The 136,805-nt window shown below is 47.2% G+C and overlaps 1 protein-coding gene across 3 annotated transcripts; it reads left to right on the top strand.

Moving 5' to 3' along the window:
* The first annotated feature begins 47,463 nt into the window (after positions 1–47,463).
* TRIM44 (tripartite motif containing 44) lies at positions 47,464–132,357 on the top strand. 3 transcript variants are annotated; one of them, XM_066583494.1, is made up of 6 exons: positions 47,464–48,113; positions 61,704–61,781; positions 71,030–71,251; positions 74,982–75,001; positions 125,659–125,786; positions 130,601–132,357. In XM_066583494.1, exons 1-5 carry the CDS (start codon positions 47,715–47,717, stop codon positions 125,744–125,746), a joined length of 807 nt encoding a protein of 268 aa, XP_066439591.1. In that variant the 5' UTR covers positions 47,464–47,714; the 3' UTR covers positions 125,747–125,786; positions 130,601–132,357. The 3 variants fall into 3 exon arrangements, with proteins under 3 accessions (XP_066439591.1, XP_066439590.1, XP_066439589.1); XM_066583493.1 differs by having other exon boundaries at positions 71,030–71,269; positions 130,604–132,357; XM_066583492.1 differs by having other exon boundaries at positions 71,030–71,269.
* Positions 132,358–136,805: the final 4,448 nt, after the last annotated feature.

The following is a 136,805-nucleotide window of genomic DNA, read 5'->3' as shown; positions in this document are numbered from 1 at the left end:
GTATAAATTGTAGGGTGGTGCCCGTCCTCTGGGGGGGGGGGGGGTGTAAGCCATTCCTGAGATAGTGAGATTCTATGGAGTGTGCCAAACCTAAGGCTGAGCAGTAAGTGAGGCGGAAACTATCTACTGAGCTCCAATGAGAATGCCACCCCAGCACCAAGAGAAAAACCAAGTACCGCAATAAACTCGATTAAAGTTAATGATGGATATGAGCGCTGGTGCTTCTTGTGGTGATGAGAATCGGTAGCCTAGAGTAAGAGACAAGACACTGACTGTGAGCTTGGCGAATGACGTGGATGCCAGATTCCCCTTGGAGGACTCCGCAATCCAAGATCTAGGTAGGCCCCTGACATCCCAGAGACTACACAACCTATCAGCCGATTCTGGGGCGGACTCTGCCGTAGTGCCTCTGCCTCTGTTAAAGGAAGTGGGTCTGGCCCTCCCGGTCCCAGAGTGTGCACAACTTACTAACCCCAAGTCTACCACATTTGGTCCTCCATATGAAGGAAAAGACCCCAATCACTCTCACACCTATAAACCAGACCCAGGACACAGCCGGTTCACCAGGATTACTGCCAATGGAGTCAATGGCTAATCTGGCTATCAGAGAGGCTCTATAGTGCCCCCTGGGCCCACATGCGGCTGGTAGGTCCACTCCGGTTTATTAAGGCATTCTTAGTTAATAAAGGAAACTGCCTTTAGACTCTGAAGTCAGCATCAATTAGCCAGAGCAAAGAGTTGCTACAAAGAATGTCTCTCCCTGGAGGACCCGCACAAACATTTCAATGGAAACCATCGATTGGGTGGGGCACCGTTTCTCCTTGTAGAGAGCGCCAAGTTGACGTGAGAAGACTTATAGGCCATGAAGTGATGCTCTGGGGGCCTAAATGAAAAGCACAGGAAATGCTAATCAAAGGAGTGACATCTCAGGAAGTCAAATTCTCCCCACACTTCCAGAGGTTTTTTTTTGGAAGAGCTGGTGATGACCTCCGGGAGTGTCTGGAGAATATTATGCACATGAAAAACATTCAATATTCCGTAAAATCCACTAATCAGCCGATCATAGATGAAGTCAATGTTGCTGCATGTCCTTGTATTCTGCAGTTCAATGCACACTGGTGTCTGGTAATTCTCATTAGAGCATAACTTACAGGATAGCTACAGCCATCTGCTATTCCAGTATGCAAAGGCAGCAAAGAAGACGTGAGAAGGAAAGATACATTGTGGGAATGATATATTTAGCGTATAGACTTGTCAAGTATTACATTCCCATCTGGTTTGCTTTGCAGCTCTGCAGATTGTTGAGAATGGAGACAACATGTTAGAGTTACTTCATACAGAAACTATATCAAATCTTAAAGCGAACCCGACAACATTCAGGGCACCTCCAAGAGACGCCCACCCAAAACCACCATGAAAAATAGATTTTTAGAGGGGAGGTCTTATGACAGCTGAAATGAATGAGAGTCAACTGACAAAGAAGTGTCATAGATTCTATTACAGTCTTCACCATGTTCGGGTTACCAGGCACCAGGCTCAAAGTGAATTCGGGCCCCTCCAAGCTAAATATACACAATAACTTTCTATAAGTAACTATGAGCTGACAAGTGGGGTGGTAAAACTTACAATTAATTGTAGTTTGTTACTTTTTTGGAAACATTTACAAAGTGTTATCAAGTTACAAAACAGCTGAATCTGGTTAATGTTGCATGTGATGGCACAGCATTGTGCTCTTCAGCACCGCCGTTGCAGTGTCAGGATTCCTCTCCTTACATGTGCTGTGAAGTCCTTTGCCCCAGTGATCCAGCCAGTCCATCATGCACTGCTTCTTTGGCCCCAAGGTCATCAGGTCCCTCTGCTGGTCTTCTTGTGCTGCTCGCCAGCATGGGGACAGCACTGCACTAGCCCCTCTTGAAAGTGGCCGCCACCACTTTAACTGACTTTGCTGCTGGCTGTTGCTGTGGTCCTGCTGCATCCCCTCTGTCTTCATCTGTGATACAGCTCTTTTCTCTTTATATATGAGCCACTTGTCGCACCAAGAACATTCTGCTGCATATCAAGGTGGTACTTAGTCCCCATACAGCATCCCCAATAATGGGGATTGACACTTCCAGAACCAATCCCCTTCCCATCCCGTCCGTGAATGCTGATCATGGCTATTAACTTTTCAATTGCCGCTGTCAGTTAAGGTTGAAGCAGATAATTGTCCTGATGTGACTGTGACTGTTGATAACTTTCTCGTGTAAGTCCAAAACTCCTTGCTCCAGGGACTTTCACCAAGAGCACTCCATGACCTATCATCATCCAGAGGTAAGGCCGTGAGAGGCAGACATCCCGGCTAGAGATGAGCGAACGTACTCAGTAAGGGCGATTTCGCAATCGAGCACCGCGATTTTCGAGTACTTCACTACTCGGGTGAAAAGTACTCGGGTGCACTGTGAGTGAGCGGGGGGTTGCAGCGGGGAGTGGGGGGGGGGAGGGAGAGAGAGAGGGCTCCCCCCTCTTCCCCGCTGCTACCCCCCACTCCTCTCTGCAACCCCCGGCCCCACAGCGCACCCGAGTACTTTTCACCCGAGTAGTGAAGTACTCGAAAATTGCGGTGCTCGATTGCGAAATCGCCCTTACCGAGTACGTTCGCTCATCTCTAATCCCGGCGTATCCCTGGACTTGATTTTACCATTTCGATAGACATTACGGCAATTGACTCATTGTCTTCCATGCTGATGTTATGTCTCTACGTGTGCTAGAGAGTCAGAGGAAGAAAACCAGTTTTCTCCATATACAATGTATAGAAGATATAGCAGCAGGCCCCTCCGAGCAGCTCAGAGAGGACTGAGAATTAGGGATACAGAAGTGAAAACTGGTGATAACGGCAGGATGCAAGTCATATAAAATGTTATTCTTCATGAAGACACAAGGCAGCTCCAAAGTTACCTGAGAGTGCAGGTACGCTTTAACTCTTTGCTTACTGAACTGATTAATTGTGACTTTCTGATACAACTTTGCCTTTTTCTATTCTCACAGACTTTCCCACATACAGTACAGCAATCTCAGTTCCCAAAGACATGATGCTTTTTGAGAAAATGTTGTTAAATAGTGTCAGTCTTATTTCACTTTTTTTTTATATCTTTCCGGACCTCCCAGTTTCTGGGCCTTAGGCAAATCGTCAGACCCCACAAGGCAGGTAGATTCAGAGACAGAGCAGACATTGTGGTAAACAGTAATAGACTTAGTAATAACTTGGAACACAGTTTCAGAATGTTGCAACACAGTTTCCGTATTTGGCAATGCTGACTCGAGAGCACATATGTCAAACATAAGACCTACCGGCCATATCTAGCACACCACCTCATTTTATGTGGCCCGCGAGGTCCGCTGCATCTAAAAACCTGCATCCTGCTTGGACAGGGTTTGCGGACACTCAGCAGAATATACCGTACGTATTGATACCAAGTACCTATCTGTACTGCTGTCTGGCAGGATCTGCAAATGCAATTATCCTGTTATCTGTACAATTGCAGCAGGTCCTGGGATTATTGCTGAGTCTGGAGCCTTCCGAAAAAGTGATTCTCATCCTCTGTGCAGACGGAAGAAGCCATTAAACATCTCCCCATTAATTGCGCTGGAGGATTCTAGTAAATATCCTGTTGATGCTGAAGTGCCAGATTTTTAGTTTGTGATGCTAAACACATTGGGGAGTTCTGAAACGCACTACAAACTGTACGGGATTTTTTTGGGGCATTTTTCTTCATTATTGCTGCACTTTTTTGGTCCCTGGGGTCTTCTTCAAAACACAGCATCCTCTACGTTTGGCTTTTTTTTCAGGCATTTCTTCTACAATATCGCCGCTTTGTTCCCGCGATTTTGTAGCATCAGTAATGCTTTTTCTTGAGAATAATATGACATCGCCGCCGCCCGCGCTAAAATAGGAGTTTCTAATGTTAAAATCGCATCGCACAAAAATCGCAGGTTCATGCGATGCGATAAACAAGAAAGCTCCATAGGGAAACATGGGAGATAAAAAAAAATAGCGCATCGCAGAAAGATAGAGCATGCTGTGATTTTTTTTTTCTCGCAACATCGCATCAGTGAAAACATCGCTAATGTGGTGAAGGAAACCATTGGAAAGCATGGGTTTCACAAACATGCTGCATCAACAGGAAATCGCGCGATTTTGTAGCCGGTGTGAAGGCGCTCTCAATGAGAGCTACAGAAACAGCATGGCACAGAGCGCTACACTGTCTCCATAGTCAGTCCCATCCCAGAATAAACACACTTGTTACTCTTTGTAACTTAATTGTAACCATGAACTTTGTTCTTAAAGGGAACTTGTCATCAACTTTAATTAAACACCGTAAACTAAGTTATGGTGCTTATAGTTTACGTGACGGGGAGTCTGAAGAGCCTCTTTTTATGCTTACCTGGTCGACCGTTCCTGCGGTGTCCTCCAGCAAAGTCAGCGTACGAACAACAAGCATGACTGCTTTCAGAGAGCTGTGCATGCTCACTCCCATAGAGATGAATAGGAAGGCTTTACCGGGGGACTGGCTGAGAGACCAGGGACAGCCCATCACTCAAATAGGCCCACCACTTTTCCAGCACCGGATTAGTCTCTAGCTTGCCTTCCTAAGCCCCACTGCTGGTCCTGTTCTTGATGCTATTTGTTAAGTCAGAACTGGCAGGCACATGTTGAGACAGGGCGATCTGGGCCAACAGGGTGAAAGTAAACAGCAAAACCCACCAGTTCCAGTGCGGAGCTGTCTTTGGTGACTAGTGCAGGCATTGGGTACACAGTCACCGGAAATCTTTGGGAGAGTGTACATCCACATGGGCTTCCTAGGCCCCAGTCATGTTGCCTATCCATCAGAGGTAGTACTGGCCATGGTATAGAGGCGTGGTTTGGAATGTGATTGGGGCATGATTTGGGGTACGTCTTGTCATGGTATATGTTTTCAACTCCATTATTCTAGTTGCCCCAACTTGTAATTGTGTCCCTCTCAGTGGTCCCAATAGTAATAGTACCCCCAATAATGGTCCTAAGAGCAAGTTAGTGTCATCCTAATAGAAATAGGGACCTCACTACAGGTCCCAGGAGTAACAGGGCCCCCATTGGCTGTCCCAATAGTAATAGTGCCACTGTTAGCGGCCCCAGTAGTAACAGTGCCCCCATTAACAGCCCTAGTATTAGCGACCCAAGTAGTAATAGTGACCCCCTATAATGGCCCCAGTAGTAATAATGGTCCCCATAGTGTAAGCCCTGGCCAGGAAGCAGCCAAACTAGCCAACACATTAACTTAACTGAAGTTCCATTCTGGATGCGACCTCCTGTAAACTCGCAGGACTCTGTGCCCCCTGGCGTTTGCATTTCGGATGCCGCCTACTGTACGTACACAAGGCTCTAGGCTCCACACAGATGCCGAGGGAAGGAGTTCAGGGTCCTCTCTGACTACAGCAGGTGGCATCTCAGTTGAGTGAATGTGCTGGTTGGTCTGGTAGCTGGCGGGCCAGAGTTACTTAATGCAGGTAATTATTTTTTACTGGCCTTTAACAGAACCAGTAAAAATTAAATACCGGCACAAGCCTTCTATACGGATGACCGGCCAAGTTGCAACCGTACTCAGAGGAAAAGAGACCCCTCCATGATTTGGATAGGGAATAAGTGTCTGATTATGGTGTCTTGACAACAAGGTTACAAGAATGGGAGTCCTGACTTCTCTCCGTTCTCCCTGCCCTGGAACGGTATGACATACATTTATGTTATAAAGTCATTAAAGGGTTAACGAAAAGTTCTTCTGCTTGCAACAAATGGATTGCTGCACACTAAACTTCACTTAGTCTGCATTTCGCCGCCGGGCAAATTTCCATTTTGCCTATTGGCAATAGAGACTGAAATGTGGATCCATATTTCGTCGACAATTGCCTAAGGGAAAATGTAGCTAATCGGTGGATTGTGTCACGGCGGACTGAAACTGTGATATTCTTTCTGTATTTTTAGATTTTCATAATAGCAGCTAAACTATATTGCTTTTTACAAAAATGTTGCTGTCAAGGCGCCCTTACCACGAGGCAACCTGAATCTGTGGCCTCAGGCAGCAGCCTGCAGGACCTCATAGAGGCAGTGCTAGGGTTTAGCCAGACCAGGAAGCCATCGGCCCGGCAGGGAATTAAGTCTAAAGGCCGGTGCTGGTACTTATTTTTAACTGGCCGTAGTAATGGTCATTAAAAAATATTTGTAATCTGTCAGCTGGCCAGGCAGCAACCCAACACCATCAATGATGCATTCAACTTACTTGATCTGTAGCGCCAGTCCAGTGGCCGCTGCTGCTGTAATTAGACTGTGATCCCTGATCTCTCCAGGGAAAGGTGAGGGGTCACAGTCTTATCACTTCAGCAATGGCCACTGGGCAAGAGCTACAAACTGCGTGAGTTAAGTGATTGATGATATTGGGTTGTTGCCCCGGTGGGAGGTCCACTAAGGGGTCACTATTACTACTGGAACCACTATGGGGGTCATTGTTACTACTGGGGTCACTATTACTGCTGGGGCCCCAATAGGGGCTCACTATTACTACTGGAACCACTATAGGGGTCATTGTTACTACTGGGGTCACTATTACTACTGGAACCACTATGGGGGTCATTGTTACTACTGGGGTCACTATTACTGCTGGGGCCCCAATAGGGGGTCACTATTACTACTGGAACCAATATGGGGGTCATTGTTACTACTGGGGTCACTATTACTGCTGGGGCCCCAATAGGGGGTCACTATTACTACTGGAACCAATATGGGGGTCATTGTTACTACTGAGGTCACTATTACTACTGGGGCCAATAACAGGAGGGCCACCATTATTAGTGAGGCCACCAACTACTACTACTGGGGCCACTATGGGCGTCACTATTGCTACTTGGATCGATAATGTGGGTCACTATTACTACTGGGGACACTAACAGGGGCATTATTAGTACTAGGGCCATAATGGGTGTCAATATTACTACTGGAGCCACTAATGGGGCACTATTACAAGTTGGGCCACTCTAGGGGTCACTATTACTACTGAGGCCACTCTAGGGGTCACTATTACTACTGAGGCAATTCTAGGGGTCACTATTAATGCTGAGGCCCTTAATGGAGTTACTTTTATTACTGGGGTCAATAAGAGGGTCATTATTACTACAGGGGCTACTAACAGGGGCACTATTACTATTGGGGCCACTCTGGGGGGGGGGGTCACTATTAATGCTAGGGCCACTATAGGGGTCCCTATTCCTTTTTTTTCTGGGGGTGATGCCATTTCACACCTTGTTCCGGGCAGCAGGAAGGTTTGGGACACAGCTGGTTGCGTTTTTACAAAAATCGTGGCAAAAATTAGTGACAAAAACAATGCTAAAATTATTCCCTAAATTCGATGTTTTCTCGCTGCCTGACGGGAATCATGTTGTGATTTGAGCTGTCAGACAAGGTGCAGCTGTCAGGAGCTCCTGGGATAGTTCTCTGCAGAGCATTGCACCCTCGACCCATAATAACCCGCTCTATGTTTAGGCTCCGAGAGGAAGCAGGTGCAGGGTTGAGTCCCTCGTGTTACTAAATCCATCCAGCGGCTCGTCTGGCTCTGCGCAGCTCCATGGGATTATCTCCATCCATCTTGGAGATTACTGCGCTCCAATGTGAAGGCCACAGCTAGGAAACGTATTAAAGGCATCAGTCATTTGGGGTCTCAAGCAGACAACTTAATGGAGGTACCCGGACTTACTGATTACTACACGCTGCGTCTCACCATTTACAACGGGTGTTGGGGGGTAGTAGATTCTTGTTGCAGATTTCCAACTATGACCGTAACGTGTGAATAAGCCCTTTGTGTATCGCACCTGCAAAATGTGCGCATGCAACACGCACTGAATAGGACTCGTTGATTTCAGTGGTTTGGTCCCGTGCGTTTTTGCGTGCATATGTCGATTGCACAAAAGTAGCAATGGGAGCATGCTTGCGGTTTTTTTTTTGCGAGCACAAATACGCAGGGCATACGTGCACAAAAAATACAGAAAATATGCATACACGTGTTCAGAAATGCAACGCCCATCAGGAAATGTGCATGCAAATACACTTACGCCCGTGTGAAGCAGGCTTTAGGGCTTATTCAGATGAGCGTATATCGGCCGCCGTTTTCACGGCCGGCCTATATATGCTATCATCTGAGCTGTCTCCCCCTTGCTGGCTCTCTGCCTCTCTCCTCCCCTGCTGTTTGCAATGGGAGGGGGCAGAGCTAACCTCCCGCCCCTTGTCCACAGCCAGCAATGGGGGGAAGCAGGGGCGTAACTATAGAGGATGCAGGGATGCGGTTGCACCCGGGCCCAGGACCTTAGGGGGCCCATAAGGCCTCTCCTCTCCATATAGGGAGCCCAGTACTATGAATAAAGGATTATAGTTGGGGGCCCTGTTATAGGTTTTGCATTGGGGCCCAGAAACTTCAAGTCTCTGTGCAGCATGGTTTAGGTATGGGTACGGGTACAGATACAGATAGTATCTTGCATCAGGGCCCCTGAGCCTTTAGTTACTCCCCTGGGGGAAAGCAAACACTTAGCTCCGCCCCCTCCTATTGCAAACAGCCGGAGGGGAGGGGAGAGACAGAGGAAAGGGGAGACAGCTCAAATGGTATATCGGCCAGCCATAAAATGGCGGCCAATATACGCTCGTCTGAATAAGCCCCTAGGATACATTCACATGATATCGGCCCGGCTCCATAATATTCTTGTCAACGTGCGTTTTACCTGCCGATGCGACATGTTTGTCTTGCAAAAAACTCTTTACATCACTTCAGTGAATTAGCGATCCTCGGGCTCTTATTTACGCGCGATAGAGGATCGCAAGTGTTCCACATTGAATGGGAAACATCGCATGCAGATCAGACGGCATGTGAGAGCCAGGCAATGTCTTTAAGGCTCCATTGAAAACAAAGGGCGATGGATTCCTAGGGACGCAAAAAAATAGGACATGCAGCGATTTTTTTTTTCTTGGACTGCTCGTCCAATTAAAAATCCCACATGTGAATACCGTGTTTCCCTGAAAATAAGACAGTGTCTTATATTAATTTTTGTTCAAAAAGGTTTAACTTTTTTACATGTACAGCTGCCTGAACACTATTTAAATTGACTATTTTAATTAACTGTTAGCAGGGCTTAGTTTTGGAGTAGGGCTTATATTTCAAGCATCCTCAAAAAGCCTGAAAAATCATTTTGCATCCTCAAAAATTCTGGAAAATCATGCTATGTCTTTTCAGGGTATGTCTTATTTTCAGGGAAACGGGGTAGAACCATTTCTAATAATACACTTCGCTTTCATCCGAAGACGGATAGAAAAATCATTTATGTGAATATACCCCAAGGCGGGCTTCGCACGGGTGAGAAAATCGTGTGAGATTCGTGCATTGCGTGGCGCTCAAATCTCACACAAATATGAACCCAATTCTTTGGAATGGGGTCATACACATGAGCTTTAACCCCCCACGCATGGCACTGTGGTGTTATGCGGAATCAAATTGTCCTATCTTGCATCGCACCGCATTGTCTTCAATGGGGCCAGCGGCAGCATCACGCCATGTGCAAGGTGCACGCGATGTGAGGTCTCCCATTAAAAACAAGCCCCTAGAGGGGACTTGAACTTGCGATCGGTCGCTCCTGCAGTGTAATGTAATATCATAGTATTACAGTATACCGTGATTTGACAAGTATTCCAATTGATTGGTAGACAATCAACCATGGCAGCATGGGAGCCTTCTAACAGCGGCATTTAAATCCCCCAATCAAAGTTCGGAGGTCCTGAACAGCCCTTGTGAGATGCCGTTCAGGACCCCCACACTTCAGTCGGGGAATTTAAATGCCGCTGTCAGGACTGAAAGCAACATTTCTGTTGATCGCGGCTGTTGCTAGCGGCAGTCAGCTGTGACACCTGCATTGTATGGAGCGTACATGTACATCCCGTGTCGTTAAGGGGTTAAAAGCTGACTCCTAGGGATCGGGGGCTGTATTATTTATTTATACAGATTGCCACTTTTTGCCGTGATTATAAAGCTGCTGCAAAAACCTCACAATGCAAACAAAAGGAACAAAGGCAGCACCTGTAAACGCCGCCGTCAGCACTATTCACAATGCAGATTACGGCGCACTTATTATAGCGGAGTTGGGTTTTTTTGAGTTTTGTTGGTTTTTTGCCACCTTTTCTGCAAGAACTTCTGTTTTGTGCCGCAATTGTGAAAATCATGCCAAAAAAAAAATACACACAAAACATGACAAAATGACTGGAGTCAGCGGGCGGCACGAATTCGGGCAGGTCGTTAAGGAAGGGGCTGCGTGAGACGAGTTGAGGGTCTGCTGTCTTGGCTGCCATCCAACTTTCCCAGGAGGAGAAGCAGCTGAACAAGGCTTTCTGCCGGCAGATGTGTAGTGACTCCTGACACATCATTGGCTGTCATCACTGAGCTGCGGGGTCAGGAATGTAAACCTGTGTGAGGCCTCTGACTATCCTCTTCAGCTGTTCCCAGTTATCCCTGTCTCTGGAGTGAGTAACACATACGGGGTGATAACTGCGCATCAAGGTTGTCGCTCGACTTTCCTCGGATCCTGAATGACTTCCCACATTTTTGTTGGCTGTGACTCTGCAGACGTATGAACCATGCTAAGTCGATGGTGAAAACCAAGTTCTACTGACGACCATTAGGCCTCCTTCACATGGGCAACAAAGTGGCGCAGTTTTGTCGCATTGCTACAGGTCTCGCGATATGCGAGGTTTAGTCGTAGCCCATGTTTCCCTATGGAGCCTTCCCCTCTGTTGCATCGCATGGAAATCCTACTGTCACAGCCCTGACCTAAGCCCCGGCTATAGGAAAAAATAAAAAAAACAGTATACATCCCCTTAGAAGGGCTGTCAGCCTGGCCGCATTTTCTCCCCGAGTCCCTGGCGCTATTCTCCTTCATCTCTTCTTGCACGGGGATTGAAAAATCCCCACCTTCTGGAAACGCTGCCTCTGATTGGCCGACGCTTAGCCAATCACAGCCAGTGTTCGATAAACCAATCACAGCCATTCATTGAGGGTTGGCTTTGATTGGCTAAGCGTCAGCCAATCATAGCCAGCGCTTCCAGGAGGCGGGAATATTTCCATCCCCAGCAGAAGAAGCTGCAGCGGAGCCCCAGACAGCACTTCTAGGTGAAGTACAAATAGTCCCCAACTTGCGAACGTTCGAGTTACGAACTTCGCAAGATGCGAACAATCTGTCCTGCACAGTATGATGTAATGCTATGGCTTCTATCAAGCCTGTCCAGTCAGATCGCGGGACACTGTGCGGTTGCTAGGCAGTCGGGGGCCTTCTGAAAGGCCCCAAGGCTGCCTATGCAGAGCGCCTATCAAGCTGGGGGGCCTTCTGAAAGGCCCCAAGGCTGCCTATGCAGAGCGCCTATCAAGCTGGGGGGCCTTCTGAAAGGCCCCAGGGCTGCCTATGCAGAGCGCCTATTAAGCAGTGCGTCTGATAGGCACTCTGCATAGGCAGCCCTAGGGCCTTTCAGAAGGGCCCCGGCTGCCTAGCAACCGCACAGCCTCCCTCAATCTTATTGCGGGACCCTGTACAAGCCCCCAAATGTCGGGTGCCGGCTGTTCTTACAGCGGGCACCCAGTGACAGCAGTTCCGATGAGCCACGCCGCTCGTTGGAACTGTTAACGCTTTAAATACCGCTGACAGCGGTATTTAAAGTGTTAACAGTTCCAACAAGCGCCGCGGCTCATCGGAACTGCTGCCACCGGCTGTCCGTTGTAAGAACAGCCAGCACCCGACCTTGTATGGAGTGGGATCCACCCGCGATCCCGCTCCATACAAACAGTTGTTCAGACATATGAACAAATGTACTTGCAAACAGGTTCCTGGAATGGAACCTGTTCACAAGTAGCGGACCCTGTGTATACTTTTTGTTTTTTACATTTTTTTCTGCATCTAGGGCTTATTTTCAAGATAGGGCTTATATTTCAAACCCACCCTTTTCCCCCAACATGCCTGTTTACCTATGTGATTGCTGCGGCCAGTGCTATCCTGTATACCGTCCTGGGCAAATTAACTACAAGCCCATGTGACCTGTATAAGGATTGTCACAAGTCAAAAGACCCGCTGATATCACAGTCAAAAAACTACAAAGTTTCAAAGATTGTGTGTGAAGGAAGCCTTAAAGGGGTAGTCCCATCTTGGCTTTTCATAGCTGAGATGGAAAACCACTGCTATAGTTACTGGCCAGCCGGCCAGCAACTACAAAAACAGCCGAGACCTTCAGCAGCTCCCATTAAAGTGGATGCTACATTGTTGCTGTAGCTCGGGGAGTTACAGAACAGTAGATCGCGCCGTACTACACCATTTCTGTAGTTTTGTCATTCACTTGCATAAGACCTGCACAAATAGTGCTGTGGTGAAAGGCTCTGCTATGTTTCTAGAAACAGCCCCACCTCTGCCCCTGGCTGTGTCTGGTATTGCAGTTCATCCTTATTCATATGAATGGAGCTCAACTGCAATACCAAAAGCAGCCCATGAGCAGAGGTGGTGCTGTTTGTTGGAAAAAAGAGCAGATCTTTTTTTTCTAGTCCTGGACAATGCCTTGAGAAGAATGCCTCATTACTTCATATTAGTCACTGACCATTCCTTGGTAGCTGTTACATTCCTACTGAATATAGAAGGAAAGGCAATCACCTGAGGGAAGGACAATGTCAGCAGGGCAGGACAGTCTCCAGGCTCCATCCATTATCTCTGACTGATCAGTTATGACTTGGTAATGAGTAACATAAGCTGAGGAGGGGGAAGATTCTCGGCCACATCTTTGTTCTTCTGAGAGATTCCAGACATCCTCTGTCCTTCCAGTTTATACTCCAGACTCCCCGGACTTCCTCTACGTGACCCACCGGCTCCTCCAGATGTCCATTACCATGGGCTGCGCCCAGATGTGCCCCTCTGTATGTCTGACTGTAGTATAAACTGTGTATCCTTTCAGGATGTGTTTTGGGTTTTTTTTCTGCAGTTTTAGTACATTGTTTTCAAAATTGCTGTAAAACTGCTACATATTTTTTTAACCCCTTAGCGACCAAGCCTGCAGCCCTTAATGACCAATTAATTTTTCATTTTTTCATCATCACATTCCAGAACCCATAACTTTTTAAACTTTTTGTCCACACAGCCGTATAAGGGCTTGATTTTTGGAGGACAAGTTTTCACGCCCGCCCGATATTCGCTGTCCCTCCCACTCACCGGCTCTCTGCTTCTCTCCTCCCCTCCGAGCGGTTTGCAATGGGAGTGGATGGGATGGGGGCGGGGCTAAGTTCCCTCCCCTTGTCCGTAGCCATCAATGGGAGTGGGCGGGACAGAGCAGAGCTTAGCTCCTCCTCTGTCCCACCCCCTCCCATTGCAAATGCAGAAGTGGAGGAGAGAGCGGTGAGTGGGAGGGAAGGGGGGCTGCTTAGATGGAAGCGTATATCGGCCGGCCGTGAAAACGCCGACCAATATACGCTCGTGGAAATAAGCCCTTATCCAGTTTTTTATGTTTTGCTATTTTTGTACACAAAAGCCCTTAGAAAGAAAAAAAAAAGATTTGTTTTTGTGTCGCGGGTTTCCAAGAGTTGCGTCAGTTTTATTTTTCCATTGGCGGAGCTCTATGGGGGCTCGTTGTTTACGGGATGAGCTCTAGGCTTCATTTATCCGATGTTTGGGAATATATAACATTTTGATTGCTTTTTATCCCATTTTTTATATAGAGGCAAGAGTAACAAAATCAATAATCCTGGTGTGTTCTATTGTTAACAGCGTTCACCGTGCGGCATAAATAATGCGTGACATTAATTCTGTAGGCCGCTACGATTACCTCAATACCACATTTATACGGGCTTTCTTTTTTTTTTTTTTTGCAACTTTTTCATAGTTATGTAAACATTTTTATTTTTTTTATTGTCGCATTCCAAGAACACTTTCTGTTTTGTCCACAGTGCTGTATGTGGCATGATACCGCGCTTACCAACGTGTGTTTTACCCGTGGATGCGAGGCGTTTTTCATGCAAAAATACCTCGCATCACTTCTCTGAAATTCCGACCCTCCGGGACTTGTGTGAAGAGTGTTGGAGGACGGCAGATGTTTCCCATTGATTTCACTGCATTCTTGTGCGCATCACACGACATACGATGTTTTTGACTTTTCCCATTGAACACAATGGGCGCTGCAGTCAGAGAGATGTGAAAAAATAGGACATGCAGCGATTTTTTTTCCTCGCAGCATCAGAATAGAATGGAATTCAGATTTACGTGAGTTTTGTGCATTTCTCTGAGTGTTTTTTTTTTTCAACCCGGGAGCAGGAGCCGCAGCCGATTCTCCCCCGGTCAGCCCTATCTGATAGATAGGGCCCGTGGACAGGCACCCTTACATTGCTATTTTATTCTGAGAGCATTCTGCAAAAAGAAAACCAAAGGCCTGGCCAGGGCCGATTCACAGGTCAAGAAGGGAAAGGGTGGAGGTAGGAAAGTTCCAGGGGTAGGGGGGCGGCAGGTTTCCAACATGAATGTGTTACGGGCTCCATAGTTGGTTGATCTCCAAATCTGAGACCACTCCTCCTCATCCAAAGTATTACCTAAATCTTGTTCCCATCCTGTTACATATGATGATTGTGTGCGGAGCGTGGAGTGGATAAGCTTCGAATAGATTTGAGAGAGGAGGACTTTTGCTTGCGGGTGTTTAAGGCAAAAGGTTTCGAATGGAGTAACAGCGTTCGGGGGGTTTGTGTTTTTCCGGAGGGAGGATAACCAATTTTTAAGCTGTAAGTAACAAAGTATTTCAGAGTGCGGCAGATCTTTATTTTCCCGAAGGGTGAAAAAAGGAAATCACGCCTTGCCGCAAGAGTAGATGGTGTATTTGGTAATGCCTCTTATTGCCCAGGCCTGAAAAGCTAAAGGGGAGTCATAGCCTGGAGGGGATAAAGAGTTGTGCGTGAGTGATAAATGAGGTAGGTGAGGGGAGATCAGATTTCCAGAGTATTTTATGGAATCCCAGACCCTAAGGGAATGTTTTATAATAGGGTAGATACGGCAGGCCTGAGGGTCCGGGAGAATCCACAAAAGTGAGTCTACTCCGAGAGGGTGGATCTCCATGGGCTCTAGAGCAAGCCAAAATGGGGCATTAGTAGTAGAATGAAGGGAGGCTAACTGGGCCACCTGGGCTGCCGGGTAATATTTCGTTAGGTGTGGAACTCCCAAACTGCCTTGTAGTCTATGTCTATATAGAGTGGAACGCGCTACCCTGAGAATAGAGTTATTCCAGATAAAGCCAAGGGCCATCAGCTGAAGTGTCTTCAGGATATGCTTAGGCACCTGTACCAGAAGAGCTCTAAAAAAGGAAAGGAGTTTAGGAAGAAATGACATCTTTAGGGAGTTCACCCTTCCAATCCAAGCTATGTGGTATCAGTCCCAACTTTCTAATAGTAGTTTAAGCTTACGGAGGAGTGGGATGTAATTCTACACATACAATGTGGCATATGAATCTGTCAAGCTTATTCCCAGATAGCCCAGTGAGCCGGACCTCCACTCAAAGGAAGAATTGGATTGGAGTAGTGAGAGTGCGTGTGAGGTCAACGTGAGGTTCAAAGCTTTACATTGTGCCTCATTCATCTTCAGACCTGGGAGTGACTCGAACCTGGACCGTTCTGCCATAAGATTTGGGATTGCGATATGGGGAGAAGTTATTATAGCTAATATGTACTGATTTTGTGGTGGATTGAAGCGATTTCAATTCCCTTAATGTCATGGTTATTATGGATTTTTATAGCTAGTGGTTCTAAGGCTAGGATAAAGAGGAGCCGGGAAAGTGGGCAGCCCTGCCTTGTGCCTCGCCGGATCATAAAATTATCAGAGCAAGGCCTTTATAACGAACAAAGGCTGTGGGAGAGTGCTATAGTATCCTCAGCCATGCGAAAGACTCATCCAGGGGTTTCACCTTGCGCTCAATGGGGCTGGCGACAGCAGTGCCGACCCCATTGAGAATATACAGTGAAGATCGTGATTCTCTGCCACAGCTGCGGCAAAGGAGCAAGATGTTCTCCCATTGAATTCAATGGAGCCGGCAATACAGCAGGCTCCATTGAAAGCAATGAGCTGCTGGACAACGCTGCACTGATTTTCGGGGAATGGCTTAAAATATAAGCTGAGCACTTTGACCAATCAGAGGCAGCTCTCAGCTATTCAATGACAGCTGAAAGCTGCCTCTGATTGGTCCCTGCGCTCAGCCAATTAGAGGCAGCACTTACCCATGGGAAAACATCGCTCTTCTGCCACAGCGGTGACAGCTGGGGCAGAGTATTTCTTCATCTCTGTGGGAAGTCCCATTTTCACTAGACACTGTGACAATGCTGTAAGTGTCCAGTGACAATGGAACTCCCCGCGGAGATGAAGAAATCCTCTGCCGTAGCTGTCACAGCTGTAGCAGAGGATCGCAATGTTTTCTGTATGTCAATGGGGCTGCCACAGCTGCTGCCGGCCCCACTGACCACAAGGTAAAGCCCTTGGATGTGACAACATCCAGGGGTTTCACATCCAAGGAATCCCCTGCTGCAGCTGGCACAGCCGCAGCAGGGGATAGCGGGCAGCGCTCTTTTGGAGCAGATAAACCCTGCTAGCAGCGTTTTTTCTACCATTATGCCCGCCTTGGTCACACAAATTTTTGAACGTATAACTGATGCGTTTAAAAATTTGTGCGGCAAAATGCCCGTGTGACTGCGGCCTAAAGGGGAAAAGGGGGAGTTTGATGATTTTTTAAAATGTTTTTTTCTTCACTTATTTAACTTTTTTTGGTTGTCCCACTAAGTGACTTGAATATAACCGTTTTCTACCATTCTTATAATACGCTGTTATACATCAGTATAGCAGTGTATCATAAAGCCTATGAAGCACAGCCAGAGGCAACCGTAGCTAGCAGACCTGGATGCCATATTCAAGCCTCTGGGTACCATAGCAACTCATCGGGACTCTGCGATCACATTGAAAGGGTCCTATAGGTGAGCCGCCTTCCTCTGTTGGCCTTTTACCTAGAGTAATCGCATTGACAGTGGCAGGTAAAAGGTTAGGCAGCCACCAGGAAACCCCTGCTAGGTTACTGATACGGGTGCTATTAACCCTTTCCAATCCAATTTGTATCCTGGTTTTCCTAGGGGGCTTACTCTTTTTCTTCCATTATACAACGGCGCTATCTGCTGGCTAAATCCAGTACTGCATGAGGTGACACGCTGGATAGGCTCCGACAGCAGAGAGGCTGGCAATATACAGTAAGAGAGCCCCGACGGACGTCTTCAAACATTGGAGCTGTACAGCCTTAAATCATAATGTCTTCAGAGGTCAGACAGTGGATTGGAAAGGGTTAAAAGGCGATTGTATCAGAATAAAGCCCTATAACAGCCGCCGTAAATTGTATCGCACTGACGTGGCAATGGCATGTAAATGCAATTTTAAGGTTATTTTTAAATTTTCCATTAAAATAACATCAGATACTCACGCGTGTCAAAAATCGCATGTGCTGTGAAAATCGCAAAACGCGTTACACTCGCACGGAAAATTCCATGTTTACAAGCATGATGTTGGTCCAAGACTTTCAGGCCAATATTGCGCTTGCAGACATGTGATGTGTTTTGCAAGAAAAACCCATTGCATTGTGGGACATGCAACTTTCAAGCACGTGAAAATCACGTTATCTCTATAGGGAAAATAAAAATTGTACACGCGGGAGTGCAATGCGATTTTTTTTTTTATCCCATGGGATATAATAGGCATAATAAGAAATGGGACATGCTGCGATTTTTTTTTTTAATCTCTGACTTTCGGTCACCCATGTAAATTAATCCATCAATGGGGTTTATGCACACCATATGGTGAAACAAAAAAATGGGGTTTGGTCCCGTGTTGCCAGTAGAGCAAAATGTGATTGTTCCCAGCAAGAGAAACCAAGTAATCTTGTAGATATGATAGCTTTTAATGGCTAACAAAAATACATGATGTTATAGCGAGCTTTCAGACCTCTGAAGTCATAATGGAACAAAGCATAGGACGTATTTAATAAATACACACGATCACATGGGAGGGCAGGAACATGGTGAACTTCATTTGCACTAGATAAATACTAGAAACAGAGGGTAAGAGGGCACAGACATGCTGGGATCAATAGCATTTAGATAAATAGCAGGGAGGGATGACCATAACAGTAAATAATTAGTCCAGTGACAAGGAATGTGAAAGCTTTCCTTCAGACCTGCAACAAGGTAGATGGAACAATACTTGTGCAGCTCCACCTATTGGATGGCAACATTCCTTCAAATCAATGTATGAGTTTTAACCTAGTTTGTAAAACAATGATTGGAAATAGCATCTCTTCTAGGTACTCTCCTTGGATGAGACAATGTCATTCCCCATCCCACTTCTGCAGGAAAGTAGGAGTTAAAAAAATAAGTACTGCGCATGTGCGCCAGACGGCGCTTTCGCACTCACCCACAGTACAGAAAGAAGAAGACCCGAACAGGTACGCATGGTCACCAGTTGCAGGCAGGGTCGGATACCGACCTGCCCATGGACATGAGGCTTAAGGCCGGCTGCACATGACCGGGTCGGATTCTGCATGCTAGAGCGTGCAGTGAAATCCGACCCTGCGCCCAGCCAGCATCCGCGTGTATCTGTCTTTTCTTCTTGTCTGCACTGTGGATGCTCCGCATGGCGAGCCGTCAGACATGAGCAGTACAGATTTTTTTTTTAAACCTCTGCTTTTCCTGCATCATCGCTAGATGGAATTGCAGAAGGGCCACGGGTCGGATGACTTCCATTGACTTCAATGGAGGCCATCCGCGCAGAATCCGTGCAAAGATAGAACGTACTGCGGTTTCTCTTCCGCAAGCGGAAAATTACAATTGGTTTCCGCTCGTGTGCAGGAAAAAGCGGTTTTCAATAGCATGCTATGGGTGGTGATTGCTGTGGAATCCAAAGGCGGACTCCCGCTCCAGATTCCGCAGTGCCAGTATACCAGGTACAGCCAGCCTTACACGGGCGCATCTGATTCCGCATTTGGAGGCCTGCAGCAGATTACGGCTGTGAGCCCGGCCGGTGGCTCTGCGTACCTGATTTTCTTGGATTGGATATAACCGCAGCGGCTTCACCAGCAGAATAGTGAGTGCAGCTCTGGAGTATAATATAGGATGTAACTCTGGATCAGTACAGGATAAGTAATGTATGTACACAGTGACTCTACCAGCAGAATAAGGAGTACAGCTCTGGAGTATAACACAGGATGTAACTCAGGATCAGTACAGGATAAGTAATGTATGTACACAGTGGCTCCACCAGCAGAATAGTGAGTGCAGCTCTGGAGTATAATACAGGATGTAACTCAGGAGCAGTACAGGATAAGTAATGTATGTACACAGTGACTCCACCAGCAGAATAGTGAGTGCAGCTCTGGAGTATAATACAGGATGTAACTCGGGATCAGTACAGGATAAGTAATGTATGTACACAGTGACTCCACCAGCAGAATAGCGAGTGCAGCTCTGCAGTATAATACAGGATGTAACTCAGGATCAGTACAGGATCAGTAATGTATGTACGCAGTGACTCCACCCGCAGAATAGCGAGCGCAGCTCTGGAGTATAATACAAGATGTAACTCAGGATCAGTACAGGATCAGTAATGTATGTACACAGTGACTCCACCAGCAGAATAGTGAGTGCAGCTCTGGAGTATAATACAGGATGTAACTCAGGATCAGTACAGGATAAGTAATGTATGTACACAGTGACTCCACCAGCAGAATAGTGAGTGCAGCTCTGGAGTATAATACAGGATATAACTCAGGATCAGTACAGGATAGGCAATGTCATTTATCTAGATATTGTTACCATTTGCCTCAACCAAGCAGAACCACAGACTTTGAAATATTTAAATATTCAGAATAAATTTCTACAATAAAATGACTAGTTTTTACATTTTTAGAATTTTCCAGCTGAATAAAAACAACCATGTCTGCCAGCAGTTGAGTCTAATTCCAGGGGACAGTGCTGGTGGGAGGTTGCCTGTAAGCGTATTATGTGTTTTTCAGATCTGTTCCATTAGACCAGTTTTATTGGATCCTTCTTTTTACTCATTTCTTGATATTTTTATAGCATCAACATATTCTGCAGATACAGCATATACTAATGGGGTTGTCCGAGTTGTACCATCTCAGTACAATCCCTTCCCAATTGAGTAAGATAACAAAGTATCATATACTCACTCCTTCCCACTCCCGCTGTGTCCCGCACCGGCGCTCGGTGCCCCACTCCGGTTTCCCGGTATGGCTGCAGTCTTGCCCAGTTTACAAGATGTCCCAGGGGTTGCAGCTGATAACAGAGCTTGGCGATCATTCTGAGCTCCTGTTACATCCCATAAAATGAGCAGTTCTGCAGCTGTAAACATAGACCGAAGCTGGGAGAAGTGAGTATATGACAAGTTGTTATGTTACTCAATAGGGAAGTGGTTGTACCAAAATGGTACAACTTGGATAATCACTTTAAGGTCACTGCTCCCAGGAGCTCACAATTTAATTTACCTGTGTCAGGAATCGAACCGGGGATCTCATGCACTCCAGCTGATGGCTCTCACTGTTGAGCTATCTAGCCTGTGGACAGTTCCCTTGCTGGATACCAGTTACCTAGTTCCTGCCTCCTGGTCCTGACCACGCCTCTGTTCCTGATTGTACTTCCTATAAAAACCTGGCCCTGCCACTCCCTTAGTGCGGGATTATTCTGCTTCCCAGCAGTGATTATCAAGCTCCATTTCTGCCTGCTCCTCTGCTATTGTGACAAGACCTCCTGATACCAACTTCTGGATTTCCATCTGACTACATTACCCGCCTCAACCATTTGTACCGCAAACCGGGACATCCTGTTGCCGACTCCTTGCTCGCCCTTGATTACCCTCAAACCTGCAGCTATTACACCTGAGGCTCCTATCCAGCGCCGGTAAGACACTTATACCCTGCCTGATAGAACTAGAATTAAAGTTGTTGTCCTTGTTTAGAAAAAAAATGTCTGCTTTCCTCAAGAAACAACACCAACCTGTCTGTAGGAAGTGTGTGACACTGCAGTTCAGCTCCATTAAGCCTAATACCACACACTTCCTGTGGACATATGTAGTGCTGTTTCTTGAAGAAAGCAATCATGTTTTTCTGTTCCAGGACAAACCCTTTAAGCAAATGTTTTGCCCAATTCATGTTTTTCAAAACAGTTAAAAAATCTTGCTAAAAATGTATTTGTGTTATAGAAGGGGAGAAAGGCAGAACCGGACCTCCCTGACTGCTTCACTAGTGATTGGGAAAAGTGTTCATCAAGTGAGTAAATCAATACACCTCCAGGCCACCAGGTGTTAAGCTCTTATCATACCCTTGACCACCACTAAAGAGATTGCTATTACTATTGGAGCCACTAAAAAAGGCACTGTTACTCTTGAGGCCACTAAAGGTTGCACTATTACTGCTGGGGTCACTAAGGGGGAACTACTACTACTGGGAGCAGTAAAGTGGGCACTATTATTTCTGGAGATACTAAATGGGACATTATTACTGTTGTGGCCACTAAAGGCAGTACTCTTACTATTGAGGCCACTAAATGAGGCACTGTTACTCTTGGGGTTACGAAAGGTGGCCTATTACTGCTGGGGCCACTAAAAGGGGTCCCTATTATTACTAGGACCACTAAAAAGGGTGCTATTACTACTGAAGTCACTAAAAAAGGCATTGCTACTATTAAGGCCACTAAAGGTTGCACTATTACTGCTTGGCCACTAAGGGAGCACTACTACTACTGGGAGCAGTAAAGGGGGCACTATTATTTCTAGAGCTACTAAATAGGGCTTTATTACTGTTTGGGCCACTACAGCGGGTAATATTACTACTGGGGCCATTGAGAGGGAGCACTATTGTTACATGGATCACTGGAATAATGAAGGTAAAAGCATGTGTTGTGAGAAACTATGCCAGCTTTTACCTTGGCCAGTATTTTTTGGTGACAAAGGTGGCAACCCTATCCCCGAACGATGACCGCAGGGAGCCTATGGATCGCTGCTGCAGCCAAGGGCTTAACAAAAGCCATCACAAACTCTGAATTCTCTTGCATAGACAGATTATTGTGCACATAGGCACCTTTAATGATATACAGTAACAAGTCTCTTAGAACGTGTTAGGCTTTCCATTTACGTGCCGCAATTATCGCACGATGCTTCGTACAAATCACTTTAGGTTATCGTCTGCGGCGGTTCCATGTTTACATGAGGAGATGGTTGGCGATAAATGTTAATTTTAATATCACACATAAAAGATGAGATGAATGACAATGAGGCATTTTATGGCTCATCGTTCAGTTCCTGCCATGCGCAGGGGAAAGAGTGGGAACGGACATTGGTATGAACATTTATTGCACTGATCATCATCCTCATAGATAACACTGACAGGATCCGTGCAAACTGCAAGGCAATAAATCCCGTCCGGGACGTTGCAATAACCTTTGTGCGCCGCCTGGATTGGATCCTTTGTATTCCTTATTTCTTCATGTAATATTGATGGCATAAATAAATAAAACGGAATAAAAGAAACATTTTTAGTCAAGACCATTATAATATATTGCTGCTCTGAGGGCAGTGGTACCTTCACATCCTACTCATCGCCCCCACCTGACTGAGACCAGTATGGTGCACGCGGTGCAGCCCCGGGTTGCCCTTAGCAGTGTGTGCCAGTCTTAGATGCCCTATCAATGCCTCAGGTACAGACATCCAGATTCTGCAGCGAATGCCACCCATCGTATGCTATGGCAAAACACGATTTTCTCTACACGGGAGGAAATCGATTGTGATTTTGTACGTCTTCTGTGCGGACGGCTTCCATTGAAGTCAATGGAAGCCATCCGTCCCGCGACTCTTCCACAATCATCATTGCAGAAAGGTCACAGGATCCGTGTCATCGTTTAGCGACGGCGCGGCATAATCTGTACTGTACATGTGTGCCGGCCGGCACATGCGCAACACAGATATGAAGATGGCGGACAGGCACGCTGGGGTCACTGGTTAGGCAAAGGTGTGGGATTCTGCTGCGGGATCCCACATGCGGAACCCGACCCAGCCGCGTGCAGGCGGCCTTAGACACAATGGCGATGGAACTGGTCATCTGTTGAAATAGCCCATCTGTACTAAGGAACGGTGAGTTGTGGATGCAGACACATTAGCTGGAGCCCCTGCGTTGTATTCGGCTGCAGTTTGCATGATTGGTCAGAACAATTCCTGACATCCTCCTCTGACCCCTTTTTGGCAATGAGTTGTTTCCATCCACAGAATCTCCTTTTGTTGGATTTTTCCTCGATCCCGCCATTCTCTGTATACTCTCCAAACAGTTACATGAGAAAACCCCACACAGTTGGCAGTGACATCCAGCCCCGGCTAGTCCAGCACCGATGACCGTCCTCGTTGGAAGTCGCTCCGATCACTGGATTTTCTCATCTAATGTGGATTTACACTAAAACTCACGGGGAGAATGTCCATACAGGGAAGCGTATCCTGAACTGATTCTGGGTCATCAATAGTAAATGCCCGGAAAACCCCTTTAAATCCCTGTTTGCCACTTCAGATTCTGCATTCCCCACCTCCTCCCTTCCCGCCATTAGTTGCCATTTTTCAAGACCTGTTGGCGATTGTAAAGCATAATGAGACAACTAGAAAGCATTGCGCTACTGTATTCCTAGAACATCATGTTTTAGTCATGAGGAGAGCAGAGCGCTCCATTCATGGCGGAGATAGAGGAAATGTGTTTTATATGGCGGCTCTGGGGCTACTTAGGATAAAAGTGAGATAGATACAAGAAACTGAATAAAACAGGGAGGGAGCAATAAACAAGAAGCATAGTCAGAAAAACTAAAATCCACAATTCATAGTGTCCTATGTGAGCATTCAGTAGCCTTAAAGGGATTGTCATACTTCAAGTTGTTTCGCGACAGGAAGCAGAGAGCTCCATACATCGTGCAGTGGCTCAAATTGGTACTGCAGGCTGAGTCCTATTGAAGCGAATGGGATTCAACCTGCAGTACCAACACAGGCCACTGCACAGTGTACGGAGCTGTCCGCTTCCTGCGGCAAAATGGCTAGAAGTGGGACAAAGAGAAACATGGCTGCTTTCTTCCAAACACAGCACCACCCTTGTCCACAGGGATGTGTGTGGTATTGCAGCTCAGCTCCATTGTAGTGAATGGGAGCTAATCTGCAATACCAGGGTTATGAAATAGGACCCAGGATGGAATTACGTCCATGCCCATTTTAATATTTACACAATTGGTCCGCGCTTGCCTTCACCGAACCACGACACAACAGACTGCAGCGGTGAATCTAGTTTGTGGGGGATCAGACAGGAATACTTCGTAGAATTGGCGGTGGGAAATTACAGTAGTGCAGGCGGGCGCTCCGATGGCGGATTAAGTGGTTGGATGTTAGCGGTTGTTACCAGCAGCAGATTGATGTAGGTGAAGCTATGTTTTGGATGTCGTGCTCTTTAGCAGCTGACGCCCAGACGACAGGCGTGGGGCGCGGGCCGCGGAGGCACATTGGCTGTGTAATTTCTCTGCTCGGTAAAATATAGGTCATATTCAATCAATACTTGTAATTTTTCACAAATTGCCTTTTCTGGCTTATCCCATTTAACCGGCGGTACAAATCAATATTTTCATTTTCTTTTAAATAAAATGCAGCTTTCTTAACGTCGGGCCGGTCGGACAATAAACATCACCTCGGAGTAAAGGAGCCCATTGTGTGCAGACCACCATTAGAATCCCTTCAATAACCCAAACTTATGCCAAAAGCAACAAAACCCCTTTATGGGGTCTAAAAAATAACTTTTATTGAAAACTAATAGAATTTCACACAATCTATATGAACAATTAAAAACCCGGAACCCCTCCTGCCCCCGTGTATAACACCGTCTAGTCACGCAATGGCCTGTGGAAATGAATGCGCATAGGTATATAGAAGCATCGGGGAGATGGCGCTCCCTCCACTACAGATATACCTCTGACACCATAGGACATGAACAACCAACACAGTATGGGGACGTGATTTGGGAGAGCTACCTCCCCTACATTATATATACCTATGATTAGGGCCGTAGCTATTGGTGGTGCAGAGGTAGCAGTCGCTACCGGGCCCTGAAGCCTTAGGCCCCCTGCACACGAGCGGAAATTCCACTCCACGCCCCTTTGTGCTGTGGCGTTGTCAGCATGTGCCTGATCAGTTGATCGACCGGGGTCCCAAGTGGTTGACGTTAGCTGATTAACTCTTGATGACTCATCAAATGTATTTGCCCAGGCTGTAGCTCCACCCCTCCTTGCATGGCAAAGGCTCGAGAGGAGGAGAAGAGAGCAGGGGGAATGATATCAAAGCAGAGAACTGGCCACAGGTTGAGGGTGACGCAGCAGTTTTTAGAAAGACTGTGGTGCAGCAGACAAGGGTATGTACTGAGAGTCCTATGCAGCCACCCAATCAGGCAGCCTATTGAAGTGGCGGAGGCTGTGACCACCTTGGAGATTGGCGCAGACTGTGGAGAGGCCTCAACCTGCCCTGCAAGTGCAGTGACGCAGCTGAGAGTGATACGGCTAGAAGTGAACGTGTTATAGTCTTGTAAGCTGCAACAGCATTTAAAGACCAATCGCTGCTGAAACAAGCATTATACCGAGGCCGGAGCTGCGAGCCAAGAGCGATACGCTGAGAGAGAAAGGACTGTGTCGGCAGGGGGGAGTGCGCTGCTGGACTATAGCTTGGGAACCACTGCAAAAGACCGAGCACTATGGAGAGGCCTATATCAATGAAGTGGTTACCGGTAACGATCAAGAGGGCACTTTGTCCCTCAGTTTGGTTATCTACAAAATCCCTGACCATTGTGGGGGTCTTGGATCTTATGGGATGACCCAAAAGGGTTAATGCCACCCTACAGTGTTAAATATAGCAGCATTTTAGTGCAAGGCCTTGCGCAGTTAGGCAACAGGATGCCGTAATAGCTAGACGTTTATTGTGACAGGTATGACGTTGCAAGGTACTACCGTGTTTCCCCGAAAATAAGACAGTGTCTTATATTAATTTTTGTTCAAAAAGGTTTAACTTTTTTACATGTATAGCTGCCTGGACACTATTTAAATTGACTTTTTTGATTAACTGTTAGCAGGGCTTAATTTTGGAGTAGGGCTTATATTTCAAGCATCCTCAAAAAGCCTGAAAAATCATTTTGCATCCTCAAAAATTCTGGAAAATCATGCTGTGTCTTATTTTCAGGGTATGTCTTATTTTCAGGGAAACAGGGTAGTTGAATAGTTGAAAGTTAAGACTGATAGTGAGCAGCATTTTATATTTTAGGTTATATGTGACACAGTGATAAAGCCCCGAACAGCAATAACCAGACAAGGCTTCTGGGCATTGACTCAAGTTGTTCTGATAGTTAGTTTCAAAAAGTGTGGGCTGAATGATCAAACTGAAGTGTTGAGTGTTTGTAGCTAACCATATCCACAGGATCTAGGCAGAAGGAAACAGGATGCGGAATCCCAGCAGCTGCCTGTATTAAAACTGATAGTTAGAGCCCTGCATGTGTATTGATCGTAACTATTGAGAATGGAGTTGGTAAATTCTAGCTAGATCGGGCACATATGACTCAAGTTGACTCAAGGCTCAAGTTGATACATGTCTTGCTGCTGCTTCGTTAGGGAAACCAGAAAGTGAGGTACAGATCGATGTGTTATAATTAGAGATGAGCGAGCATACTCGCTAAGGACAATTACTCGATCGAGCATTGTTCTTAGCGAGTATCTCCCCACTCGGCAGAGAAGGTTCGGCTGCCGGCGCGGGTGACAGGTGAGTTGCGGCAGTGAGAGGGGGGGGAGAGGGAGAAAGAATCTCCCCTCCGTTCCTCCCCACTCTCCCCCGCAGCTCCCCGCCGGCAGCCGAATCGTTGCTCCCAAGCGGGCAGGTACTCGCTAAGGGCAATGCTCGCTCACTATTTTTTTTAGCATCTATGGCCACCATGACGTCATATAAGACCTTGGGGGTTATTCGCTTTGTCTTTTTTAAATTTCATGCTTTTCCACTGTAGCTCGGGCATCCATAGAAGCTGCATCCATAGGAGTCCCAGTCGCAAGGGAAAACAGAGTTGATCTGGGTCTACTAGGACTCTGCAGCTCTGCTGTGACAGAGTGACCCCGGCAGTCACGTGATTGCTGGGTCACATAGTGGAAGTAATACTTTCACTTTCTCTCTTTAGCACATAGCACTCATTAAGCACTATGTAGCCTGGAAAGGAAAAGGCAGAAGCAGTTAAAAAATACTTCTTCCTTCTCCTCCGGGTCCTCGACTGTATCTGAGAAGTGAAGACCTGACCTGCTCCTGCTATATTGCAGAAGCAGAAACTTTAATCCCGCGCATACTTCTGCTATCGGCCAGGATAAAAGCCCAGGACCAAGCGCCGTATATTTACTGTGCTTGGTCCTTAAGGGTGCAAGCAGCCAGACCGTGGAGGGAGTGAACATCGTATTATGGTAGTTATCACGGTGGCCTAGCTGCTTCTTACTTACACAGACGGTGGTATGCAGACGGAAAAATAAGAAATTGTCTTATTCGGGTAGGTTAAGATGTTCCTTACCAGTTCGTGATGCCAGGCCGTATACAGACCAAGGCGTGTGCCAGACAAAATAATAATAAAAATGAGAAAAATAAAAAGTTTCTTTCCCTTGAAATGTAGTGCGGTACCTCAGTGCAGATGTTTGGAGGTGGGAAGGGACTCCAGGAGGCAGAATTAAAGGTGAAAACATGGAACAGTTTATTTCTTTAGAACAACAAGGAGACTTTAGTTTTCTTAGTGCAATTCAAAGTTACTTTACTTCGAGGTAGATTTTCCTTAGACAATTCTAGTACAATTAGAACACATGCAGGCATAAAGTACAGACTTTCCATCTGGACACAAACGGGCTCTTTAAAAGTAATTAAGCATTGGAATCCTTTCTGTCCTCTTTGCTTTGCCCTCGTGCTTTTCTCTCTTTTCTATCTCTTCTCTTCTTTCAAGTATCAAGATTATCTTTTAGTGCATTCCAGTTTACTTTAGGCCTTTCTGATTCTTCTTTCTTTATCTCTTTTCTCTAACTTGCTGGAAGTCCTGATTTACTTTAGCTCCTTTTCCTTCTCTAGCTAGATACTTTACAACTTTGGAGTACTCACACTTTATCTCCTTCCCACTGCACTGGGTAGCTCCTGCTTGGCTTGCTTCTCTTGAGCTCTCTGTCTAGACCAGTGTTTCTCAACTCCACTCCTCGGGGACCCCCAACAGGTCATGTTTTCAGCATATCCTATAGTAAGAACACCTGTGCCAACGTCTGAGGCACCGAAAATAATTACATCACCTGTGCAACACTGAGGAAATCCTGTAAACATGACCTGTTGGGGGCCTGGAGTCAAGAAAAACACTGGTCTAGACTTTTCTCCCTTCTCTTATACACTCTACTAACTCTAACTCCTCTCCTTTATACTAAAGTCTCTTCACCAACCCATGCGTAGAATCCATCTACCAATTGGAGGCTGCCTTTCTCCTGGCTACCTGACTCATACCTGTAGCTTAGGTTGAGCTTTTAGGGGCAAAGTGCGATTGACCAACAAAAAACATTACATTTGAATGTGACAATTATGCATATTAATCCCCTCCAAGTCCAGAGTTAATTATGGAGCGTACAACTCCTGTACACTACAAGGGGTTAAGGTTCTTTATATATATAGTAAGTTCTAGCAGTGGCGTATATCATTCCCGTGTGAAATACAGGTGAAAGATGTAAAAATGCTTAAAATGCGGAGAATCTGTTGTTTGGAGGACGCAGGACATCTAAGCTGTGGGTGGATTACTGCAGGTTTATGACATAAGATCAGCCTGTATTTCCACGCGGCGCACAAAAGCTCCGACACAGGACTCTGACATCCCACAGCGTGAAGTTTGTTACAATTCACCGACTCCTGATTCTCCCACAGCGATAAACAAATACCATGGAATCAGAGTTTCTAAATATAAGCCGCACTTCTGACTGCTGCCAACCTGGAAGAAAACATAATGTCACGTTCCTGAAAACTGGCCTGCAGTTGTCCTCAGATAACGAAGGAGGTCATCATACTGTAGAATGGGGCAAAAGTTTTAGGCAGGTGCAGAAAAGATGCCACAAAGTAAGAAGGTTTTTAGAGATAGAAGTGCTAAGAGTTTATTTTTGTCATTGAACAAAATGTAATGTGACTGAGCAAAAGAGAAATCCAAATCCCATCAATGTTTGGCGTGACCGTCCTTTACCGTCACACCAGCATCGGTTCTTCTAGGTACGCAGTCAAGGAGTTTGTAGGATTATACTCAGGTTTATGATTATCCAATTATACCAAACAAGTTATAATGATCATCATTTTCATATGCAGGTTGAAACACAGTCATTAACTGAAATAGAAACAGCTGCGTAGGAAGCTTAAAACTGGTGAGGAACAGCCAAACTCTGCTACAAAGGTGAGGTTGTGGAAGACAGTTTCAGGTCACAGGTCATACACCATGGCAAGACTGACCATAGCAACAAGACACAATGTAGTTATACTGCATCAGTAAGGTGTTTCCCAGGCAAAGATTGTATAGCAGATTGGGGTTTCAAGATGTGCTGTTCAAGCTCTTTCGAAGAAGCACAAAGAAATAGGCAACGTTGAGGACCGCAGACACAGCGGTCGGCCAAGGAAACTAAGTGCAGCAGATGAAAGATACTTACTTCCCTTTGAAATTGGACAATGCCCAGCGGTCTCATCAGATCAGAACTGGCAGACACCAGTGGGACCCAGGTATACGTAGCTACTGTTTGAAGTAGTATGGCCAGTCATGGTCTTCATGGAAGAATTGCATGCAAAAAGTCATACCTTTTACAGAGAAACAAGGCCAAGCCACTCAACTCTACCCAAAAACATAGGAAATGGGGTGCAGAAAAATAGCAGCAGGTGGTCTGGACTGATGAGCCAAAATGTGAAATACTTGGCTGCAAGACAAGGCAGTTTGTTCGCTGAAGGGTTGGAGAGCGGTGCAATAATGAGTGTCTGCAGGGAGCAGTATAGCATAGGGGAGAGCGGTACAATAATGAGTGTCTGCAAGCAGCAGTGAGGCATGGTGGAGAGCGGTGCAATAATGAGTGTCTGCAGGGAGCAGTATAGCATGGGGGAGAGCGGTACAATAATGAGTGTCTGCAGGCAGCAGTAAAGCATGCGGGAGAGCGGTACAATAATGAGTGCCTGCAGGCAGCAGTAAAGCATGCGGGAGAGCGGTACAATAATGAGTGCCTGCAGGCAGCAGTAAAGCATGCGGGAGAGCGGTACAATAATGAGTGTCTGCAAGCAGCAGTGAGGCATGGTGGAGAGCAGAACAATAATGAGTGTCTGCAGGTAGCAGTGAGGCATGGTGGAGAGCAGAACAATAATGAGTGTCAGCAGGTAGCAGTGAGGCATGGTGGAGAGCGGTGCAATAATGAGTGTCTGCAAGCAGCAGTGAGGCATGGTGGAGAGCAGTACAATAATGAGTGTCTGCAGGTAGCAGTGAAGCATGGTGGAGGGCAGTACAATAATGAGTGTCTGCAAGCAGCAGTGAGGCATGGTGGAGAGCGGTGCAATAATGAGTGTCTGCAGGGAGCAGTATAGCATGGGGGAGAGCGGTACAATAATGAGTGTCTGCAGGGAGCAGTAAAGCATGCGGAAGAGCGGTGCAATAATGAGTGTCTGCAGGGAGCAGTAAAGCATGCGGAAGAGCGGTGCAATAATGAGTGTCTGCAGGGAGCAGTATAGCATAGGGGAGAGCGGTACAATAATGAGTGTCTGCAGGGAGCAGTAAAGCATGCGGGAGAGCGGTACAATAATGAGTGTCTGCAAGCAGCAGTGAGGCATGGTGGAGCGCGGTACAATATTGAATGTTAGCAGGTTGCAGTGAAGCATGGTGGAGAGCGGTGCAATAATGTCCAGATGCATCCAGATTTCTGTTGCCCTGTGCTGATGGGAGGTCAGAATTTGGCGCAATCAGCATGAATCGATAACCCCTTCCTGTTGGCTGGTCAGAACACGTCAGGACCCCCATCTAACCTGCAGCAACTACAAGAAGCTTCCTGTCCGCAGGGGCCGATATTCCTGCTATGCCAGGATGAACTGTTGCGGTTCTAATGGGCAAAGGAGTCCAACGCGCTACTAGATAGGGGTCTGTAATACAGGGGCCAGGAATGTGAGAAAATCAAGAGGGGGTTCCACTTAGTTGACAGTAAACTGAGCTTCTGCATTGAAGTTTCACACCAGTATATTAGATCGTCCCCTCAAAAGTAAACCCACACGGTAGATCCGGCAAGAATCTGCGTCAAATACAGGAATCCTGCAAGGGAGATTCCAGCTGCTATGACTGCTATGGTTGTAATTCTGCTCAAGAGTATAATCTCTTGGACCTTGGTGTAAATTCTGCAGTATGGCTCCCCATCTACCATGTACCTCTTATGATACCGGTGTCATCATCTTGTGGCAGAGGGGTCTTTGTACCCCCTATGTGCTGGTTATGCCATGCTCACCCTATACAGCTGAGTCCTACAGTTTCCCAGTTTGCTGCCCTTCACCTCCTACAGTTGGTATGGTGGTGGGCGGTGGGCGCTCGGGTAAAGCCCGTGACTTGTAGTGCACTATTGTACTTCTGTTACACAACTCTTACAGATTCCCGAATTCTCTTCTCTTGGCTTTTAATGCCTCTTCTTCGCAGGCCTAAAGAATTTACAGTTGCAATGAGTCTGACGCTTGGCTCCTGTTGTGCTTCATTTGCCTTGCTTAGCCATAAAACAAGCGCAGAATCCAAACTATTAAATTAAACATTAGCTTTTGCAATATACAAGAGTTTTGGCATAGAAACATTTCTGCTTCTCAAGATTTTTTTTTCTAAGCTGAAAGACTGATAAATGTGCGCAGTTAAGACTATTACCGGGAGAAGCGCGGCGATTAACCGCCCCTCATATAACTGCAGCGAATTAAATGCTACTTATGAGCAATGCAAAAGATGCAGACCAAGTCGTTTTTTCCCAGGGTACTTTGTGTTTATAGTGTTGCAGAGGATTCTGGGTAGTCGGATGCAGTGAGTGGAATACTAAAGCTCCCTTCCACTTTGGAGCCACAACTTCAATTCCATAAAATAGACCCAAAATACATTGTAACTCTAATCTGGGAGAGGGTTTAATCAAGATGGGCTTACATTCTAAGACTAGGTGCGCACTGGCCATGACTAGGGTTTCCACCTTTGTCACCGAAAAAATACCAGCCAAGCAAAAAAGGGGCGATTAGGGCGTGGCTCATCAACACACATGATTTTACAACTTATTCCAGTGGTCTAGTAGTAATAATGCCCCCCCTCAGTTGCCCCAGTAGTAATAAAACTCCCTTTCAGTCGCCTCTGTACTAATAGCTCTCTCTCACAGTGGCCCTAGTAGTAATAGTACCCTCTCGCAGTGGCCCTAGTAGTAATAGCGCCCTCTCTCAGTGGCCCTAGTAGTAATAGCGCCTCCTCTCAGTGGCCCCAGTAGTAATAGCGTCCCTTCTCAGTGGCTCCAGTAGTAATAGCACCCTCTCTCTGTGGCCCCAGTAGCAATAGCGCCCCCTCTCAGTGCCCCCAGTAGTAATAGGACCCCCTCGCAGTTGCCACAGTAGTAATAGCACTCTCTACCAGTAGCCCCAGTATTTTACTTATAATAGGACCCCTCTAGGTTCCCTCTCCAGTTCAGAACCTACAGCTGGGCAGCAAGTACATAATCAAGAGCTATCATTCACTGTGAGGTTCCCGTTGGCACATTGCTGCAGCGATCAGAGATCCTCACTCCTCCCCCTGGCATCCGTGCTGCATACAGTACATGCAGGAATGTAACGCCAGGGGAAGGCGTGAGGATTATGGAGCGCGAGTGAGTCGTAGTACTTGACGACAGGGTTGCTGCCCAACTGAAGATACACACATCAGCTAATTATTTGATTCTAGCCATTAATATGGCTAGTAAAAAATAAGTACCAGCACTGGCCTCTAGAGGTAAGTTACCAGCCAGACCGGTGGTTTCCCGGCCAGGTGGTAGACCTAACCGTAATGCAAGTTGCACCCAAGAGACTTGGGCGCAACCCTCATCGGACAGCATATGTATAAGGGGAGACTATTTATGATGCAATTGATGTTCTTTTATTTATATTTGAGCTATTTTTGTGCTCCTTTAAAGGGGGTTTTCAACTTATATAAAAGATATATATACTCACCACAGCGCTGTTTTGGCGGTCCACCACTGCGGCACCTGACAGATGGCCTTGTGAAGCCCTTGTAAACATAGGACCAGAGTGGCGGTGAGCGGTGGCAAGAGAGCAGCGAGCAGCGATATGTGAGTATATGTGGTTTTTATTTTACTACATACTTCGTCCCCCCACTGCCACCAATGTTAGGGGGATTCGGGGAAGAGTAGACCCTGCCCCATTTCTCCACACTTCCGGTATGTCAGGAAATAGTTGAGAGAAGAACTTAAAGCATCAAGAAAAAGACAGCTCAACAGAGGCAAGCAGAATATAAGGTCCTCGGCCAGCCACGGTGGCATGCTGTTGAGGTCCTACTGGTCATGCACACTCTCGGATATCGGTTGGACTCGGCTCCTCCTCGTGGGGTCTGCTGCTACACTGATAAGCAATACTATATTATGGTAGGTCTGTTAACCAGGTATCCGGGAGAAGTATTTGTCGTGCCTAGTACAAGCTACAGACTTGATTACTGTTTGCTATGGGCTGGAGTGCCATTTTTTAAGGCTGGAATGCCATTTTTGCTTACATTACGAGATTAATGGCGCTGTGATGTTCTACGGGGTCAGGATATCTTTACTGCAGCCAGACTGGCCTGTTGTTGGAAGTTGTGAATAAGCCTGTTTGAAGCATCACAAACTATTTGGTAACCAAGTTTTTACCGAGTAGCCAAGGAGCTCACGGGTTTCTATAATGTCCCGAGCATATTTCAAGAAAAACCAGTGTAGTGGCCCAGTACATCGGGGCCCCTCCTGAATAGTGTGTATGCTCAATATTGTGTTGTCAGTGTCTTTCATGTTGCAAGTATGGTGTGCATTGCCTACAGCAGCACTGAATGAGTTGAGTGTCTGGTATGTGAGCTGACTGTCTGGAAAATGTATCTTTAGTCTGTCATGTGACCAAGTCTATATATGTGTCTGCGAGGAGTTCTGAGTTCTGTTCTGGTCCAGCCAGAGAGAGGAGTACCAGGCAGCTGTCTGTGGGTACCTTCAAGCCACAGACACAGAATGGAGGAGGCCAAGAGGATCACCTAGTGAATGTTGGGGACTCTCAGAAGATCTGCAGCGTGTTTCCGTCCGTGAGTGTGAATCGGTAGAGACTGAGAGAGAGAAGTGTGATGCTGGGCCAGGACCTACAGATAACTGTGACTGTGGTTTCTCCTGAGTCCTCCCAGTCACATCACTTGTCAAGAAGCTGCTGAACTGTTCTGTTCTTGAGGTTAAGTAAAACGATCAGTCGCCGTCCGTTTTTCGGAGGCTGTGTCTTAAACAGTACCCGTTTGTGTGTGGATTTACTCCGTCACCTAGGAATTCCTCCACGGAAGCTACACGGGAGAGGATTTACTCCATCATCCAGGAATCCCCCGCTGTAGAAGAAACGGTGGCGTCACAAGACAAAACAGGACTAAAGGTAATCCATTATTTGGGTTCCCCTTTATTAACCTGCCCTCAGCCCCTGGACATGTCACCGGTTACCCTCAGGGCGGGAGACGGTAGTGCCGCCGTGACAAGGCCCAAACTCTACCCCGCTGTCTCCTAGGCCGTGGCCGGCTCCTCGGTCACTGCACCAGCAACGGTCAAAGCCCAATTTGGAATGACCGAAACTCAGCCATGAGGCCCTTCTCTCTGTGCTGCCTCAATATGCTAATAAGGCCACCATGACCCCACTTTTAGTACAGACGGAGCAGTTCCTGCTGCCATTGGTAGCACCACAGCCAACACCTTTATCCTATGCAGGCTTCCAGTAGCGGAATTTCCGCTTGTGTGCAGGCGGCCTAACTCGACTAAGGATATAAGCCAAACCAGAGTCTTCTCCAGAAGGAAAAGATGCCCATTCACAGACAGCGGCCTCAGGGCTCTTGCCCCTCATCAGTGCCCGTAAGGTTCTAGTTGGCTGGGTGAGAGGGGTATAGTTTCTACCGATGGGTGTATGTAGATAGATGTAGCAAAGTTTAACATGACTGGGATAACTTTCTGCGATGTTATCTTACGTCACTGGAAGGCCATTAAACTGCAGCATAGAACATTATCTTAACACTTTAAGTGTCGACTTGGGCTTCGCTACATTTGTAGACAGATAATCCGTCTATAAGTAAGTCTACCCCCGGGATAACTATATATACACGTTGCTACAGGATCCCATTACTTCTGCACACCTGACACAGATCTGCAGAGATTACTGTGTCTTTCAGCACCGGCGACCCATGCGAGACAAATTCCTAGAAGTCATGAAATTCCTGCCCGTTCTTGTTTCGTAATCCAAGAAATGTCTGCCTCTGTCTCGCCCAAGGATTATGAGGCTGTTCCTTAATGTCTATTGTGCGGAAAACTAGCAGATACTGTATGCAGAAGCGGGTTGTAACAGATTTCCAGCTGCCGGTCTCCTAGGACAATGATCATTACTAATAGCGCTTATCTCTATAGTGCCGACATATTCTGCAGCGCTGTACAAATCAGACAGAATGAGGCATTACAGACTAACAAACTAAGTGACAATATGAACCGTAGCTGCGAGGGTCCTGCTCACAAGAGCTTACAGTCTGAGGAAATAGGGGGACACAAGCTTACAGTCTATAAGGAAATAGGGGGACACGAGCTTACAGTCTATAAGGAAACAGGGGGACACAAGAGCTTACAGTCTATAAGGAAATAGGGAGACACAAGAGCTTACAGTCTATGAGGAAATAGGGGGACACAAGAGCTTAGAGTCTATGAGGAAATAGGGGGACACAAGAGCTTACAATCTATGAGGGAATAGAGGGGACACAAGCTTACAGTCTATGAGGCAATAGGGGGACACAAGAGCTTACAGTCTATGAGGAAATAGGGGGACACAAGAGCTTACAGTCTGAGGAAATAGGGGGACACAAGCTTACAGTCTATGAGGAGATAGGGGGACACAAGAGCTTACAGTCTATGAGGAAATAGGGGGACACAAGAGCTTACAGTCTATAAGGAAATAGGGGGATACAAGAGCTTATAGTCTATGAGGAAATAGGGGGACACAAGAGCTTACAGTCTATAAGGAAATAGGGGGACACAAGAGCTTACAGTCTATGAGGAAATAGGGGGACACGAGCTTACAGTCTATAAGGAAATAGGGGGACACAAGAGCTTACAGTCTATAAGGAAATAGGGGGATACAAGAGCTTATAGTCTATGAGGAAATAGGGGGACACGAGCTTACAGTCTATAAGGAAATAGGGGGACACAGGAGCTTACAGTCTATAAGGAAATAGGGGGATACAAGAGCTTATAGTATATGAAGAAATAGGGGGACACAGGAGCTTACAGTCTATAAGGAAATAGGGGGATACAAGAGCTTACAGTCTATGAGGAAATGGGAGTGACACAGGAGCTTACAGTCTATAAGGAAATAGGGGGGACACAAGTTTACAATCTATGAGGAAATAGGGGGGACACAAGAGCTTACAGTCTATGAAGAAATTGGGAGACACAAGAGCTTACAGTCTATGAGAAAATAGGGGGAAACAAGAGCTTACAGTCTATGAGGAAATAGGGGGACACAAGAGCTTACAGTCTATGAGGAAATAGGGGGACACAAGAGCTTACAGTCTATAAGGAAATAGGGGGGGCATGAGATTACAGTCTATGAGGAAATAGGGGGGACACGAGCTTACAGTCTATGAGAAAATAGGGGGACACAAGAGGTAACAGTCTATGAGGAAATAGGGGGACACGAGTTTACAGTCTATGAGGAAATAGGGGGACACGAGCTTACAGTCTATGAAGAAATAGGGGGACATGAGCTTACAGTCTTTGAGGAAATAGGGGAGACACTAGAGCTTACAGTCTATGAGAAAATAGGGGGACACAAGATCTTACAGTCTTGTAGAAAATAGGGGGACACAAGAGCTTACAGTCTATGAGGAAATAGGGGGACACAGGAGCTTACAGTTTATGAGGAAATAGGGGAGACACAAGAGCTTACAGTCTATGAGAAAATAGGGGGACACAAGATCTTACAGTCTTGTAGAAAATAGGAGGACACAAGAGCTCACAGTTTATGAAGAAAAAGGGGGACACAAGAGCTTACAGTCTATGAGGAAATAGGGGGACACAAGAGCTTACAGTCTTTGAGGAAATAGGGGGACACAAGAGTTTACAGTCTGAGGAAATAGGGGGACACAAGAGTTTACAGTCTATGAGGAAATAGGGGGACACAAGAGCTTACAGTCTATGAGGAAACAGGGGGACACAAGAGCTTACAGTCTTTGAGGAAATAGGGGGACACAAGAGTTTACAGTCTGAGGAAATAGGGGGACACAAGAGTTTACAGTCTATGAGGATATAGGGGGACACGAGTTTACAGTCTATGAGGAAATAGGGGGACACGAGCTTACAGTCTATGAAGAAATAGGGGGACATGAGCTTACAGTCTATGAGGAAATAGGGGAGACACGAGATTACAGTCTAGGGGGACACAAGATCTTACAGTCTTGTAGAAAATAGGGGGACACAAGAGCTTACAGTCTATGAGGAAATGGGACAAAGGAGCTTACAGTTTATGAAGAAAAAGGGGGACACAAGAGCTTACAGTGTATGAGGAAATAGGGGGACACAAAAGCTTACAGTCTTTGAGGAAATAGGGGGACACGAGTTTACAGTCTGAGGAAATAGGGGGACACAAGAGTTTACAGTCTATGAGGAAATAGGGGGACACAAGAGCTTACAGTCTATGAGGAAACAGGGGGACACAAGAGCTTACAGTCTTTGAGGAAATAGGGGGACACAAGAGTTTACAGTCTGAGGAAATAGGGGGACACAAGAGTTTACAGTCTGAGGAAATAGGGGGACACAAGAGTTTACAGTCTGAGAAAATAGGGGGACACAAGAGCTTACAGTCTATGAGGATATAGGGGGACACGAGTTTACAGTCTATGAGGAAATAGGGGGACACGAGCTTACAGTCTATGAAGAAATAGGGGGACATGAGCTTACAGTCTATGAGGAAATAGGGGAGACACGAGATTACAGTCTATGAGAAAATAGGGGGACACAAGAGCTTGTAGTCTTGTAGAAAATAGGGGGACACAAGAGCTTACAGTCTATGAGGAAATAGGGGGACACAAGAGCTTACAGTCTATGAAGAAATAGGGGGACACAAGAGCTTACAGTCTATGAAGAAATAGGGGGACACAAGAGCTTACAGTCTTGTAGGAAATAGGGGGGACACAAGAGCTTACACTCTTGTAGGAAATAGGGGGACACAAGAGCTTACACTCTTGTAGGAAATAGGGGGACTCGAGCTTATAGTCTATGAGGAAATAGGGGGACACGAGCTTACAGTCTATGAAGAAATAGGGGGACATGAGCTTACAGTCTTTGAGGAAATAGGGGAGACACAAGAGCTTACAGTCTATGAGAAAATAGGGGGACACAAGATCTTACAGTCTTGTAGAAAATAGGGGGACACAAGAGCTTACAGTCTATGAGGAAATAGGGGGACAAAGGAGCTTACAGTTTATGAAGAAAAAGGGGGACAAGAGCTTACAGTGTATGAGGAAATAGGGGGACACAAGAGTTTACAGTCTGAGGAAATAGGGGGACACAAGAGTTTACAGTCTATGAGGAAATAGGGGGACACAAGAGCTTACAGTCTATGAGGAAACAGGGGGACACAAGAGCTTACAATCTTTGAGGAAATAGGGGGACACAAGAGTTTACAGTCTGAGGAAATAGGGGGACACAAGAGTTTACAGTCTGAGAAAATAGGGGGACACAAGAGCTTACAGTCTATGAGGATATAGGGGGACACGAGTTTACAGTCTATGAGGAAATAGGGGGACACGAGCTTACAGCCTATGAAGAAATAGGGGGACATGAGCTTACAGTCTATGAGGAAATAGGGGAGACACGAGATTACAGTCTATGAGAAAATAGGGGGACACAAGAGCTTGTAGTCTTGTAGAAAATAGGGGGACACAAGAGCTTACAGTCTGAGGAAATAGGGGGACACAAGAGCTTACAGTCTATGAAGAAATAGGGGGACACAAGAGCTTACAGTCTATGAAGAAATAGGGGGACACAAGAGCTTACAGTCTTGTAGGAAATAGGGGGGACACAAGAGCTTACACTCTTGTAGGAAATAGGGGGACACAAGAGCTTACACTCTTGTAGGAAATAGGGGGACTCGAGCTTATAGTCTATGAGGAAATAGGGGGACACAAGAGTTTACAGTCTAGGGGGAAATAGGGGGACACGAGCTTACAATCTATGAGTAAATAGAGGGGACACGGAAGCTTACAGTCTATGAGAAAATAGGGGGACACAAGAGCTTACAGTCTGAGGAAATAGGGGGACACAAGAGCTTACAGTCTATGAAGAAATAGGGGGACACAAGAGCTTACAGTCTATGAAGAAATAGGGGGACACAAGAGCTTACAGTCTTGTAGGAAATAGGGGGGACACAAGAGCTTACACTCTTGTAGGAAATAGGGGGACACAAGAGCTTACACTCTTGTAGGAAATAGGGGGACTCGAGCTTATAGTCTATGAGGAAATAGGGGGACACAAGAGTTTACAGTCTAGGGGGAAATAGGGGGACACGAGCTTACAATCTATGAGTAAATAGAGGGGACACGGAAGCTTACAGTCTATGAGGAAATAGGGGGGACACAAGAGCTTACAGTCTTGTAGGAAATAGGGGGACACAGAAGCTTACAGTCTATTAGGAAATAGGGGGACATAAGAGTTTACAGTCTTGTAGGAAATAGGGGGACACAAGCTCACACTCTATGAGGAAATAGCGGGACACGAGCTTACAATCTATGAGGTAATAGAGGGGACACAGAAGTTTACAGTCTATTAGGAAATAGGGGGACACAAGAGCTTACAGTCTATGAGGAAATAGGGGGACACAAGAGCTTACACTCTATGAGGAAATAGGGGGACACAAGAGCTTACAATCTATGAGGTAATAGAGGGGACACAGAAGTTTACAGTCTATGAGGAAATAGGGGGACACAAGAGTTTACAATCTATGACAAAATAAAGCGATAGGGGGACATAACCTTGCTTGTTTTATACTAACAGACTAATCGTGTGGCACCTGCGGTCTGTTCTGAAGTTTTCTGTGCCGTACGGAACGAAAGAGCGCTGCGTTTCAGAAAGCGTCACAAACGAGGATATTGAAAACTAGAAAAGACGTATTGGAGCAATTATAGAAGCGAAGGTAAATGTCACCGTTTAGTCAATAGCGGGGCATTTGTGATGCGGCTGTTTTTAGATTAGCCGCGCTCCCGGTGATTCATGCGTTGCTGACATGATGCATTTAACCCACATTTCAGTATCGCTGCCGCCCCGCTCCATCTAATTGTGCTATCTGGTTAATATCCTGCACTTCTCCTGTCCAAGCTGTCACTTCCATTATTCTGGCATGGTGACATTGTTGTCATAACAACCCGAAACTTCCGCTGCTGGAATGAGGACACGAGGAGAATTTTAGGTTCTGCATCAATGTTTTGTTTTCAGGAAATCCTTAGTAACTGAATAGCAGCTCTCGGTGTTTAATTCATGATGCCGCAGTGTATTTCACAGCAGTACGGCGCGTCGGCACAATGTGCGCTGATGAGGAAGCAAAAGCTTATAGTCTAGATTTGCAAAGAAATGCAACATTTTTCAAGCTGGCTTCATCTATCTCAGGTGTGTAACGTCAAACTCTTGGCCCCAATGCAAAATCCATAACCGGACCCCCCACCTGCTATGTGCCACTTATAATACTAATGTTTCCTTTCATGGCAAAGGGGTCTTTCCTCCCGCTACTTCTTCCTTCTATAGCTTATCCTGATGCGTGGCACAGTATTAGAATCGGTGGATGTGGATCTGCTGCGCCACAGTCCGGTTTAACTTTGGGCCAAATCCAGAGGCGACGCCTGAGGAACCCCGGTCTTCACCCCTTCAGTCAAGATCTGGGCTTTGCTGAAGGGTCACCAGGTCATTACACTGGAAGTGGTCCCAGTTATGCGGTTACTAACGTTACAGTAGACCAGGGTGCGGAGAGTGTGAAAGAAACGGGCCAAGGGTCTGGCGTCGAGTGGCAGGCTACGTGATGAACGGATGGCATGATGGCATGATGAACGGATGTGTGCTAGAACATTAGCCCAATGTAAAGTTCCAATGCAGTCTCTCTAGGGTTAAATTACATAGGTATGCAGTGAAACTGAAAGTATACTGTATGTATCTTGAGTTTATCTCCAGCCCTCTCCCCTCTCCTCAACTTCTGAGACAAAGGAACTGGTCTCTGCCTGATCACATGTTGAGGGGACAAAGGCTAGTTTGTACACGAGACCTGAGGAGGGAGGGGGGGGGGGGAGATTCCATATAGCTCAACGAATAACAAGAAGTATATACCACTATGTAATATGTTATACGCCCATAAAGGGCAGGTATTATGTGTTTTAATAAATTAGGGCTCTGGGATTGTAACTCCAGAGAGCTGCTTAAGAGTTCCTACTGATAAAATGCGTCAGTCTGAGTTCTTTCTGATGTGCACATCACGCCATACTATATGATTAGGAAGCTACAGAATACCTCACACCCTGCTGGAGAAATTTGTATCCAGGGCAAATTGACACTGAACAATAAGTCAAAATAACAATGCCGCAAATTTTGGGGGTTTTCTACAGTCCTTTTTGAGGAGTTCCTCCTGCAGTCCACATCCGTCTGTCATCGTCCCTATAGTGTGCACACTAATTGCAGAACATTTTTACGTGTCCACCAACTTATAATCCTTATACCAGTTTGGGGCGTCATCATCTGCTTCAGGATGGAAAAGGACCTCCCTCTCCTTCCATGTGGTGCATCATCATCATCTTCAACTTCTGGGTCGTCCAGTCCCTCTGGTCGCTTGGCCCCTGGTGGTCTCTCTCCTGGCAGCAACCCAGCATGGAGGAAACTGCCCCTGTACTACTGCCCCACTGCAGCTGAGAAACAATCTCCACCACTGCTACCCCTGCTTGATCTCTTCACAGGTGCTGCGTCACTATCACTGAGCCTGTGGCGCAGCTCACACTTTTATATGGCACCAAGAATCTTCATGACCTTTCGGCTCAACATGGCCATCAGGCCGCTTATCAGAGCAGCTGAGTGGCTTCAGTAGGATGGGTAACAGGGTATTGCCCAGCACTTCTACACAAACAGAGGCGTAGTCAGAGGAGTTCGGATCAAGGCAGGCAGCGCTAGTTCAAAATGAGAAAGAGTCCGGAGGTCAGGCCGCACAAAGCAGGCTCAGTGCGATACAGACAGGCCAGGAATTAGAGCAGGCAGGAGAACGCCCAATACAACGAGCCGAGGTCAGGAGTGGAGTAGTCACAAGCCAGGAAGTCAGCGCAGAGGAGAAGCAACTTCAGCAGGAACAAAAAGACCAAAAGCTTAGGCACAATCCTTAGGGGGAAGGTGCCTGATATTACTAGAGTTGTTCTATGACTGACAGGGGACCAAATAGCAGGGTGTGCACTGGCCCTTTAAGATTCCGGGAATGTGTGTGCCCATGCCCACTAGGCAGCAGAGAGGCGCAGACTGGTGGCCAGAGTTGGATGTCTCCTGTGGACAAGGGGAGAGCACAGCGGAGAGGCAAGATGGTGGCTGTGAATCGTAACACACAGGTTCACTACCTAAGGGCAGCTTCACACGAGTGTATGCACAAAAATGCTTGCCTCAGCGCAACATATTTGCGCATTAACGAGGTTGATTTGTGTGCACGTCTGCACATATTACTGTACTTTTTGCACTTGCAGGGCCAGTTCACCCACCTGCGACACACTTCTCCCATGGATTAAAAGGCTATTTAACCTAATGAGGTCCAGACAGGGGCGTAACTATAGAGGATGCAGGGGATGCGGTTGCACCCCGGCCCAGGAGCCTTAGGGGGCCCATAAGGCCTCTCTTCTCCATATAGGAAGCCCAGTACTATGAATAAAGCATTATAGTTGGGGGCCCCGTTCCAGGTTTTGCATCGGGGCCCAGGAGCTTCAAGTTACGCCTCTGGGTCCAGATGTATTCTTTTACCCGCGGTTTAGCGCAATGTTTCACGCAGCCTTTTGCTTAACTCCCATAGACTTCTATGTGGGCCTTGGCTGCGCAATACGCAAATCACGCTCAGAAGCCCTAATCCATTGACATCAATGCGTTCTATTCTGTGTTTTGCGCACATATATTTTATGCGCACAACATCATGCGCAACTACTGTCCTGTGAAGAAGCCCCCAGTGCAGGCAGGGGCTGTTCACTTTATATACTTACCTCTATGCGCCATAAACTGCTAAAGATTCCTCCTTTAGGCCGGCTTCACAGGGGCGAGAAAATCGCCAGAGATTTGTGCATTTTGAGACGCACAAATATGAACGATGCAGGAAACATTGCGCCATGTTCTATCTGGCTGCGTGATCTCGCATCGCAGCCACATTGTTTTCTATGGGCCCGGTGAAAAAAACTGCAGAACTCCGCGAACCTCTCCCACGGCTGTGATAGCCATAGTGGGGGATTCCCTTCATTCCCGTAGTGACACGAGGCAGTTTTCACAGGAAACGCCTCACATCTCTGGTGGGGAGCGCGATATGGAGGCGGGATCCACGGTCCCATATCGCGCCCACTCGTGTGAAGCTAGCCTTAGGCCGACTTCACACGGGCAAGAACCTTGTGCAAATTTTGATGCATGAATATGAACTCCATTCATGAGTGATACTGAATCGCGGCATGTTGTATTTTTTCGCATTCCTCGGAACGTATCGTCCATCGATGTGAGGTTTCCAGTTGAAATCAATGGGAAACACTTCCGATCCTCTATCGCATGTGAAACGCGTGCAAGAGGATGGGAATTTCACAGAAGCGATGCAAGGCATCCGCAGGTAAAACGCTGCACTGACAAGCGTAGAAAAGTACAGTACAATGCGCGAATATGAGCGCAATAGCTGGCCGGAGTGTTTACTTACATCCCGCTATCGCGAGGGTATCGATGCATATTTTCGTTTGCAGGCACCCTTGAACTAATTTAATGCTTCTTCACGTTCTAATGCACGCGCCCCAACTACACGTTTTTGCGCCCGCAGGGCATGGCTTTCTCGATGTGTTCTTATTGCAGCAGAACTGCGCATTTCCTTGGCGCACATCTGCACACCTCCCCACCCTTCCTCCATAGATTTCTACGTGGACCTCACGCATGCAAAAAAAGATCATGTGCCCAAACTAATTGACATCACTGGGGTTTAGTCTCTGCGCATGGAGTGTGTAAATACGCCTCTGTGAAGGAGCCCTTAGCTGCCCATCGAAATCAATGGGCGCATGCTTACGTGTCTTTTCGCGTGCACAAATACGCACAACATGCAAGTGCAAAAAATACAGTAAAATGCACGGGTGTGTGCGAGCCTTAGGGCTCCCTCGCATGGGCATACTTGCGCACGTTTTTGTGTGCAGAAATACTCTTGCGCAAACCGCAGACAATAGAGCCTATTGATTCCAATGGGTTCGCTCACATTACTCGTTTCTGCGCGCAAATTTTCATCGGGCGAACAAATATGTGACGTCCTCTATTTTTGCATGCATTTGTGCACGAAAGGCCTCAAAGGAGTCTATGGGGGTGAGCAAATCCGCGCAAACATGCGTGGAAAACCGTGTAATCACGTAGCCACTTGTCAGGACGCTATAAGGTTTGCAGCTAATTGCAGGGAGGCACGGCAGCCATTGTGAAGATTGTTTAGGACCATCTCATTGGAAGCTCAACTGAGTGGAGATGGAGACGCTCATAAATTTAGTAGATCAGAGTCGCTGGCGCGCTATGGCGATGGCATTACATCACACTGCAGGAGCGATCAAAGCATCACAAGTTTTACTAATTATTTTTTTTAAAAAGTAATAAAAGTGAAAAAAAAAAAACCTTTTGCAATATTTGTAATAAAATAATCTAAATAATAAAACAAAAATACATATTTGGTGTCGCTGCATCCGCAAAAGTCCGATCTATCAAAGCAATGCATTAATTACCCCGCATGATGAACGTGCTCAGAAAAAAAAATAAAAGACACCAGAAATGCGCTTTTTTTGGTCACCCCGTCTCCAAGAACAAAATGCACTAAAGAGTGATCAAAAAGTCGTTTGTATTCCAAAATGGAACCAACGCAAACTACAGGACGTCCCGCAAAAAACGAGCCCTCGCTCAACTATGTTGCCAAAAAAAATTAAAAAGCTATAGCACGGAGAAGATGGCGGCAGAAAATAACTTTAAAAAATTAAATATCTTTGAAAAAAATAAAAGTAGTGCAGCAAAAAAAAAAACAATGTAAGTTTTTGGTATCGCAGTAATCGCACCGACCCACAGAATAAAGTTATCGGGTCACTTTTGTTGCAGTTTGTAAAAACAAGACGCACCGAAAGATGGCGGAACTTCATGTTTTTTTTTTCATTTCTCTACGTTTAGAATTTTTTTCAAGTTTTTCAGCACATTAACCCCTTCCCGCTCCATAACGTACCGGTACGTCATCGGGATAGCGCGAGATCATGACTGACCTCGCGCTATCCCGCAGCGGGAGCCGGCTGTCAGTCATAGATCTAAGTAGATCACGGCAGGGAAAGAGTTCACAGAAGGAGCGAGCGAGCGAGAGCCCAGCCTGTCGCCATGGCAACAGGACGCCAGACACTGGCGACCTGTAGTGCCAATGCCTATGATCGCTGTATAAGCGATAAGGCATGGCAGGGCAGTAGCTCTGCCATGCCTTATCACCACGATCATAGGTACAGTGATGCAAGTCCCTCAGAGGGACTCAAATTGTGTAAAAAAAAAAGGATTTAAAAAATGTAAAATAAAGAAAAATGTAAAAAAAACCCTTTTTTGTGCTTTTTTTAATATTAGCATAAAAAAAATTTTTTAAAAATGAAAACCCCACATATTTGGTATTGACGCGTCCATAACGACGTGTACAAAAAGTTGAACGTGCTTTTTATTTTGTACGGCAAAAAGCGTAAAAAACACGCTAAAAAAAAATGGCAAAATGCTCATTTTTAGCATTTCACCTCCCAAAAAATGCAATAAAAGGGATTAAAAAAAAGCCATACATTCCCCAAAATGGTACTAATAAAAACTTCAGCTCGTCTCGCAAAAAATAAGCCCTCATAGAGCTCCGTACATAAAAAATTAAAAAGTTACAGGACTTTGAATGCAGCGATAGAGAAAAAAAAAAAAGATTTCCAAAAAAAAGGGGTTTTAGTGCAAAAAAGTGTAAAAACCTAAAAAAAATTTAAGAATTTTGGTATCGTTGTAACCGTAGCGACCCGCAGAAAAAAATTTTGTGTGTCATTTATGCTGCATGATTAACGCTGTAAAAAAAAATATATGGCAGAATTGGTGTGTTTTCTCTCCCTGTTATCATAAAAAAAATAATAAAAGTTTTACGATATTGTCTATGTACCCAAAAGTGGCACCGATAAAAACTACGGCTCGCCACGCAAAAAACAAGTCCTTATACGGCCGCATCGACGGAAAAATAAAAAAGTTATGGCTTTTGAAAAATGGAGATGGAAAAATACCAAAAATCGCTTGGTCCTCAACGCCAAAATAGGTGATGTCCTTAAGGGGTTAAACAGCACCACTGAAAAATACAACTCGTCCCGCAAAAAAACAAGCCTCAGACAGCGACGTCGATGGTTAAATAAAGGAGTTACGATTTTTTTAAAAGAGGGGAAGGAAAAAACAAAAATAGAAAAACAGGAAAAAAAAAAGCCCGGTCACTAAGGGGTTAAGGAGCTCAATTTGTGTTCTTCTCCTGCGCAGGAACGTGGAGCGTGCTGCGTATATTTTTGCGCAGCTGTATTGTGCACTCAAAATCAATCACTGGGTTCTATCTTCTGCGTGTTGCGCGCTCAAATACGCTCGTGTGGATGGTGGCGTGAGATCCCGCAGCTGCGTATGTGTCTGCGCCATAATTCCGCCCCGCAGTCTTGTACGCTGGGACCTCTTCATCCTCGTGAGGACTGGCGGACGAGGAAGCTCTGTGCTGCTCGTTAGGCTTTTCACTTCCTGTCCTCCTGCCTCAGGAAGCAAAACACAGCAGCGTGGAAAGTGAAAGCAGATCCAGGAAGCAGAGCGGCGGCCGGGGCCAGCAAATCCCCATTGTTGTGCCCAGGAGGGGATCCGCTGCCGGGACAAAGAGGATCTGCCAAGGCTTGCAGGAAACCACAAGCCGGAGGGATCGCTCGAGCGAACAGCCGATCCGATCGCATCAGTATTCGGGAGCGACTAATTGATGCGCCAGCCTGTGGTCGACCAGAAGTTAAGGAGATAAGTTCCACCATGGCCGACGCAGCGGATGAAACCTCGCAGCTCCCTTACGATGGCACCTGCGACGCCTGCGAGCCCGACGAGGCCAAGGACGCGCTCGTCATCTGCGACGACTGTCATTTTTCTTATTGCGATTCGCACGCTAACGAACACAAACAGAAATACGCAGCGCACAGAGTGCGAGACTTCTCAGAGGCGTCTGTAGAAGAAGAGACGACTACTCCGGAGGAACCGGAGGCGAAATCGAAGGCGAGTGGCGTGTCGGAGAAGAAGACCTGCCCCGTCCACCAGCAAGAGCTGAGCCTCTACTGCAAGGACGACTCCAAGATTATCTGCGTCGTATGCGCCGTCGCCGGAGACCACCGGCAGCACGAGCTCATCACCCTCAACGCCGCCTACCTGGAAATGAAGGTACGTGGGGGGTCCTACTAATGGGACCATCCAGTTAGGTTTCATGCGTTAGGTCGGGTTCACACAGGCGTACTTGCGCTGAAACATTTCAATGGGTTTGCGAATTTTGCGTATGGATGAAATGCGCAGCGCGTTATGCGCGCATATGTTGCGCACGTAATATGCAGTGAATAGAATCCATTGGGCTCGTTGACATTTGTGAATTTTTGGTTTCGCATTTTGTCCATGCAAAAAAATACGTAGCGTGTTTTGTATCCGTGCGTATTATACGCGCAAATAGGGCGCATTAAACTAGTTAAAATGAACTGCGCATTGAAGTGAATGGAGGCATGCTGGCGTGCAAAAAAAGGGCAGAATCGCATGCCAGGACATGCGTGCAAAAACTGCGCAAATTTGCAAATAAAATGAGCTTACATCCGTATGAAACCGGCCTTAGGCCTCATATCCACGGGCATGCACGGATTCCGCACAGGGCATCCCGCAAGGAGTCTGCCCGTGTCCGCTGCCGGCGACCCTGTGTACCTGTCCGTGTCTTGTAGTTCTATACTGCGGATGTGTGCGGAAATGCCGCCCGGCGCAGTACAGATTTTTTTTCAAACTCCTCCTTTTCCCGCAGAATCCGCGGCCTGTCCGCAGTGTCAATTGCGAACGGGGCTGCAGATCGGACGGCTTCCATTGACTTCAATAGAAGCCGTCTGTGCGGAAACCGCAGTCAAATGGAACATGCTGCGATTTATCATCCGCAAGCAAAAACCGCAATTGGTTTCCGCTCGTGTGCATGCTGCAGCAAAAATCCACCCGTGGACACGAGGCCTCAATGTACGTTACTCTCCAGTGCAGGTGAGATCGCCCCCATACCTCACAAAGGAGGGTCTGTCCACTGTGTGGCGCTCTCGGTGATGAGAGGCTGCGGTGGCGGTGTGCAATACCGTACAAGACAAAATAGCGCTGCACTGGTTTGTTCCAAAATGCACAATGGCCGAACGGGAATCAAACGGATCCTATTCTGTTCGCTTTACTTCTTTTTAATGCGGCAGTCAATGGAAACCGTATGTTTCCGTTTCCGAATACTTGGGCTGGAGTCGTACGGACAGATTTGCGCACGAACCTATTGATTTCAATCAGTTTGTTCAAATTTCTGCATTTTGATTACGCAACAAAAACGCGGCGCGCTCTACTTCCCTGCACATTTGCACACAGAGGCTCCGCATAGAAGTCAATGGGGCACAAATGCAGGCGCAATACACTAGGAAATGCGCAATACGCTGCGTAACTCTGCTGGACAAATAACGCACCCGGAACTCATTAGACTAATTAGCCACTTCAATCAGTGCGTTTTTATTTGCCGGGCGCAAAAAGACATGAAACATAGTTCATTCGTTTGCAAAACTCTCATCCGTACGCTGTGGACAATCCGTTGCGGCCGCGCTGAAAGTGACATGCAGCACGGAATTCGAAGTCGTGGCATGTCAATTTTGTCGCAGTTTCCTCTACGGCAGTGTTGGTGAACCTTTTAGAGCCCGAGTGCCCAAACTGCAACCCAAAACCCACTTATTTATCGCAAAGTGCCAACACGTCAGGGGGCGGGGCCTATCACAACGTATAATTGTACCCCCGTTGTTCTAAAAAAGGACAGCGCTATTTCAAAATAGACGGGGTGCAGATTTTGACTGCTTTTTGGATGCGGTAATACTGCAGAATGTCCTCAGCGGAAATTTCTGTGGAAATTCTGCAGCATTTCCGCATCCAAAAAGTAGTCAAAATCTGCACCCCGTCTATTTTGACACAGACCTGCCCATTTCCACCACATGTAAACATACCACAGCGGTACTAGTGACACCCCACAGCGCCCCCCCACGTACTAGTGACACCCCACAGCGCCCCCCCACGTACTAGTGACACCCCACAGCGCCCCCCCCCCCCATGTACTAGCGACACCCCACAGCGCCCCCCCCACGTACTAGTGGCACCCCACAGCGCCCCCCCCACGTACTAGTGGCACCCCACAGCACCTCCCCCCCACGTAGTAGTGACACCCCACAGCGCTCCCCGCGTACTAGTGACACCCCACAGTGCCCCCTGCGTACTAGTGACACCCCACAGCGCCTCCTATCCACCATGTATTAGTGACACCCCCTCAGCGGCCCCCCGCGTACTAGTGACACCCCCTCAGCAGCCCCCCGCGTACCAGTGACACCCCCCCCAGCGCCCCCCCGCGTACCAGTGACGCCCCCCCCCCGTGCGTACCAGTGACACCCCCCCCCAGCGGCCCCCGCGTACCAGCGACCCCCCCCCCCCCCCCACGTACCAGCAACGACCCCCCGTGTACCAGTGACACCCCCCCAGCGGCCCCCCACGTACCAGCAACGACCCCCCGTGTACCAGTGACACCCCCCCAGCACCCCCCCGCGTACCAGCGACACCCCCCAGCGGCCCCCTGCGTACCAGCGACACCCCCCTCAGTAGCCCCCCGCGTACCAGCGACAGCCCCCCGCATACCAGCGAACCCCCCAGTGCCCCCCCACATACAAGCGAAACCTCAAGCGGCCCCCGCGTACCAGTGACACCCCCCCAGCGGACCCCCGCGTACCAGTGACACCCCCCCAGCGGACCCCCGCGTACCAGTGACACCCCCCCCAGCGGACCCCCGCGTACCAGCGACACCCCCCAGCGGCCCCCTGCGTACCAGCGACACCCCCCTCAGTGGCCCACCGCGTACAAGCGACAGCCCCCTGCGTACCAGCGACGCCCCCCAGCGGCCCCCCGTGTACCAGCGAACCCCCCAGTGGCCCCCCACATACAAGCGAAACCTCAAGCGGCACTGTGTACCAGCCACCCCCCCCCCCCCCAGTGGCCCCCCGCGTACCAGTGACACCCCCCAGCCACCCCACAGTCTGTGCTGAAGTCGCTCTGTGTCCTGCTCTCCTGCTGCTGCTACCACCGCTCAACCGCTCACACGCTGCTGCCACCGCTCAACCGCTCACACGCTGCTGCCTCCGCTCAACCGCTCACTCGCTGCTGCCACCGCTCAACCGCTCACACGCTGCTGCCTCCGCTCAACCGCTCACACGCTGCTGCCTCCGCTCAACCGCTCACACGCTGCTGCCTCCGCTCAACCGCTCACACGCTGCTGCCACCGCTCAACCGCTCACACGCTGCTGCCACCGCTCAACCGCTCACACGCTGCTGCCACCGCTCAACCGCTCACACGCTGCTGCCACCGCTCAACCGCTCACACGCTGCTGCCACCGCTCAGCCGCTCACACGCTGCTGCCACCGCTCAACCGCTCACACGCTGCTGCCACCGCTCAACCGCTCACTCGCTGCTGCCACCGCTCAACCGCTCACTCGCTGCTGCCACCGCTCAACCGCTCACTCGCTGCTGCCACCGCTCAACCGCTCACTCGCTGCTGCCACCGCTCAACCGCTCACTCGCTGCTGCCACCGCTCAACCGCTCACACGCTGCTGCCACCGCTCAACCGCTCACACGCTGCTGCCACCGCTCAACCGCTCACACGCTGCTGCCACCGCTCAACCGCTCACACCCTACTTCTGCTGGCGCTCTGTGTCCTGCTCCGTCTCCTGTTGCCGGAGCTCCTTCTCCTGTTGCCGGAGCTCCTTCTCCTGTTGAGGGAGCTCCGTTTCCTGCTGTAGGCGCTTCATCTACTGCTGCCGGGGACCGCGGCCTTTCCAGGTACTAGTGGTGAGCGGCCGATTGTTTATATTTTGCAACAGCGCGTATATACGCCGCCAATAGAGAACAACGGGATCGCTCATGAATAATATGTGGCAAAATAGAACAAAAATAGTTTTTTTTCTACTCGCGTATTACGCAATGCATACACGCAAATGTGAGCGAAGCGGCATAAGGCAATGTATTACCGCGTATCGCACACATGACACTGCTGTGAGCCCGGCCCACAATGGCTCCCCCGGACTCCCAGTTCTCTGACCTCTGAGCCCCGTAACTTAGTTTGTGATGGCTTCAATCTAAAGAAAAAAAAAGTGTTAAACGCCAAAACCTTATTTACAAAAACAGTGAAAAAACGTGAATATGAAACTGCAGACGTCTGCTTAAAATGCGTGGATTTTCTATGTTTTTTCACATATATTTCTCGTGTACGTAAAATGTGTGTCAGAAGCAGCGGATCTCCCTAGGAAGTAGCAGGCGGTATTTGCTGCGGATTCGCGGTGTGAACGCTGACTGCGGATTCTGCTTTGTCTGCATAATCTAAAGTGGTGAAAAAACCCTAAAAAGCATCAATTATGGGCAAATCGAAGTTTAGTGCTCCCTGCTGTAACGAAGACCCGCCCACTTGGCAATGAATGTTGTCGCCGATCGCAGTAGGCCTCATTAATCAGATCTGTTTCTCAGGAAATCAGGCCTCGTTGCCCGTAGCAACCAGTCCAACGCCTGCTTCTTCCGCTGCTGAGGGAAAACGAAAGCAGCTCTGTGATTGGTCGCTGGCGGCCTGTGAGACAGTTTAGATAAAGATGGTGGTTACTATGGCCCCGGTCACATTTAGGGCCCGCTCACACCGGCGTGCTTTCTGGCCGCCCTCAGTGCGTATTTTTTACTGACTGAATACGGACATCTTATGGCTCATTTAGCTGAACTGCCGATGTCACACGCAAAACAGAAAATGGCGGCGTGTCTCATTCACGGAGCGCAGTCGCCCATAAAAGACTGTGTGCAGCGGGAAAAAAACGGCAGCGAGCGCGCATGAGTATCCGTGTTTACTGCGGGTTCTGTGGTAACTGACATCACTGGGCGGGCTTACATTATCACAGACACGTGAAAAACACGAAACACGGATGTAAAAGCCGCATGGGTGCGCTAAAAACACACGCAGACAGAACCGTGCATCTCTCATGGACCAAAATTACATACGTCCAGAGGTCATGCTGGGGGTTGTAGTGCTCTATGTATACAGTATAATAGTGTATTATGTAATATCCGGCGGGCGGTCATGCTGGGGGTTGTAGTGCTCTGTGTATACAGTATAATAGTGTATTATGTCATGTCCAGCGGTCGGTCATGCTGGGGGTTGTAGTGCTCTATGTATACAGTATAATAGTGTATTATGTCATGTCCGGCGGTCGGTCATGCTGGGGGTTGTAGTGCTCTATGTATACAGTATAATAGTGTATTATGTAATGTCCGGCGGTCGGTCATGCTGGGGGTTGTAGTGCTCTCTGTATACAGTATAATAGTGTATTATATCATGTCCAGCGGGCAGTCATGCTGGGGGTTGTAGTGCTCTATGTATACAGTATAATAGTGTATTATGTAATATCTGGCGATCGGTCATGCTGGGGGTTGTAGTGCTCTCTGTATACAGTATAATAGTGTATTATGTCATGTCCAGCGGGCAGTCATGCTGGGGGTTGTAGTGCTCTATGTATACAGTATAATAGTGTATTATGTAATATCCGGCGGTCGGTCATGCTGGGGGTTGTAGTGCTCTATGTATACAGTATAATAGTGTATTATGTAATGTCCGGCGGTCGGTCATGCTGGGGGTTGTAGTGCTCTCTGTATACAGTATAATAGTGTATTATATCATGTCCAGCGGGCAGTCATGCTGAGGGTTGTAGTGCTCTATGTATACAGTATAATAGTGTATTATGTCATGTCCGGCGGTCGGTCATGCTGGGGGTTGTAGTGCTCTATGTATACAGTATAATAGTGTATTATGTCATGTCCAGCGGTCGGTCATGCTGAGGGTTGTAGTGCTCTATGTATACAGTATAATAGTGTATTATGTCATGTCCGGCGGTCGGTCATGCTGGGGGTTGTAGTGCTCTATGTATACAGTATAATAGTGTATTATGTCATGTCCAGCGGTCGGTCATGCTGGGGGTTGTAGTGCTCTATGTATACAGTATAATAGTGTATTATGTCATGTCCGGCGGTCGGTCATGCTGGGGGTTGTAGTGCTCTATGTATACAGTATAATAGTGTATTATGCCATGTCCAGCGGTCGGTCATGCTGGGGGTTGTAGTGCTCTATGTATACAGTATAATAGTGTATTATGTCATGTCCGGCGGTCGGTCATGCTGGGGTTGTAGTGCTCTATGTATACAGTATAATAGTGTATTATGTCATGTCCGGCGGTCGGTCATGCTGGGGGTTGTAGTGCGCTATGTATACAGTATAATAGTGTATTATGTCATGTCCGGCGGTCGGTCATGCTGGGGGTTGTAGTGCTCTATGTATACAGTATAATAGTGTATTATGTCATGTCCGGCGGTCGGTCATGCTGGGGGTTGTAGTGCTCTATGTATACAGTATAATAGTGTATTATGTCATGTCCGGCGGTCGGTCATGCTGGGGGTTGTAGTGCTCTATGTATACAGTATAATAGTGTATTATGTCATGTCCGGCGGTCGGTCATGCTGGGGGTTGTAGTGCTCTATGTATACAGTATAATAGTGTATTATATCATGTCCAGCGGTCGGTCATGCTGGGGGTTGTAGTGCTCTATGTATACGGTATAACAGACGTGTATTATGTTGTGTCCGGCGGTCGGTTCTGCTGGGAGTAGTAGTCCGTGTTCTGTTTTTTACTCATTATTGATCTCATCTACGGGTTCCATCTGGTTTTATTTTTAATATCCCCAACATTTAACCCTTGCACAGCTTCCACCAGTGGCTCTCGGTTTCGGCAGATTTACAGCATTTCGTGCTGGAAAACTAACGTAATGGATAATTCTAATCTTTCCAGCAAAAAATGCCAAAAAACACAAATCTGCTGAAAGAGAGACCTTTTAATCTTCGTTTCAGCAGATTTGATAAAGGGCAGCGGGCGGCGCCGTCCAGGGGGTCAGGTTTTGGGACAGAATCGATAATGAGTGAGCCCTTAAACTGTCGGTGACTTTCCTCTCCGGCACATATTGAACGTTCGCTTCTTCTGCAGTGTTTGCTTATAAAGCACGGCCCAACGCGCTTCAGGTTGTTAATTGAGCTCCGTTAATGACGAGCAAATAACATTATGTTTCCATCAGCTTTCATCTTCCCGGCTGCCTCAGCAGGAATGTCATACCTCAACGCTTGTTATGGGCTGCCTGATACAGCGGTGTGAGGCCTGCAAAAAAACTAAAATATAAAGGTGTTCCCACTTTTAGCCTATTTCAGACAATTTATGAGTCATAATGGGAGTAGGGGAAGTCAAGTATTTGGTCAAAAACACTTCATCCCCCAGAAGACTTTGTCGTTTTGCTGTAAACCCCATCCTGCGGTTCCATCTCCGGCAGATCTGTAAATGATGAGAGTTGTGGTGATTAGATGAATGGTCTTGTCACCGGAGGCCCTAAAAGTGGTTCCCCCTTGGCCTATAAGAGGCTCTCGGAGGCTCCTTGTGTGTAGTGACCTCTTCTTCCGCTGTAGAGCTTGTTGGCCACTAGACGCCTCTACGATGCAGAGAAGAGATTTCACCCTGTAACCAGAGTCTACGAGGGGCGCATTATTGGGGTGTGAGAAGCTGGATGGTCATATCGATGAATTGGCCCCCACCGGACGTTCTAAACAGACTGTTAGTGGATGTTGGGACCAGTGGATATGTGAGGGCACACAAGGTGACCGGGCTCAGGACGCCCCCTACAGACCATCAGTAGAGAGGAGCATCTGACCAGACTGTTAGGGGGTGTTGGGACCAGTGGATGTGTGAGGGCACACAAGGTGACCGGGCTCAGGACGCCCCCTACAGTCCACCAGTAGAGAGGAGCGTCTGATTATCCAATAAGCACCAGCAGCTCTAAGGCCTCATGTCCACGGGCAAAATAAGAATTAAAATCCGCAGCAGATTTTAACTCTTCTCCTGCCCGCGGATCCGCACCCCATAGGGATGCATTGACCACCCGCGGGGAGATAAATACCCGCGGATGGTCAATAAAAGGGATTTTAAAAAAAATGGAGCATAAAAAAAATCTGGACCATGCTCCATTTTCATGCGGGTCTCCCGCGGGCTTCTATTGAAGCCTATGGAAGCCGTCCGGATCTGCGGGAGACCTAAAATAGGAATTTAAAAGAATTTACCCATACGGAGCGGACCGGGAAGGTCTTCTCTTCCTCACGGCCGCATCTTTCTTGCTTCGGCTCGGCGGATGTGCCCGGCGCATGCGCACAGCACGTCGGCGACGTGCCGCAGCCGTGACAAGTTCATCCGCCGGCCGAAAAAGAAGATCCAGCCGTGAGGAAGAGAAGACTTTCCCCGCCCACTACGGATGGGTAAATTCTTTTAAATTCCTATTTTCAGCGCTCATGTCTGCGGGGCAGGAGGGACCCGCTGCAGATTCTACATGTAGAATCCGTAGTGGGCCTGATTTTCCCCGTGGACATGAGGCCTAACTGTTTCAGTATCCAGAGATGGGGGGCGTCATCGTTGCATCACTGTGTCTGTTAGAACCACTTCCAGGTGCTTGTCTGAAGGGCATTTAATCTCACTGCCCCCTTACATGTACAACCTCTGTCCCCCGCTGTGGCCCCCATTACTTGTACGGCCTCTGACACCCGCCGTGGCCCCCATTACTTGTACGGCCTCTGACACCCGCCATGGCCCCCATTACTTGTACGGCCTCTGACACCCGCCGTGGCCCCCATTACTTGTACGGCCTCTGACACCCGCCGTGGCCCCCATTACTTGTACGGCCTCTGACACCCGCCGTGGCCCCCATTACTTGTACGGCCTCTGACACCCGCCGTGGCCCCCATTACATGCACGGCCTCTGTCCCCTGCCGTGGCCCCCATTACATGCACGGCCTCTGACACCCGCCGTGGCCCCCATTACATGTACGGTCCCTGACACCCACCTTTGCCTCCTTTTGCAGTGATGTTGTGAACGATGAAACTGGACGCTACAGAGTGGTACTGGGTTGTCTTCAGCAATGAATCCAGGGTTACTTTGGGTGCTGACGGCGGCCGTGTTCGTGTCTGGAGACCCCGGGGTGAGCACCTCAATCCTGCCTTTGCAGTGGAGCAGCACACTGCCCCCTGCTGGTGTGATGGTCTGGGGGGGCCATCGCATACGACAGTCGGTGCCCCCTAGTAGTAGTACGAGGACAATGACAGCTCAGCGATATGTTCAGGACATCCTGCAGCCACTTGTGTTCCTCTCATGGCGGCTCTCAGCAGGATAATGCTCGGCCGCACACACAAGGGGGTCACAGGAAGCCGATCCGCGGTAATATGTGGGCATTGAAAGGCACGCAGTTTTGAGGTTTCCTTCACACTTGCGGGTAAGAATTGCAGATTCTACGAGCGGAATAAAAATCGCAGCATGCTCTATTTTACCGCGGAGTCCGAGTCGTAATGCCCATTGTGCTCTATGGCTGCAGTTATATACGCAGCCCACCTTACATACGGGCTGTGGCTCCCCACGTCGCCACTAAGCGACGCCGCAGGAATATGCAATACAATTGCACGCCGTACGCACGGTCACCGGACGCACTCACAGGCAGAATCCGCTGCAGGCCTCCCGCATGCATAATCCGGCCCGGTCATGTGAGCCCGGCCTTATGCCACCCCTCACAGTAATAATACCCTGCTCAGTAATCAGGAGTGTCGAAAGTATTCTTTTTTTTTTTTCCATGCTTTGGGAGAGTTAGCACATGTAGCCTGCCTGGGACTCCACTGCAATACCTGACACAGCCCATAGAAATGAGTGGCGCTGTTTCCAGAAAAAAATCTCTTTCTCTTCCCATACTACCTCTTCTCCGCCGCTGATCTCTGCCAGAGCGTTTGCAGCTTTTAGTTAGCGGCTCTCCTCGCTGACTCATGCAGGGGGGTCATGAATTTCTGACTTTGAAGTATTTTTAATATCTCTGGGTGTGATGAATGGTCACAATACCCGCCGGAGAGAACATTCCTGGCAGATAGAGAGCAATTGTTATGCCATGAGTGTTACTGAAAACATGGAAAGGAAATAAGAAAGATCTGTCACAGGAAAGAATGCCCGGATCGGAAGGTTTTAATCAATCACAAACCTGCATCTACATAGAAAATTTATTAAAGGGGCGGTCTGCGGAGCGTCTGCTGAGTGCTGTATAAAAACACTGAAAGGTCAGACTCCCTCATCTGGTCCCCGCAGCTCCCGGTACGACAATGCCCGGCATGCCACTGCACCCTTCTGCCAGCAGTGACATCCCAATATAAGGACATGTGACCGCTGCACCCAGTTAACGAGTGCGCCAAAGTTACATGCAGCAAGCACTTGGCTGCAGCGGTCACATGACTCTGTGATGGGACATCATCGTTGCAGTCGGAAAAAGAGTGCAGTGGTGGTTTGGGCATAGGGTTGCCGCCCAGTCATTGCCCCAACAGCCTGGCCATTAATTACGTTCATAGGTTGATGCCAATATTTATTTTTTTACCGGCAGTGTTAAGTACCAGTAAATCCATTCTGTGGCAGGGTGGCAGCGCTCCCCTACTCCGGGCTCATGCCCACAGCCGTCGTGGATTTCTGCTGCGGGAGTACTGCAGGTGTAAACAAAACGTGGCTGCCAGCGATCGCGGAAAAATGCCCTCTCTCCCCCCCTCTCCCTCTTCCCCCCCCCCCTCTCCCTCTTCCCCCCCCCCTCCCTCTTCCCCCCCCCCCTCTCCCTCTCCCCCCCCCTCTCCCTCTCCCCCCCCCTCTCCCTCTCCCCCCCCCTCTCCCTCTTCCCCCCCCTCTCCCTCTTCCCCCCCCTCTCCCTCTTCCCCCCCCCTCTCCCTCTTCCCCCCCCTCTCCCTCTTCCCCCCCTCTCCCTCTTCCCCCCCCCTCTCCCCCCCCCTCTCCCTCTTCCCCCCCTCTCCCTCTTCCCCCCCCTCTCCCTCTTCCCCCCCCTCTCCCTCTTCCCCCCCCTCTCCCTCTTCCCCCCCTCTCCCTCTTCCCCCCCCTCTCCCTCTTCCCCCCCCTCTCCCTCTTCCCCCCCTCTCCCTCTTCCCCCCCCTCTCCCTCTTCCCCCCCCTCTCCCTCTTCCCCCCCCTCTCCCTCTCTCCCCCTCTCGCCCTCTCCTCCTCTCTCCCCTTCCCGCCAGACCCAAAATTTTCAAATGACACGCTGCGTCGTAGCGGGGAGGAGCCAAAAGCTGGGGTGGGGTCGAACGCGATTTGATGCTCGTTCGAGTAACGAGCACCATCGAGTACGCTAATACTCGAACGAGCCTCAAGCTCGCCAGAGTATGTACGCTCAACTCTACTCATCACCTGTATAATCACATGCCGTGTTAAGCCACGCCTTCTAACCACGCCCCTTTTACCCTGGCTGGTATTTTCTAACTGGCCACCACTGTAGCGGGAGCTGCGTGGATCGCGTGAGCCGAGTGCGACTTTTATAATGTGTTTATTAATAAAGTAATGAATAAAAAAATTACCTGAAATCGCTGCAGAATGAATTGGCGCTATACCGATAAGTCCCCCTCCCCCTCTTATACAGCTCTGGGCGGCCTTTAACTTCATTCGTGCTCCCCAGACCGTCCCTTTAATTTCTATGTGGAGGAGTTCTTTAACTTTTAACCTATGGCACCGCAGCTCCCAGCATTCCCTGACAACAACCGGAGAGTGGCAAGGGCGGAGCCCAGCGGTAACGTACACATCTATGAACAGGAAGGACCCCGCTAACGAGAGTTTTTAATTGCATGTAAAAAAAATTAAAAACTTTTATAAGTACAGCTGTTGAAATAAGTTGAGCACAAGGATGCAGCAGTGAACAATGGGCGCCTTATCCTGGTTGCCACGGTTACATCCAGGGACTCCTATATGTATCGCCGCAGTAATTGGGTGTCTTTTATTCATATTTTATTGGGAAAACCGATCAGGGCGCGCGCTAAACTTAACCTTTATGTTACGCCGGCTCAATCGAGCGTAAAATTACCGCAGATAGCCCCGCAAAATGATTGAATCGCCTCGTGGATTCTACGCCACAACAGATCGTGGCGGCTTTGATGGACAAATGAGTCCGATGCGCTACTAGATGGGGCTGTAATAAAGTGGCCGTTCACTGTCTACTAGTCTTTCTGTCTGTCTATCTTCAGCAAATGCCCTCTAGTGGTGGCTTCCCAGCGGTCTCTTAGGGAAGCCTTCCTGCTCTTCTAGAAGACCTCCTGTATTTCATGCATAATCTGGGAGTCTAGCCAAGTATGATATTAAAATATCTAATCTATACAAAGGAAGAAGGCACGGTTACGTGTTTACACACTCCAGGACATCACCGTGGCAACCAAATAACAAAATATTCATCTTTAACCTACTGACTTCATTTAAGGGCGATGCTATATCACTAGGATGTGCCTTCCCTCTCTGATCGGTGGGGTTCCCCATCATCATCCTTGGGATTCTCCGGATCAGCGATGGGAATACTCCTCCAGACCAACTGCCTGTACTGTATTCGTTGTGGACAATCCGCAGTCTAATACAGAACCAGCAAACCTCATCTACATACTATGGAAATCAGCTGCGCATAAATTAAAAAATGACAGCATATCCATTTATTGTGTGGATCCGTCACTGATTCCTGGCGGAACATCCCCAATGATTTCAATGTTTAGGCCAAATTATGCCAAAAATCTACTTGTACAAGTACACCGTGCTATCGAAAGTAATTGGACACCTGAGCAAGGAGGAAAGGTAGTATTTATTTCCTATGTTAATACTCAGTGGGGCTCCCTTGGCCCTAATGACATTGGATACTCTCCGTATCATACTTTCTGCTAACATCTTATACACTTCAGCTGGTATTTCCCTCCACTCACCCTGCAAACGTCTGGTGAGTTCTCCCACAGAAGATGGATGTTCATATTTCCTGAGCCAACGTTTCAGCTCTTCCCAAAGATGTCCAGTAGGTTCAGGTCGGGACTCTGTGCAGTCGTTCCAATCATGGAACATCCACATCCTCAAACTAATGTAAAACTGCTTTGTATTAGTGACGAGGCGCGTTGTCTTGTTGGAAGTATGGCCGACCGTTCCCAAACTATTGCCAATTTGTCGGCAGCACGTTATTGTCTAGAATGTCAGGGTCACCTCTGTGTTCACGGTTCTTGTCACTACAACCAACGGACGGAGACCATGCCATGTAACACATCCCCAGACCATAATGGAACCTCTGCCCTGCTTAACTGTTGGCACAGTATACTCAGGCCGGCGGCGTTCCACAGGATCCTCCACACCCAGGTACCTCCATCCGATGTGAAGATGGAGTAGTGCGGTTCATCACTCCATGGAAAAATTCTTCCATCACTCAACTGTCCAATGACGGCGCTCCTTGCACCATTGTAGACGGACCGATGCATCTTCTTTGAGAGAACTTGCCTGATGTTTGCAGGATGAATGGAGGGAAATACCAGCTGAAGTGTATCAGACGTTAGTAGAAAGTATAAGATCCGATGTCATTAGGGCCCAAGGAGCCCCACTAAGTATTAATAGATGGAAATAACTACTACTTTTGTTTCTTGCTCGGGGGTCCAATTACTTTTGGTATGTAGGATAATGTATTATAGCAGATTTTTGACATATTGTAAGTCGAGATATTGAAACTACTATTTTACCAGCTGCTTTCTTTGTTATATCCTCCTCTGTCGTCCACCGTACTGATATCTGCTCTCCTTTTTATAGAAGAGAAAACCTATTGATCTGAAGTTCGCCATGGGTGACATGATAGAGAAGCTAAAGGAGAAATGCGCCAACTCCAAAGTAAGTGCATCTACTACGTGCCTGTACCCTGTCGCCTCACATCTACATGTCTGTACCATGCCGCCTCGCATCCCTGTGCTGCCTCGCCTCTCCGTGCCTGCACCCTGCCGCCTCTCCGTGCCTGCACCCCGCCGCCTCTCCGTGCCTGCACCCCGCCGCCTCTCCGTGCCTGCACCGCGCCGCCTCGCCTCTCCGTGCCTGCACCGCGCCGCCTCGCCTCTCCGTGCCTGCACCGCGCCGCCTCGCCTCTCCGTGCCTGCACCCCGCCGCCTCGCCTCTCCGTGCCTGCACCCCGCCGCCTCGCCTCTCCGTGCCTGCACCCCGCCGCCTCGCCTCTCCGTGCCTGCACCCCGCCGCCTCGCCTCTCCGTGCCTGCACCCCGCCGCCTCGCCTCTCCGTGCCTGCACCCCGCCGCCTCGCCTCTCCGTGCCTGCACCCCGCCGCCTCGCCTCTCCGTGCCTGCACCCCGCCGCCTCGCCTCTCCGTGCCTGCACCCCGCCGCCTCGCCTCTCCGTGCCTGCACCCCGCCGCCTCGCCTCTCCGTGCCTGCACCCCGCCGCCTCGTCTCTCCGTGCCTGCACCCCGCCGCCTCGCCTCTCCGTGCCTGCACCCGCCGCCTCGCCTCTCCGTGCCTGCACCCGCCGCCTCGCCTCTCCGTGCCTGCACCCGCCGCCTCGCCTCTCCGTGCCTGCACCCGCCGCCTCGCCTCTCCGTGCCTGCACCCGCCGCCTCGCCTCCCCGTGCCTGCACCCGCCACCTCGCCTCTCCGTGCCTGCACCCCGCCGCCTCCTTCCATTGCTTTCTCTTGCTTGTTTTGCACAACATTACAAACTGCCGGGGAAACTGTTATGAAACACTTAACTTGTAGGGTTTGGACACCATTCAAGTAGTCTCTTTGCTCCTTTTCAGTCCTCTGTCATTTTCTGTATAATTAATGGGTTCATTGGGGCATATTTAACTCAGTCGCTAAGGAACACAACATACACTTCTACCAGCTGCCTTACATGGCAAACGTTCTTTGGCAATAAAAAAAAACGTCTTCCAAACTAATAAAATCGCAGGCTTTTCTTGATTCTTGAGGACTGAAAACAGATTTCATATTGTTTTTACTCAAGGGGTGCGTTCTCCTGCGCTGACTGTTCCCCCCCACTTAGGCTTTTTTTGCCCACACTTCTCGCTGTGTGTTTCCATCTCACATCGCTGTTTACTACACTATCCTGTCCTCCAATTGTCAGCCGGAGACCAAAGTAGTCTTTGTTTGACTCATTAAAGGGGTTGTGCCAAGTTATAAAGTTAGCCCCCTAACTATGATTGATGGGGTGTGACTGCTGGGACCCCCAATGATTCTATAGAGGTCACGCAGGAATGCCATCACTCCATTCATTTCAGTGTCAGTGCAGGAGATTGCGGAGTTCAAGCGCTTCAGCAATCTCCTCTGCTGTCATTGAAGTGAATGGAGCAGCGGCACACCTGCGAGATCTCCACTCCATTTATTCGGGCACTGACCGGACCCCCGTTCTCCAGTTCGGTGGGGGTCCTAGCAGTTGGAAGTCCACCAATTATAAGGATAGAGCCTATCCTCTGGATAGGGGCTAATCTTATGACTTTGGACAGACCCCTTTTAAAGTCTATGGTTCCATTCAGAATTCTATTTGAAGACAGTTTTCGGTGAATCAGATGGAACCCTGAAAGGCCCAGCGAAGTGGGCAGCACTGTATAAAAGGAGCCTAATACACTTGGCATGAGAGGAGTGGGGGAAGGGAAGTGACAACTACTCTGACCACATATGTGGTATAGATAAAGTCTTTGTAACCCTTGACTGTATGTCCAATCAACCATTAGCTGGGTCAACTTATTTTAAAGGGGTTGTCCAGCTCTGAAGATTGATGAGCAATCTTCATCATGTAATGGATGATAAACGTGACTGACAGGTCAAGTTAACTTATAATGGGGTCCATTGTGGGTTCTGTCATGGTTTCCATTTTTTGGCCTCAAAAATAATGCTGCCAGAAGTGGCAGAACCACAAACCTGACACCTATGTGCATGGTAACTTGAGTCTGAAAGGGGATAACGTTTCTCCTTGTGGAGAGCTCCATACGAGTATTGGGAGTCTTATGGGCTATGCAATGGTCCCTGGGAAAAAGCCATGCAAATGAGCAATAGAATATTGCATCCCCAGCATCACCTATGGGAAGGTAGCTACCCTAGTAACCAATATCTGAGCTTTTAACAGGATTTGCGACATGATTAGAAATGTAAGCCAAAACAGCCATCTTTGGGGCTCTTGCCCCTCATCAGTGTACAGTAGACTTCATCAACTGGAATTGGGGAGTAGTGTTTTTACTTGTGGAGAAAACAAGAAATGTACAGGGAGTTCTACAAGCCATGCTGGCAAAAAATATGCCAATAAGTGATGGGATCAGTGCCTTAGGTTCGACGTGTGGTATTTTTTGGGGCGCTGCCCCATTTTAATAAAAAAGCTATATATGTTGCACTGGTAGGCAGACCGTGCAGAAAGCAGCAATATTAGGAGCATACCCACACCAGAACAGCTCAGTCAATAAATACAGTTCCAGACTAGTCTGATAACATAAGTACAGCACCAGAGCTAAGCTCAGAACATAAATACAGCACCAGAACCAACCTCATAACCAATACAGTAGCAAAGCTAAGCAGTTGTGTTGCAGCAGGGTCGATGGGCTGACATTGGCACCTTGGAACTTTAGAGGGGAAGAGGCAGAGTCTAGAGGAGTCTGATTCATGTAGCTTTAAGGAGGAAGATCATTTTGCCGTGTGAGCCTAAGGCCGCCTGCAGACGGGTGGAAATTCCGCAGCGGGATTTCCCGCGGAATTTCCGCCCCTGGAAGCTGCCATAGGATTGCATTAGCAAGCGTAATCCTATGCAGACAGCCGCAATTTGGCCGTGCAAAATCTCGCGCGGCAAACAAATCGCGGCATGCCCCGCACAGAAACGTCACTCACCGTCCGCTCTGCGCCGGCTGCCCGGCAGCCGGCACATGAAAGAGCCAAGGCCGCGGGAGAGGTGAGTGCCCGCGCTGCTCTCTGTAGACGCTCTGGTCCCGCTGCGAGAATTCTCGCAGCCAGATCCAACCCGGCTGTCTGCAGGCGGCCTAAGAGAGGCGATCGCCTATATCCACCTGGTGCCCCCCTACAAGCTGGTGGCTGGCACCCTGTTCAAATGCATGGGTCGCACATAGCTAAAGCTGGCCATGGATGGAATAATGACAGCTACCTTCTTACGGGTGGCGCTGTGGAGGCATTATTCCATCACTCATTTAATCAGTAATATATACATCAAAGAGTGACCTTGACCTCTTAAAGGAACAGTTCCCTTCTAGAAGTAATCTCACAATCTTTATAACCTGCATGGTGCATAAGCTAGGACATTTACTGACACTATCATTCAGGGCTCATTCACACGGGCGCATTAACGCTCTTATAAACCCCATCGACTTGCATTGGGGTAATCACACATGCGTATTTACGCATGAAACCAGTGGGGCGTTCTTGCCGTTTTTTTTTTTTTGCATGCACTAAAAAATGCAATAGTAATGGAATACACACTTTTGTCCCATGGAAACGCTGCGTATTTCACAGACTGTAAGCGGATCTGCCCATGTGGATGAGCCTCACTGACTGTTTTCTGCCCGTCTTTCCTTGCTGATGGTTGCCTCGCCTGATCCTTACATTTTGCTAACGATGATTTTCTCGTTTCTGCGCTCAGCATGCTCTTCCATTATTTGATTGGTCCCCGCAGGATAAAGGTTTGAGAGAATTGATGTTAATGTAGGTTTCTAATTGATGTGTTCGCTTCCCATTAATGTTTGATTGATCGGGTTAGCGACGTCGGATGCTTCCTCACCGCTCTGCCCCGCTACTGATAGATGGATTTGGCCAATTGAAAGGTTCTCTGGAAGTCAAAATTCTGAAAAATTGCAAATTGAAAGTCAGTGTAGGACGGAGCCTCTCTGGGAATGAAGTTTCTGCTCTCACAGAGCTGCGGGATCTCCACTCTTCACAGCTTGAGAGCAATGCAGATCCCGGCTCCGAAGGCACGGCTGACAGCGGGATGGATCGCTTGCTGCACAGCCGGGAATGGAGGAGAAAATATTAGGAAATAGCAATACTATGAAATCATTACAATTCATACTTAACAATAAGAGAATCCTAAATTACGAGATTTGTAAGCCTCGCCCCATTCCACTAGGGCACACCCTCCAAAATCAGGTGTGCATTAAAGGGGTTGTGCCAAGATGCCGTATTGGCACAACCACTTTAAGCTCATACTTTGATAGCTAATGAGTGATGGAATAAATGCTTTCACAACACCACCTATTGGAAGATCGCTACCCCAGGAGCCAATATCTCAACATTTTAAAGGGGTTGTCCAGTTGGAAACTACTGATGGCTCAAGCTTAGGGTAGGACATGAATAGTATATCAATTTGGGTCTGTCGCCCAGTATCCCTGCTAATCAGCTCTTCTCTTGGCTTGTGCACTGAGCTGATTTCTGCAGGAAGTAGACAGTTCTGTTGCCAGTGCAGTGGCCAGGCTTGGTATTGCAGGTAAACAAGGGAATTGTAACTTTATGTGTAATACCAAGCCTGGCCACTGCAGTGAGAACGGAGCTGTCTGCTTCCTGTAGAAATCAGCTTGGTACACAAGCACATTGCCCGGTCAACAGCTGATCATTGAGGGTCCTGGGTGATAGACCCTCGCTGGTCTACTATTGATTTCCTATTCTAACGGTGCACCATCAATAGCTTACAGCTGGACAACCACTTTTAAAGCGATTTACCTAATTACCGGAAAACATTCCCCCCTATTACTCCGACATTCTTGCAGTGTTAGTTGTAGAAGATGATGTCACTGGATATCACTACTGCAGCCAATCGGAGGCCCTGGTGTCACGGCCCAATTTCCTGTCTCACATCCCAGGTGTCCTAATGTCAGCAGTTTGGAACGGTGACATTGCCGCCTCTGATTGGCCTCAGCAGTAAGGTGATACGTGGGGACATCATCTTTTTCAACAAACACTGGGAGGACAGCGGGATGGCAGCGCTGGATCGGCATAGCAGAGGTCAGGTGACTACATCTCCTTTTGTTATTTTAACACAGTTGGAGATATAGGGAGAATGTTGTCCAGTAACCAGACAACCCCTTTAATAGGCCTTGCAACAAGACTAGGGTTTTGAGATAGACCAGAATAACCATGTACACACAGCTGTTTCGGGGTTCTCGCCCCTACTCTGCACTGATAAGAGGCGAGAACTTCATGGGTATTCTGCTTTTGCTTATATCCATAGTCATGCTGTAAGAGCTATTAAAAGGTCTGATATCGAATTATAGGGTAGCTAGCTTCCAATAAGTGGTGCTGTGGAGGCATTATTCCATCACTTATTTGCATAGCTTTTTCCCAGGGAGCATTGCATGACCAATGAGACTCCCTACACCACTGTGGTGCTCTCCACAAGGAGAAACATTACCGCTCAGGACTGAAGCTAAATAGAGTAACACTTATAGTATTATTATATTAGGGAACTGCTATTTAAAGGAACCCTCTGGGCGCATGGTCATACGAGTATGATCACAGATAGCGGGCGCCAATCAGCTGTTTTACCGCATATCGGCATGGTTTTTTAAAACTTCTTAATCTTGCAGAGAACACGTGTGATAATTTAGTCATTATCCCTTTCATTATATGCTGACAGATGGCAGAGGGTAGGATTTAGAAAAGGCGTGGGATTTAACTTTCCTGTTCTCCTATTACAGCTAGATCAGCGAGGGAGGACTCCTGTTAGTCATTTCCCATAAAGGACTTGTCTGGTTGTAAACTATTGATAGCTTATCCTCAGGATAGGCCATCAGTAGTACATTGCTGGGGCTTTTTGCCAGAGAACCATGCTAATCACATGTTTGCAGTGCCAATGTACGCATACACAAGGAAGCAGACAGCTCCGTTCCCACTGCAGTGTCTAGGCTTGGTATTGCAGACATAGTTGATTTGTGAAATGAATGGGAACTTGGCCTGCAATACCAAACCTGGCCACGGCAGTGGGAACAGAGCAGTCTGCTAACTACATGCAGAAATCAGCTCAGTGCACAAGTGCACCCACCCAGCAAACAGCTGATCTGCAGGGATCCCAGACAGCAGACCCCTGCCAATCTACTAGTGATGGCTTATCCTGAGAATAAGCCATCAGTAGCTTACAACTGGACAACCCCTATAAAGTAGTCAAATGCATGAGAGAAAAGTTGCGTGACTTGACCAATTTTAGGCGTTTGGGATGACTATTAGCTGTAAAAGTAAACACAAACGGTTGTTCGCAATGGCCAGTTACAAACTATAGTCTGCCAAAGTTGTCGTCTGTCCGGTTGGAAAATTTCAGCCAACTGTTGCCAAAATTGCAAGTGTACGGCGCGATCAGCCAAATCCGGTCAATCGTGCCATACCTATAAAATAAAGAAGCCATAGTCAACTCTTAACTGTCCCCTGGTCTAGCACAGGAGCCCCAGTCACTCCTGCAGTGAACCAAGAAGCTGGTAATAGTCATGCGCCGTTCTTTGTGCATGTGACTACTCAACCAATCGCAATGAATGGATCATAACCGCCAACAGCTTCTTCGAGCTCCATAGTGGCAGTGACTGGGGCTCTAATGGAGGTGCTCTGTGACCTGCCTTATCCAGTGGCTTCCAGTAGCACCATGCTTGGTGTTAGAAGGTAGCGCATGCGCAATGCTGTGTGCAGCACTATTCAATGGAGGCCGTTAATGGACGGGACAGGTCACGTGACCCTCCACCAATGGTCATGTTGTGGATGGGAGTGCCATGCTGGTTGTAACATTGACCGTGTCAAGGAGAAGACAACAGTGCTAATAATTACGCTCTGTAAGGATTTGTTCAGACGGGCGTATGCAATTTCAATCTGAAAAAATTGAGTTTTCACTCAATTTTTTCTGCGTATGTGCGCCTTTTTATGTCTGTGTTGCATACGTATATCATCTGTTCTTCACACGTGCAAAAACATTTTAAAATACAAGACTGTGCAAGCGATGTCCGTTTTGTCACAAGTAGAGATGAGCAAGCGTACTCATTTAGGGCGATTTCGCAATCGAGCAGCGCTTTTTTCGAGCAACTGACTACTCGGGCGAAAAGATTCGGGGGGCGCCGGGGGTGAGCGGGGGTTGCAGAGGGGAGTGGGGGGGGGGGGGAGAGAGAGAGAACTCCCCCCTGTTCCCCACTGCTACCCCCCGCTCCACCACGCCGCCCTCCGGTGCCCCCCGAATCTTTTCGCCCGAGTAGTCAGTTACTTGAAAAAAGCGCTGCTCGATTGCGAAATTGCCCTAAATGAGTACGCTCGCTCATCTCTAGTCACAAGCCATAGAAAATTAAGAAATGCATAAAATGATGATAACTGAAGCCATGTATAAACAGGCATGAAGTGGCCTACCCCAAGGGGTTTCCTGGTTACAGAAAAGTAACACATTATTGCAGGATCAGACTACACAGGTTTTGTTTGTAGTCTGTAACCATGGAGACAGAGGACTGCATAGGCGCTGTATGCACACAACAAGAGTACATTTTTGTACTTTTAGATGCATTAAAGCAAGGTAATGGTACAATTAGATTAGGGGCTCATTAGACATCTTTAACAAGCACCAAATGGACCAGTTATTGGGAATACCAGTTCATTAACTCCCTAAAGAAATGGCTATCTTGAGTTTAAGGCAGATTCACTTCCAGGGTTCGCAGTCTTCTCTTTCTGTCAGAAAATGTAAGCCGCTCTGGAATGTACACTTTTTTTCTGCCAAAACCCAACACTCCTAGATATGAGGGTGGCCTGATAGATCCACCGTGTCTGATGATGAACAGTTCATGTTATCACTGGCACTTCTAGGCGCTGGCCACGTGTGTGGGAGCAGTGCGAATTTCTTTATCATGATGATAGAAAATTGTGCCTCCCACTTTCTGAAATTTTCTGCATACCAGTAATAATGAACCTAAGGGTCAGGAAGGGTATGGTTTCTCCTTAAGGAGAGCACCTAGAAGGTGTGAGGAGACTTGTAAGCCCATCCATGCTCCTCTGGGAAATATGCAAATGGCAAAATGTGACAATGCCTCTACAGCGCCACCTATTGGAAGGTAGCATTCCTGCAAGTCAGTGTCAGTAACCCCACAATGAAAAGGGTGGGGAACATGGGACCCCCATTCTGGAGATCAGCGGTGAGACCCGTACCGATAAAGTTATCCCCTATCCTGTAGATTGGAGATACCTTAAAATTCTGTTACAGCCCCTTTAATCAGGTAACCCTTAGAGCATGAATTTTGTATGTACAGTATTAGGTTGGCTGAGGTAATAAAGACAGAAGCTATGGCTTCCAATTTCAATGGTGCCTGGTTTTGATAGGTTCTCTTTTTCTAAAGAACAGCAGCTTTTTTAGGAATTTTTGTATATCTGTAATGACTACCTTCACTCAAAAGTAGATACTTTACCTGGTGTTTAGATCTAAAGGGTTGCCTGCTTCAAATAATACTTTTTTGGGGGAAAGGGTCCCAATGATAAGCTGATAAGGCTGTCCTATATTTGGAACCCCCAGTGATCAACTGTAATCAGTGATTGAACCTAGCAGTAAGTGTGCAATTAACCTACAGCATCCCCAGAGGAGAAATTAAGCATTGCATGGTTTCTGTAGAATGCTTAAGTACGTACACCTGGTTTGGACACCCTACACCCATTTAGAAATAACTCACTATCCGATTTATTCACTTAGAGGTAAGCACCATACTGTTAGAGTAGATGAACTAAACACACTAGTAGGGGTGAATGGGTTTGTGCATTCAGGGGTTTTTTGTTTTTTTTTACTTTTTAATGCAAGAATGTTAATGTAAACTGTTTTTTTTTTCTTTTTGAAACCCCAATAAAAAGTATTTTAAAAAAAGCATTAGATGTTTTCTGGAGGACCCAGATAGGGAAACTTTTTTTGACTGCTCACCATCCCAGCTAATTAATGGAGGCCAGGAGTGAGGGACATCCCTTAGTTGACTCGATATGCGATACAAGGGCATTTAAAATGTTTTTTTGTTGCATCAGCTGACATCTTTGTCACATGTAATCCACACTTACAAGTAATCGTCTCCCATTCTTCTGAAATGAATAGACGGCTCACAAAGTCAAGTCATTTTGTTACCCGCTTGTCCTAAGCTCTTCTTTTCCTGATATCTTGCAGATCACACGGGCTGAGCTGAAGGTTTTCATACAGAAAGAGTTTGATCACATGAAGAAATTGGTGAACGAGGAGGAGAAAAATGCCTTGCACTTTGTTGATCTTAAGGAAGCTGTGGCCTCCGCTCACGTGACCGAGGTCCTGGCCGAACTCAATGTCCACATGTCCAAACTAATGGCAGAAATGGCTGAGATCACTCTACAACTCAACAGCTTTAATCAACTGGTAATGCAAAAACCTGAGGTAACCATACTTGATGTGCCCGTGTTACACTCTTTGTCAAAAACAATCGCGCCCCTAGTTGTCATTTTGCTGCAAAACCCATCCTGCAGTTCCATCTCAGGCAGATCTGTAAATGATGAGAGTTGTGGTGATTTAGATGAACGGTCTTGTCCCCGGAGACCATAAAAGTGGTTCCCCCCTTGGCCTATAAGAGGCTCTCGGAGGCTCCTTGTGTGTAGTGACCTCTTCTTCTGCTTGTGCAGAGCTTGTTGACCACTAGACGCCTCTACGACGCAGAGAAGAGATTTCACCCCGTTACCAGAGTCTGAGAGGGGCGCATTATTGGGATGCGAGAAGCTGGAGTGTCCATGAATTGTCCCCCACCGGGCCGTTCTGACCGGACTATTAGGGGGTGTTGGGACCAGTGGATGGGGGCACACAAGGTGACCGGGCTCAGGATGCCCTCTACAGACCATCAGTAGAGAAGACCATCTGATCGTCCAACAAGCACCAGCAGCTCCGACTATTTCATTGTCCGTCATCCAGAGACAGGGGGTGCCATCATTACACCCCTGTGTGCAGTGACACACTGCCCCAATAGTGTGATGGTCTGGGGGGCTATCGCATACGATAGTCGGTCACCCCTAGTAGTGGTTCGAGGGACAATGACAGCTCAGGTATATGTTCAGGACATCCTGCAGCTACATGTTTTCCTCTCATGGTGACTTCCAAGAGGCAGCAGGATAATGCTCGGCCGCACACACACGAGGGTCACAGGAAGCCCCCAGAACATTTTCACACTTCCTTGGCTATCTGGTTGCCAGATTTATCACCAATAGAACATGTTTGGGACCATCTGGGACACCAACTTTGACAGCTTATGAGTTTGCACCATCTAGAGAGTTGGTTACAGCAAATGTGGAGCGATACGCCGCAGGATACCATACAGAACCTGTATGCCTCCACTCCCCCCCGTATCACATCTTGTATCTGAGTTAGTTGTGGCCCAATAGGGTACCAGAGCCTCCATGACCGCCTGTATCACATCTTGTATCCAAGTAAGTGGCTCCCAATTGGGTACTAGAGCCTCCGTGCCTGCCTGTATTACATCTTGTATCCAAGCTAGAGGCGGTACAACAGGGTACTAGAGCCTCCATGCCCACCTGTATCACATCTTGTATCCTGGTTAATGCCGACCCAACAGGGTACTAGAGCCACCATGACGCCTATATCACATCTTGTATCCAAGTTAGTGGCGACCCAACAGGGTACTAGAGCTTCCATGTCCACTCGTATCACAACAGGGTACTAGAGCCTCCATGCCCCCATATCACATCTTGTATCCAAGCTAGAGGCGGTACAACAGGGTACTAGAGCCTCCATGCCCCCCGTATCACATCCTGTATCCAAGCTATAGACGATACAACAGGGTACTAGAGCCTCCATGCCCTCCCGTATCACATCTTGTATCCAAGCTATAGATGGTACAACAGGGTACTAGAGCCTCCATTCCCCCCCCCCCCCCCGTATCACATCTTGTATCCAAGCTATAGATGGTACATCAGGGTACTAGAGCCTCCCTACAAGGGGTCATTTCTCCACAATAAGGCCCCTTTTGCTCTGATATTCTAATCACTTACTCATATCCATGTTACAATCACACAGAGAACGTTTCATCTCCTCCAACAACTTTTAGGGGAGGGATTGTTTTTGACAATGAGTGTATATTCCTAATGATCTTATCAGATCCACAGCTGGGTGACTTCTAGACTCTGAGATCTTTGGAGTAGCATTGAGTTGTGTGATGCATTCCTGACCCAGCGGCCACCAAACATAACTATGACGTGCCTAACTCCAGGCAAAAACTGAAGCTTCAGCTTTCAGATAGACTTCTCTGCTAGTTTGCAGTTAAATCCTTAAGGTCAGATAATAGTCGACCAAAATACCTGATTTTGGGTGACCATCAAATAAAAGAGTAATGTAAATGATTGCTCATGATGGAAGAGGGCAGACCAAACATAGTCTGCCAACGACCTTATCCGTCCTGTTGGAAAATTCTGGCTGAAATTGCAAGTACTGTATATGGCAGGATCTGTCAAAACCTTGATGATCGTACGCCATACTGGTCAAATCTCATTCTAATGACCTAAAAGAAGTAAATACTCACCTGCCCCCACTCTCCTGCCACCCCCATTCCTCCGGTTATCCGCTGGGTTTCCCTTCCAGGTGTATGTCCTGACTCAGGGTCATGTGATTGCTGTAGTACAGTCGGTGATTGGCTGCAGCGATCACATAACCCTTTGTCAGGCCATGCTCCCAGATGTGAAGACCGGTGAGGCACCAGGAACGGGTGCAACCAAGTCTGAGCCTGAGCTGATGAGTATTACTTTTATGTTACTACTTCTTCCCAAACTTGTTTCTTTCTCAACAATCCCATGGTCTACCGATCGGCCACATCGTTGCTGATCATTACCTTGGCTTACATCAATCATGATAACCACGAGTCACTTGGGAGGCAGTGTAGGAAATGGTATAATTGTAAGTTGTTAAAGGGGTGGTTCCGAGATTGACTTTTATCACCTACCCTGTGGATAAGTGATACAAGTCTGATTGATGGGGTCTCATCACAGAGCGTCCCACCAGGGGGGTTTTGTGCTCCTCTTCCCTCTTCACTGCAGAGCTAGCTGCACCCGTGCATGGAGGAGATTGAATGGAGCGGCGGTTGTGCATGCACGGGGCATTTCATTGATTTTGAGTGGGACTGTTGGAGATAGTGAATGCTGTGCATATGGCTCTGTTCAATGTGACGTCACTGCAGGTGAGAGAAACATCCCCGCAGTGACAGAAGAGGGGGACACGGGAACCCTGTTCTTGGAATGAGTTGGGATCCCAATGGTGAAACCTGCACCGATCAGACTTTTATCACCCATCCTACCTGAGTAGGGGGTAAAAGTCTATCTTGATACAACCCCTTTAAGCAATGGATATGTAGGGGAGATAGCCTTACTTCATTGATAGGGTCTGACTATTTACACCGCAGTACTCCAGCCACAACGGTGTATGGCGCTGTTCCTTGGTGAACATTGGGCGTTGTCCGGATCCTTGATTTCATTAATCATTAGACTGCTGTGAACAGGACCCGGAGCTTCAATATTAAACCCCTGAAAGTTCTTTTAAGTACAAAAAAGTCCATGTGCCCATGATGTCATTAGGAATACCTTCCACATGAACCTGCGTGGCTGCTAAGCCGTAGACATTAGATAGCCGGCTATAATAGTGGCCTGCTGAGGATTATCCTCCTTAATCCTGGGGATGTAAAAGTTGCCATAGATGCACAAATAATATGACTTTTAGGACAATCATGTTGAGGGGATGATAAAAGGTTGGAGTTGTGTTCTCTGCGGGGGTCAGTATCCGGGATTCGCACTTCCTTTGAGGGTAATGCAAGCGCAGTCATCGGGGAAGAGTTGTTTAGATCAAAAGGCGAAAACTGCCAAATAGTTTCCTCTAAGTGATCGTTCTGCAAAAGAGAAAAGTAGAATTTTCTAGTAACAGTGCAATCACACAAAATACTAGAATGTAGTCCAGTGCAACCCAGCATTCAGAAGGATTAACCCTGTATGATTCATACGCCGAACGGACGCTTTATTAGAGACCTCCATCTAGTAGCGCGTTGGACCTTTTGGTCATTTCATCATTTCCTATTGTAACAGGTCTCATTTTTATTTTCTAGGATGCAGAAGACGACGACAGGTGAGCATGTAGACGATATCGTTTCTATAATGCAACATTGTACTTAGGACCCTTTTACAGGCGCTGACAATTGGGCATAGCAATGATCGTTGGTCCAATTGTTGGCCTATGTAAAGCTGCACATTATCAACCTGATGGGAACTGGCGTTGCTGAGAATGACTAAAGCGGGTCAGAAATCTTTTTTGGGGTTGGAGGTGGATGGGGGGATATTACCTGCAGTTATTTTTTTTCTGCCATCCCTCCGATCCGCCGTTTCCAGATCCTGTTCTCAGCTGTCTGGCAAGATGGCCAATGCATTATTCAGACTACCTAATCACGGCAGTGCTTTGTTAAGGCCAATTTACACCAGTAGATGATACAACAGTTTGAGTGACAGCTTTGAGCGATCATTTTGCATAAAGTATTAAGTAACTACTCAGCTACTTAAGTACCAATTAGGTGTGCAAATGAAGCCTTCCCTGAATGCACTTAATAGCCAGAGGGCTCTTATCTGCGCTCAGATCCTTTGTTCTCCAGGGGAAATAATGCTATCAGCACTCCCCGTGGAGAACTTCTGATAGGAGTGAACAATGGTTTTTAGGTTAGCTTGAATTTAACGATCAGCTAACAGTGCCCGAAAAGCGCAGGATGGGCGCACATTTACACGCACCTATTATCGCTAAAACGATCGCCGATTAGCGTTTAGTTTTTTTTTTAAGTGATCATCGGTGGGTGTAAATGGGCCTTTAGTGTTAGACTACTAATGCATTCTACCTGCCCTCTAATTGGCCAGAGCCACTCACATGATCAGTGCTGGTTATTCACTGCACGATGTAGGTTAGTGAGTTAGTTAGAAAATTGCTAAAGCCGTCTTGGATGGTCAAAAGTAGAACTGGCGATTGGAAGGACAGCAGGGAAGAACAACTACAGGCAATGTAGCCTCCTGCTCTTCTGTTATGGCACAGAATTGTGTCCCAAATCCAAAGGATCATTTAAAAAAAAAAAGCACTCTGTGGGGGTGCCCATGTAGTTAGCAGCACTCTTCTGAAGCTCCTATCCCGGCCGATGGTTCATTTTATGACCACTAAGCCGAACAAAATGCACAGCATTGGTGTTCGATGTAGCGGTTACACGACGGACCAGTGGCCAGGATCAGAGCTTTTTCTTCTTCAATAAAGTTGTAGGACTAGCCGCACCCCAGCCGCACCCCAGCCGCACCCCGCCTCATATGAACAATCCTTTGTCCCCCAATGGGTCTGTGTAAAACGTGAGTTAAACAAGTTCTGATCTCAAAGATCGGCGATCGTTTAATGGTGACATTGGCCCCTGTGAAAGGGCTGTAAACCTCCCACACTTGTGTTACATTTTTGGATATTTATTTTGTATGACCGATGTAATAACTTCATGCATCACCATCAGCGCAATAGTAGTGTATCCGTATACTACAAGGTGGGGCCACGGTAATGTAGGCCAGCATCACACTCTTTCGAAAGCTGCTAATAGAAAATCTGTCATTCTTACCCATAGCAACCAATCACAGTACGGCTTTTGTTTTAGTGATTAGTGAAATAATTGGTTCTTGTCGGTATTGGGACGACTTCACGAAAATCATTGTGAATTGGGACTGTCCATTCCGACTCCCATTAAAGTCAATGGGAGAAGGTCCCCAATGCAGCCCCCCACCCCCTTCAAATTGCATGGGAATACAGCCACAACGCTGATGAACGCTGTGCTCCTCCCAAAAAATTTGTCAACATAGTGTACAGCGTTGTAGGAGTCACTCATAGCACAGGGGTGTAACTGTAAACAAAAGAAGACCCACAAAGGGTCTACCAGATCAAACATTGCACCAAGAAGGACAGCAGTTGTACTACTTGTTTTAAAAGTAATGTGTGGCGACTGAACGCAGACCTTGGGGGAGACAGCGGGGAAACAAAATGGTAGTCAACAGTGGCTCTGCTGCTCCTCTCTGAAGGTAAAACGTGGCCTGGCTCGGCTGCACACAGTGGTAAAATCAGGCAGTTCTTCTAACCTGCTACCCGCGGAGTCAGATAGGGTGATTTGTCAGCCTATCTATGGACAGAGACCAGTTCCAGGCAGAAACCATAAATATAAAAAGTGGAAAACTCAACAATAATGGAGAGTCCTTGTTTCTGGAGCGTTAAGTGCAGTACCTCAGTGCAGTGTATCGATGAAGGAAAGATACTTCAGGAAACAAACTGTAGCTGATTAAAACAGTTCAAGCTTTTATTTGCAGGGAGAGAGGGTACTTGACTTTGCATTTACATTTACTTACAGTAATTGTTAAATCACATTGACTTGAGATATCTGACGACTTGGCATTGCATTAGTAGATATTGCATTGAAACACTTTCTCAGGGAAGCTGTGACAACATATTGCAGTACAACACTTCCAGCTTTCAGCTGCCTTTGACTAATGCTTTGCAGACAAATTACTGACTTGCTGACTCGTTCCTTTCCTGTACTCCTCTTCTCTGTCTTTTCTCTCTCTCTCTCCTCTGCTAAAACCCCAGCACCACTTCTCTTGTTAGGTACTCACACTTAACTGTTCTCCTTGTAACTCCATGACTAGGCTCCAGAACTAGACTACTTCCTAGAAGACTTTGTGTAGACGTTCGCCTCGTAACTCCCCGGTCTCAATCTCTGGCTGCCTTCTCTCTGCTATCTCCAAGACTAGAATTCCTCCATGACTGAGCTCCAGGACTAGACCGCCTAACCACACCCAAGTGCTAGCTTTTATACCTCCCCACTAACCAATCCTGGGCTAGAGGAAATTCTCTCTACCCAATCCCAGGGCTAGCTAGAGGTGATTGACAAGACACAGAGCAGGTTAGGTTACTTTCTGCAAAGTCATTCACAAGTTAGCTAGAGCGATACCAGACATTGACCTTTTGGTTACCTGTCTTGGCCAATATACATAGACGGACACTGTTTAACAGAGATATACACATACACTTCACTTGAAGTAGCTAATAAAGTGCTGTGGGGGTCCCTAACTCAGGGCCACTACAAATGTCATAAATTTTACAAGGAGAAATTCTGCCAGGCGAACACAACACTCAAGCACGGGCCTTCTCCAAGGAAGAGCTGTAGAGCTACAGCTGTATCTTGTGCTTTAGAATTTTTTTGTTTTGGGAGAAGGCGGAAGACTAAAAAAATGACAAAAGCAGGAGATGCGCAGCAGCACCACCACCAGTAATAGCACCAGCAGTAACGGCACCCTGAGGGCACCGTGTGGTCTTTGATATAAATCTATGCTCAATCATACGTGAGTAAAAATTGCCAGTGTGCCAACTAACAGGTGGAATCTGCCATGGGGGGTGCAGAAGTCAGATGAAAGCCACCCCTGGTTTATTTTTATAAATGTTAGGCCATCCACATTGTCTGTGGACAGGCGGTCATCACCCCCCAGCTGTGCTGAGCACCCTTCCCTATAGCACACTGACACTGGATAGGCGACCTCGTCTATAATATGTTGTGCAAGCTCTGGCCACTTTTCCTGCTTAGACACCCAGCAGTCAAAGGGGCCAACACCATGTCGGAGTACATCCATGCGGGAGCTGACATATTCTTGGACCATCACTGATACCTGCTGCCTGTGACTGTCAGTCCTACCCTGTGCCTTTGCTGCAGGCTGTGGAGGGCTGAAAAAACTGCCACCTCTCTGTTAGACTTCCCCTGCCACCCGGTGATGGTGCTACTGTAGTGGCTTCCTGCCCGTCCGCCATGAGCCGCAGAGCTGCGATCCACTGCAGATGCATCCCTTGGGCTATGGGGAAATGCCATGCTCCAGCAGCTTAACAGTCTGTCCTGATACTGCTGCATTGTGAGGTCCCTCTCCACTGCCGGAAGGAGATTTGATATTTTGGCCTTGTAGCGGGGATGAAGGAGGATGGCCACCCAGTAATGATGTGAACAAAGCGACGGTCCTTCTGCAAGCACAGCAGTATAAAAGCATTCCTATGTCTCGAAGTGCCTAAGGGTGATGGACACATGGATCAGTCTGAGGAGATGTTTGATTCAGTGTCAGGGATGCCAACTGGGCATCCAAACAACTGGAGGAAGAAGACCAAGACATTGGCCCTGCTGCCCAACCATTTTTTTCCTCTGAAGAGGAAGATGAGGGTGGGTCAGCGCGCGTGGTCAGCTCTTCTCAGGGGGATGTGGAAACGGAGGTACCAACTCCAAGTGCTCACTGTGACATAGTCCACTCAGGAGGAGGAGGGCGACGATGAAGAGGAAGAGAAGGTGGAAGATGGTGAGGTGCTGGACCCAACATGGACAGACAGGGAGAGTCATGATAGCTGCTCGTAGGGTGGAAGTGGCGTTCGTTGCAGGGCAGCACCCTTGTTAGACCGGACTCAGATGGGTAGACCGTATTCCACATGTGGGAGGCATGCAGCGGATTCCGGCTAGTGACCCTGTGAACTTTATTTTCTTGTATTGCGGATGACCGCGGGGCTCACCATTGGTCATACGCAGCACAGTTTCTTTTTTTTTTGGACTGTTTGCATTTCACGTGCTGACGCTTAGTGATGACGTGGGTACCTGCGGCCCATATGCAATGTTAATTACGCATGGGCTGTGGGGCAGATGGCCTCCATTGACTTCAATGGAGGCCATCCGCAGCAAAATAGAGCATGCTGCAATTTTTTTTTTTAACTCCGCTCGTGGAATACGCAATTCATTTCCGCGCGTGTGAGCGAAAAGGTGATTTTACATGCTATGTAAATGCCCTGTGTTTTGCCACGGATCCTCCGCATGGACGCCGATCGCCGATTCCTCAATTGGAATCCGTCTGTGTAAGCCCGGCCTTTGACAGACAATAGGGTGTTGTAGACAAACATTAGGGCAGCGCCACCACCCTCAGCTACTACTAGTCATAGCAGCAGCAACATCTGGCTCTTCGGCATTGTATAGTAATGCATACCATATAGAATAGTAATATAAATGACATAGTATAATAATACATACCATGTAGTATAGTAATATAAATGACATAGTATAATAATACATATGACATAGTGTAATAATACATACCATATAGACTAGTAATACATATGACATAGCGTAATAATAGGGGTGATCGCAGCTGCTTAATATGACAGGTTTCCAAATTAGACATAAATCTGGCATAGCTAAAGATGTTCTAGGAATTCCAGGGTCATAAGTGGCTTTCCACACGGCAGGGTGACACATCAGAGAGCGGGGGGGTTATATCGCCAGCGTTATCCGTCATCACATGAGAAGACCCCTCCACCCACAGCACCCCGTCGCTGATCTCCATCCCCCGAGAGCCTCTAAGTGGCCAGAATACACCGTCTATATTTGTAGCCCAGCAACTGGGCCGCGGCCAAGGTACGATACACATATCCAAACATGGTGATCGCCGGACAAATCCTTCTTCTGACTATACGGAGCAGATTAACTCTTCCCTGACCGGTGACGGGTGTGCCGATCATTTTCAGGATTAATAAACTCGTAATTATCTTTTAATTGCTGAATTTTGCGCATCATTCAAAAACATTTATCAGGATATTAGATGTTTTTTAAGAATCAGTGTGTTCGGGGCTGTGCACGTTTTCCAGGTCATGATATATTAGGTTATTTTTCTCTGTACTGTTTTTTTCGGCGCCCCTGTGAGCGCTGGAAACGCTTCTCCACTTTCTTGCATTTTCTCCCACCTTTCTTTTCTTCCTCCGTGATGTAACGTGTGGAGGTCTGACTGTCAGAGCCGCTCGCGTCACAGTTATCCGAGCGCTGGGTGAAACGGATGACCACGAGTTCAGAGGACCCCGAAGGGGCCGTGAGATGCTGTGCTGTCACTAGACATATGTGTGCGCGGTATGGGATGTAACTCCACTGGCCATCGGGGGACGAGCCTTCATGTCTTATTATAGGAACGCTATTTCCATCTGGATGGAAGTAATTCTATCTGAGAAAGGTGCGGCCTCTAGAAATACCTTCAAGGGCGGTCGAAAATTTACAGACTGTGTTTTTGGAAAAATAGAATTAAGAAATGTAACCCCCAAGAGATGTAACCTGCGAGCGGCTCACGTGTAAGCTAGTGTTTGCTATTATGTCCATATATGACATCGGTGTGATCCAGCAAAACGGCCCGCAGCACTTTTTTGTGTCTGTGAATTTTTTTTTACTGATTGTTTGAAGCTTAAATGCCGAGATATGCTGATTATCTGAGCTGGAAATGTAGCAAACGTTAACTGACATGTAACCCATCATAACTACAATGCTGTAAATGGGGTTATCAGGATACCCCAGTCATGTTAACGATTGCTACTTCTGTGCAAGCCGATGGGTTTAAAAATGGCCGTTGGCACAAAGAAGGGTCGCCTCCTTTTAGAACCAAAAAATGCAGGCCAGGTTGAAGGGGACGTGGTTTATAGATGTGGTTAGGGGTGTGGCTTATCACAACGTACGTTTTTAACTCGGTTATTCCATTGGCCCTAGTAGTAATAGTGGCTCCTTTCAGTGGCCCCAGTAATTTTAGTTTCCCCTCTCAGTGGCCCCAGTAGTCTTAGTGCCCCCTCTCAGTGGCCCCAATAGTCTTAGTGCCCCCAGTAGTAATAGTGCCCTCCTCTCAGTAGCCCAAGTAGTAATAGTGCCCCCCTCTCAATGGCCCCAGTAGTAATAGTGCCCCCCTCTCAGTTGCCCCAGAAGTAATAGTGCCCCTCTCAGTGGCCCCAGTAGTCTTAGTGCCCCCAGTAGAATTAGTGCCCCCCTCTCAGTGGCCCCAGTAGTAGTAGTGCCCCCCTCTCAGTGGCCCCAGTAGTAATAGTGCCCCCTCTCAGTGGCCCGAGTAGTCTTAGTGCCCCCAGTAGAATTTGTGCCCACTCTCAGTGGCCTCAGTAGTAATAGTGGCTACTTACCACCACTTTTGAATCTCCATTCCTGAGTCTCTGTAGGCCAACTCCGTTTTGCTGGACACATTCTACACCTCCCTGAGACAAGATTGGCAAGAATCATTATCTCATGGACAACAATAGGCAGGAAAAGCAAAAGATCATCTGAGGATGTCCATTTATACAGCACTAGAAGATCCTCACTCCTTCCCCTGGTGTTTGCTCTGTGTACATGTAGGAACGTAGATGGTAGGGAGCATTATAGGAGCATCCCGGCCAGAGCGTGAGTGAGTTATGGCACTTAATGACATGGCGACTGCTCAGAGGTGCTCACATGTTTTTTTGTTTTTTTTTACAGCACCAGAACAAAGCTCATAACACAAATACAGAACTAATAATTGTGCCCAGCCTATGTCCGTCTCGTGCCCCCACACCCTTACAAGCTCGGTGTCCTATATTATTAGGTAAAGTCCCCTGGTACAAGCACCGAGTCATGACCAACTCCTAGGGCGACGTCACATTGTGACGTTTTATTGGCAGACTATTCTTGCGGGGTCCCCAGTTATCTTTACCCCCCCAGCAAGCTGGGTACTCATTTTACCGACCTTGAAGAGATAGAAGGCTGAGTCAACCTTGAGACAGCTACCTGAACCAGGCGGGGATTGGACCCGCAACCTTCAGGTCGTGAGTGAGAGCTTAGAACTGCATTCTGCTGCCTTAACACTCTGCGCCACACGAGGCTCTGTGTGAACATCATTAAAGTGTGGGAAATCGACTCCCTTCTCCCACCCACCATAGTGAGAAGTCATAAACTAAACTAATAAGAAATGCAAAAGTATTTTTAGAAATCTGGAAGTTACCGCTGCGCCTTTAATCCCGCCAGTACGCTGGATACCGGTGTAGTACATAAGACATCACAGTTCTATAGCGTCTTGTCAGGCGGAGAAGCAGAGATGTATGGAATTAATCTACAGGGCTACTGATTTTTAGATAACGACTTTCTATACACTGGAGAGATAAGATATATCATTACCGGCCCGCCGATCCACTGCTGGATCATTTATAGCCAGACTAAACCCAGCTATAGACGATGTCCCTACACAGTGGGATATGTATCAATAGCTGTATATTCTGTACATTAATTAGGAGCACGGAAGGCTCTTCATTTAGATAAGATCGTGCACACCGCCGGGAAAACTAATTTATTTGGAGGACGTTTTTTTATGGCCGCGCGGTAATGAGTCGCATTCAATGGATAACTTCTTTAGAAAACAATAGAGAAGTCAACCCAAAAGAAGCACCTCCTCCTCCCTCCATGATGGAATTGGGTAGGGACTCCAGAAATGTTGGCAAACTCAAACATGGCAGTGCCACCATACTGTGGGTTAAAACCAGGGGTGTAAGGGAATGCTCATGGGCCCTGCTGCAAATGTTCGGCTTGCTCCTCCTATCTTTATCTTTTATGCGGCTTGTCTAGAACTATCAGCGATGGGCCCACCCAAAATATACACAGTAGAGACAGCATAGCTTTATGGTCACCTTCAAAGGGTCATTTGTAATTGTAAGGCTATAAAGATATATTAAAAAGGTGGTGGGGAGGGAGGGCAGATGGACCAGAGCAAGGTTCCAGTCCAGAAAAATTGGGGTGCAAGTCCCCCAACACAGATAGTTGGGTCAGGTAGTTAGAGAAAAGAAAACAGGATGGTTGCGAGACTAGCCGGTATGTACAAACACAATAGTCTCAGTGGGAGAAGCAGACCAAAGGCTCTGGGGGCTTCAACGTCGCAATGTAGGACCAATAGGGCAGCCGCAATCCCAGTGCCCAGTGGCAAGCTGCATTTAAGTGCACAGTGTGCCAGAGGGTCTTCCTGACACAGCTTGGGACCCTCCAATCTATAAGAGGCTCTTTGAATCTTGCGGGGCACATAAAATGACATGTTGGGCCAGGTTCAGCCTGTGGCCTTGGGTTTAACTCTAAATAATGTAGTCACCAAATGATAGACCCCAGTTCTACACCGTGATGGTGATTACACTGCTGTTACCTCTAGTGATCACAGGCGACGTCTTTTCTAATTGGAGTCGTCCATCCTTGACTTCTCTCTTCTCAGTAATCCTACAGTAAAAATAATACAGTAATATTCTCTTGGTTCCCCTGAACACTGTAATAGTGTCCCTCATGCCCCCACAAACTGCTTTAGTGCCCCGAGTGCCTTCACACACTGTAATTGTGCCACCTCTGCTCCAACAAACGTTATTAGTACCCCTTGTGTCCCCACACCGTAGTACTGCTTGCTTGTGCTCCTGCATGCTACCATTTAATAGTGTCCCCTCAGCCCCCACACACTATAATAGTGCTTCATGTGTCTTCACAAACTGTATTACTATCCCTTTGTGCCCTGCACATTCTAGTAATGCCTTGTCCTCCCACACAAGGTAGTAGTGCCCATTCTGCTCCCACATACTGTCATAGTGCACCCTTTTGCCCCCACACACTGTAATAGTGCCTCCTTATGTCTCACACACTGTAATAGTGCCTCCTTATGCCCCCACATACTATCATAGTGCTTCTTATGCCCCAGACACTGTAATAATGCCTCCTTATGCCCCACACACTGTAATAGTGCCTCCTTATGCCCCCACACACTATCATAGTGCTTCTTATGCCCCACACACTGTAATAATGCCTCCTTATGCCCCACATACTGTATTAGTGCCTTATTATGCCCCCACACACTATCATAGTGCTTCTTATGCCCCAGACACTGTAATAGTGTCTCCTTATGCCCACATACCATCATAGTGCCTTCTTGCTCCCCTCACACACTGTAATAGTGCCGCCTTATGCCCCACACACTGTAATAGTGCCTCCTTATGCCCCACATACTGTAATAGTGCCTCCGTATGCCCCCGCACAGTCATAGTGCCTTCTTGTTCCCCTCACACACTGTAATAGTGCCTTCTTATGTCTCACACACTGTAACAGTGCCTCCTTATGCCCCCACACACTATCATAGTGCTTCTTATGCCCCAGACACTGTAATAATGCCTCCTTATGCCCCATACACTGTATTAGTGTCTTCTTATGCCCCCACACACTATCATAGTGCTTCTTATGCCCCATACACTGTAATAGTGTCTCCTTATGCCCCCATACCGTCATAGTGCCTTCTTGTTCCCCTCACACACTGTAATAGTGCCACCTTATGCCCCCGCACAGTCATAGTGCCTTCTTGTTCCCCTCACACACTGTAATAGTGCCTCCTTATGTCTCACACACTGTAATAGTGCCTCCTTATGCCCCACATACTGTAATAGTGCCTCCGTATGCCCCCGCACAGTCATAGTGCCTTCTTGTTCCCCTCACACACTGTAATAGTGCCTTCTTATGTCTCACACACTGTAACAGTGCCTCCTTATGCCCCCACACACTATCCTAGTCCTTCTTATGCCCCAGACACTGTAATAATGCCTCCTTATGCCCCATACACTGTATTAGTGTCTTCTTATGCCCCCACACACTATCATAGTGCTTCTTATGCCCCATACACTGTAATAGTGTCTCCTTATGCCCCCATACCGTCATAGTGCCTTCTTGTTCCCCTCACACACTGTAATAGTGCCACCTTATGCCCCACACACTGTAATAGCGCCTCCTTATGCCCCCACACACTATCATAGTGCTTCCTATGCCCCGCACACTTTAACAGTGTCCATTGTGCTCTCACGTTCTGTAATAGTGCCCTCACATACTGTAATGATGTCCTTTCTCCTTCTGTACCGCCTGCTGCATCCGTACTTTGCTGAGCTGGTTTCTTTGACAGCGTGTTGTGCTGAACCTTTGTAGCTTGACTTATCTTCTTGGGTCTCTTCTCTGATGGTCAGAGGTACAAGACAAGAGGAGACCTGGAAAAGCAGTTCTGAAGGCCAATTGAGGTCCAACCCACTACTACTCATAAAGTGGCCATTCGGTGTACAGCTGGCATACCAAACGTAGAGGTCGACAACGTAACTTCACATACAGGAGGGCGCTACTAGGTTTTTACAGCTCCCATTGCGGTCCACACTAGAGGTCTACATCCTATGCAGTGAATTCCCCATGGTGAAGTGGGAAAGGCAGCTACATTTTGGTGGGGATGGACCCACTCCGAATCTTAGGGCGCCCCATGATTTCTATATACGCTCATCCAATGCATTTGCAATATATGCATGGTTTACAAATTTATAACATGGACGACCGACCCCAGGAGGGTGTTCATCATTGGCGCTTGACTTTGTTTCATCGGCAGCAGGATCGCCGCAGCCTTCCAAGAAAAGCCTTCTATGACTTTCACCTTGATAATGGCTACAGAAATAGCTCTATGTCTGCCTGTAGGGAGGAGAAGAAGAGGCCGAATGAATGAACAATGATGATTGATGCAGTCTGGTGAGTGTGGCTCTGCTGGAGGTTTCGATGGGTCACCGGGCCAATGTCTCCACGTTTCTTACAGGTTCGGCTAATTACTGCAGAATTGCCACTTGACTGACAAATACGATTCCGCTGGTAATTTTCCTTCCTCATTATAAACGGGATTATATCAAGGGCTTCTCGCTCCTCTACTTTCCTCTCTGATAAAGCGCGCACAAACAGGCTCTTCTAATAAGATTACGGAGGGTCATTTTGAAGTAGGGTCCTCGGATGACAGACAAGGCAGGAATATATTATCGCATTCTGGCTTATTAGAAAGGATAGTGTTGCTAAAGATAATCTAGAGCACGGTGTAACTGACGCTGCGTCGCTGTAACAGCTTACATCATAGACTGTTACCATCCCACAGGATAGGGCATAACTTGGGATTCTGTGGGGGGCTCACCGCTGAGAACCCGGCCGATCCTGAGAATGTGGGTCCGGTGTCCCCCGTCGTCCATACTGTGAGGAGACTGAATAGATCGCTGGGCGGCACGTAAGCACACTAGTACTCCATTCAGTTTCAATGGGACTGCGGAGACACCAAAATGGGTGCTGCTCAGCTACCTCCGCAATCTTGTTACAACTCCCTTTAGGACCCAGGGGGGCATGAGAGGGGAATATTGGTTAAAGAGGTATTCCCGGACTTTTAAAAATGTTTTTCTATTGGTAAGCAGTGAAGACCCGCCGCTCGGATCCCTGCCGATGAGCTGATTCCCGGGGCAGCAATCACCGGGGTCAACGCAGGAAGCAGAAACTGCTGACCATAGCACAGCAGACCAGGTTGGTATTGCATTAAATTCAATAGGAGCTGCACCTGGAATACCAGCCCGGATGGCTGCGCTACGGTCAGCGCATTCTGTTCCTGCACTGATTGCTGCGACAGCTTCAATGGGAATCAGCCGATCAGCCGGGGGTTCCAATCTATCATCTATTGATGACCTGACGGCCATTAATAGAGAATATAAAAGTCTTGGAATAACCCTTTAAATCATGGGATTTCAACCTAATTTCCGTGTTAAAGGGCTTGTGCTGAAATGCACAGCCCCTTCCAGAATGCGGGGCCTGGGTTAAATGGTTGAATACCCCGTGTCCCGCTCTTGGGATCCCAGCAATCAGCTGGCTTTGCTAGGTGAAGCTGTTGCTAGCCTATCCTCCCCTTCAGGAAATGTAGTATTACAGGATGGCCGTTCACATGGTTCTCCTGTCTTAGTCATAGAGGGGGTCCTGAGCCACTCTATAGTGTTCATACCCCATATTGGAGTATATAAACAGAATATGCCAGCAGAGTAGTGAGTGCAGCTCTGGAGAATAATACAAGATGTAACTCAGGATCAGTACAGGATAAGTAATCTATATACACAGTGACTCCACTAGCAGAATAGTGAGTGCAGCTCTGGGGTATATTACAGGATGTAACACGGGATCAGTACAGGATAAGTAATATATGTATACAGTGACTCCACCAGCAGAATAGTGAGTGCAGCTCTGGAGTATAATACAGGATGTAACTCAGTATTAGTACAGGATAAGTAATGTATGTACACAGTGACTCCACCAGCAGAATAGTGAGTGCAGCTCTGGAGTATAATACAGGATGTAACTCAGGATCAGTACAGGATAAATAATGTATGTACACAGTGACTCCAGCAGCAGAATAGTGAGTGCAGCTCTGGGGTATAATACTGGATGTAACTCAGGATTAGTACAGGATAAGTAATGTATGTACACAGTGACTCCTCCAGCAGAATAGTGAGTGCAGCTCTGCAGTATAATACAGGATGTAACTCAGGATCAGTACAGGATAAGTAATGTATGTACACAGTGACTCCAGCAGAATAGTGAGTGCAGCTCTGGAGTATAATACAGGATGTAACTCAGGATCAGTACAGGATAAGTAATGTATGTACACAGTGACTCCACCAGCAGAATAGTGAGTGCAGCTCTGGAGTATAATACAGGATGTAACTCAGGATCAGTACAGGATAAGTAATGTATGTACACAGTGACTCCAGCAGAATAGTGAGTGCAGCTCTGGAGTATAATACAGGATGTAACTCAGGATCAGTACAGGATAAGTAATGTATGTACACAGTGACTCCACCAGCAGAATAGTGAGCGCAGCTCTGGAGTATAATACAGGATGTAACTCAGGAGCAGTACAGGATAAGTAATGTAATGTATGTACAAAATAACAACTTTTTATGTAGTTACATTCAGTTTGTAGTCTGTAAAATGTGGCTCAGAGGTGGACATGCAAAAAAAAGTTTAATTTTCCCATAGAAAATTTGAGGAATTCTAAACTTTGGATAACTTCTGGGAGACCCTCCTTGGGCCTGCGTTTTTAAGGAATGCAACAATGTGATTGTTAGGAATATGCCTTATTTTACAAGCATACTTTATTTTGTCTCACAAGGGCAGTAAAATATATGAACAGAGTTTATTGTGTGCAGATAATTTACCTTCTCTGCATATTTGCATTTTATATATCTCTATACAGGTCTTATGGGAATTTATCTGGATCATGAAAGCTGAAACATTAAATTACTAAATAGACGGAAAAGCAACAGCGCCCCCACCAGGCTCTGCAACTAATTAACGCACGAAAACAATACATGATTGTCTTTTGTATTGACAATTCTGTAGCTCCTTAAAGAGATTTGGTCTTTCTAGACTTTTTTTTCCTATATACTCTGTTTGTAAAAAAAACAAAAAAAACAATTGCGCTCCAAGAAGTTGTCACTTTGCTGCAAAACCCGTCCTGCAGCTCCATCTCAGGCAGATCTGTAAATGATGAGAGTTGTGGTGATTAGATGGACGGTCTTGTCCCCGGAGGCCCTAAAAGTGGTTCCCCCCTCGGCCTATAAGAGGCTCTCGGAGGCTCCTTGTGGGTAGTGACCTCTTCTTCCGCTTGTGTAGAGCGTGTTGGCCACTAGACGCCTCTACGACGCAGAGAAGAGATTTCACCCTGTTACCAGAGGGGGCGCATTATTGGGATGTGAGAAGCTGGAGGGTCATATCGATGAATTGGCCCCCACCGGGGCCGTTCTGACCAGACTGTTAGGAGGTGTTGGGACGAGTGGATGTGTGAGGGCACACAAGGTGACCGGGCTCAGGACGCCCCCTACAGACCACCAGTAAAGAGGAGCATCTGACCAGACTGTTGGGGGTATTGGGACCAGTGGGTGTGTGAGGGCATACAAGGTGACCGGGCTCAGGACGCCCCTGACAGACCACCAGTAGAAAGGAGCATCTGAGCAAACTTTTGAGGGTTGTTGGGACCAGTGGATGAAAGCACGCAAGGTGACCGGGCTCAGGACCCCCAACAGACCCCTAATAGAGAGGAACGTCTGACCAGACTGTTAGGGGGTGTTAGGACCAGTGGATGTGTGAGGGCACACAAGGTGACCGGGCTCAGGGCCCCTGACAGACCACAAATATAGAGGTGTGTCTGATTGTCCGACAAGCACCAGCAGCTCCAACTATTTCAATGTCTGCCATCCAGAGAGAGGGGGCGCCATTGTTACACCCCGGTGCCTGTCGGTACTATTTCCAGGCCCTTTGACACCCGCCGTCGCCCCCTTTACATGTACAGCCTCTGACACCCGCCGTCGCCCCCTTTACATGTCCGGCCCCTGACACCCGCCGTTGCCCCCATTACATCTCCGGCCCCTGACACCCGCCGTCGCCCCCATGACATGTCCGGCCCCTGACACCCGCCGTCGCCCCCATGACATGTCCGGCCCCTGACACCCGCCGTCGCCCCCATGACATGTCCGGCCCCTGACACCCGCCGTCGCCCCCATGACATGTCCGGCCCCTGACATCCGCCGTCGCCCCCATGACATGTCCGGCCCCTGACACCCCCCGTCGCCCCTATTTCATGTCCGGCCTCTGACACCCGCCGTCGCCCCTATTACATGTCCGGCCCCTAACACCCACCGTCGCCCATATTACATGTATTGTTGTGAACGATGAAACTGGACGCTACGGAAGAACCGGGTTGTGTGATGAATCCAGGTTTACTTTGGGTGCTGACGGTGGCTGTGTTCATGTCTGGAGACCTCAGGGTGAGCGCCACAATGCTTCCTTTGCTGTGGAGCGGCACACTGCCCCCTGCTGGTGTGATGTCTTGGCGGCCATCGCATACGACAGTCGGTCCCCCCTAGTAGTGGTACGGGGGACAATGACAGCTCAGCGATATGTTCAGGACATCCTGCAGCCACATGTGTTCCTCTCATGTCCGGCCCCTGACACCCGCCGTCGCCCCCATGACATGTCCGGCCCCTGACACCCGCCGTCGCCCCCATGACATGTCCGGCCCCTGACACCCCCCGTCGCCCCCATGACATGTCCGGTCTCTGACACCCCCCGTCGCCCCCATTACATGTCCGGCCTCTGACACCCCCCGTCGCCCCCATTACATGTCCGGCCTCTGACACCCCCCGTCGCCCCCATGACATGTCCGGCCTCTGACACCCCCCGTCGCCCCCATGACATGTCCGGCCTCTGACACCCCCCGTCGCCCCCATGACATGTCCGGCCTCTGACACCCCCCGTCGCCCCCATGACATGTTCGGCCTCTGACACCCCCCGTCGCCCCCATGACATGTCCGGCCTCTGACACCCCCCGTCGCCCCCATGACATGTCCGGCCTCTGACACCCCCCGTCGCCCCCATGACATGTCCGGCCTCTGACACCCCCCGTCGCCCCCATGACATGTTCGGCCTCTGACACCCCCCGTCGCCCCCATGACATGTCCGGCCTCTGACACCCCCCGTCGCCCCCATGACATGTCCGGCCTCTGACACCCCCCGTCGCCCCCATGACATGTCCGGCCTCTGACACCCCCCGTCGCCCCCATGACATGTCCGGCCTCTGACACCCCCCGTCGCCCCCATGACATGTCCGGCCTCTGACACCCCCCGTCGCCCCCATGACATGTCCGGCCTCTGACACCCCCCGTCGCCCCCATGACATGTCCGGCCTCTGACACCCCCCGTCGCCCCCATTACATGTCCGGTCTCTGACACCCCCCGTCGCCCCCATGACATGTCCGGCCTCTGACACCCCCCGTCGCCCCCATTACATGTCCGGTCTCTGACACCCCCCGTCGCCCCCATTACATGTCCGGCCTCTGACACCTCCCGTCGCCCCCATTACATGTCCGGCCTCTGACACCTCCCGTCGCCCCCATTACATGTCCGGCCTCTGACACCCGCCGTCGCCCCCATGACATGTCCGGCCCCTGACACCCGCCGTCGCCCCCATTTCATGTCCGGCCCCTGACACCCGCCGTCGCCCCCATTTCATGTCCGGCCTCTGACACCCCCCGTCGCCCCCATGACATGTCCGGCCTCTGACACCCGCCGTCGCCCCTATTACATGTCCGGCCCCTGACACCCACCATCGCCCATATTACATGTATTGTTGTGAACGATGAAACTGGACGCTACGGAAGAACCGGATTGTGTGATGAATCCAGGTTTACTTTGGGTGCTGACGGTGGCTGTGTTTGTGTCTGGAGAACTCGGGGTGAGCGCCTCAATCTTGCCTTTGCTGTGGAGCGGCACACTGCCCCCTGCTGGTGTGGTGGTCTGGGGGGCCATCACATACAACAGTTGGTCACCCCTAGTATTGGTACGAGGGACAATGACAGCTCAGCGATATGTTCATGACATGCGGCTGCCACATGTGTTCCTCTCATGGCGGCTTCCAGCAGGATAATGCTCGACCACACACAAGGGGGTCCCAGGAAGCCCCCACAATCACCCAGTGTCTTTACAGGCTGTGTATGATTGCCGCGGCACTTTGTGGTGTACACACAATAGCCGGCCTTTTCCTTATTCCTTGAGGTGATAATTTTCAGAATCTTTTAAGTTTGGCTTCAAAGTTTAACCTGAAATGAAACCAATTTGCCGTCTGAGATCGTGCCGCAGAATCACAATTTTCTGCTGCGTTCTCCGCGGCGTTGGGCTCCACACAGAGGCGTTCGTTACTTCCTCCAGAAGACATGAATAGGATAACTGGGAGCACTTCACGCACGCTAATGTTACCTTAAGTGACCGCCGAGACGAAGAGCTTCCTCGTTAAGACGCCTTTATAGAGAATTTAAACTTTATTTAGAAGCTGAGAAAGTTTCTTTTTTTTCCATTTTTTCTAGTCGTAGCTGAAACTTTAATGTTTAATGAAGGGATTAAAAGCAGAATGAGAAAGCAAATCCACTTACCAGGAATATTAATCCTTTCTTAGAGGACAATTATCCTGTGTTTACCATTATAAGGCTTCCTTCCTTCCTTCTGGTGTTCTTTTGACTGATACGTTGTTTTTTTTTGTTTTTTTTTATATTCACACATTTTTAACATTTGTATTTTTTTGATGTTTTTCATGTCCTATATACAATAAATGGCCACTTCAGAGATCCAATCTAGTAATGTTGGACCTCCTTTGGCCTTCAGAACTGCAGTAATGTGTCGTTGCGGCTCAGGTTGAGGATGGTGCGGCGATGGCGGCTGAAGCCAGAGCCGGAACCTTTTTACAAAAATAACTTATAGTGAACATTTACATAATACACAGGGGGGGGGGGGGGTCGTACTTTAACGTTACATATCTCTCTTAATGTGATGGTATTCATAATGTCTACTACCATCCCAGATATACTTGTTCTAAACCCTAGGCGGCAGCAAGGCACGTGACTGTCACCTATCAGCGTCTCTTGTCACTTCTCCTATCTGCAGCGTAGCCGTTACTTGCATCATCCTCCTTTATGAGCGCACGCCCCGACCTTAAATGCCCCAACTTAAAATGCGCCGTAGGAACGTAGCAGCGTCCTCTGCACACAGCAATTTACACGTCGCAGACATCACTTACAGATCCGGAGGTCATCACAATACTGGCGGTTCAAGGCCGCTTTACATTACCCATTACTGCTCCATATACATGATGTTCTGTACATGACACATCAGCATGACACTACATTGTGTCCTAACCATATAACATTGTCTCCACTTAGCCATTAACCCTCGCAAGGCCTTGCATCAAACCAGAGGCGTAACTTGAAGCTCCCGGGCCCCAATGCAAAACCTGTAACAGGGCCCCCAACTATAATGCTTTATTCATAGTACTGGGCTTCCTATATGGAGAAGAGAGGCCTTATGGGCCCTCCTAAGGCTCCTGGGCCCGGGTGCAACCGCATCCCCTCCATCCTCTATAGTTACGCCCCTGCATCAACCCAATAAACCATAGTGCCTTAAAGAACAGCCCCATCCCGGCTAGGGATTTAACTTTACATAACGTTGGAGGTTGTAGACATTCATGCTCACTTGAATCTTCTGTAGACGTCCGTTATGGCCGACTCCATCACCTTGGTCTTTTGAGACGTCCGGTGATGGGTTTTGGCACCACCGCCGCAGTGTCTAACAATGCGGGGAGGGAGACTCTGTTGCAGGGACTTTCACCCCAAGGAAGTGGCCCGTCGTCCATCTTCGGCCCTCCTGGTGATCTCAGCCGCTTTGCTGTTGTTTCTAGAGACGGCTGCCGCCACTTAAGCGGCCTCTGGTGGCCGATCACAGGGGTCGGGGCAGCTGTTTCTACTGGAGTTGCAATATAATTTTTGTGTTCTTTTGCCTCCTGGAGTCTTGACTTTTTTCTTCACTTAGACACAATGGCGCTGGAACTGACTGTCTGCTGTTCTAGCCCATGCGTGCAAAGGAACAAGTTGGGCATTTGGACAGGTTAGTTGGAGCCCCAGTGTTGTGTTTGGCTGCATTCTGCCTGATTATATACTGCCTGTTGTTCTGAACGATTCCTGACATCCTCCTCTGACCCCTTTCGCTGACAAGTTTTTCTAATTGTTTTTTTGGATGTTTTCCTCGATCGCACCATTCTCTGTATACTCTCCGCACCATTGCATAAGAAAGCCCCATAAGGTTGCCAATGAAATCCCGGCCCCGTCTAGTCTAGCATTAGAAGTCGCTCCGATCGCTGGATTTTCCCATCTAATGTGGATTCGCACTGAAACTGATCCACGGGAAACTTGTCACGTGATTTTATGCTGCTCTCCGGGGTCACTGGGAGAATGTCCACATAGGGAAGTGGCAATTGTGAGGCAAGCCTTGAGGAGGAAAGAACTGCCTGTAGAGCTCAGAGCATGGATTGTGTGGAGGCCCAGAGCTGGAAAAGCTGCAAAAACATTTCTGCTGCACTGAAAGTTCCCAAGAACCCAGCGACCCCATAATACTTACATGGAAGAACAACCAGGACTCTTCCTAGAGCCGCCGACTCGCCAAACTAAGTAATCAGGAGGGAAGGTGACCAAGGTGGTCACTCTGGCTGAGCTCCAAAGATCCTGTGTGCCGACTGGAGAAACTTCCAGAAGGTAAAGCATCATGGCAGCCTCCAACAATCTGGGCTTTATGGCAGAGGGGCCAGAAAGAAGCCTCTCAGTAACACATGGAAGCCGCCTGGAGTTACCAAAAAGCATCTAAAGAACTTTCAGACTGCGAGAAACAAGATGCTCTGGTCTGAGGAAACCAAGATGGAACTTTTTTATGTTCAGAGGAAACCAGGCACTGCTCATCACCTGCCCAATACCATGCCTACAGTAAAGCCTGGTGGCGGCAGCATCATGCTGGGGGACAGGGAGACCGGTCGGGGTTGATGTAAAGCGCAATGGAGCAAAGTACAGAGATATTCTGAATGAAAACCTGATCCAGAGCGTAAGGAACCTCAGCCTGGGCAGAAGGTCCACCTTCCAACAAGACAATGACCCTAAGACCACAGCCAAGACAACACGAGGGGCTTAGGGACAACTCCGTGAATGCAGGGCTTTGTTGTGGAGGCGTGGGCTGGAGTTACAGAAAGTGGAAACAGAGATGAAACCTGGCAGGGGCACTTTGGAAGGACAGGGCAGAGACATTAGTTGGGTATTGGCACTGTCAGGGTGACTCTCCTGGTTTGCCAATTGCTGGCTGCAGACAGTCTCCATGCAGCTCAATGCCGAATTACCTGTGCTAGAAGTTTTAATTAAAACAATGTTTTTCCCAGCTTCTTCTCTGGTGAACCCCCAGTCAGTACAGGCTGGTAAACAACACAAGAAGCCAATTCTACCTACTCAGCTGTGAGCAATTTTTGGAGGGGGGGGCATGGCAATGTAGATACTGGAGGGCACATTTCATGCACCTATGTACAGAAGATCTTATATATCATGGAAGTACGAGGAAGCAGAACCAGGACTGGGTGTATCTATAACTGGTGCCGAATATGACGTCGGTGATGGAGAGGCTTTACACCGGTTCACTTGAACAAGCATGGCTTTATATAATGTACAATACAGAATAATATGGCAATAACATACAGCTGTATTATTTGGATACAATGTAAACCATTTACTAATGTTCGATTAACATAACGAAGTTCTCATCCTATGAATGGGGTGGCTTAATATTGCGCACGCCGGACCCCATTGTTGTCAATGGGTTCTGTTCGGTGCTGTTCGTTTCCATCATGAGATTGACCCATTTGGCATTTCCCCTTTCCTGCTCCCCGACGAGAGCAGGAGAACAGAATTTCCTGACGCAGATGTGAAGGCAGCCTAAGTCTTGCGGGAAGTTTGGTTAACCGAACGACTAAATCCACTAACTGAAATATGCAGTCACTGTCCCCTGCCAAAATTTATTAGCACAGTACCTTTGGGGAAGTTGTATTGTGAGGAAGTCAAAAGTGATATATTATAGGGGTGATAAACCTGAGTGATACTCATAATTACATACCACCGAAACCTGACCACTGACTGTCAGCCTATCTTCTCTCGCTGGTGGTCTCTCTTCTGGTGACGGCTTGGTGCAGCTGGCACTCACATTGTACCATTCCAGAAATTCCACTTGCGCTCTCTAGTACAGGAAAAACCCAACTCTCCAGCAGCGCTAGGGCAGCTTACTCCTCACAAGGCTCTCTGCAAAAAAAACTGTTCCATCGTGGAAGCAGGATCTCACGAGTCCAGCTGCAGGTCAGCTCTGCTGCAGCTCTCACTAGCAGAGTCTCTTCTCTATAGTCTCTGTGATTCACACCAGAGGCTGCCCTTTATACCTAGTGCATCAGCCTATCAAAAGCAGCTCTGGTCTTGGTAGACATAGGATCTCTCTTTGAAGGTCCTGGCAGGAACCTAAAGTACAGCAGTAATCATAGATATATACATATGAATGTGGCTCCTGACCCAATTATTTCCTATATAGCAGCTTTTTATGAAAGTCTAGGCCCCCTCAACCTCACACACGACTCCAGTTGCTTTCTTAGTAAATATTTACCCAGTATATAACCCTCAGTGTCATAACAATATCATTTCTTCCCACATAGTAGCATGCAATTAACCGACCGAACCTACATTATAACAATGACATGTAATGGTATAAAAGAGATTATTTCTGTGCGTTCTCATTTCTTCCAGTGAAGCACTCCCTCATTAGAAAAGGCGAGGAGAAGAAATTAGGCTTTGTTTGCACAAACTCCTACAGAACACACAGTGGGATCTAGCCTGTGTATCAAGAGGATTAGCTAGATCAAATGACTCATGCATTAAAAATTAAGAAATAAGTCGCGATTCTGTGGATGTACCAAAGTGCGCGTCTGGATGAATGTGAGCGTACGTAGGAGAAAAGTTATTGAAGTCGGATAAAGTGTCTCCACAGAGATCATCTTCTGTAAAGTACATGATAGGAGGGATCGGATGCTGATATATCCACATAAAGCAGGCCATGCACAGGCAGAGCCAGCTGTTTCACGGATGATGATTCGATTTTCATTGCTGCAATACAGCCTGCTCGGTGATTACCTCCCGTCATACAATGGCTGAAAATGCCTCTTCAGGTCAGATACACAGGGCCAGCTTTAAGATAAATGGCGAATGCCCCACTCCTCCCATCATGCGAAAAAATATATATATTGCGCTGATAGGTAGTCTGCCGGTCTTCTATTTGTGTAGGAAGTAGCCAGATAATGTCATACATACACCAGAACAGCTCAATGGATTAATACTGTATCAAAACCGAGCTCATAATAGAAATACAGCAAGAGAACCAAGCTCATAGCATAAATACAGTTGCGGAACCAAGCTTAGTACACAGATACAGCATAAGAACCAAGCTCAGTACATAGATCACAAGAACCAAGCTCCGTACATAAATCCAGCACCAGTACCAAGTTTAGTACATAGATACAGTTCCAGAACCAAGCTCATAACCGAATTACAGCATTCAAACCAAGCTCTAAACAGAAATACAGCCCCAGAAGCTAGCTTACTACATAAATACAATACCAGAACCAAGCCCATAACCATTACAGCATAAAAACGAATCTCAAAACATAAATACAGCACCAGAACCAAGCTCGGTATGTAAATATGGTAGCAGAACTAAGTGATTGTGTTGCGGGAGTGCTAATGGGCTGCTAGTGATGACTCGGAACATCAGAGGGGAGAAGATAGATCTAAGAGGAGGATGATTCATTTAGCGCCACAATACTTAGAGGTATTGTAGTAATGGGATTTAATTGGAGTGAATTTGGCACGGTCCGAGGTGGGAACTGGCTGTGGCCAGGGGGCCAGGACTGGTTGGGAGAGGCTTCGGAGAATTGCACACTTTGTGCTCCGCCTTGCCTGTCCCCCATTTCTTCCCTGTAAATTTGGGAGGTATGGAATTGAGCTCCAAGCAGTTGTCACTCCCTTTCCTTTTTTGTCAGATCATACGAAGTACATGAGGGTGGCTTTACAGAGGACAACTATCATCTAATTAGTCACTACCGTGTACAAATGACTTTTTGTAATCGCTGAATGAATTGTTGCCTGTCCACGGACGTTTTTGAATTGCATTTGCCGCGGCAATAATCCGGCCACGGGGAACGCAATGCACGCTTTCGATAGCGTTGCAATGGAAAACGCTGCCCCCCTGTTCACGAGCGGAGATCATTGCGATTCTCCGCGGTCAGCCTTTCTGTCAGGCTCACTGCAGAGATCCGTCTGCTGGCTCCTGCTGCCAGGCGACGGCTCCCGCGGCAGATCTCCGCTGCGGGATACCGAAACGCCCGTAGACAGGCAGCCTTACATGGTATGAAACATGAGTCATCAACTGCTTAGGGGGCGTGATGTTCTTTGGTGGGTGTGTAGTTGGAATTTTGACCCTTACCCAACGCATGCTTATGGGTTGCCATGTCCACTGATTGCACATACATATATGCAGACAGTTTTCAAGTGTTTTTTGGAAAACCAGCAGGGACTGTTCAGCCGAGGATCACTTGTACGTATTTATGTGTTTTCAGGAATCAATGAGCATTAAGTGGGAGGGCAAAATGTTCAAAAAAAAGTCAGGAGCCAATTAGCATTCGGTGGGAGGCACAAGCCAAACAAGCGCACACCTATCTACAAAGTTGTTGGCAAGTTGTTGAAAGACAATGATTACCGGTTTAACTTTTGGCTTTGGATAAGACCTGCAGTCAGAAAGCTCCTCGTGGGCCGTCCTAGAAATTAGCCTGAGCAGCTGTGAGAAGAGCGGGCAGTGGAAAATTATGTAAATTACGGTAAAGTCCGGGATCTGAATTAATTTCGGTGCTGAGACTGAGGCCTGGAGGCCAAGACAAGCAGAGTGGGTTTGGGTATAATGCGTTGACGGTAGGGGAGTGATAGGGTAGGACCCAGGCTTGTAGATAGATATATGGCTTTATTAATGAGTTTTTGTATAGAAGAAGAACAGTGAGGGGTAATCAGAACGTAGAGCGGATAGAGGAGGAGGAGAAGGCGGAGGAGGCAATGCGACCCTTCCTGATAGGGATAGATGCAGCTCAGTGCCCATCTTCATCTCCAATCTCAAGCATAAACTACAGGATGAGGGGAAATTGTGTTTTTAATTAATTGTGTTTAGAGTTTAATGAAGGAAGCCGAACAGTAATAGGAAAAAACTAATTCACTTAGCTGGAAAATGTTCCATCTAATGACAAACAGAAGAAATGTGAAGCAGACTTGTTGTCTCTTTACTTGCTGCATGAATGTGCAGGGAAACATATGGAGATTATTTATTCCCTCAAATCAATGTCAGCTTCTTTAATTCTTCATTAGCTACTTAAAGGGGTATTGCAGGATAAAAAAAAAAACATGGCTGCTTTCCTCCTTAAAGCGGTTGTCCAAGACCCATAACTGGGATTTGTTCAGTTATTACTATCCTCTTGGTCCTGCACCTATCACTTGTTATGGCCCCTCCGACACTGGGTGGTCTGGGGGTACTTGGAAGGACAAAAATAGCCAAGTGCTTTGCACTTTGCTGTCTCCATAACCCCCATAGAAGTCAATTTCGAGCTGCAAATAGCGCAACACAGCAAGCTATACTGTTTCTGTAAATCAGGAGCTGTGGAAACAGTGTATTTCGCTACGCTGTTTGAGTAACTCCCATTGACTTCTATGGGAGTTACGGAAACGCTGTAGCTTAGCCAAACTCCAACTGGCCACCTTATATTCAGCGGCCGAGATGGGAACACCCCTTTAAAGAGGTTATATAGGTCAGATGTGCAATAGTGGACCACTATCCCAAAAAACGGCAATGCAGAAACAGATTCACCCAGTCTGGTGGGGTTGCCACGTATAACGGGGCTCACCACTACAGCTAGCAGCCTGGTAGGCCTTGATAGTACACCTCAATGGCTTAGGGTAAATCCTTGTCCAGCACAGACAACCAAACTAGAAAGTGCCAATCACAACTACCCAATCCACCGGTCCGGGGTCAGCATGTATCAGTGAAAGACCAGAAAGGCAAACCGCGCTCGGGGACTGCGCTAGATGAATATGCATGAAATAGTGCAACAGGGTGGTGGGTCACTTCACTTAGGGACCTCCGCCAACCGCCAGTGGTCCTTAAGAGCAGAGGGTGCAGGAACACCCGACTAGATGAAGTCTTCCAAGGTTTATTGACGAAGTCAACCAGTAAAACGTCATTTCTGAAACGCGTTTCGGGGGGTTACAAATAACAGTCTCCCCTTTCTCTGCTGGTCTTTCCCTTTACAGAGAGTGTCTGAGATTATGTAAGCACTGCATCCACAGACCAGTCCATTGTCTTGTAGATTCCTGTGTAGGCACAGCCAAGATGTGTGGACCTTTTTATACATTAGGTCTAGTGTGCATTGGCAGGAAATATAATAAAAATGGCGTTCGAAATGCCGCTTTTATAAATTCTGATTTTATTTCAGAAAGCATGTTCCAATTCTTAAACCGTGGAAGAACATTTTCCAATAAAGTATACAAAAGAAACAGCAGGAAAACAATGAGATTAGAAGCTGCCTGTTATAAGTGGAAGAACAGATTCATCTTGGTACAGCATGATAGGGCAGTAAAGCATTATATTGATTGATAACTGATGGATCCACTATCTGATAAGGTGGAGATATCATTATAGCGAGAGAGAAAACATGGGGGGGGAGTTGGGAGGGAAGAGGAAGGTATACAAGCCGACACAAAGAAGGGACTCTGTAGTGGCCAAGACAGCTTAAAACAGCGGGGGAAGTACATCATGAAATAAGGGACAGGTAGTCCGGGCAGTCTTTAAAACAGCCAATAGCCTAAAAATGTACCCTAATGATGAGAGCCCATCAACTCCTCTATTAGGTTCACCTCTTGAATTTTTTGGAACCAGAGGCATATGGAGTGGGGGAGGAGTTATTTGTCTCCTTAGCACAGGGATGCACAAGCGAGCCACTTTGACCAAATGACGAACGATCAATTTGTGGTCTATCAAGTCAGCTGGTTGCCGGGGGTACTGGTGTAACTTGTCTCCACCAGAACTATGGGTGGAGACATGGGTATGTGAAGGTTGAGTTGTACTGAACACGCACAGCTGTCGATTGGCGAGTGTTGGCTTCAGTGTCGCCTGCTCCATCCATCCACGCATCTGCCAGCGGTGCTGATGTGACAGCGGTGCAGGCTTAAGGACCGCCGCTTTCATGCATCCACGCATCATACTGCCGTGCCTGCTTCAGGGCCGCCGGCACCATGCATGCACGCTTCTGATAGCGGTACCGGCTTCATCACCACAACCGCCATCCATCCAGCCGTGCCCTCGTGGGGCCAGATTCTGCGGCCGAGCAGAACAGGAACACTACTTGTAGGTGACATGCGAGGTCGGGAGCGAGAATGACAGCGCCGGAGCCCCGAGGGTAGAAGGGACATCGGCAGGGGAAAGGACACGAGCCGTGAGGGGAGATTATGCGAGTACGCCGGGGAGTAGAGCTGCTGGTACACCAGCGGCTAATGTGACATTTGCGTCGGGAGTGAAGATGCCATGTGGGAGAGTTATAGCGGGGCCATAAGAGGAAATGGAAGGCAGTCGCAGGGAACAGTGACCTAGGCGCTAGGTGCGGAGATGGGTGCATCACCAGCCCCTCCCCTATAACACAACCCAGCCAACCCATGTCACCACCCTTTCTTGCGGTGGAGACAAGATGCACCAGTACCATTGCTGGGTACAGTTTTTATAAGTGGGCAGCGCAGTCCTTGAATCCTGGTGTGGCTTCAGGGTCACACCTGTCTCTTCATGCTCAGGTATCCAGTTACTTTTGGTAGGATAGTGTATATATCAGTGTATTGTATCTAATCATTGGTACATTGTATATAACGGAGTGCATCTATGTATCTCTGCATTGTAACAGTTTTTAAAAAAAATTATTTCTTCTGGACAAAACTTTTGTGTTTTTTGCCGAGTTTTAGGTGCTGATTCCAAATTTGTGCTCAGACTTTGGCTGAACAGATTTACAGACAGTAACCTAAACAGCAGAAGAAAGAAGCGTAGATAGAAATGAAATTAATTATGTTTTAGAAATGTGCTCATAGACACTAAATCCTGAATAAGGTAAGGCTGCTTTTACACGTGTTAGGGCTCCGGCTAGGCACGGCTTGATAGGCAATCTGCAATGGCAGCCTTGGGGGCCTTCAGAAGGTTCCAGGCTACTATGGCAACCAATTGGCCCCCCACAGTCCCATTTTTTGTGGAGGCTGTTTTGGATCTTGAAGTCTGATCGGGGCATTTAAGTGCTGCTGTCACGGTTAACAGCCGCGATCAGCACTCATGCCGATCGGTGTCAAAGACAGACAGCACCCTCATTGTATGGAGCGGGATCGACCCTCGATCCCCCGCCATACAAAGCCCGAACCTCCATGACGTAACTGTATGCCCTGGAGCGTTAAGGGGTTAATGACCAATATGCTGTAGCAAAAGGGTACAATATTGAATATCCTACCTAATTATGATGTCTACAGTATATATCAGTGTATTGTATATAACAGATTATCGGCCAAATGGTAGGAGCTTTGTGTATCTGGGCTTCCTTGGGTTTGCACTACTCTCTGCACGGATCATCTTTACCTTGGAATCACACAGACCATTTGTAAGGAGGCAGACGCAGACGAGAGAACGGCTTGTAGAGAAGGAAGGTTAATCCAATGAACATCCACACCGCAGGGTCCCCGGAGGTGATTTACCCGCACATCAGCCCGACAGTCACCTCTCATCCACTATTAATGTGATAAATAATATATACTCTCATAAAGAGCCGGCAGAGCCCCCTGACATTATTCTTATGCCCCGACAATGATGCCGGGGCGTCCCACGGTGCAGGATAAAGAGCTGACGGAGCACATGGGAGACCCTGACGGAGATTTGTGAGTCTCGGCTTGGAAACAAGGCCGGGGTCTGATATCATCCGACTGCAAGAGATGTGGAGATTTAATTGGAAGGAAGCTGCAGGGAGTATTCTAACAATGCATAAAGGGAGCGGCATGAACCGGCTGAAGGGATGAGATATGTCTAACAATATATAGTAACTAGGTTTTACTTCTTTTTATAGATAGCGCCAGGCACTTAGGCTTGATGAAAGGAGATTATGTTCTCTTTGTAAGAAAAAATTGGTTCAAGGTATTCGATCACCTCTAAAAGAGCCGAGATGTATTTTTAGTTTACCCAATGATTAAAGAGGTTGTCTGCTATAAGGAAGAAAAAAGGTTTGCTTTTTTTTTCTCCTCCAGAAACAGTGCCACCCTCATCCACAGGCTGTTGCTGGTACTACGACTCAGCCTTATTTACTCGAATAAGACTAAGTTGCAATACCCAGTCACCGCCTGTGATGAAGGACTGTCTACTAGAGAGGTTGTCGCCTCAGAAAGAGAGGGACAGTATATGTCATAATAGCTGATATATCCGGCTTCACCCGAGTTAATTTGGTACAGGTATTTACCTGTTGTTCGCATGGAAAATTTTATGAAGTCGTGGTTACTTCAGAGGAACCGAGGGATAAAATATATATACACATAGAAGAGTGTTAGATTCTCCTCAGACTGCATGTACCGATGTCCCTCTGCAGAATGTGCCCCCCTCCCACTAGCCTTACTTTTTATCCTAAAAGGTAATTCCCATTTTTATTCAAATTAACCCAAAGACTGGAGGTTGCAGCCCCTTCTTAGCCTTAAAGGCTCCATCCCTGCAGTCCATGCCAGTTTCTTATGTACAGCTTTTCAGTATATACACATAGAGGTCAGTTAGATTCTCCTCAGTATATATACATGGAGGTGAGGTAGATTCTCCTCAGTATAGAGGTGAGGTAGATTCTCCTTTGTATATACACATAGAGGTAGGTTAGATTCTCTTCAGTATACACACATAAAGATCAGTTAGATTCTCCTCAGTATATACTCATGGAGGTGAGGTAGATTCTCCTCAGTATATACACATAGGGGTGAGGTAGATTCTCCTTTGTATATACACATAGAGGCTGGTTAGATTCTCCTCAGTATAAACACATAGAGGTCAGTTAGATTCTCCTCCGTATACACACATAGAGGTCAGTTAGATTCTCCTCAGTATATACACATAGAGGTCAGTTAGATTCTCCCCAGTATATACACATAGAGGTGAGGTAGATTCTCCTCAGTATATACACATAGAGGTCAGTTAGATTCTCCTCCGTATACACACATAGAGGTCAGTTAGATTCTCCTCAGTATATACACATAGAGGTCAGTTAGATTCTCCCCAGTATATACACGTGGAGGTCAGTTTGATTCTCCTGAGTATATACACGTAGAGGTGGGGTAGATCCTCCTCAGTATATATACATAGAGGTGAGGTAGATTATCCTCCGTATATACAGATAGAGGTCAATTACATTATCCTCAGTATATACTCATGGAGGTGAGGTAGATTCTCCTTTGTATATACACATAGAGGTCGGTTAGATTCTCCTCAGTATACACACATAGAGGTCAGTTAGATTCTCCCCAGTATATACACGTAGAGGGGAAGTAGATTCTCCTCAGTATATATACATAGAGGTGAGGTAGATTCTCCTCAGTATATATACATAGAGGTGAGGTAGATTATCCTCCGTATATACAGATAGAGGTCAATTACATTATCCTCAGTATATACTCATGGAGGTGAGGTAGATTCTCCTTTGTATATACACATAGAGGTCGGTTAGATTCTCCTCAGTATACACACATAGAGGTCAGTTAGATTCTCCCCAGTATATACACGTAGAGGGGAAGTAGATTCTCCTCAGTATATATACATAGAGGTGAGGTAGATTCTCCTCAGTATATATACATAGAGGTGAGGTAGATTCTCCTCAGTATATATACATAGAGGTGAGGTAGATTCTCCTCAGTATATATACATAGAGGTGAGGTAGATTCTCCTCAGTATATATACATAGAGGTGAGGTAGATTCTCCTCAGTATATATACATAGAGGTGAGGTAGATTCTCCTCAGTGTATATACATTGCACTTGAAATTGAATAATCAAGGTGCGTCCCCTTTACTTTTCCTATTTACCATCTAAAGAATGCTTCAAGTTTGTACAGTACAGATGTGTGTAATTAGTACATTACATAGGGGGTCACCTACCTTTACCCTTAGCATTTAGGACCTAAAGAATGTTCATGCCAAATTCCATGTTTGTACGACACCGAAAAGTTAGAGAATTAGTGGCGAGTCAGTCAGTCAGTGAGGGCTTTTGTCTTTATATATAAAGGGACCTTGGCTGCTCTCCTTAAAGAGACGGTCCTTCAGTAAGGTTTCCTTGTATGCCACTGTGAAATCTCCCAACTTCATATTGTAGATATTCACTTACGATTTGGACGTTTGACCCCCCTGGGGCGCGTCGTGTGGAATGTGATACAAGTAGCCATTGTATATCAGGGGAGATATTGGTGCATCCAGTGTGTTTTATCCGGACCTGTTGTGCGGCGCTGTAAACCTTGGCGTAGCATGCATCACACAGACAGCCTTGTGAGGTTGATGTATGGCCCCCAAGCTCTTCCCTCGTAAACAAAGTGTCCTTTTACTGTGCAAGGAGACAGTAACATTTAGCAAGACAAATGGAAGGTGGTGAGCAGCGGCGCTACGGAGGGACGGCGTCTGGGAGAAACCTCACCCAGTCTGGAGGGGTAAAATGATGCCGCCATTCTACAATCCTAAGGCGTAAATACCCACCGTATTACACACGTAATAAGGAGTGAATGGAACGGGTTTATTCACAAATGTGTATTTCTCATGAAGTTGCGTTAAAAAAACGTAGTATGTTCTATTTCGGTTTGTATTATGGACCAAAATAGGCCATAGCAGTGAATGGGAGTGCGCAAATACACAGTGAGTACACATGATGCATATTCACTCCGTATTTGCATATAGAAACAATAGTTCCTTATTGTGTTTTTTGCGCCCGTAAATACGCAGCGCTTACACGCACACAAAAAAATCGTAAGAACGGATTAAATACGCCATGAATAGGTCTGTGAATTTGCTGTATATTCTTTGTGCCGAAACGCGCATATGCCCATGTGAATGAGCCCTAAATCATGGAAGCTGCATGAAGCGGAGGGATGCGTGACTAATGAGTACATGTAGATACTGTGATCTGTCATACTAGCCATCAGAAAGTCTTGGGCTTAAATTCCACAAAGCTAAAGGGGTATCCCCATTTCAGGAATCCCATCCAAGCGTACTAATAAAGTGCTCACCCATGTGATGCGTATATCAAAAATGTCCCGTTCTCCTGATATTCTCTATTATTCGTTCAAGCTGTTGTCATGGCTCTCCAGCCATGTCGGATCGGGACCTGGGTGGTCCATACACTGGCTCATTCTCAGTGTCATTGCGGCATTGGACACTGACATGAGCACTTCTCTACTGGTGTGCATGGATTGGTTGGCTGGGGCAGGGGGGGCGTGTCCCTGCTGACCAATCAGTGCTTGTCTGTACACATTTATTCCGGCTCCTCCTCATTGAGGACCCCGGTTATACTTCTAGTCTCAAGGTGTTTCTGTCTGGTCGCCAACTTCTGTCCTTATAGGTCTGTTGGTCGTTAAGGATATTTGGGCTCTTGTAACATTTATCTCCTGACTAATTGCTAGTTCTGCGTTGGTATTTTATCTGGTTTACCGCGTGCTTATTTAACATGTTTACCGCATATATTGTTGTTTTTGTGTTTCCAACTAGAAAGCGTCGGGGTCACCGCGGGTTCCTGACGTGGGGTCGCCCTCATCAGGGCGAGTGTTCTGCTTTTAAGTAGAGTCTCATCAACTATTGCTCCAAGGAGCGCTAATCGTTGGGACTCTCGGCCACTTATGTCTCCCAGTTCTGCTTCTATGCTAGAATTCGTGACAATTTTTATTCATTTTTTTCCCTTCTCCGGGCGCAACGCATGACAGAACTCTGGAAAGGAACAGTTTAAAATAACACTTCTCACCGTCGTGTACGAATGAGAATTGACTGGTAATTGTCATAGACGGAGCGCGGGCCTCTCTCAGCTCTCTTACATTGTGATGGATGATCCTGCTCTGCTGTAATAACTCTCGCTTTTTATTCCCCGTCTTTCTGCTGCTGTCTTTTTAATCTCTTACTGCAATAATTTCAATCTTTTCTTCACATTAGTTTTATTTATTTTTTTTTGTCATGGCAAGAAACCAGAATAAGGCCGGAAATAATCGTCTACAAGGACTGCGTGGAATATTTTTTTAAAGGGGAGGCGCAATAAAAAAAATTTCTATGTATAAATATTACCAGGACCAGACATGCAGGAAAAGGGCACCGTGTCCTCTGGGTACATGTACTGTAGCTCTATTCTTTATGGCCAAATGCACATGGGCGGAAATTCCGCGGCGGGATTTCCCGCAGAATTTCTACCTGTGCCCGCTGCCATAGGATTGCATTAGATAATGCAATCCTATGCAAACAGCCGCTATTTGACCGCTTCTGCGAGGCTCCCACAGAAACGTCACGGCTGGCGCGCCGTGTCCGCTCTGCGCATGTGCCGGATGAGAATTCTCACAGTGGAATCTAACCCGGCCGTCTGCAGGAGGCCAAGTGCGGCCTAAGGTGCAAGGCGTTTTGGGGCATATTTGCCTAAGGCTTTTTTACACAGAATGACCTGTCAGGCGCAGATGCCTTGCTAGTCGTCCCAGCGATAATTGTTCCTGTGCTCTTACACAGGAACTCGCATTGCTGAGTAAATGGAGGTTGAATGGGCCAGGGATCTTTCCGCCCGACTCTATTTACAATAAACAGGCAGTCATCCATAATCGAATGACTGCCTGTTCATACGGGCCCATCCGTCTTCCAGCTCCCTGCATGCAGAAACTGAACAAAGAACGCGAAGCGAACAAATTCTCGTTCGTCGTTCAGTCGGGGCGTGCCTTTACACTGAGCGATAAGGCTGGGTTCACACGGGGCGGACTTTCCGCATGGAAATTGCGCAGGCATTTTAAAATCTGATACTAAGCAGCAAAGTGGACGTGATTTACAAAAATCTCATTTACGCACTGCGGACAAGCTGCGCAGAAACTGACATGCGGCGCAGAATTCAAATCCGCGACATGTAAATTGTATTGCCGTTTCTATTGCGGGCTCTCTTCTCTCTATGGGGAGAAATTTCTGCGGCAGAATACAGGCCGAAAAGCCGCTTCAAACCCATGCCAAATGGCGCAGGTTTGGAAGTGACCTTTTCACTGCGGAAATCTCACTGAATTTCCGTGCGATCCCGCTGCGCACATTCCGCGAGATTTCCGTCCTGTGGGAACCCAGCCTAGTCGTTAAGTTGGATGCAGAAATCTGATTGGCCTGTTTAAGAGCGCCCTCAGACTATCAGTTCATACGCCAGTCTATGTAAAGTGCGACATTTATTGTATCTGGTGACACTTTTGTGTGTCAGACTGAAACTTGTGCCGCCTGCAAACAGTTTCTGGCGTAAATTATAGTAAATCTGACAGTCCCGTGATTCCATGCCGCAGTTTTGACTAGCCTGCCCATTTTTAGAAAAAGTGCTGAAGTTTGCAAAGGCCAAAAGTTACAAATCCAATCATGAGCCAAAATGTGCAACTTTTGTGTGCCAGAAATGTGGAGTACAAAACTTCGTAAAAATGCCCCTTTGTGCCCATTAGCTTATGAGCTGTGGTTCCGGTCCCAACTACAAACGTTTACAGCCGCCAATAAAACGCCTGCATGCAGGAATAGGACTAGTTCACATCTAATGATAATAATCTTTATTTGTATAGCGCCAAATATATTCCACAGCTCTTACATAGACAGGGGGGAATACAGAAAGACAAAAGTACAAAAATACAAAAACGACGGTTACATGAAGTAATCAGTTGATGGAGACAGTAGGGGTACGGGTCCTGCTCCAATGAGATTACATACTACAGATATTGGGATGATACAGAAGGTAAAGGGGCTGGAGATGGGGACGGTATGGCAAAGTGGGGAGTGAGGGATTCTATACACATAGACAATGGTCAGACATTAAGTCGTATAGTAGTGGAATCGGTGTGACTGCAGGGGGCGGTTGATTGCGGCTAGCAGGGATTGCAGTCAGTAGGTCAGGGAGCATGTTATCAGGCGGTGTACAGAGGGGTTTGTTTAGGGAATGCGGTATGCCTCCCTGAAGAGGTGCGTTTTTAGAGCACGCCTGAAGTTCTGCGAGTCCTGGATTGCGCAGATATTTTTGGGTAGCGCATTCCAGAGGACCGGTGCTACTCTGGAGAAGTCTTGGAGGCAGGAATGAGAGGTTCAAATTAAAGTGGCATTCATTTTGACTCCTTTTGAGTTTGTTAGCAGAGCAGAGGGTGCGGGCTGGGTGGTGGATTGCTATGGAGAGCTTTATGGATGAAGGTAGTGAGTTTTACTTGAATTCTGTATTTAACGGGCAGCCAGTGCAGTGACCGGCACAGGGCAGAGGCGTCCGAGTAGCGGCTGGACAGGAAGATGAGCCTGGCTGCCGCATTCAGGATGCATCGGTGTTAGGGAAGCTGAAATATAGGAAATGAGCCTGGCACAGGGAGGCTGATGGGGTCAGCATTGGCATGGCCCCCGAGACCTACCTGAGGGGGTGTAGCCGCTTGTCTTCAGTAGAAATCCCAGTTGCAGGGATTAGTTAGCATCAGTACATTCAAGCGTGAAGTCAGAGGCCGAGACGGCATGTTGCTGTGATTAGAACTAAACGCCCTCCTGTATTCACTTCACTCTCTCTGGCCCGGTTCTTGTGTCATAGTTTCAACCAGTGCAGCAGGCGTGGTTGGCAGTGTGATTCTGGTGGCTGGATCGCTGGGCAGGCAATGCGCATTTTTAGCTCCGCCTGAAGTGATGCTTGACGCATCCGCTGTAAGTGATGCTTTGGCATAAACTCTGGGCCAACCCTCACCAAACTCCAACCGTACGTCAGGAACTGAGCCTTTGACGTCTCTCCGAAGGATTCTGGCTCTACAATTTCTTTTGCACCAGTCCCCTTCTTGTATGACAGCGTGAGGTCAACATGTCTGCCAGCGGCAAAACCACTGTACCACACCGCCACTCACAACACTGGACAAATAGACCCTATTAAAGGGGTTGTCTCGTGAAATCAAGTGGGGTTCAGCACTTCTGTATGGCCATATTAATGCACTTTGTAATATACATTGTGCATTAAATATGAGCCATACAGAAGTTATTCACTTACCTGCTCCGTTGCTAGCGTCCCCGTCGCCATGGATCCGTCTAAATTCGCTGTCTTCTGGCGTTTTTAGACGCGCTTGCGCAGTCCGGTCTTCTCCCTGGTGAATGGGGCCGCTCGTGCCGGAGAGCTGGTCCTCGTAGCTCCGCCCGGTCACGTGTGCCGATTCCAGCCAATCAGGAGGCTGGAATCGGCAATGGACCGCACAGAGCCCACGGTGCACCATGGGAGAAGACCCGCGGTGCATCGTGGGTGAAGATCCCGGCGGCCATCTTGGTAAAGGAAGAAAGAAGTCGCCGCAGTGCGGGGATTCGGGTAAGTAATAAACTTTTTTTTTTTTTTTAACCCATCCCTTGGGTTTGTCTCGCGCCGAACGGGGGGCCTATTGAATAAAAAAAAAAAACGTTTCGCGTGAGACAACCCCTTTAACTTTAGAATGGTTACTTTACCATACTAGTCCTATTACTCCATGTACTTCCATGTAACGGCATATCCCTGTTACAAAATGACAAGCATGCGTATAAAGTGTCCGCTATATACAATAATTCATTGCAAGACTGTGCCAGAAAACTACTCATCTGCTTTGATTAAAAAAATCTCCTAGTGTGTTGTGTATGCAGCTCCTATGCAGATCTATGCGTCTCCATGGTAACAGACTACAAAGAAACCCTGCATGTAGTCTGATTACACAGTGGTGTTACTCCAATCCCTCTGCCACCTCTTCTTCCTAACCTTCACACAGTAGAATAAGGGGTGAAGTAACACAGGGTTTGTTTATAAGTCTGTAACCATGGAAACACATAGAACTGCATTGGAGCTGCAGACACAAAACTGTAGGGGATTGTAGCACAGACTATATGTAATGTTTCTTCATTCAAGGTATACATGCCCTAGGATATAAACTTACATCCCGCAAATGGATATAAGCTTACGTCCTATGGATGGCACAGGCTCAGAAGCTGAACTCTGTGCCATCTGCAGCAGGATCCAGCTGTGACAGTCGGCCTTCCACTGCAACAGTGGGGTTTGCTGCCCGCTGTTAACCCCTTGTGTGCCGTGATCAATGCTGATTGCGACATATAAAGGATTTACAGAGAAGGGTGCTCCCTCTGTGACATCATCGGCCCTTCGCTATGTAATTGTAAAGGGACGAAGTATTGATGGCGTCCAAATCTACCATGACCCATGGTCACCATTAGTAGTGACAATACATTGCAGTACACAAATACTGCAGTATATTATCCTAGCGATTGTAGGACCGCTGTCCAACATACACAACGGCACAATATATAATATTCCTCACGAATTATTTTGATAAATTTGTGCCATTTTCATGAGAACCTTCGAACCCCGTCCAATACTGTTGCAGAATCTCGGCCATTGTGCATGTATCAGTGTCGTGCACACCGTCCTTTGTGATCCCATACAGAGACGTTGGCAGAGAATAAAAGGTCGTCTGTGTTTCATTTCCACATTAACAGTTCCCTGTAATTTCCTTCCCCATATCACAGCTTGAGCGAAATGCATTAAAAGCTGCGCATCTGCTCCCAGTGATAAGATGGCGGGCAGCGTGGGACAGAGCTCTCGCTGCAGGGCGGACGGAGAAATTACTACATAGTTCATTAACAGCATCACAGATATCCAAATAGAGAGCAGAACTTTCCTGCTGTACTGCCAGAGCCGCACATTATCTGCCTGATGTATGGGAGGAAAGCAGATAACCGAGGACGTTAATCTGAAATAAAGCAGGCCTGCGCCATATCTCTGCTTATATACTAATGCTGAATCAGCCCCTGAAGATCACAGCCCAAGGGGAAGGCAGCACCGGGCAGGAGGCAAAATTGCTTATTCGATTAAGTGTTTGCTATAAAGTACATGGCACACTTTTATTTCAGTTTGCATTACTACTGTAGGTCATTCCTGCCTAGCTGCCTTCCTTCTCTTTCCTCTGCTTCCTTGCTTTCCCTTCCCTGACTTCCCATTCTTCCTTATTTCCCTTCCTCCCTTCTTTGCTACCCCTTTCTTTTTTCCTTTCACCCTTTCTGATTTCTTTTTTTCCCTTCCTTCCTTATCTTCCTTCTCTTCTTTACTTCCTTATCTCCCTTCCTTTCTTCTCTTCCTTCCTACTATTCTTTCCTTCCCTAATTCTCTTCCTTTTTCTTTCTTCTCTTCTCTTCTCTTCTCTTCTCTCCTCTTCCATTCCTTATCCTCCTTCCCTCCTTCTCTTCCCTTCCTTTTCTTCCTTTCTTCCTTTTCTTCTCTCCCTTTCTTCATTTTCTTCTCTCCATTTCTTCCTTTTCTTCTCTCCCTTCCCGCTTTTTCTTCTGTCCCTTCCTTCTTTCTCTTCTCTCCCTTCCATCCTTCTCTTCTCTCCCTTCCTCCTTTCAGTTTCTCTTTTCCTTTTTTCTTTCCATCCTATATTCTTTTCTGTCTTGCTTTCTAAACCAGAGAACCATTGCCCTGCTCAAGGTGGGGTCTTGGAATAAGAGGCAGTAGCCAAAGGTCCATAGCTAGTTGGGTCCACAGCTTTTTCCTTCCTTCATCCCCATTTCTTTCTTCCACTCCCTTCTCTTCTGTTTTCCTTCTTTCCCTCCATCCTCCCTTTCCGTTTTTCTTCCTCAGTTTGTTTTTCCTTTTTTTCTGTTTTGCGGTCAGACAGACTGATGTACATCTGCCTTGCCACACGCCGGTTTGGATGTAGGTCAACTGAGGTGGCAGTACCTGGGGAAGCTCAGTTTTCACACCTAACCCCTTCCTAGCGGAATACCAGCTTTGAGGTGGGTTCCCCAAGTTGTTACACACAGATAGTCTCACTTCACGGATTTCTGGCGCTACACTGGGCCAAACCATGGTATCTGGAGGTCTAAACAGGAGCATAGTAGAGAAAACAGGCTGTAGTCAGGGCTGGTGGCACAGGGTGCAGAAACGAAGTCCAACCTGAAAGTCAGGGCAGGCAGCAGGCAATAGCAGAGTTCAGTATAAAGAGCCGAAGTCAGGGAGCACAGCAATGAGAATGGTCAATAAGGCAAGGGTTAGAATCTGCACAAACAGGGGGTTTGCCACAAATAGCTGAATGAGATCAATTGCTTAGGCATCCACCCATGGGTGGATGCCTAAGTGGATGCCTGGTGGAGTCCAAGGTAAGGGAGATTAACTGTTTGCGGACTGAGCTGAAGGTGAGCCGAAGAACAGAGCAGCAGAGTATATGACAGTGTCCTACTCTTCCTTCCTTGGGTCCACAGCTCTTTCCTTCCTTCATCCCATCTCTTTTTTTCTACTCCCTTCCGTCTCTTCTGTTTTCCTTCATTTCTTCCACAAATGGCTAAATGAGACACCAGGGTGCGGATGCCTAATAGAGCAGATGCTGACTGGACATTGGGGGAGTCCCAGGTAAGGAAGATTAACTGTCTATTGAGATGTGGCTGAGTCAAAGAACAGAAGAGTATATGACAGTGTCCTACTCTTCCTTCCTTCCTTCCTTTTGTTTTTCTTTTCCTTCCTTCCCTTCTTTTCTCCTGTTCTTTTTAAACCACAGACACCAATGTCTTGCTTAAGGAGAATATAGGAATCAGGGCATTTCCTGACGCACATAGTCGGGTACAGAGCTCTTTCCTTCCTAGTTTCATCCCCATTTACTCATTTACTTTTTCCTGCTTATTTCTTCTCCTTTCCTTCTTGTTTTTCTTTCTCTTCTGTTTTTCTTTCTCTTCTGTTTTCCTTTTTTTCTCTTTCACTCTCCCCTGTTTTCCCTCTTTCCCCCTCCCTCCCTTTTACTTTCCTTTCTTTACTCCTTCTTTCTCTCCCTTCCCTCCCTTTCTGTTTTCCTTTTTTCTTTTCCTTCTTTTTTTCTTCCTGTCCCTTCATTCTCTTCTTTCCTTCCTATATTATGTTCTCTCTTATATCTTTCTTCCTTCCTTCCTAAACCAGCAAAACCACTGCCCTCCTCAAGGTGGGAAGGATGGGGGGAATCTGGGAATTGCGGCAGTGTCCTAAGGACCATAATTAGTCGGATCCAGAGCTCCTTCCTTCTTTCTTGCATCTTTTTTTTTCCTTCTTTCTTCCTCTCCCTTCCTTCTTCCCTCCCTCTTTTGTTTTTCTTCTTCCCTTTCTGTTTTCCTTTCTCTTCTGCTTTTTTCTTTCTCTCCGTTCCTCTCTTTCTTCCTGTTTTCCTTTCTCTTGCTTCTTCATCGGTCAATAGCTACTCTGGTTCAGAACTCTTCAATAGGAGATGTAACTTGAGTCTCCTGGATTGTAATGCACACTCTATAACAGGACCTCCAAACTGCCTTGTGCCTTTTAAAAAGCTGTTGTCTTGTTATGTGGCAGAGAGACCTTTGGGCACCAGAGCCCAGGTGTGATTTCTACCTTTGCACTGGCTATGACCCTGATATTCCCCATTAGGCTTTAGAGGCAGAATCCAGGTGCAAAGAAGTTGATGACTGGGGGTGACCTGGCATGCAAATCATAAAATAATAGGATTGGAAGGGACCTCCAGGGTCATCGGGTCAAACCCCCTGCTCAGTGCAGAATCACTAAATCTTCCCAGACTTCCATTGAAGGAGAACTCCCCACCTTCCATGGCAACCTGTTCCACTCATTGATCCCCTCACTGTCTAATATCTAATCTGTGTCTCCTCCCTTTCAGTCTCATCCCATTGCTTCTAGTCTTTCCTTGTGCAGATAAGAATAGGGCTGATCCCTCTGCACTGTGACAGTCCTTCAGATATTAGTAGACAGCTATTAAGTCTCCTCTCAGCCTTCTCTTCTGCTAAACATTCCCAGATCCTTTAACCGTTCCTCCTAGGACATGATTTGCAGACCGCTCACCATCTTGGAAACTCTTTTCTGAACTTGCTCCAGTTCTTTTTTTTAAATTGTGGTGCTCAAAACGGGACCCAGTATTCCAGAGGAGGTCTGACTAAGGAAGAGTAGAGGGGGATAATGACCTCACGGGATCTAGACTCTAGATCTAGATACATCCCAGAATTGTGTTTGCCTTTTTGGCTGCTGCATCACACTGTTGCCTCATGTTCAGTCTATGATCTATTAGTATGCCCAATTCTTTTTCACATGTGCTGCTGCTTAGCCCAATTCCTCCCATTCTGTATGTGCTTTTTTCATTCTTCTTGCCCAGCTGTAGGACTTTGCATTGCTCGCTGTTAAATACCATTCTGTTAGACACTGCCCACTGTGCAAGCTTCTCTAGATTTTTTTGAATTATCTCTCTACTCTAGTGTTAGCTATCCCTCCTAGCTTTGTGCTGTCTCTTCTACTTTTTGGAAGATAAAGTAATCAGCAACCAAAAATAAGATTTTGTTGGACCCATTTCCATAGTCCTTAAAGGGGATGTGTCAAGATGGCATCCCCTGTTCAAATGCCCTATTAGGGCATATGAACATCATATAGTGGAGTGCTGTGCCCTGGACTACTCTCTATGGCCGGAGCGGAAAGCCGCTTTAAAAGTGGACCATGTGCTGTCCTTGTAATACTACATTTCCCTGCAACGGTCCTGGCTACAATAGCTGATTTCCAGGGACTTGTGGCGAATGACTGCTTGCCTCGGACCCACAATCTGAAAAGGAGGGGTTGTGCAAATCGGCACAACGCCTTCTTAGACATTTCCCAACTTCTCTTAATTCAGCAATTTATTTCCTCTGGGGAAGGGAGAACTGTACTGGTCCCAGTCGCACAGTAGAAAAGGAGGCGGGGCAAAACATTGCTGGGCTTCCCTCTCTTCATGAGCCCCATAACGGCCACATGATCTTCCTCTATGCATGGCTGGCCTTAGCTACATGTGACCCATATGGTCACACAGGGTGCTGCTTACAAGATTGTACGACATGGACTACCCCCTTAGGTTCGCCTGGTGAGATGACGCTCTCCCTTCGTGTGGCAGCATCTTGTGGAGCTACATGAATCATCCTCCTGCTGGCCTTGTCTCCTCCCCTCTGATGTTGCACAGTGGCTTTGTCAATCCATCATAGCCCTCACAACACAATAGTCTAGTTCTGTTATTGTATTTGTCATGAGCTTGGTTCTGGTGCTGTATGTACTGTATGATAGGACCCTGGTTCTACTATTCTATCTTTCTAGTCGAATGGTTTGTGCTATATTTATGAGTTTGGTTCTAGTCCTGTATCTATGTTATGAGCTTGGCTGTGGTGCTGTATTTATGCATTGAGCTTGGTTCTGGGATGTATTTGTTATAAATTTTGGTTCTGGTTACTATTTGTTATGAGTTTGGTTCTGGTATTGTATCTATGTTCTGAGAGTGGTTTCTGCTATATTTATATGCTTCGTTCTGGTGCTATATTTATGTACTGAGCTTGGTTCTGGTGCTGTACTTATGGACTGGTGCTTTGTTCAGGTGCTTTATTTATGGACTAAACTTGATTCTGGTACAGTATTTATGCACTGAGCTGTTCTATTGTGGGTTTGCTGCTATCCTGCTGCTTTTTGTAGAAGCAGAATGCAGGTAAACTGCGTTTCAGTAAAATATATATTTTTTGTCTCATGACGGGGGTCTGCTGCCAAAAGGAATTCCACATAGGGTGCCATCTAACGTAAGGCTGGCACTGCCACTGTGTAGCATACATCTTTGCTTCTAGTTATGATATGGTCCCCTATTATATGCAGTAAGTAGCGGGGGCGGACCTCAAATCTCAACCCCAAATATGTAATTTCCTATAACATGTATTTTTATATACGCGTCGTACTTTATCCGATTTTTGTTTTTTTGTGTTACTCTCTTTATCTGTGTCCCATTAACACATTTTCATGAAAGAATCCATTTTTAGCACGCCAGTCGCTCTCCTAGCAATAACCCCCTGTTTAGCGAGCCGGAAAGTAGGGCAATTTTTCATTATTAATTATAACTTTATCTGGAAGCTTAATCCCCGAAAGTGTGTTTGTTACCGACCGACCGTCAGGAAGAGAAAACCATTGGTGAGCAACAAATTAACCCCGAATGGGTCGCTGACAGCTGGGCTCTGAATACGTTAACCTTGCCTTCCATCCATAAAATGCAATAACCCGCTCAGTAGTCTGATCCCTCACGGTCTTTCCATCCTTAATATGACCCGCCATGAGCCATCCGTCCGAACCGCCGTCCATGGATGATGGTATATGGTGTCTCATCTCCCGGTGGTATCATATCCCTCATTAGAGACTTGTTAAGCTTGGCGTGGGTTGATTTTCTGCTTGATTTTGGAGATGAAGAAGAAGGAGATTATAGTAGCGCTCAGTAGAGCTTTCTCAGGCTGCACCAGGAAGATTAATTAGTCCGTCGGAAAAAAAATAAAAAATCAGGCGGCAGATGTTATGGGGGGTATTTTGCCTCTCAGGTACTGAAATATGTAGACGGAGAAGCAGACCGTTCAGGAAATTGCCTACAACTTTCTAGCGCAGAATATATCAGAATCTATAGATAGATCTGCAGATGTGATCAAAGAGGGAAAAAGTCATAGAAAAGGATTTAAAAATCCTGGAAAGTAGCGTATAATGACAGTAATGCCTCAATAACCTGGGCCGAAACCACCTGACACTTTGTAGCGATTTTACACGTGTTGTGGTTTAACCCCTTCCCACCCCAGGACATATATGTACGTCCTGAGAAGGGAGGTGTTCACGCAGAATGACTTAGGCCCAATGTCCACGGGCAGATTGTGGAATCAATGTGGGGCACCCATGCGGATGATCCGTAGTTCACAAGCCGTCCATAGGGAATCTTGGGCGTCTGCAACTCACACACACATCCGCAGGAGAGAGAAAAAAAAGAAGACCGCCCGTGGATATGAGCCCTAACAGTTGCATCATGTGGATGGCATGGGCTTAGGAGCTGAGTTCATGATATTTGCAGTCTCCCGCTGTATGTAACGGCGGGGATCAGAGAAAACACTGTTCCCAGCCGTTACTCCCAACATTGATCATGGCATGTATATGAGTTAACAGAGGAAGAAGCTCCATCTGTGACGTCATGGGCCCTCCATGGGCTGTCATGGCATCCAGAGTGCCGAACAGTGGCCTCCGGGTCTGCCATGGCTTTCAGTGTAAATTAATAATGATAAGCAATCTGAGCAATCACACGATCGCAGGTTCAAGTTCCCTAAAGGGACAAAATAAAGTTAGTACAAAATTATAAAATTTATGAAAAACCCGGTTTTCCAAACTTTTCTCTTTTAAAAAAAAAATAATAAAAAAGCCGCGTTTGGTATCTCTGCTTCTGTACGACCGGTTGTTTTGATCTCTAACCAGTATAATCTCCGATTACAGGGCGCCTGTGGCGACCGTTTAGGATGGCGTTAGTGTTATGTTTTAGATCTTTGTATTTTATTCTATATGTTTCTCCTTTTTTGTATGTAGTTATTTAGACCTTTATACCCCCCATGACGTCATAATGGATCTCTGAGGGACATTCACACTGTCATTTTTTAATTTCCGTTTTCCTCTGTAACTGGAACATCCATAAGAGCCCCAATTACAGGGGAAAGCATTCCCTTATGAGGAGATTATGCTCTGGCAGAGCTGGGCTGGAGTCTGCTAAAACCCAGCAGCTCTGCCATTCCAGAGGTCGCTGGCGATCATGTGATCGTCGGGTCCAATACAGGAAACAGCGCTGCCACTTCCTGTGCTCAATACATAGCGCTTATTGAGCGCTATATAGGCTGGAGAAGAGAAGGCAGAAGAGGTTACTGACTACATGTGCCTTCTCCTCTGGGTCTCTGGCTGTCTCTGACATCTGAGCACCCAACTCGCTCTTACTGGATGGCTTTAAACCCACGCAGTACGTTTACAATGGCAGGGATCTGAAGCTCAGGACAAAGCATTGGGCATATACAGTGCTTTGTCATAATCCGGTTCACTGAACTTGATTGATGCTGGATTTTCAACTGGTCTGGATTATTGGACAGTCAGAAAATAGTTAAAACAGCTCAAAATAATGCGTAGAGCGAATAAACAAAACAATTAAAGGGGTTTATACCACAAAAACAAGTACAGATTGGTGAGCATTAGAGATGAGCGAGTATACTCACTAAAGGCAATTGCTCGGGCGAGCATTGCCTTTAGCGAGTACCTGCCCGCTCAAGACAAAAGGTTCGGGTGTCGGCGGCGGGCAGGGAGCTGGGGGGGAGAGCGGGGCGGAACGGAGGGGAGATCTCTCTCCCTCTCTCTCCCCCGCTCCCTCCTGCTGACTGCCGCTACTCACCGCTCCCTGTGCCGGCACCCGAACCTTTCGTCCCGAGTGGGCAGGTGCTCGCTAAAGGCAATGCTCGCTCGAGCAATTGCCTTTAGCGAATATACTCGCTCATCTCTAGTGAGCATCCAACCAGTGGAACCCCCACTGATCCCGAGAACAGGGTCCAACGCAACTCCGAATGAATAGTTGGGCAATGTGTACCGCCACTGCGTTCTTTTCAATGGGACCACTAGAGATACCCGAACACTTGAACTTGCCTATCTCTTGAAATGAGTGCAGCAGCGGTACGCATGTGCGGCCAACACTCCGTTAATTTGGAGTCGCTGCAGAGCCCCATCCTCGGACCAGGTGGGGTTCTCCCAAACGTAATAGGACTTTGTACAGCGTACTGTTCTGTATTATGACTGCGGTACACAGCCGCGGCGAGACCACACAGACGGGCGTGAGTGATGCTGTGTTGCGAAGCACAAACACAATCACAGGTGGGTTCTATTGAATCGCTACAGTTTTGCAAACTGACTTTTTGCAGATGTTCAGCTTTACACTAAAAAAACACCTTGTAAAATCGGGACTATTTGCATGCGGTCTTAGCTGTTTATTGCACCTTGGCCGCTACACGTGGCCCCAACCTGAGCTGCTGATATCAGCCACAGAGAGGTAATTGGGGGAGTTTTTATAAGGGGAATTTTTGACACCACTTTTCTGGCAGCTTTTGTTTTTTCTCCAGTTGAACAAGTGATGAATTTATCAAATGTCCCACAATGTGGATATATGTTTTGCTTCTATATATACGGGTCTAGGGATGTGCAGTCACTTTGTAGGCCACCTGGCTACTGGAGGGAGATTATTATCTAAATACCACACTCCACTCAAACCCAACCCCCTCTTTCAAAATGCTCTTCGAAAGTGGAGTAAGATGAGAGGTCCAACATCAACAGCGTTTCCCCAAAAGAGGCACAGGGTCTTATTTTCAGGGAACATCTTATGATACTTACCTACTGGTCCCTCCTGCTCCTCTCCGGAGTTCTGGCAGGCTTGCTTGCAGTCCTCAGTTGCCGACAGAAGATCACTTCCTGATAACAGGGTTCGTAAACCCCGCCTCCAGGAAGTGATTGCTATGATTGGCTGAGCCACGGTGCTTGAGAACTAATCAATGCAGCGCTCAAAGAACCAATCACAGCTATCACATTGGTTCATCGATGCTGCATTGATTGGCTCAGCCGTGAAGCTCAAGAACCAATCAGATCCATCACTTGCTGGAGGCAGGGTTTACGAACCCCCGTTACCAGCAAGTGATCGTCTGTCAGCAGCTGAGGACTGCAAGCAAGCGTGCCGGAACTCTGGAGAGCAGCGGTAGAGACCCGTATGGTGCCTGCTAGATATTGTATTGCTTTTTTTAAAATGTAGTGTGGCTAGGGCTTATTTGGGGGTAAGGCTTGAATTTCAAAGTCCCTGAAAATCGGGGTAGGGCTTATTTTCGGGGTGGGTCTTATTTTCAAGGAAACACTGTTCTTTGTGGTGTAAATTGGTAGTTAAATTTGTGTAAATTGATTTGCATCAGAAAATGGCGGCTCTTACACCAGAATTCTGGTGCAACACCAATAATGAATTTTCCTCAGTGTTTCTGTAGCTTCTTAACACTTGAAATATTTAAGATAAATTAATAATCATGGGAGCAGGAATTGTACAGGGATTCCTGTCGGCTCTGCCTTTTGAAAGATACCACAGTCAGTCTCTTCCTAGCTTGAAATGGCTGATAACAGAGAACAGTAGGTGGCATTAATCTGCTCATCATCCTGTACTCCCCCAACTCCTTTTTAAACTGCACCAGCGATATGATGCACATCATCGATGTATCTCCATTGGACTTTTATTTTTATTTATTTTACATTAAAGGGGTTGGGCTAAGATGGCATCCTCTATTTGTATGCCCTACCAGGACTTATAAATGTCAAAGAATGGGTTCTTCCACTCGGGGACTCCCTCTAGGTCCCAGAAGGGAGAGGCGCTTAAAAAGAGTGGCTCCAGTCCTGGCAGACGTTTCGCCACCCTGTAATACTACATTTGCCCTGCAGAGGCCACTGCAGGGGAAAAATCAGTCTGACTGCTACTTCCCCTGGAAAAATCAGCTGCCGTGAGTGGTGCTTGGGGCATATGGCCAATCCCCCCCCCCGAGCCCCACATTCTCAACGGGTTGTGCATTTTGGCACAACTCCTTTAAATATAAAATGTCTTGCCCACTAAAATTTACATCGTTCTTTAATAACGGCTCCAATTCCTTCTTACTGTAGCCGAGGGTTTGAATCCCCTTACGCACGTGTCTGTCTCTGGAACAGATGTGTTATTGTACATTCCCAGAGAGAAATGTTTTATTACATCTTTCCTCTTTTATTACTAAGTTGCTTGTTGTATTACGTCAGAGTGCCTGCAAGCAGATTGATTAGAGGGCAGCAGGTTTAAATGGTTTGTATGGGATTAATAAAAAAGAAACCGAGACCCCCGTACCCATAGGCTGTGTCTGGTATTTAAAGCATACCTGACTTTTCAAGCTGCTGTGTGTCTGCATTAGGAATAACATTACTTCTGGATATTATATGACTCGTATCTAGTATTTATCAGCAGTTTTCCCCTCTGCAGTCTCCATCTGTAATTCTCAGTCTTCCTTGAGCTGCTGGGTGTAGACTGCTGCAATGATATCTTCATACACTGCACACATAGAGAAGATATCCTGCTCCCATATTTCTGCGCTGGTGGGTGTAGAGTAGCTGCTATGATCTCTTCATACACTGTACACATAGGAGAGCAGGATGTCTTCTTCTCTATCACCGAGCTAGCAGGTGTAGACTGCTGCTATGACGACTCCATACACTGCAAACATAAGCAAGATCTCTTCTTCTCTTTCCCTGTGAGGGGTGTAGACTGCTGTTATATTGTTTCAATACTCTGCGCACATAAGAGAGCAGGATCTCTTCTCTGCCTCTGAGCCGGTGGGTGTAGGCTGCTGCTATGATGTCTCTATACACTGCACACATAGGAGGGCAGGTTCTCTAATTGTCCATCTCTAAGCTGGTGCGTGTAGACTGCTGCTATGATGTCTCTATACACTGCACACACAGGAGAGCAGGATATCTTCTTCTCTGTCTCTGAGTTGTTGGGTGTAGACCAGCTGCTATGATGTCTCTATACACTGCACACATAGGAGGGCAGGTTCTCTAATTGTCCATCTCTAAGCTGGTGCGTGTAGACTGCTGCTATGATGTCTCTATACACTGCACACACAGGAGAGCAGGATATCTTCTTCTCTGTCTCTGAGCTGTTGGGTGTAGACCAGCTGCTATGATGTCTCCATATACTGCACACACAGAGGAGCAGGAGCTCTTCTTCTTTATCTCTCAGTAAGTATTGTATTAGCAGCATGGAAAACCTTATATATATATATATACTGAGCAGTGTATCTGTGATTCCAATAGCTGTGAGACAGTAAAACATTTACTATTAGCTGCAGCAGCATCTGTGTGAGTCACTCCTCCTTCTTTCCCATATACACACACTTCCTGTTATCCCTCTTCATGTCCTGTGAAGTCTGGCTTTAGTAAGAGAGACAACAGGCAGTGAACAGCAAATTAGAAAGAAGGGAGACCCCTAGTGGCCGGCATTTTAGAGGCATTTTTAGTAGAAAAACACAACTATAGGTAAATAAAGTGATTTGTACTTTTGCTAGTTAGCACATTGTCTGTTACATAAGACACATTTGTTGAAAAGTCAGTGACTATTAGTTCCTATGCAGTCTCACCATGAAGCCAGCACTTACCTAAGCTCACCTAATTAAGACTTTGCGTGTTGTAGGGGAGCATAAAGAGACCATGGACATGCATGACCTATCCTGGGACGGACCTGCATTGTATAGGAAATTGCACATTTATTAAAAAAAAGTAGCAGTAACTTTCTGCAGTTTAATTTTATTTTATGATCTCTAAGCTTAATCAGTTGAAGTCTGCCCCCGGTGGCTTTAACTGTTACTGCTACACTACTTGCTTGGGACAAGCATTGGTATAACACAGGCTTTATCTGTATGGACGATGTCTGTGTGATCGCTGTACCAAAATGAACTATATAAAAGACTTGAGATCTTGCTTGAGATCATGAAAAGTAAAACAATAAGTGCGGGCTGAGTCATAGAGGATAACTGGATTCATGAAAAGGGCAATGGTGCGCATTGCTTTATATGTAGTCATGAAATAATCCTGCAGTAAACGTTCACTTTTTCTAATGTCAATAGAATGGCCATATATAACCGTAATTGGAAAGCAGTGCCTCAGCAGCTGTAGTGAAACTACAACCTCCATCCCCGATAACCTGTACCCAAATGCAGATTTACCATAGATGCAGGCAGGGAGGCCTGGATTCAGGGCACCTATTCCATTTTGATCTCACCAAGTTTCCCCTACTAGTCATAATAAATATATATATATATACTGAGCTGCCTGTATTCTGCTTGTACAGGAAGCAGCAAGATAGCAGCATCTCCACACCTGAACAGCTCATTGAAAAAATACAGCACCAGAGCCAAGCTCCGTGCATAAATACAGCACCAGAGCCGAGCTCCGTGCATAAATACAGAACGAGAGCCAAGCTCAGTACATAGATACATAGCAGTACATAGCTCAGTACATAGCACCAGAACCAAGGTCATAACATAAATACACGATGAACCAACCTCACTACATAGATATAATACAGAAATCAAGCTCATAACCTAAATACAGTAGCAGAACTAAGTAACTGTGTTATGGGGGCATCATTAGGTTGACAATGGTGCCTTGGAACATCAGAGAAGAGGAGACAGATCTAGGAGGAGTGATGATCCATGTAGCTCCAGAAGATGCTGCAGTACACAGGAAGGTCATCTGCCCAGGTGGACCTAAGGAGGAAGGGGGTGATCACCACCAGCCTACAAGCACCTGGTGCCCCTCCTAAAAGCTGGTGGCGACAGCATGTGCAACTGCATGGGTTGCATATAGCTAAGGCCGGCTTTGGTCTCGCCCTCGTTTTCATATAGTCCCCACAGGCGTTTCAATATAATAAACAAGGAAGTCAAAAATAAGTTCAAATCATAAAAACATGATGGAGGCCCCAAGATTTCCTGTCCTGAGGAGTTCGAAGTTTAATGGTGTCCATCAAAACCTGAAAGTGACATTAATTTTTTATCTTGGCTTTGCAGCCTCCCATTTCTTATGAACTCCGCTGCATCTCACTTTCTGGTTGTAATGGGAGTTGCAGTTTCCCAGCTGCTGTAAAGCTGCAGGCTACAGACCACCGCTATAAAAATGAATGGTTTATGGAAACCGTCATCTATGTAGCGTGGCAATCATTTCCATAATTCCTGTGATAATGCTGTTGTAAATACAGGCGCAGACAATGTTTTATTGAATTTCGGAGCCGGTGGGGCTGTGTGTGTTTTTTTTAATCGATACCCATAAAAAAGCCCCTCGATAGAGATGTACAGGAAAGAGCGCCATAGTAGACGCCAGCCTGATACGAGATAGTAGCCTTAATGTGCATATAAAACCGTGTCTGTAGACGGTCGTCCTGCCTCTATAGTGAGTAATAGAACGATGACACAAGGCTCAGGGACACCAACAAGGTCACCCATTAGAGAAGGATATTGGGGAATCACTTAATGGCACGTTGCGGTGGGGGCTGGCCGATGAGGTCATCCTCCATCGCTCTGTATCTAGGGAAGTCACATTTCCCAAGCTCGAAGGAGACAAAACAGCTTTAATTAAGTGGAGTAAACTCCTCCTGTGTGGGAAGCAATTTCACAGGATGCTGGCCTGATGCCATTATACTGAAAAGACACAAAACTGGCATCCGAGCCAAGTACTCTAAGCAAAATCTCGTTCGTCACGTCATTGGCCGGCAAGGTGCCTGGCAGTACTGGCAAGGAACAAAGCTATATTGTAAACATAACCTGGACACGGGGGCAACGGGCACAGCGTTCCTGGTAATAAAGTAATGGAATCAGTCCTACGAGAGCGGTAATTCGGATGTTCCCTGTGATATTGTGATGTTATTATACATCTCCTCATTGATTTTCCTATCCTTCCCTTCCGAACTGCTTTATAATGGGATTGTGTTTAATCCCCAGGGATGAAGAGTCCGCTCCTGACTCAGCAGCCGAAGGAGGATCTAATGCAAGATTTCATAGCCCCCCTCCAGGCAATGGACCGTGGTGAAGAGCGAGGGGAGGGCCTGCAAATGCAGCAGACTCATCAGGTACAGTACACAGGACCATAGACGGGTCTATATCTTCACATGGACAGTATATAGGACGGACCATGCATAGAAGATGCTATATATGGAGATCACTGCACATTGCAAGCAGGACTGAGCAGTGTGGTGGTTATATTCGGGAACGGTTAAAAGAGAAGCTCACTTTTCTGGCATTGCAAGAATTCTGCACATTTATTATCTAACTTGCGCCAGAATTGTGGTGTCGGAAATTAGCAATCTTGGTTCAAGTGCCAAAATCTGCAATTTTTTGAAGTTACCCTTTTTTTTTTTAAAGAAGTGGGGAGGAGTTGTTATTAGGGGGTGTGACCTTATGTAGCCGATCACATGTAAGTTGTGAGGTTGAACACTGGCCAGCGTGCTCATGGCAAGGCGACACAAATTATCGGAGTTGGAACGAGGCGCGATTCCATTTTCCAAGTCGTCCAGGCATCTAACATTCCTCGTTCCGCAGTGTCCTGTACCAGGAATATGTCATAGGATGCATTACCACCCACAATGGACAGCACAGTGTCGCCCCCGGGGGCTTAATGATCGCAATCAGCACCATCTGGCTAGAATTGTACATGTGAACAGTCTAGTGAGTCCAGCAGAAATCACATCCACATTCAGTGCAGTAGGCCCCAAGTGCATATCCAACAGGTCAACGCAGCGTTCTATAGCGTCCATGGGATATGGGAGTAGAAGACCCACCAGAGGCCTCTGATATCACCACAACACCGGGCACTCCTCATCTGAACCCTATAGGACTGGAATCATGTGGTGCGATCTGATGAATCACAATACAGATGGCCCCCTACTTGGAAACATTCGAGTTACAAACCTAACTAGATACGGACGTAATTGTCCTGCAGTATGATGCAATGTCATAGCATTACATCATACTGTCCAACGATCGGACAGGCATTCTATCAAGCTATGCCATAGACACGGCTTGATAAGCACTCTGCATAGACAGCCCTGGGACCTTTCAGAAGGCCCCTGGCTGCCATGGCAACTACATGGCATCCCGCGATCTCATCTCATTGGAGCTGTTAATTCTTTAAATACCACTGTCAATTCTGACAGTGACATTTAAAGGGTTAACCGCTCCGATGAGCGGCGCGGCTTTATTGGAGCTGTTGCGGGCAAGTGTTGACTGTAAGAAACAGCCAGTAGTTGCGTTGTATCACCCTGCGATCTCCCTCCATAGAAGCATTTGTTCGGACATACAAACAAATGCACTTACAAACAGCTTCCTGGATCGGAACATGTTTGTAAGTAGGGGACTTTCTGTACCAATTGTTTCAGGCTTGGTAGGGTTTGTGTCTTCTGCAGACCCTTTAAAAGCCATGGACCCCAGTTGTCAGCAATGCACTGTGCAGGCTGGTAGTGGCTCCATCCTGATGTGGGGTTTCCTCATGGTATGGGTGGGGTGCACTGGTTCGCCTAAACATGTTATTGACCGGGGCTCGCAACGTTTCACTGTTTGGTGACCATTTGCAGCCCTTTATGGACTTCATGTGCCCCCACAATGATAGGATATTCCAGATAATGCTCTGTGTCATCAAGATGAAGTTCTCCTGAGTTGGTTCGAGGAACATTCTTGAGAGTCCCTATGAATAATGCGGCCGGCACGTCCACCCAACATGAGCCCAATCAACCATTTCTAGAGTGTGGTGGAGAGGTCCGTTCCCACCTGAAATCCTGCACCTACAAATACCCCGGAGCTGTGGAGGCTATCCAGACGGCTCAACGTTCCTCCAGGCATCTTCCATCCACTTCTGGAATCGATGGCACAGCAAATTGCGCCACTTCACCAGACTAGAGGGGGTTCTACATCTATTTTCCTGTCCCATGACTTTTGACATATCCGTGTCGGCTGGTGCATTTACTTTGATGGTGCTACTAATGGAGGCACTTGACTGTTATGGGGTGTGGCCTGTACTTGTGGGTGGGGTCTACATAGGGAACAATATGGGCTGCACACCGTTGGGACAGATTGTTTTTATTTTTTCATACGTATCATCCATTTTTGGTTCTTTCCCCATATTAACTCATGGTATCCCATAGGGCTCACAACATCTTATGTTATATTCATTGCGTCGCGCGCCGTATATATTAGAACCCAAACGTTTTCTGTCGGATCCTCTCTTATTTTCCAGTCTGTCGCGGCACGGTTCCACATTGATGGTTTTTTAATGGAGTGTTTGTGTTGGGTATTGATTTTCTTTTGCTCTCCCGAGGATTGTTTCATACAATAAGTTGTGCTGTTTGTTTCACGTTAGATTTCAGATTTCTTTGCTGTAATTATTACGCGTCTGAAGTCTTCTATTCCCTCTAGTTATTTTCTGTAATAAAAATGACTCGTTTAGCATCAACCCCTAATGTGCTGCTTGTAAAGTGCTGCTATTGAGCTGCGTACAATATACGGCTGTCCTATGGAGCATTGATCGCCATGAGATATGCCTCAACCTACACATATTGACTAAGGCTATATACTATCACAGTAGGGTAGTATACACTGATCAGCCGCAACGTTAACCCCACTGACAGGTGAAGTGAAGAACATTGATTATTTGGTGTCGGGTGGGATATATGAGGCAGCAAGTGATCAGTCGGTTCCAATAATTGATGTATTAGAAGCAAGAAAAATGGACAAGTGTAAGGATCCGAGTGGCTGTGATGAGGGCCAAATAGTGATGCGTCAACGACTCCCGGTATCTAGTGATGAGTACCAACCAAAAGTGCTGCAAGGAAGGACAACTAGCATCAGAACTGGACCATGAAGCAATGGAAGAAGGCGGTCCGTCTAATGAATCAGGTTTGATGTTGCTGGGATGAGATAGCACCAGGATGTACTATGGGTCAAAGACAAGCCAACAGAGGCAGTGTGATGCTCTAGGCAATGTTCTGCTTGGTACTTGGGTCCTGGCATTCATATGCATATGATACGTATCACCTACCTAACCACTGTACAAACAAGTAGTCCCTTAGGATTCCCTAATGGTAGCGCTCTCCATCAGTAGGGTAATATACCTGACCACACCACAGGAACTGTTCAGGAATGGATGAGGAACATAACAAAGATCAAGGTGATGACTTGTCCTTCAAATTTCCCAGATCTCGATCCTATCAAGCATGTGCTGGAATAGCAAGTCCGATCCATGGAGGGAACACCAACCACATACAGGACTTAGAGGATCTGTTGCTAACATCTTCTGCCGAATACCACCAGACTCCTTCAGAGGTCTTGTGGAGTCCACGCATTGATGGGTCAGAGGTGCTTGGTCGCATGAGGGGGAGCTATACAATATTAGGCAAATGGTTTTCATGGCTGATTGATGGATAATGATGGAATATAATAGAGAGAAGCTTGTCATACTGATGATATAGTAAATCTTGAAACTCTCTCCATGTGAGAATTGACTCTATTATGGGGCTTATACAGGGTGTAGTCAAACAGTCTGATCCAGTGTTGTATCTCAATACTAGTGTCCTATATTGAAATAACAGTAGTGTACTTAAATAGGAAGGCATGGATGTGCTACATGATTGTATGGCTCACAAGACCCAGGACATGGCTTTCAATTTTGTGTTGTGACCCCAATAACAGAAGGAAACGTGGGTGGAGCGATCCTGAATTGGTGCCTGGAGATTTTTGACGGGTTCCATAAAACCATGAGCAAGAAGTAAAGATGGAGGTTGAATGGAGCTGATGCCAACCAGGTGGATGCCTTACCCAAGTGGGTCTGCATGGGAGGTAGTGTAAAACAACTGAATGGAATAGAAAATCCTGGTGCTTGGCCCAGCCTTCCAATGAAAATCCGTATGATGGGTCAGTACTCTTTATTTACAACCTCAACAATAAAATGCGTTTCGAGGCTGAGAACCCCCATAAATCAGCAGAGAAACAGCTGCACTATCATAAATGGGTGCCTGTATGCAGTAATGTAAATGCAGCCCCTGCTGCCTGTACCTCCACTGACTGATGAAGAGGCCCTCTGCCTCAAAACGTATTTTATGCCTACTGTTTTGCACAATAAAAAGTATTGAACTTCATTGACCCATCGTAAGTATTTTCATTGGAAGGCTGCGCCGGGCACCAGGATTTTCTATTCCTTTCCATTGTTTTACATTATGGTGCAAATTGTAGCCAGCAATGTGACGTCTACCATATAGATAGGTTAGGATTAGGGAGCGTTAGCTACTTTGGGTTTCCTGGCCTGAAGAAGTTGGAGATCCGCTGCATTGTGAACACCTTAATATGGTGACTCAATGTCACGGCCAAGGAGCGACTAAGGGTGCTGCACACAGAGCCGCCTCTCTGCCACTTGGCCAGCACTGCAGCAGTCGCACCTCATAGAAATTAGCCATGTAGTGGAAGAGAACGGACGTTGTGCACCTGTAAATCGCCATAAAAGAGGCACAATATTGCATCTGCCCGCCGGCCCTGAAAGAGTCCTTCACAAAGCTTCATCCCCACAACATACAACGTCGTGCATTTTAGGACAGCGCTGCTTTTCGCTTGTTCTCCAAGGTGATCTTCCCATCATCTCCAGCTGTGTACAATGCCGACTCGTAGCCTATTATATCAGACTCTGAATGTCTTTGTGATGTCCCTTTATTATCTCCTAACCCTTCTCTCCCTTCCGTCCTCGAGGACGAGGAAACAATAAGAGCCTCAGTTTTCTTCACATGCCACAGCTAAACCGTTGGTTACAGACAACAGGCGCAGTGGGTGGCGAGGGTGGGTGTTGTGCCCGGTTGGGCCGTGTCGGATAATGTCATCGCATCTCACTAAGCCTCTTTGTTTTCAGTAGGAAACGGAGCCTCTTCTTGGACATCTCCATGTGCATCGATGATGAGGATACAGAAGATGAGATCTCCATACTTTGGACTCTTTACGACTCTGATAGTTCTAACCTCACATTTTTTGGGTCCAGTGGGCTTCAGAAATGTTCCATAGGCCTGGGTGGGAATCACCATAAGAATACAACTGTGAACTCTTAAGGGCTGGAATTCCTCTTTTGCAATTGAATTGTATGCAGTTTATTAGGTGTTTTGTTTTTTTTTTGTATATGATGAAAATACTTCTAGGGGTGAACGCTGTACAACCGCACTTCACTCATTTCCATTCGTATTGCAGCTATGGGGATACATAGACGATGTAGGGCTTGAGCCCAGTGCAGTAAACCTGGATACACATAGTTTGATTAGTATGACAGTCTGCTAATTACTCTCCTTGCAGCAGCCTGAGTGTATTAAGGTGGCCACGCACTTTAGATAGCTGCAGTTCCTCCTGATCCCACCCAACTTGGCCGGGCTTCCATGTGTCGTGAAGGTCTCCGTCCAGACTTGGTATGGCATAGGAGTAAGGAGTCGAGTTGTAGAATACTTTTTCACCACTTATTTACTTATAGGTTCTCGTGCCCAAATAAGATGTCTCTTCACAATACCGAATACGACTTATGGTGCTTTACACGGGATTACTATCGTCTGAACTGTCCGAAATAGTCGCTAAAGCGTAGGAATGACTGCGTGCTGTTACACAGAGCGATTGCTGGTCACTTTCGCAATTGTGAAGTACAATTCATTGACCTGGTGTATTTGAGATTTCGACCTCTTCCATCGCACGCTCATTGGTTGTCAAGTCCACTGGAGGCACATAAATGCATCCAAGAGCGGTCTTCGAGTGAACACTCACTGGCTGCGGTCTCTTAGTGGACCAAAAGCAGCCAGAGACTGTAGCAGTGAGCGTTCTTTCGAAGACCAGCGGGGACTGATCGATCGAGGGTCACTCGCACATATTTGTGTTTTCAAGAACCAATGAGCATTAAGTGGAAGGGCAAAATATTCAAAAAACAGTGGGAGTCCATCGGCAAACGTTTATTGGCTGGACATTGGAAGACAGCGATTGCCTGTTTACACCAGACAATAATTAATCAGCCAGCGACTATTTTTACGTGAGCCGAAACGAAGCAACGAGAGATCAAATTTTTGTTCATGACCCGGACGGTGGCCATGTTTACACAGAACAACTGCTGCTTACTTTCGCTCTGTTAAGCAACTATTCGGACGATGGTTGTCCCGTGTAAAGCCACGCTAAGTGGTGAACAGCAACTGGTATGGATACAACACGCCTGCTTTAGCCCAGTAAATCGGCTTTGGTCTGCATCCGCCGAGTGGCTAGAGTTCTCATCCCACCCGCTCCGTCAGCTGCCGGGCCTTTACTTCAGACCACTCTTCGCGTTGACCTTGGTCTTCAGTGTGTTGTAGGTGTTGCTCACTACTGTCGGTCCCTAATAGTCCCTTGCACACAATGGCGTGTACGCTCCTTTTATAGGGCTTCGCTTTATACATCCACACGCAGGACGGTCACATCCCACATTATTCCTGGGCTGAACTTTCCATATTAGGAGTGCAAAATTGCTCCAGTTACATTAAAACTTCTGTTGGCCGCACTGTTTTCTCAATGCTTTCTGTTGTAGGTTGTTTCCACAGTCACTGCAGGGTTGAACATGTTATGTTAGTTAATTTGTGACTGCAGTGCAATAAAAAATCGTTTTCCTGCTTATGATTTGCACGAAAGAAGAGCATCGTGCGGCGAGTCGTTTTTTGTGGTCCGAGGGTGTGTCTGGTGGCGATGTTTATCGAAGAGTTTGTGCGCAGTATGGAGAAAGTGTTTTGTTGTGAAGATGTATGAATGGATAGAGAAGTTCAAGGAGGGCGGCCATGAAGAAGGAGCCGGACGCCAGTCCACATCCACGACTGATGACAACATTGAGCGTGCATGTGAAATGATTTTTTTGATCATTTTTGAGGTGTTACAGCATCCTCCCCATAGTCCTGATCTTACAGGATAGGACTGTCACCTGTTTGGTCCCCAGAAAGAAGCCCTAAGAGGACCAAAGATTCACGAGTGAAGAAGAGGTAAAGACCGCAGTGGATTTGTGGCTCACAGCTCCGCCTAAAACATAAGGAGGCTCCTCGACTGTCCCTCGACATTCTAGCAAAAACTGGCCCCCTACAGGTGAAGGATTAACTACAGTCTACCATCTGGAATTGATTGTTTTCACTCCCTACAAAACAATACGACAATAATGGCAGCATCAACATAGCAAATATGGCTAACGTCCCCCATCCAGTTCCAATTTGCCCCATCGGCCCACCGCTCTGGAGAGGGGAATAAGTCACTGCTAGACTCATCTGGCAGTGGCTTATCTACCTTAAAAAACCCAAAAGATTACCATGTTGGCCTTTCCCATGGATAGGGGATAAATCGCAATCTTACTACAAACCCTTTAAAGTTTTCCAGGACTTTACTATTGATGACCTATCTTTTTTTGGCGTAGGCTCACCACTCAGGATCTCCACCGATCAGCTATTTGTCGGGGCTGCTGTCAATTTTGAGAGATCCAGAAGCAGACCGTTCCCATCACATTGCAGTGGCCTGGGTTGGTATTGCACTGAATTTAATGGGAGCTGTGCCTGCAATACCGACCTTGGCCACTGCAATGTTAGACAGAGCTGTCTGTTTCTGTCTCTGTCCACACTGACTGCAGCCCAGTGAACAGCTGAGCAGCGACGAACCCCGCCAATCAACTATTGATGACATACTGAGGATAGGCCATCAATAGCCAAAGTCCAAAAAAATCCTTTAATTAAAACAGGGAGAATCTGTTTTAATATAATGAGTTAACCCTGTCTTGACCAGAATCAGGAGCTTCCATGATTAAATCCAGCCTATTCTTATACATGTTTCCAATATACATTAGGATTTTGTATCTCTCATTGTCTCCGAGGCTATTAGCACTTTGTTGCACTTTTGCATTGTTTTGTTACCTGGGGATAAAGGTGTTAATATCCCTATAAATAATGCCTGGCATCCAGAGCTTATCCCGCATGCTACATCCTGTAATATCACACCTTTCATCAGTGCGCTAGCTGAATGATGCCGGCAGATGGCTGGTGTCGGGCAGGACTGTGGAGACTGATGGCGGTTTCCTGTCTGTGTCCTCCGTCAGAATTCTAATCAAATACATTGGTGTGAAACTTCAATAGCCTACACTTGTTACTGAGCGGATGCGGGGGATTTGAGATAGAAGAGATTCTTGTACAGATCCAATCATCAAACATAGGAAAAAAATTGACGGAGTCACAAGCTTAAAGGGGATGTCTAGTTTAGGAAAACAATTTTTATACAACGTTTTGAAGAAGTCGGAGTTAATAGAGAAGGTCCTCTGTTCGGGACCCTCAACTCTTGGCAAGAGCGGAGAGCGGTTAAAAAGAGCATCTCGCCCTCTGGAGGATTTGTCCTGTCCTGCATTACACAGACAGCTCATTAAAAGGGGTTTTCTGGGCAAAAACTATTGATAAGCTATGGCTGACTGATCCTGAAGATAGGTTATCACCAAGGACCTGCTGCTTGGGATCCCCAGTGATTGTCTGGCCCTCTGTCAGTGTAACAGCACCAGACATGCGCCATAGGGAATGGGAGAGGAAGTGCCCTACCTGGCTTCGCTCCCGTTAAAGTCAATCGAAGTGTCTATCACACTTCCCCGGTGTCAGAGGTGGAAGTACCGGAGGGGTAATAGCCATTTCAGCTCCCATTGAGAGTGAAGCCAAATAGGCTACTTCTTCTCCCGTTCCCTATGACGCTCATCTGGCCCTGCTGCACATACAGAGAGCCGGGCAATCAGCCAATCACCCGGGTTTCCCAGCGACAGGTCCCTGGTGATTAACTATTGATGACTTATCCTGAGAATAGGTCATAAACCATTTTTGCCTGGAAATTGCCTTTAAAGGGGTTGTCAGGGGCAAGACCATGTTTTTAAAAGGGTTCGAAATCTCTTAAAATAATAAAAACAGAGGTACTTGCCCATCCTCTCCCCCGGCGATCCAATCCTCCCCATATTTGATTGGGAGTGGCTACCTCCTGACCGCTGCAGTCGGAGAGTTCAGCGGTCACATGCATTTCTCCTAGCATCACCACTCATATGCTGGGAGCCATGGTGCCAGGAGAATGGCATGTGATCACCGTGGCTTCTGATTGGCTGCATTATTTAGCTGGTAGCTGTTCCTAAACAAAGACTGGGATGACAGTGTGGCTGGATCACCGGGGAACAGGATGGTAAGTACCCCTGCTTTTATCGTTTTAGCTATTTTGGATCCTTTTTTTTTTTTTTAATTCTCTCACATTCGGACCACCCCTTTAATTGTAATTTGCACTGTGTGCTGCTAAATTACCCCTAAAGCAGAGCCCCTTTAAAGAGACTCTATCACCGACTTCTAGCCCTATAAACTAAGCTTATGGGCTAAAAGCAGGTGACCTGCTGAGTCCGAGGATATTAGTGTTATACTTACCTTCCCCGTGTCGGCAATGAAAGCCGCCGCTCAGTGTATTGAATGGCGCTGCTTAGTAGTCCGCATATTATGAAACTAGAACAAAATTAGAACAGGCACATTACCTAGTGGCACCGCTGAATGCACCGAGCGGCGACTTCCAGTACTGAGCATGAGGAAACGTTGGGGGAGGTAAGTATAACACTTACCTCCCTTACTTTTGAGCCAGGTAAGCTGAGCTCATAAGGCTAACAGTAGATGACAGAGTCTCTTTAGAGGGGGATCCATATTTTAGGTTCCATGAATGTCTCCTCCAGAACCCAATGCGGAACAGATCCGTCATTTCTTGGGGGGGATGGATTTCAAGATAATCGATGAAAGATTCCGTAATACTGGTTTTAATTAAAGAGATCCCTTATGGCTGGTTCTTATAGGCCTATATGTCTCCTAACAACAGATATTAGAATTATAGCTAAGGTGTTGGCCACCAGGTTGTCCTTGTGAGTCTCTGCTCTGGTCCACCCTGATCACACCGGGTTCATACCCTCCAGATCCACAGCGATGAACATTCCTCACCTAGATCTTAATTTGCCGCTAGTCAATGTAGGGCCAGAATATTGTGCTCCCTGGATGCAGCTAATGCATTCGATAGCATAGAATGGGTATTCTTATGGGAGGTTCTGCTAGCAATGGGTTTTGGCCCCAGTGTCATAAGCTGGTTAACATTTTTGTAGGTTGATCCTATAGTATACACGGAGGTAAATGGAAGTCTGACTCCCTTGTTTACATTATATAGCGGGTGGACACAGGGTTGCACTCTTCCTCCACTTTTATTTGGCTTAGCAATACAACCTCTGGCCCCTTTTTCTAGAAGGCCAACAGGCTCACTAGAGATTTCACATGGCATATAAAGTGTGCTTGTATACCACTGGAGACATTGCAGCTTGCAAAAGAGGAAGATGAGTTAGCTTTACCAGATCCAAAAGCATATTATTTGACTTCTCACATGCAACACTTTAGGGCACGTGTCAAACGCAAGGCCATGGGTCGAATTTGGCCCACTAGGTAATTTGATGGGGCCCACGACGAGATCCGGACGCAGAAGAACCAGCTCTTCTCTTTCCCCAGAGGATGCAACCGGTACTTGGCAGAGGTAGTGGCGCCAGCACAAGGAGAGGATGCCATCTTGGATTCTGAGCTGTGGCGCACCTCCACACCGCTCTGTTCAGCAGCTCAGAGGTGGTAAAGTGCACGAAGAACTGGAGGATGTCACACTTGGGCAATTACACCTTTTTCCCTAACTCAGCCCTGATTACAATAGGTGAGTTGGCCGCCACATCCAGGCAGAGATTGAGGTGAGAGTTGGCTAACTTCCTTCAAATCCATGAGAGAGTGGGATCCCTACCTATCAGACTTTCATGGTACATCCAGGGGATCAGGTCACGGTAGGAATATACCTTTTAAAGTGACATTAACCCCTTAATGCTCCATGATGTACAGTTATGTCATGGAAGTTCGGGGTTTGTATGAAGGGAAAGGAAAAAACAAAAAATGGGGGGGAGGGGGGGGGAGGCTGCATCCTTGGGGGGTTAAATAACATTAAAAAAGAGGCTGCACTAAAACAGGCGCCCCCCCCCCCCCCCCCCCCTCAATAGTAGGACCTCTTTTTTTTTTTTTTTG

Source organism: Eleutherodactylus coqui, chromosome 11 (genome assembly GCF_035609145.1).
Source record: "Eleutherodactylus coqui strain aEleCoq1 chromosome 11, aEleCoq1.hap1, whole genome shotgun sequence".
NCBI classification, from domain to species: Eukaryota; Metazoa; Chordata; class Amphibia; order Anura; family Eleutherodactylidae; genus Eleutherodactylus; species Eleutherodactylus coqui.
The sequence above is the reverse complement of the archived record's forward strand: the minus strand, read 5'-3'. Positions and strand labels throughout refer to the sequence as shown.

Bases quoted from the DNA above. Each gene is read 5' to 3' on its own strand.
- TRIM44 (XM_066583493.1), top strand. From the start codon at position 47,715: ATGGCCGACGCAGCGGATGAAACCTCGCAGCTCCCTTACGATGGCACC. The intron at 48,114-61,703 runs GTACGTGGGGGG...TCCTTTTTATAG, and splicing joins CCGCCTACCTGGAAATGAAG to AAGAGAAAACCTATTGATCT. The intron at 71,270-74,981 runs GTAACCATACTT...TTTATTTTCTAG, and splicing joins TGGTAATGCAAAAACCTGAG to GATGCAGAAGACGACGACAG.